At 47.3% G+C, this 144,179-nt stretch overlaps 1 protein-coding gene, 1 long non-coding RNA gene, 1 other non-coding gene and 1 pseudogene across 4 annotated transcripts; 2 read left to right on the top strand and 2 right to left on the bottom strand.

The window, feature by feature from the left end:
- Nucleotides 1-53,873: 53,873 nt before the first annotated feature.
- acaa2 (acetyl-CoA acyltransferase 2) lies at nucleotides 53,874-138,465 on the bottom strand. The gene is made up of 10 exons (XM_072497426.1): nucleotides 138,325-138,465; nucleotides 125,470-125,636; nucleotides 116,439-116,567; nucleotides 106,899-107,015; nucleotides 101,545-101,692; nucleotides 87,727-87,902; nucleotides 86,076-86,205; nucleotides 79,469-79,539; nucleotides 65,683-65,837; nucleotides 53,874-58,601 (listed from the first exon to the last, which is right to left on the bottom strand). The coding sequence occupies exons 1-10, from the start codon at nucleotides 138,338-138,340 to the stop codon at nucleotides 58,517-58,519; spliced, it is 1,194 nt and encodes a 397-aa protein (XP_072353527.1). The 5' UTR covers nucleotides 138,341-138,465; the 3' UTR covers nucleotides 53,874-58,516.
- LOC140409611 (tumor protein p53-inducible protein 11 pseudogene) lies at nucleotides 91,346-92,216 on the bottom strand (annotated as a pseudogene).
- Nucleotides 138,466-138,763: 298 nt separating the features above from the next.
- On the top strand, nucleotides 138,764-142,109 carry LOC140409187 (uncharacterized). Of its 2 annotated transcripts, none has more exons than XR_011940301.1 (2): nucleotides 138,764-139,381; nucleotides 139,493-142,109. It is a non-coding gene; the product is annotated as an uncharacterized lncRNA (long non-coding RNA). The 2 variants fall into 2 exon arrangements; XR_011940300.1 differs by having other exon boundaries at nucleotides 139,458-142,109.
- Nucleotides 139,185-139,271, top strand: LOC140409714 (small Cajal body-specific RNA 18). The gene has a single exon (XR_011940499.1).
- Nucleotides 142,110-144,179: the final 2,070 nt, after the last annotated feature.

Here is a 144,179-nt window from a genome sequence, read left to right as displayed (position 1 = left end):
AAGGAGCACAAAGAGATCACAGATGATTCAAATGAACCTGAAATGACTCCAGAAGCGGAGCACCAAGAAATCAATGATAATTCAAGTGAACCTGAAATGACTCCAAAAGAGGAGCACCTAGAAATCAATGATGATTCAAGTGACCCAGAAATGACTCTAGAAGAGGAGTACCAAGAAAGCAAAGAAGAGGAATCGAATCCACCACAAATGACTGATGTCACCAACATCAATGCAACATCAGATCATTCTCACAATTCTCAAGAAGAAACGCTCAATGGAGCAGATACCACAAAGGACACTGACACCAATAACTGTGACAATTACTCAAGTAATCCATATGGCACATTCATTGAGCGCAACAAGAACACCAAAAACCACAAGAAGCACAGCAGAAACAAGAACAACAACAAAAACAACATGCAGCGCAACAAGAACGACAAAAGCAACAAGAAGCATCCCAGAAACAACAAGCATGACAAGAAAAAGAACAAGAATAAAAGCGAAAACAACGAAAACAGAATCAACAAGTGCGACAAAAAGAACAACAAGAACGACAACAACAAGAACGGCATCAAAAACAACCAAGACAGAAACAACAAAAACAACAACAAGAACGACAACAAAAACAACAAAGACAGAAACAACAGAAACAATGAAACAACGACCTGTACAACATGGTACAACTCTGCACGTGAAGGACAATGCCACAGCACACTGAGAAACAATGACAAGACTACAAACATGCCATGGCATGATAAAGAATCTCACAAATTCACATCTGCTCCAGAACAAACAAGCAAAACAGCTTTCACGAACAATGACATACAGATCAATACCACAAACACAGGAAAAAGTCGGGGTCAGACAACGGTGCGACACAGAATTGCTACCCGCAATCAAATGGAACAGGGGAAAAAGGTGTCCACATCATTAAACGACTCATCAGCAAGGCTGTCGAATCATGCTCCGACATCAACCTAGCTCTGTTATCGTACCGAGCAACCCCATTGAGCTCAGGACTGTCGCCAGTGCAAATGCTCTTCGGCAGAGACATCCGGACAACCCTACCGGCAAAGCAATTCCGAGACCCTGGCAACGCACTGGTTGTCGACAACATGCGGGCACTATGCTCCAAACAAAAACTATACTACGATCAACATGCGATCCCACTCAAGCCACTGACAATAGGTGACACCATCAGAATCAGGGACCCAGAAGGCGGATGGTCTGAGTCAGCCACGGTGATCAGGCAGGAGGCACCGCGGTCCTACATTGTCAAATCGTCTGCAGGAGTACTTTTTCGCCGTAACCGCCGGGATCTATTAGAGATTCGACCTACAACGCCAGTATTTCCCACACTGGACTTGACCGAGTCCATTTGTCCACAGGACGTTCCTCACCACACAACGCCAGACAGTACTCTTGATGATATCAAACCATCATCCCGACTACCACCGTTAAGATGCTCCAGCAGAAGCCGTAAGGCACCCAACCGCTAGATTTGTAACGACACTTCAACACACGCACAAGACGAATGTGGACATTTCTCACGATGGATTCACAACACAGTCAATTGTTTCTGTATTACTTTTATCATTTTCACAGTGTGCAGATTTGCATATTCTCACCACTTGTTATATACAGTTTTCTTGAGGCCAGTCTCGAAAACATGTCCAATAAAAGGGAGGGATGTAGTGATCTGTACATCTGTACATACATCTGCACATACACCAGGGACTGCAGACAGATGTAACAGCCACAGCATCACTAGAGGGATCAGAGACGGGTAGAAAGTGTCCAGCCCAAGGTAGGACCCGCCTCTATCAGAAGCACAGGGCTAGTGAGCAGCAGCACACAGAGACAGCTCAGCATAGGCAACTTACCTTAGCTTCACTGGTCATACCTCTTGACTATTATATCTAGTTAAGCTCTGGAAGCAGAACAAACCTACTGAATAAAGTATTTGTGTTAACTGGAAGTCTACAATCTTTATTCAGATTTAGAGAATAACATAGGAGCTTGGGGGTTTATGGAAAGGATGGGTATGGTGGATCCATGGCACTTTCAGAACCCAGGAGGGAGTATTCCTTCTTTTCACACATCTATAAGCTTTATTCGAGGATTGATTACTTTGTAGTGAGTCGGGAGATTTTGGTTGGCGTGGAGGGGGCAGAGTATGCAGAGATAGTTATCTCAGACCATGTGTTGATTCCCAAATTTCTTTATCCGTCAGTCTGGCCTCAATAAAAGTCGAGAGGGATTTGCAAGTGTAACAGAAGTTATTTTATTCAGCTTGCAAGCTACCTAGTCCACAGTGATACAGATAACATGTTGCTTTCTGCAGCCCCGGGAACTAAGTGAAGGTCCCAGACAAAGAAATCAGTACTCATACATTCAAATGGCATCAAGTTTCACATACTCGACACCCATAGGTCATCCTATGTCCCTCCTGACTTGTTTGATCTATTCTGATTGGCTCACTTCCAATCCCTTTCTCCGGCCCCTATCAATGCAGCATCACTCTCATAGACACACCTCTTCCTGCTTTTTCCATGCGGTCTAAAATCCTTTGTCTCTACTTGCCAGGATCAAAGTGGCTTATTTCTACATTACATTAACTAATATCTCTAAAGTAACTATTTTATATCACATTCGTCATTCCCTCCTTTTATCATTCCATGATAACCGAACTATCCAATCCATAGCTACGGTTCCTCATCTAAAAAGATCCGTCGCTGCATTTCCAATTCCTGTCTTAGCCCCCCTTCATCTGCTTCACCCTCATGGATTTTAACAGTTAAATTTTTTTTTGGTTAAATTTTACCCATCACACATTTAAGGATGGCCAGGCCCACAAAGATGCAGCCGATAGCTACCACTAGATACATGGCCATATTTATCAACCAGTCCTTCCAACCTCCAAATCCCCAGTTACCCCAAGAGCCAGGATCCTGCATTCTGTCCAGGTGATCCCGTATGTGATCCATAAATTTAGTGATGTTATCCTGAACTCCCATGATACACTTGCTCTGCACTATGGCGCATACCGCACCCTCACGGGCCAGAAGATAGTCAAGAGCATACCGGTTCTGCATTGCAAACAACCGTAGCTGAGACAATTCCTTGGTTATTGCCCCGTGGACTCCCAAGGTTTACTACCCGGGTTTTCCTCAGTTTGCCCTTTAACTAACTTAAGTGTATCTCCCGGTAACCTACGTTCTAGCTGTACTTCCCTTCTCATACGCCCCATCCTCTCTCTAGTCCCTTTCACTTCCTCATAGCCTCTTCCTACGCTCTTCTGACAGCCTGATATTACCTTTATTGCACCACTCTTAACACATCCAAAATCGAATTTACATGTATTCCAAAAACAAGGCAATGTCCATATAATGTTCCCTTCCCATCGCCGGGACCGGTGCAACTGCTTCATGACTCCTGCATTCTCCTTAACTTTGATGACCTTCCATGAGTCGATACCATGTCCTCGTATATGGGGGCAGCGAAGAACATCACCTTTGCATAGGTGATGTATCCTTGTAGATTGGTTGGGGCTACACAGATACATAATATTCCCCTTTTCCATGTCCATCGCCAATAACACGCCAAGCGAAGTGAGGCCAAATATCATACAGACGATGCGTAGCCACTCCATCATGCTCCACACCTGTAAAATAGCACTGGAGAAGGGAGGCAGGTTAGTATCCGACCTTTTACAGTAGTGGAGATGGACTCAATTTACAGTGATGTAGGTGGACCCAAGCACTTCGCCCCTCCACTTTAACTGCTGTGGGGGTGGTAAGGAGAACTTGGAAGGGCCCGTCCCATCGCGGCTCCGACCCCTTCCTAGTCCAAGTTTTGACCATGACATAACTACCGGGCTGGACTGAAAGTGAGCTAGGTACTGGGGGCAATGGCTGGTGAGCCGCGCGGACCTGGCCATGGAGTTCCTTGAGCACTTGCGTGAGGGCTAGAACATAGGTGGTCATCTCTTCAGTCATCTGATGAAACTGAACCAGTCTGGGAACCTGCAGGCTCCAGGGAGTTCTAAGAGGCCTGCCATAAAGAATCTCGGCGGGAGAGAGCCGGGCCGGTCCCGCAGGTGTAACCCGCAGCTGGAAGAGGGCAACGGGGAGCAACTTAAGCCATGTCAGTCCCGTGTCTGCTCTTAATTTAGCCAATTTAGTTTTGAGGGTCTGATTGTGTCTCTCAACCAACCCGGCCGCCTGCGGTCTATAAGCACAGTGTAACTGCTAGCGTATGCCCAACTGGGAGCAAAACTCCTTGTTAATTTGTCCAATAAAATGAGGCCCATTATCAGAACTTAACTGAGCTGGTATACCATACCGGGGAATGATTTCCCTCATCAAGACTTTAACCACAGTAGCAGCTTTATTATCGATAGTCGGATACGCCTCGACCCATCTGCTGAACACATCCACAATGACCAAAACATATTTATAACATTGACACCTTTCCAACTCAATCTAATCCATTTGGAGCGTCTCAAAGGGACCACTGGGCAACGGGGTTTGCCCCATCCCACAAGGGATACCTTTTCCGGTGTTATATTACTGACAAATCAAACACCGATTCCTGATACTTTGGGCCAACCCCTGCATTTTAGGGTGCCACCAAGTGTCCAGCAACAAATCACTAGTCCCTCGAGCCCCACAATGAGTTGCACAAGTGTACACATTCAATGACCCATAAAGCCAGCACATCAGACATACAAGTCTGATGTGCAGGCGTGGTCAATAAAGAGGAAACAGAATCATATGTACAACCTAACCGTTTCCACATTTGTTTATCACTCTCAGGAGCGTCCTCCTGTAACCTTATGACGTCTTGGATGGTTGGCATTGACTTGTCAGAAGCAGACATATTTATAGTAGATCGTTTAGTCTGACTTAACATCTTAGGCACCATCACTTACTGAATTTGCGCGGCTGTTCGCGCTGCACAATCTGCTCGTTCATTACCAACGTCAACTGGGGTTGTACCATTCGTGTGGGCAGTGCATTTAATAACGGAATTCTGCGCGGGCATAAGGAGGGCTTGCAGTAGGTCATTAACTAAACCCCAGTGGGATATTTGACCACACATAATCATGTCAGGTTGTTCTGACGAAATGTCACTCAAATCGCCCCTTATTGTGGTAGTTTCCTGAATCAAGGCTAAACAGTCGTGGCCAGGTGCGTCTTCATGGACAGGGGGCCCACTAAGAAAACAGGCTGGATTGATAGTGGTACAGTATTTAAATGTCAGACGTGGATTGTTCAAAAGGTATATCTCATACCTATTCTGACGAGCTGCGGTAAGATGCTGAGTCTGCAGTTGCCTCAGTAGTGCGATGACCGAGTGGGAGCTATACACCGTAATATCCTGTTGGAGGGTGAGAGCATGTAATGGCTATGCGATGGCATTGATTGAACGTAAATCCTGTACTAATCGGTACTGGTCTGGTTTGGCTGGTTTAGGCACAGCAAGTATGGGGGTGTTACATTCTGATTGGCAAGGGACCAAAATACCCTGTTTCAACAGCTCTTGAATTAATTTATCTATTGATGGAGTAGCTTGAGATTTCAGGGGGTATTGTCGAATGGAAGGTAGCTTTACATGATCCTTAATCATCACCTTAATAGGTGTAACATTTGTCTTTCCCACTTGTGATGGGTACTCCGCCCAGACCTGTGGATTGACATATTCCAACACATCATGTCCCCTGTGATGCTGCAGTCGAGTGTTAATCGTTTCAGGGACCTCAAAATATTTTATGGTAGTGCCGTCCGGCATGACTTGAAGTGCGTAGTCTGTTGGATCCGAATGATCCACTGCCCTCCTGACCATTCGCCCCATATCCCTGGCATGGTACTGGTCATGGACCTGACGTGTAATATGAGGGCTTACCGAAGCTGACTGTGGCCATAAATGTGGTGATATTGTAACAAAATCGGCTGTACCTTCTTTTCCCGTGACTGTGGCTGTAACCTTGACTGGCCATTCGGTCTCAAGTAATGGCCGGTATTTGTCCTCCAACTCCCTGTTTCGTCCAGTTCTGTCATAGGCCAGGGTAACGTGGTGCAGTGACTGTTCAACGTCTAACATCCACCACTGGGGGGTGATAGAAATATAGCACTGTTGTCTCATCCTCCATGATGTAACCGTTACCCCCTCATCTCCGCATTCTAGCTGTAGCTGGAAGATACACAGTAAATCTCGGGCCAACAAGTTACAGTCCAATCCAGTAGTCACTACAACCTGATGCTCTGCAGACTTATTCTCGTAAGTGACTGTCACAGGTTCAGAAATAGGATACTCACACACCTGTCCTTGGAACCCTGACAATTGCTGCGTGTGGTCGGATAATGGTAATTTAAGTGCTGATTGCACAGAAGACATGGCTGCCCCGTCCTCTTCTTCCAGTAGACCAATGGCCCCTCAGAGGGGGCTGCGGTTGTAGAGCTATTGATTCGTTCGGTGGGCCATAAAAAGGGGGTGAGGGTGGGTTTGGTATCCTCCTCTTCGCTGATCCACCCACCCAAAGTCACTATATTGGGGCTCCTGCTGGTAAACTACCATTTCTGCCGCTTGTTGGGGTCGCAGATCATCCTTTTTCATTACATACTCAGTCTTAACCTTTGTAACTGAGCCTCCTTCTTGGCCTACACCCTCCTTCCAATAAAATCTGACTGCCCTTGCCATCTGGGAAGGGTCGTTCTCTGTCCAATTCATGTTATTACATTTCACAGCAGTAACCACAGAAGGTGGTAGGCAATGCATTAACATAGCACAATATTGAGGGGAATTCTGACCATTTTGATACAGCAAATCGCCTGACTGCCCCCGGTAGATTTCATTAAAACGCTCCAGAAATTCCTCTGGCTCTTCAGTCTTCTTAGGTTTTAGGTCTAAGAGAACAGGAAGATTTATGGGCCTTTGAAATGTGCTATTCAACGCATTCAAGATCTGTGTCCTTCTATCGTCGTCTAACGCATAGGCCTGCTGAAGTGCGGCATGACTAGCATAATTCAGGTGGTTAAGATAATTGCGGTACTCTGCTGGGGTTAAAATCTGCTGGACTAGGGCCCAGAGGTCCCTTAAATCAGCTTGATAAATTGAGATGGTAGTTCTCAAGGAATCCATGAAGGCAGCAGGAGATTTTTTCTATCTGGGATTGTAGACATAATAGCCATCATCTCACTGGGTGTCCATGGGAAGTAAACGTCTATCATGGGGTTCGCTCCCACAGTCACTGCATCAGGGTTTCGCATCTTCCTAATCGGTAACTGTCTCCGAATGTCACCAGGGGGCACTCTAGCTATTTCCCCTGGTTGTTCCAAGACTTCAACGTCTCTCCCTGTCACTAGGGGGAGTTCTTTCTCTTCAAAAGAAGTTGTTTCAGCTTCCTTTGTTCCCGAATCTTGTGGTTTCTGCTTAGTTTGGAGAGACTTAGGTGATATGCTTACTTTTCCAAATTATTGAATTTTTCTTTTTCTGTCAATTCAAGGCCAGCCATTGAACTACGTAGCTCATCTCTTGTTTGACCCGCGTCTTTCCTCTACTTGCGCTTTTTTTTAAAACTTAAAAATGTTTGAAAATTCAAATTGAATTACTGCAACTTGCAAGCTTAGCTCTGATCTCAACCCAGAACTAAATTTGATTCCCAAATTTCTTTATCCGTCAGTCTGGCCTCAATAAAAGTCGAGAGGGATTTGCAAGTAAAACAGAAGTTATTTTATTCAGCTTGCAAGCTACCTAGTCCACAGTGATACAGATAACATGTTGCTTTCTGCAGCCCCGGGAACTAAGTGAAGCACCCAGACAAAGAGATCAGTACTCATACATTCAAATGGTATCAAGTTTCACATACTCGACGGACATAGGTCATCCTATGTCCCTCCTGACTTGTTTGATCTATTCTGATTGGCTCACTTCCAATCCCTTTCTCCGGCCCCTATCAATGCAGCATCACTCTCATAGACACACCTCTTCCTGCTTTTTCCATGCGGTCTAAAATCCTTTGTCTCTACTTGCCAGAATCAAAGTGGCTTATTTCTACATTACATTAACTAATACCTCTAAAGTAACTATTTTATATCACATTCGTCACATGCACCCCACTGGCTGGATATTCGGTTCAGTACGGGACGAGAGCAGAGGCGGGGGTGGATGTTTGACTCGGGGTTGTTGGCGGATGGAGGTTTTTGTGATGAGGTGCGGTTGGCGATTAGGAATTATGTGGAGTTCAATCAGAATAGGGAGGTGTCGGCGGGCATTTTTTGGGAAGCACTGAAGGCAGTGGTCCGGGGAGAAATTATCTCATTTACGGTTCGTGCGAATAAGGAAAGGAGGGCGGAACATGACCGTCTAGTGAGCGAGATAGTGGAGGTGGACAGGGAATATTCGAGGGTGCCCACCGTGGAGGGATTGACGAGGAGGAAAAAGGGCAATTTGATGGGCTGACAATGGGGAGGGCGGTAGGACAACTGCGTAGGGCAAGAGGGGTGCAACACGAGTATGGGGAGACGGCGAGCCTCATGCTGGCACACCAACTGCGGAGGCAGGCTGCGTCCAGGGAAAGTTTGAAGATCCAAACTGGGGCTGGGGCTGGGGATGTGGTGTCAGAGCCAGGGAAGATAAATGAGGCATTTAGAGAGTATTACTTTATGAGGCAGACCCAGGAGGAGAGGATGGGGACATGGGGTGATTTCTTGACAAGCTGGAATTTCCCCAGGTGGAGGAAGCAAAGAGGTAGGCATTGGAGGAGCCCCTGGGGCTGAGAGAGGTGCTGGATAGTATCAGGGGTATGAAGTCGGGGATCGCCCCTGGGCCGGATGGGTACCCGGCGGAATTGTATCAGGAATTTGCGGCGGTCCAGCCACCACATCTGTTGGGGGCGTTTAATGAAGCACTGGAGAAGGGGGAGACGATGAAGCCGGTAGTAATCACACTAATCCCCAAAAAAGGGAAGGATCCGGTGGAATAGACCCATATCGTATAGACCCATTGATGCACGATCAATTACGACGAGATGAGAGTAGAGAGTAATCGAGGCTTTATTACACAGAGATGTGTGGCCTCCTACAGCTGCTGCCGAAATGGCTGCAGTTCGGAGAGCACTCACATTTATACTCCACCTACTGGGCGAAGCCAGAAGGCAGGGATCTACCCCCGTACCTGTAGTACAGGGGCCTTACCGTAATACCCTCCTATGCAGTGCAGTATATACAATATAATACAACAGTGGTGACTACCACACCCATATCACGATTGAACATGGATGTGAAAGTATTGGCTATGTTGTTGGCGTGGAGGATGGAGGATTGTGTCCCGGGGGTGTTTGCAGAAGATCAAACAGGCTTCGTGAAGGGCAGGCAGCTCACGAGTAATATAAGATGGCTGTTGAATGTGGCGATGAATCCGTCGAGAGCTCTGGTACCAGAGGTGGTGGTGTTCATGGACGCGGAGAAAGCATTTGATCGGGTGGAGTGGCGGTACTTGTTCGAAGTTTTGGGAAGGTTAGGGTTTGGGCCGAGATTTGTGGCATGCGTGCGGTTGCTGTATGTGGCGCCAAGAGCGAGGGTGAGGACGAATGATGTGAACTCATGAAGCTTTGACTGACAGAGGGGTACGAGGCAGGGGTGCCCGCTGTCACCGCTGCTGTTTGTGCTGGCCATAGAGCTATTGGCGATGGCTCTCAGGGGGTCGGCAGAGTGGCAGGGGATAATGAGGGGACAGAGGAAGCATCGGGTGTCGCTCTATGCCGATGACCTCTTGCTGTATGTTTCGGATCCGTTGGAGAGTATGGGAAGGATTATGGGCCTGTTGGGGAGGTTTGGAGGGTTCTCGGGATACAAGCTGAATGTAGGGAAAAGCGAGGTATTCCCGGTGAATGAGCTGGCACAGCGGGCTAATTTAGGGGGGATGCCATTTACGGTAGCGGGGGATAGGTTTAGGTACTTGGGGATTCAGGTAGCGAGGGAATGGACGGGGCTTCATAAGTGGAACTTAACGAAGCTGGTGGAGGAGGCCAGGGAGGATCTTAAGAGGTGGGATACACTGCACTTAATGTTGGCAGGGAGGGTCCAAGTGGTGAAAATGAATATTCTGCTGGGGTTCTTGTTGATCTTTCAGGCTTTCCCGATCTTTATACCAAAGGCCTTTTTTCAGAAAGTGGACACAATAATCTCTGACTTTGTATGGACGGGGAAGGTGCCGAGGGTGGGGAGGACCCTGCTACAGAGGCAGAGACAGCAGGGGAGGGTTGGCGTTGCCAAACTTGCTTCATTATTATTGGGCGACGAATGTGGTAAAGGTGCGGCAGTGGTGGGAAGGAGAAAGGGTAGAGTGGATTAGGATGGAGGAGGAATCTTGTAAGGGGTCTAGTTTGAGGGCTATGGTGACGGCAGCATTGCCAATGGCTCTGAGTAGGTATTCAGGGAGCCCAGTGGTGCAGTCCACGGTGAAGATATGGAATCAGCTGGAAGTGATGTCGGTGCTAACGTTGCTGTGCGAGAATCATGGGTTTGAGCCGGGGGGGGATGGATAGTGTATACAGGAGGTGGAGGGAAGTGGGGCTGGTCAAGGTGAGGGATTTGTATTTGGAGGAAGGGTTCGCCAGTCTGGAGGAGCCAAGGGAGAGGATAGAGCTGCCAAGGGGAAGTGAGTTCAGGTATCTACAGGTTAGGGACTTTGCACAAAAGGTCTGGAAGGGGTTCCCTCGATTGCGGGGATACACCCTGCTGGAGCGACTGCTGCTTCCGGATGTGGAAGGGGAGGGAAGAATTGGGGATATATATATATAAGTGGCTGGGGGAGCAGGGAGGCGAGTGGGTGGTGAAGATCAAGGAGAAATGGGAAGCGGAGTTGGGAATGGAGATCAATTGGGGAGTATGGAGTGAGGCACTGCGAAGGGTAAACGGGACCTCCTCTTGTGCAAGGATGAGCCTGATACAGTTTAAGGTGGTGCACAGGGTGCATATGTCTCGGGCGAGAATGAGTGGGTTCTTTCAGGGGATAGCAGATGAGTGTGAGAGGTGTGGGCGGGGGCTGTGAAAACTTGGGAAGATTCTGGGCGGGAGTGTTCGCGGTCTTCGCCAGGATAGTGGAGAAGGGAGTGGACCCAGACCCTTTGGTGGCAATATTTGGGGTTTCAGAGAAGCCGGAGCTCATGGAGAGGAGGAAGGCCGATGTCTTGGCCTTCGCCTCTCTGATTGCACGGCGACGGATTTTGCTGGAGTGGCGGTCGGCATCGCCACCGGGGGTAGCAGCATGGTTGAGTGACCTGTACGACTTCCTGCGACTTCCTGCGACTTCCTGTACGACTTAGAGAAGATAAATTATGAGTTAAGGGGCTCAGCAGGGGAGTTTGAGAAAAGGTGGGGGATGTTTGTGACCGTGTTTGAGGAGCTGTTCATCGCAGGGGAGTTGGTGATGGGGAGGGGGGGGTGAAAAAGGAGAAAAATCTGTACAAACTGTATAGTTGATTGTTGGGAAGAATGTTTCCCGGGGTGTTTATTTGCTGTAACCTACTTTGATACAAATTTGAATAAAATGCGTTGAAAAAAAATACCTTAAAACAATTTGATTCACTCCACGTGATATCAAGAAACAGCTGAAGGCATTGGATACTGCAAAGGCTATGGATCCTGACAATATTCTGGCAATAGTACTGAGTGAGGACTTGTGCTCCAGAACTAGCAGCACATCTAGCCAAGTTACTCCAGGAAAGACAAGTATCTATGCAAACATGCGTAAAAGTACCCAGGTAAGTTTTGTTTACAAAAAGCAAAACTAATTCCAATCCAGCCAATTATCGTCAGTTTACTCACAATCATGAATAAAGTGATGGATGTTGTCTACAGCAGCACTATTAAGTGCAACTTACCCATAGCCTGCTCTACGATATTCAACTTTAGCTCAGCCAGAGTGACCCGACTCCAGGTCTCATTATCGGCTTGTCCAAATCTGAATATTAGAGCTGAATTACAGGGCTGAGGTGAGAGTGACTGCCCTTGACATCAAGTCAATATTTGACCGAGTATGGCATCAAGAAGCCCTAGTAAAACTGGAGTCAATGGGAATCAGGGGGAAAACACTCCGCTGGCTGGAGTCATACCTGGCACAAAGGAAGATGGATGTGGTGGTTGGAGGTCAATCATCTCAGTTCCAGGATATCACTGCAGGAGTTCCTCAGGGTGGTGTCCTGGGCCCAACCATCGACAGCTGCTTCATCAATGACCTTCCTTCCATCATTAGGTCTAAATAGGGATGTTTGCTTATCATAGAATCATAGAATCCCTACAGTGCAGAAAGAGGCCATTCAGCCCATTGAGTCTGCACCGACCCTCTGAAAGAGCACCCCACCTAGGCCCACTCACCACAACCTCGTTAACCACCTAATCTTTGGACACTAAGGGACAATTTAGCTTGACCAATCCACCTAAGCTGCACATCTTTTGAATGCGGGAGGAAACCGGAGCGCCCGGAGGAAACCCACACAGACACGTGGAGAACGTGCAAACTCCACACAGACAGTAACTCAAGGCTGGAATTGAAACCGGGCGCTGTGAGATAGCAGTGCTAACCACTGTGCCACTGTGCCATGTTTTAGAATTGTGCAATTTTCAGCACTATTCATAGCTTATGCAATAATGAAACATTCTATGCCTGCATGCAGCAAGACCTAGACAACATTCAGGTTGGATTGATAAAGGGCAATAAAGTGGCGCAGTGGTTAGCATTGAGGACCCGAGTTCGATCCCGGCCCCGGGCCACTGTACGTGTGGGGTTTGTACATTTGCCCCGCGTCTGCGTGGTCTCACTCCCACAACCCAAAAGATGTGCATGATAGTTGGTTTGGCCACGTTAAATTGCCCCTTAATTGGAAAAATAAATAATTGGGTACTTTAAAATTTATTTTAAAAAGGTTTGGATTGATAAGTGGTGTGATAGTCTGTGTTAGGAGGATTACGGTAGCTGGTAATGCCGGAATACCATTGGTGGAGAATGTACTTGTTCCCATTGGTTAAGCTTGTACGTTAGCGCCGCCCTGCAAGGCTGGGGGGAACATCTAGCGTATTAAAACCTTCAATTGTCTCCAATCTCGCTTCTGGGGTTATTGATCGTGCATCAATTTAATATGCTAGTTTTTAAAGAATGGAGCTCCGAATCAAGCAGGAGTGTCTGCAACTCAGCCCCCACGCGGCAAACTCAGCGGCAACCTTCAAGCACTGCCTGGCATGCTTCAACGGATATCTTGGAACGGCCGAAAACACACCCACGGGAGAACAGAAACTACAAGTTCTTCACTCGAGGGTGAGCCCAGAAATCTACACCCTCATCGAGGACACGGACGATTTCGATGCAGCAGTGGAGCTGCTGAGAGGACATTATATTCGGCCGGTAAACCAGGTCTAGCGACGAGGCGACAAATCCCTGGGGAATCACTGGAAGAATTCTGCTGTGCGCTCCTGGTGTTGGGGAGAAACTGCAGCTGCCCGCAAGTTTTGGCGAGCGACCACACAGAACTTTTGATCCGGGACACTTTCGTTGCAGGTATGCTGTCCTCCCAAATCCGCCAGCGATTGCTGGAGAAAGACACTAGGCCTCAAGGAGGCACGGGCCCTTGCCGGCTCCCTGGATGTGACCTCCCGAAACGCCAGCGCTTACGTCCCCGACCGCGCAGCAGCCCCCTGGGCAGCGTGGAACCCCCCCCCCGCGACCGACCCCGAGGCATCTCCCATCCCCCCACAAGCTTGTGCTGCGAGACGGCCTGGCAACCCCAGGGGCGGGGCCCGCTGCTATTTTTGCAGGCAAGCCAAGCACCCCTGAGAGCTCTGTCCGGCCCGTTCATCCATCTGCAAGGGATGTGGCAAAAAGGGCCACTTCGTGGCGGTATGCCAGGCCCGGGCGGTCGCTGCGGTCTCCAGAAGCGAATACGGACCGCCACCACGACCCTCTCCACGGTCCCCGTGTGGCCAGCGGGCACCGCCATCTTCCTCCTCCAGGGCCACGTGCGGCCTCCGGGCACCGCCAGCTTGTCCTGCGGACGCCACATGCGATGGATGGGCGCCGCCATTTTGTGCACCCCCAGCTATGTGCGACCAATGGGCACCGCCATCTTGGATGGACTCCCAGGACCCCAGTTCGGCTGACCACACACCGCCCGAAGAGAACATTCAACTGCTGCCACGAGTAGCCTCGGTGACTCTGGACCAGTCTCGGCCCCGAACACTCTCGACTGCTACGACGACCGTGCTCATCAATGGGCATGAAACGTCCTGCCTAATCGACTCTGGGAGCAGGGAGAGCTTCATACACCCCAACACGGTAAGACGCTGTTCTCTCCCCGTCCATCCCGTTAATCAAAAAATCTCTCTGGCCTCCGGATCTCACTCAGTAGAGATCAAGGGGTTTTGTGTAGCTAACCTCACAGTCCAGGGAAGGGAGTTCAAAAACTACCGACTCTACGTCCTTCCCCACCTCTGCGCGGCCACACTCCTAGGGTTGGACTTTCAGTGCAACCTCCAAAGTCTAACTTTCAAATTCGGTGGCCCTATACCCCCCTCACTGTCTGCAGCCTCGTGACCTTCAAGGCCGATCCACCTTCCCTGTTTGCGAACCTCACCCCGGATTGCAAACCAGTCGCCACCAGGAGCAGGCGGTATAGTGCCCAGGACCGGATCTTTATTAGGTCAGAGGTCCAATGGTTACTGAGGGAAGGTGCCATTGAGGCTAGCAACAGCCCCTGGAGAGCTCAAGTAGTGGTTGTAAAGACCGGGGAGAAGCATAGGATGGTCATTGACTACAGTCAGACCATCAACAGGTTTACGCAGCTTGACGCGTACCCTCTTCCCCGCATATCTTAAGTCCGCCTACCACCAGCTCCCCATCTGCACTAGTGACCGCAAATACACTGCCTTCGAAGCAGATGGGCGGCTCTACCACTTCTTAAGGGTTCCCTTCGGTGTCACTAATGGGGTCTCGGTCTTCCAACGAGAGATGGACCGAATCGTTGACCGGTACAGTTTAAGGGCCACATTCCCGTACCTCGATAATGTCACCATCTGCGGCCACAATCAGCAGGACCACGTCACCAACCTCCGAAAATTCTTCCAGACCGCAAAAATCCTTAACCTCACGTATAACAAGGATAAATGCGTGTTCAGCACCGACCGCCTAGCCATCCTCGGCTACGTAGTGCGCAATGGAGTTATAGGCCCTGACCCTGAACCTATGTGCCCCCTTATGGAGTTCCCCCTCCCGCACTGCTCCAAGGCCCTGAAGCGCTGCCTAGGCTTTTTTTCCTACTATGCCCAGTGGGCCCCCAACTATGCGGACAAGGCCCGTCCACTGATCCAATCCACAGTTTTTCCCCTGTCGATAGAGGCCCGCCAGGCCTTCAGCCGCATCAAAGCAGACATTGCAAAGGCCACGATGCGCGCCATGCCATCGACGAGTCCCTCATCTTCCAGGTCAAGAGCGACGTGTCCGACGTAGCTCTGGCGGCCACCCTCAACCAAGCAGGCAGACCCATGGCCTTCTTCTCATGCACCCTCCACGCCTCCGAAATCCGCCATTCCTCAGTCGAAAAGGAGGCCCAGGCCATAGTAGAAGCGGTGCGACATTGGAGGCATTACGTGGCCGGCAGGAGATTCACTCTCCTCACTGAACAATGGTCGGTTGCTTTCATGTTCGATAATGCACAGCGGGGCAAGATAAAAAACGACAAGATCTTACGGTGGAGGATCGAACTCTCCACCTACAACTATGAGATCTTGTATCGTCCCGGGAAGCTAAAGGAGCCTCCTGATGCCCTATCCCGTGACACATGTGCCAATGCACAAGTGGACCGCCTCCAAGCCCTACACGAGGACCTCTGCCACCCGGGGGTCACTCGATTTTTCCACTTCATCAAGACCCGCAACCTGCCCGATTCCATCGAGGAGGTCAGGACAGTCACCAGGAATTGCCAAATCTGCGCGGAGTGCAAGCCGCACTTCTACAGGTCAGAGAAACGCACCTGATAAAGGCTTCCCGTCCCTTTGAACGCCTCAGTATGGATTTCAAAGGCCCCCTCCCCTCCACCGACCGCAACACGTACTTCCTGAACGTGATTGACGAGTACTCCCGGTTCCCTTTCGCCATCCCCTGCCCCGACATGACCGCAACCACCGTCATAAAAGCCCTCCATCGCATCTTTACGCTGTTTGGTTTCCCCACCTACATACACAGTGATAGGGGGTCCTCCTTTATGAGCGACGAACTGCGTCAATTCCTGCTCAGCAAGGGCATTACCTCGAGCAGGACGACCAGTTACAACCCCCGGGGAAACGGACAGGTAGAGAGGGAGAACGGAACGGTCTGGCAGACCGTCCTACTGGCCCTGCGGTCCAAGAGTCTCCCACTGGCAGGAAGTCCTCCCGGATGCCCTCCACTCCATCCGGTCACTGCTCTGTACCACGACCCGGCTTGGGTCACTGTCTGTGCAGAGTCTGCACGTTCTCCCCGTGTCCGCGGGGGGTTTCCTCCGGGTGCTCCTGTTTCCTCCCACAGTCCAAAGATGTGCAGGTTAGGTGGATTGGCCATGATAAATTGTCCTTAGTGTCCAAAATTGCCCTTAGTGTTGGGTGGGGTTACTGGGTAATGGGGAAGGTGTGGAGGTGAGGGCTTGGGTAGGGTGCTCTTTCCAGGCGCCGGTGCAGACTCGATGGGCCGAATGGCCTCCTTCTGCACTGTAAATTCTATGATTCTATGATTCAACCAAACACCTCACGAATGTCTCCTTGTCTTCCCCAGGAAGTCCTCCTCTGGGACCTCGCTCCCGACCTGGCTGGCAGCTTCCGGAACCGTCCTGCTCCAAAAACACATGGGGGCGCACAAATCGGACCCATTGGTCGAGAGGGTCCATCTCCTCCATGCTAACCCTCAGTACACCTACGTGGCGTACCCCGACAGCCGACAGGATACGGTCTCCCTACAGGATCTGGCGCCCACTGGATCCCCACACACACCCCCGCCACCAGTCCCACCCTCCCTCCCACCGGCGCACCCCACAGCCGCCCCCTTCCCAGGTCAGTCGGTCCTTCCACCGGCCCCGCCTAAGGGTGATGAAGCTGCCAGAGAAATCGAAACCACGCTCCCGGAGTCACAGACGCCCGAACCTCCACTGGCATCACCACCAAAGCTACGATGATCGCAGAGGATGACCAGGGCCCCCGATTGACTAATTACTTCATTTTGAAATGTACATTACTGTTGTAAATAGTTAAGATGTAATGAGGCAAAACCCTGTACGGAGGCATTACGGTACCTTCATAACTGTAACTTCTACCACTTTTACCACGTTGTAATACGAAGCCACCACCCCTGCGGGACTCTTTTTTAACAGGGGGTGAATGTGGTAGTCTGTGTTAGGAGGATTACGGTACCTGGTAATGCCGGAATACCATTGGTGGAGAATGTACTTGTTCCCATTGGTTAAGTTTGTATGTTAGCTCCGCCCTGCAAGGCGGGGTATAAGAGCCCGTGTGCCCCAGGAGCATCCTTCTGTACCTGTGCTGCTGGGGGAAACATCTAGCGTATTAAAACGTTCAGTTGTCTCCAATCTCGCTTCTGGGGTTATTGATCGTGCATCAAGTGGCAAGTCGCATTCCCACCTTCCAAGTGTCAGGCAATGACCACCTCTACCAAGAGAGAGTCTAACCAGTTCCTCTTGGCAGTCAACCATTACTGGTCCCCCCTTCATCAGCATCCAGGGAGTTATCATTGACCAGACCCTTAACTGGACCATAAGTACTGTGCTAAAAAATAGCAGGTCAGAGGCTACAAATTTCACAGCAAGTAACTCATCTTTCTGACTCCTCAAAGCCTATTCACCAATTGCAAGATTGTGATCGAGGGGCGGCATGTGGCACAATGGTTAGCTGAGGACCCGGTTCGAATCCCAGCCCTGGGTCATTGTCTGTGTGGAGTTTGCACATTCTCCCCTTGTCTCCATAGGTCTCACCCCCACAACCCAAAGATGTGCAGTTTAGGTGGATTGGCCACACTAAATTGCCCCTTAATTGGAAAAACAATAATTGGGTACTCTAAATTTATTCAAATAAAAGATTGTGATCGCATCCTCTCAGTGACAGCTGTGTGAGCTCACTGATGCACTGCAACTCACAAAACTCTTTCGACAGCACCTTCCAAACCCACGACCTCCAGAAGGACAAGGGCAGCAGATGAATGGAAAATCCACCATCTGCAAGTGACCCTCCAAAGCACACACCATCTTGGTTTGGAACCATATTGCTGTTCTTTCACTGTGGCTGGCTCAAAATTCAAGAACTTCAACAGGACTTTGGCTGTGCCTACAAAACTGGACTGCAGTGATTGGAGGAGACGGCTCACCGCTACCTCCTCAAGGGCAATTGTGGATGTGGAAGAAATTCCAGCCTTGCCAACAGTGCCCACATCCAATGAACAAATAAAAAGGAATCACCCACCCTCTGAGATGCCTGCAATCCTCACAATTTGGCCTCCTGCGAGATCCCAATTTTAAACGTTCCAACATTGTCAGCGGATCCTTCATTTGCTGAGGGCCTAATTTGTGGAATCCCCTCCCTAAACCTCTTCATCTTTCTAACCCTCTCTCCTCCTTAAACACTCTTCAGAACCTATCGCTCTGACTAAGTGTTTTGGTTATCTGTCCTAATTTGTGTGGCTCGGTATAAGTTTTCTTGCCAGCAACACTCCTGCGTAAACACCTTTGAACATTTTACTAACTTTAAAATGCTGTTTTCAGATCCTGGCAAACCTGCTGTATACTCCTATTACATTCAGCATCTAAATGGAAATCCGACACAGGGATTTCAACTAAAACAGGAGCCAGGAAAATAGAGTGTAATTTATGCATGAGTACAATGTGTAAACGCAGTGTGGATTTTATAGTGGAAGTCACAAGAACATGGTAAGCTGCACTCAGCATACATACACAGTGAGTCATTGGCACATGAGGCTCACTGTGGTCAGAATGCAGACATCTCATGCTGCAATCACTTACTTCACTGCTGTTCTTTTTCCTTCTATTAAGAAGTGTAATTCGGGCTCAGTAACTGTCCTGTTTGCAAAACATTTACACAATAGATTTTCCTCTGCCCTACTCCAAAGTGACCCTGAAAAGCTGGTGAAAAGCATGGGTGAAATGTACACGAGTAATTTTACCCAGGACTGTGGCCAAATGGCTCTAAGCCCAAATTCCTGGCAACTACCCATCATGCAAATGGATGTCTCTGCTCAACTTTTCCAGTGCTGATCAGGAGCTACCTGTCTCTATGAAAACCTGGCATTATTGTTCCTAAGCCCAACACATCCAACTTGGGATAAGCTACTTTTGTGTAAATGAGAGACGATCAAAGCTTTAAAAAGGGAATAGTAAATTCTAGTTATATCAAAAAATGCACCAACAGCTGCAATCTCTTTCTTCCAGACCAGCATAAAAATCTGTTACACATATTTAAACTAGTGTGGCAGGTGTCATGATATTCAGGTAAACATCATGGTACAAACATGCATACATACTGATGGACAGATCAACGGACCAATCAACACACACACAACACCACAGCCAATCACAGGCAAGAGCATACACAGTACAAAACAAGGAACACGACACTTCCCGGGCATTCCAGCAGGAGACAGCTCAGGGCACAGAGCTCACAGCAAGCCACTCAGACATCCACCATGTGCTGAGTGCCACTACAAGATAGTATTAGGAATAGGTCCACAGATTCTAGGGTTATGATCGAACCTCAGTAACCAGTTTACCACTGTAAATAAATGTTAGCAATAAAACTGAGTTGTACCATTCGCAACCGTGTTGGTTCGTCTGTGTAGCAGAGTACCCAACACATCAGCAGGCAGACTTGGGAACCCAAGTGTAGGCTTGGATGGGTCAGGTTCAGATCAGGAAACAGGAGGTAGGACATTAGTTAGTGATGTAGTCAGCGACTCGGAAAGACAATAGATACAAGGGATAAAATGCATCCAGCAAAGAAAATTGACGGGATTAACTGTTTATACTTCAATGCAAGGAGTATGACAAACAAGGCAGACAGACTCAGGGCACAGCTAAACAGTTGGAAACAATGGGCGGGATTCTCCCCTACCTGGTGGAGCAGGGGTCCTGGCGGGATGGAGTGGCGTGAACCACTCAGGCGTCGGGCAGCCCCAAAGGTGCGGATTTCTCCGCACCTTTAGGGGCCAAGCCCTCACCTTTAGGGGCTAGGCCCGCGCCGGTGTGGTTGCCGTCTCGCCGGCTGGCGTGGAAGGCCTTTGGCCCCACACCAGCCGGGGCTGAAGGGACCGCGCCGGCCGGCGGAAGTCCGCGCATACGCGGGAGCATCAGCGGCTGCTGATGCTGGGGAGGGGGGGTCACCTCCGCGTCGTCCATCACGGAGGCTATGGCCGACGGGGAGGGAAAAAAGTGCCCCCACGGCACACGCCCGCCCGCGGATCGGTGGGCCCCGATCATGGGCCAGGTCACCGTGGGGGCACCCCCCGGGGCTAGATAGCCCCACGCCCCCCCACACCCCCAGGACCCCGGAGCCCGTTCGCACTGCCTGGTCCCGCAGGTAAGGGAGGTGGTTTGATTCTCGCTGGTGGGAACAGCATTACAGCAGCGGGACTTCGGCCCATCGCGGGCCGGAGAATCACCGGGGGAGGGGGCCCACCGACCGGTGCGGCGCGATTCCCGCCCCCGCCGAATCTCCAGTGCCGGAGATTTCGGCGGCCGGCGGGGGCAGGATTCACGTCACCCCCGGCGATTCTCCGACCCGACATCCCAAGATGTTGTTCTATAAGCGAAACCTGGCTAAAGAGGGACAACATTGGCAACTCAATATCTCTGGATAAGAGTGTTGCTCTTTTATCAGAACCACAAGACGCAAGTACGTTCCCTGTATTGGACAAATGACCACACAACCAGTATATTAGCTCAATTATAGTTTATTATAAAACACAGGCTTGGTTCTATGCGTAATAATCTACACTCAACTACACATTAAACAATACCTAACAACTGAAATGACCTTTACTTAACTTCCAAGTGACCAGCTCTATGCAGGTTAGATAAGGCCCTTATCTGGATCTTCACATGTGGCGGCTCGAAGTCGTCAGGTTCGTGTCGGCTGCGGCTCGTCCTTCAGGTAGCGATCGCGGGTCCTTGAACTTGGCTGGTCGATGTGCTGCGATTGGTGAGGCAGAGGCCGGTCCCCAATAAGCCGAATACTGGTTGCGCAATTCTTCTTATCCCCGATCATTCGCCCTCTTTTGGGCGGTCCCAACTCGGGATCCAATGGATCGATAGGGTTTTGATCACCCTAATCGATTCTGGCCAATTAGGGGCGGGTACTTCGATGGCTGCGTGGGTCCTAGCTGCTATTGTCCAAGGCACGTACGCACTCCCAAATAAGGTAAATAGGCGCCCCCAAGTCTGCTGCTGCTACTATGTTTCAATCTGTGTCCCATTGTCCTGGGGAAATCGGTGATTGACCTCTAGCAGGTGTGAGTTTCAGTTAGGTCTGGTTTCCCTTTGCACAATACACAGGGGCTGTGTACCGTCTGTGTCCCAAACTGACCACAATTCCCATTATCCTTTGCGGGTGGCCATTTTAGATGGCCACAAGGGTTTTCAGACAGGATAGAATGGGTGCCAAAGGTAGGGGGGGTAACATTATTAGTTAAAGAATCAAATACAGTTGTGAGAAGGGATGATATGGTAAATGGGTTAACAAATGTGGCTTTATGGATTAAGCTTAGGAATGAAAAAGAGGCAGTTACACTACGACGAGTGTACTACAGACCCCAGTGCGATAGAGAGCATCCTATCTGGCTGCATCACAGCTTGGTATGGCAACTGCTCGATCCAAGATCGCAAGAAACTGCAGAGTGTGGTGAACTCAGCCCAACGCATCACACAAGCTTGCCACCCCCACATTGATTCTGTATACACCTCCCGCTGCCTCAGTGTGGTAGTATGCATTAGGGGTCATGTGGGACTGCGAAGCCGTGATGTCATTGGCTGACAGATCCCGGGTCCTGGTTGGCTGTTGACCTCTAGCTCTGCCCTGAAGGCGGAGTATAAGAACCAGGAGTTCTCCCCCGCAGGCCAGTCTGCTACTGAACTGCGGGGAACAAGTCACGCTTAATAAAGCCTCATCGACTTCATCTCTATTCGTCTCTCGTGAGTCTTTGTGCGCTACAATTTATTAAGCGTGCTTAAAGGACTATGGAGCTCAGGATCATCCCGGAATGCCTGAGGATCAGCCCCCACGCAGTGAACTCAGCAGCAGTTTTTGCTACACTCAGGAAGGTCGACAGCATTATCAGAGACCCCTCTCACCCAGGCATTGCCTTCTTCCAGACCCTTCCATCAGGCAGAAGGTACAGAAGTCTGAAGACCCTCACATCCAGACATAGGAACAGCTTCTTCCCCACAGTGACAAGACTCCTCAACGACTCCCCCTCGGACTGATCTGTTCCCTGTAAGAACACTATTCATGACGCCCTATGCTGCTCTTGCTCATGTATTTGCTTTGTTTGGCCCCTTGTTCTGCACTGTAACCAATCACTGTTTGTCGATGTACCATTTGTCAATGTTCTCGGTTGATTTTCTTTTGTCTACCATGTACGTACTGTGTACGTTCCCTCGGCTGCAGAAAAATACTTGTCACAGTACTTCGATACATGTGACAATAAATCAAATCAAATCAAATCAGCAATCAAATAGTGACAGGGAGATGGAAGAACATATACACAGACACATTTCTGCCCGTAGGAATAAGAGGGCAATAATAGTGGGAGATTTTAACTGGGTTTCAAACAAACCAAAGAGTACTGAGGGTGAAAACGTCATCTACTGTGTCCAGGAATCTTTGTAAACAATACATGACAAGCCCAACGAGAGGATTTAATCTTGGGAGTAGAGATGGACATGTGGGAGAAGTGACAGTGGGTGTACATATCAGGGATAGTGATCACAATTTAGTATTATGGAAAAGGACAGAGATAAATCAGGAGTAAAAGTTCTAAACTGGGGGAAGGCAATTTTTACAAAACAGTGAAGTGATTTAGCTGAGGTGGACTGGACAAGACTGCTAAAGAATAAATCAGTGGGAAGCCAGTGGGAAGCACTAATAAGTGAGATCCTTAGGGTGCAAAACAGTCATGTTCCCTCCAGAAATAAGAATAGCACTGGCCAACTCGAGAACCCCATGGTTGTCTAGAAAAATACAGGGAAGATTAAACAGAAAAATAAACCTTATGATTGTCACAAAAAACTCAACACTGCAGATAGCCTAGAGGAATATAGAAAATACAGGGATCAAGTAAAAAAGGAAATAAGGAAATCAAAGAGAGGGCATAAATAATATTAACAAGCAAAATTAAGGAAAACCCAAAGATCTTTTACATAGAAACATAGAAAATAGAAACAGGAGGAGGCTATTCGGCCCTTTCAACCTGCCCCACCATTCATTATGCTCAAGGCTGATCATCCAATTCAACAGCCTAACCCCGCTTTCCCCCCATATCTTTTGATCCCCTTCACCCCAAGTGTTATATCTAACTGCTTCTTGAAAACAGACACGCGGGATTCCCCGTCGGCCGACACCGAAATCACAAAAGGCAATTGGGCGGAGAATCATTCATGAAGCCACCATCCCCCGAACCAGCCGCCGCTGGCGGCGGAGCAGCTCACCCAAGGGCAACAGCCACGTTGCCCCTGCAGGAGAGCACCTGACGGGGGCCGGGGAGCGTACCCCTGGCATGGATAGCACCAGCCAATGGTACACATGACAGCAGGGATGGATGCCAGGGCCAGAGGCCCCCACAGTGCCGGGTACTGACAGGGGGTGGGTATGGGGGAGGGGGAGAGGGAAAATGCGGGGGCAGGGGCTGCAGTGCACACTGGGTTCACCGTTTAGCCCGGTGGACCTGGCCGGGCACAGAAGTACGCACCATGCCAACATGTTTGACTTTCACCCCCGGCAGACTTTGGAATTCACCAGCAATGGTTGCCTTTATCTTAGTCGCTGCAGCCCTGGGGGGTGCACAGCGGCTGTATGAGTTGGAGCTGCTCAGAGAGGACCCTGCAGCAGCGGTGGAGCCACAGAGGAACAGGAGGCAGCGGGTGAGGATGGAGAGCCCATCGCCTAATAGACTGAGGAGGAGGAGGTGCAAGGGAGGCAGCGGGAGGTGTATACAATGGATTGGCCATGCTAAATTGCCCTTAGTGTCCAAAATTGCCCTTAGTATTGGGTGGGGTTACTGGGTTATGGGGATAGGGTGGAGGTCTGGACCTTGGGTAGGGTGCTCTTTCCAAGAGCCGGTGCAGACTCGATAGGCTGAATGGCCTCCTTCTGCACTGTAAATTCTATGAAATCTATGAAGTGGGGACCTGTCCGGTATCTCACAGAGCTCGGTGCACAGGTGTATCCGTACCATCACTACCTGTGGGCCCGATCACCACAGTACATCAAATTCAACGTGGACCGAGCCCACCAGGATGCCCGGGCAGCGGGCTTCGCCGTCATTGTTGAGATGCCCCATGTGCAGGGGGTGATTGACGTGGTGCACTTCACCTTACGAGCACTGGCCCTTGATAGGACAGTCTTGTCAAACCGAAAGGGGTTCCATTTGATGAACATACAACTGTGTGTGACCATGCGATGCACATCATTCACGCCTACGCTCGATACCCAGGCAGTGTGCAGAACGCCTTTATCTTTGCACACTCAATGATTTCTGACCTCTTCGAGCCTCACCCCAGCTGAGGAGTTGGCTCTTGGGCAACAGGGGTTATCCCACTGAGGCCATGGCTGATGATGCCTATCCGGAGGCCACAGACAGACGCAGAGACCTGCTACAAGAAGCAGTGCTTCGGCGTCCTGATGATGCGGTTCATCTGACTGGACTGCCCTGGAGGGGCCCTCCAGTATAGTGTTCTGAGGGTCTCCCACATAGTGGTGGCCTGTTTCGGCTCCTTCTGGGTCTGTACCATGTCAGTCAGTGCCTGGGCTAACCCTAACCTTAACCCTAACCTAACCCTAACACCTTTGACACCCTCAGCCATGGCCCGCTGTGACTGGGCCACACTCTGGAGCGCCGCTGAAATGTCCAGATGGCTCTGGTACATGACTTCCTGTGACAGGGCAGCCCTGTCCTGGGCCTCAGCTACAACCCGCATAGAGTGCCCCATGCCTTGGACATCCTGACCAATCTTGAAACCATCGCCCCCACCACAGATGCCACCCGTGCGGTGTTGGCCTGGGTGGCACGCATGGTTGTAACCATCTCTTGCTCCTGCAGGTGGTTTCACTCCTCCAACTCCACCTGCAGGTGCTGGATGGTTGCCGCCATTCCCTCACGTAGTCCCTGGCTCTGCGACTGCATCTCCGCTATCGATAGGACTGCCCTTTCCAGAAACCCGAAACCCGCCCAGATGGCAGCTAGTACCTGAGGTCAGGCTACCCTTTGACAGTTTGTCTCCTCGGTGGTTCTTACCTCCACCTGCTTTACCGTGACATGTAGGTGTGCGCACCTGATAGTGCCCCAGGAGCCTCTTCACTAAATTGCCCAACCAAGGTGAGTGTCTCTGGGTTGGTGAAGAATGTTGGAGACAGCTGTGATGGCAAGTCAGTGGCAACCCTGGACTGGTGATCTGGGGTGTCTCGGGCTCCGGGTCAAGGGCTCCCGTCAGTGTCCTCCTCCTCCTCCTCGCTGCTCTCCTCCTGGCATTGAGGTTGGGGTTGTGGTTGGGGTCGGGAACAGGGGGGGCAACAGAAGGGCCCGACTCATCGCCAGGTGATCCTGCGAGACACAAGACAAAACTCATGATTGGACCGCAGGTTGGGGTGGCAGGTGGTGGTGGAGGGAGCAGTGAGGGGAGAGGTTGTGGGGGGGTGGTGGTAGAGGGGACAATGTGTGGAGGGGATGGTAGGGATAGTGGTGGTGGAGGGGGCAGCTTGGGGGCCAGTATGGGTGCTGGCAGGTGGTGCAAGGGGGTGGGGGGGGAGCGTGCCCCCCCTTCCCAGATGAGGGTGGTGGTGTTACGGGTGTGTGGGTCGGGGGCTCGTGCAAGGGGCACAGTGCTGCCTATTCATCCTGGTTGTCCTGAGGAGGTTGTGCAGTTTTTTACGGCACTGTTGGCCGGTCCTCCTATGATTTCCCCCTCATAAGTCCAATCTGACTCTGTCCAATCCTACTACCATTTTCGAAGTGCTCTGCTGTAAAATAATTCATAATGGATTCTAGAATTTTCCCCACAAACAAAGTCAGGCTAACTGGTCTATAATTCCGTGTTTTCTCTCTACCTCCCTTTTTGAAGAGTGGAGTTACAATACCCTCCAATCTGCAGGAACTGTTCCAGAGTCTGTAGAATCCTGGAAGATGACCACCAATACATCCACTATTTCTAGAATCATTTCTTTAAGTACTCTTGGATGTAGATTTTCAGACCCTGGGGATTTATCAATCTTCAATCCCATCAATTTCCCCAACACCATCTCCTACTAATATTGATCTCCTTCAGTTTCTCCCTCACTGAACCCGGAGTTCCTCAGTGTTTCTGGTATCTTATTTGTATCCTCATTTGTGAAGACAGAACCAAAGTATGTACTTAGATTCTCAGCCAATTCTTTGTCCCCTATTATATATCCCCTGTTTCTGACTGCAAGGGATCTACATTTGTCTTCACTGATCTTTTTCTCTTCACGTACCTATGGAAAACTTTAGTCAGTTTTAATAATAATAATCTTTATTATCACAGGCAGGCTTACATTAACACTGCGATGAAGTTACTGTGAAAAGCCCCTCATCGCCACATTCCGGCGCCTGTTCGGGTACACAGAGGGAGAATTCAGAATGTCCAAATTATCTAATAGCATGTCTTTCGGGACTTGTGGGAGGAAACCGGAGCACCCGGAGGAAACCCACGCAGACACGGGAAGAACACGCAGACTCCGCACAGACAGTGACCCAAGCCGGGGATCGAACCTGGGACCCTGGCGCTGTGAGGCCATAGTGCTAACCACTATGCTACCGTGCTGCCCCCCCTTCAAGCTTACACTCGTACTCTATTTTCCTATCCTTAATCAATCCCTTGGTCTTTCTTTGCTGAATTCTAAACTGCTCCCAATCTGAGCTCAGACTTGTTTTTCTTGGCCAATTTGTAAGCTTCTTCCTTGGATCGAATACTATCTCCAATTTCCCTTGTGAGACATGGTTTGGCCACCTTTCCTGTTTTACCTTTGTGCCAGACAGGAATTGTTGCAGTTCTCACATGCGCTCCTTGAATGTTTGCCATTGTCTGTCCACTGTCATCCCTTTAAGTAATGTTCCCCAATCAATCATATCCAACTCATGCCTCATATCATCATAGTTTCCTTTATCAAGATTCAGTCTTTCTCGCCTCAGAATCAACTACTTCACTCTCCACCTTGATGAAAAATTCTACCATATTATGGTCGCTCATCCCCAAGAGGTCTCGCACAAGTAAATTGCTAATGATTCTGTTCTCATGACACAGTATGTAGTCTTGGATGGCCTTTTCTGTACTTGGTTCCTCAACGTATTTGTCCAGAAAACCATCACATATACACTCCAGGGATTCTCCTCTACGATATTATAGCTAATTTGATATTCCCAATTTACATTCAGATTAAAATCATTCATGATTACAGATATTCCTTTATCACATGCATCTCTAATTTCCTGTTCAATGCCATTCCTAACATTGCCATTGCAGTTTTGGGGTCTATATGTGATGCCCAGTAACGTTTTTTGCCCCTTGGTGTTTCTCAGCTCCACCCATACAGATTCACACTGTCGGAGCGAGTATCCTTCCTCACTATTGCATTTGTTCCTTCTTTAACCAGCACTGCCACTCCACCACCTTTTCCTTTTTGTCTGTCCTTCCTAAATACTGAATACCCCTGGCATCCAGTTCCCATCCCTGGTCACCCTGCAGCCATGCTCCATAATCCCGATTACATCATGCCCGTTTACATCTATTTGCATGATTAGTTCATCCACTTTTTTGCAAATGCTCCATGCGTGAAGAGAAAAGCTTGTCTTTTTAGCATTTCTTGTCCTTCTACCACTGTGGCCCTGTTTGAATCTGGCCCTTGGTTTCTCTGCCTATCACTTCTCTTATTCCCCATTGTGTCTTTTGTTTTTGCCCTTGTTTCCTCCTCCTCTGACTCTTTGCATAGGTTCCCATCCCCATGCCCTTTTAGTTTAAACACTTCCCTGCCATTCGAGCAAATATTCCTCCTCGGACATCAGTCCTGCCCAGGTGTAACCAGTCCAGTTTGCACTGGTCCCATCTCCCCCAGAACCCGACCAGTGTATAAATAGCAAAAGGATAGTTAAGGAAAAAGTGGGACATAACAGAGATGAAGAAGGGAACTTGTGTGAAGATGCAGAGGATATGGGAAGAGTTTTAAACAATTTTTTTGTCTCTATATTCACAAAGGAAAGGGATGATGCGGAATCAGTAGTCCAAGAGGAGCAGTGTGAAATATTGGGTAAAATAATCAAAACAAGAGAGGAAGTGTCAGAGGAGTTGGAATCCTTGAAAGTCACCAGGGCCGGATAGAACATAGAACATTACAGCGCAGCTCAGGCCCTTCGGCCCTCGATGTTGCGCCGACCTGTGAAACCACTCTAAAGCCCATCTGCACTATTCCCTTATCGTCCATATGTCTATCCAATGACCATTTGAATGCCCTTAGGGATGGATTGTTCGCTAGGCTGTTGAAGGAGGTCAGGGAGGAAATAGCAGATGCTCTGAGGATTATTTTCCAATCCTCACAGGGGAGATGCCAGAGGGTGGGAAGAATGCAAATATGGTTCCGTTGTGTAAAATGGGTACAAAGGAAATGCCAACAATTATAGGCTGGTTAGTCTTACTTTGGTGTTGGCAAATTGTTAGAATAAATCCTGAGAGATTGGATAAACTGACACTTAGAAAGGCATGGACTAGTCAGGGATAGTCAGCATGGCTTTGTTAAGGGAGGGTCATGCCTTACAAATTTGATTGAATTTTTTGAGGAAGTGACAAGGAGGATCGATGTGGGTAGTGCAGTGGATGTTGTCTAGATGGATTTTAGTAAGGCATTGGCAAACTGGTCAGAAATGTAAAAGCCCATGAGATACAGGGTAATGTGGTTAATTAAATCAAAAGTTGGCTTAGTAACAGGAAACAAAGGGTAATGGTCAAGGCTGCTCTTGTGAATTAAAAGCTGTTTCAAGTGATTTTACTCTTTGGAAAAGAGTAAAAACAACAGGGTTGTTTGGAAAAGAGTAAAAACAACAGGGTTGTGGTGATGGGAGACTTCAACTTCCCCAATATTGACTGGGACTCACTTAGTGCCAGGGGCTTAGACGGGGCGGAGTTTGTAAGGAGCATCCAGGAGGGCTTCTTAAAACAATATGTAAACAGTCCAACTAGGGAAGGGGCGGTACTGGACCTGGTATTGGGGAATGAGCCCGGCCAGGTGGTAGATGTTTCAGTAGGGGAGCATTTCGGTAACAGTGACCACAATTCAGTAAGTTTTAAAGTACTGGTGGACAAGGATAAGAGTGGTCCGAGGATGAATGTGCTAAATTGGGGGAAGGCTAATTATAACAATATTAGGCAGGAACTGAAGAACATAGATTGGGGGCGAATGTTTGAGGGCAAATCAACATCTGACATGTGGGAGTCTTTCAAGTGTCAGTTGAAAGGAATACAGGACCGGCATGTTCCTGTGAGGAAGAAAGATAAATACAGCAATTTTCGGGAACCTTGGATGACGAGTGATATTGTAGGCCTCGCCAAAAAGAAAAAGGAGGCATTTGTCAGGGCTAAAAGGCTGGGAACAGACGAAGCCTGTGTGGCATATAAGGAAAGTAGGAAGGAACTTAAGCAAGGAGTCAGGAGGGCTAGAAGGGGTCATGAAAAGTCATTGGCAAATAGGGTTAAGGAAAATCCCAAGGCTTTTTACACGTACATAAAAAGCAAGAGGGTAGCCAGGGAAAGGGTTGGCCCACTGAAGGATAGGCAAGGGAATCTATGTGTGGAGCCAGAGGAAATGGGCGAGGTACTAAATGAATACTTTGCATCAGTATTCACCAAAGAGAAGGAATTGGTAGATGTTGAGTCTGGAGAAGGGGGTGTAGATAGCCTGGGTCACATTGTGATCCAAAAAGACGAGGTGTTGGGTGTCTTAAAAAATATTAAGGTAGATAAGTCCCCAGGGCCTGATGGGATCTACCCCAGAATACTGAAGGAGGCTGGAGAGGAAATTGCTGAGGCCTTGACAGAAATCTTTGGATCCTCGCTGTCTTCAGGGGATGTCCCGGAGGACTGGAGAATAGCCAATGTTGTTCCTCTGTTTAAGAAGGGTAGCAAGGATAATCCCGGGAACTACAGGCCGGTGAGCCTTACTTCAGTGGTAGGGAAATTACTGGAGAGAATTCTTCGAGACAGGATCTACTCCCATTTGGAAGCAAATGGACGTATTAGTGAGAGGCAGCACGGTTTTGTGAAGGGGAGGTCGTGTCTCACTAACTTGATAGAGTTTTTCGAGGAGGTCACTAAGATGATTGATGCAGGTAGGGCAGTAGATGTTGTCTATATGGACTTCAGTAAGGCCTTTGACAAGGTCCCTCATGGTAGACTAGTACAAAAGGTGAAGTCACACGGGATCAGGGGTGAACTGGCAAGGTGGATACAGAACTGGCTAGGCCATAGAAGGCAGAGGGTAGCAATGGAGGGATGCTTTTCTAATTGGAGGGCTGTGACCAGTGGTGTTCCACAGGGATCAGTGCTGGGACCTTTGCTCTTTGTAGTATATATAAATGATTTGGAGGAAAATGTAACTGGTCTGATTAGTAAGTTTGCAGACGACACAAAGGTTGGTGGAATTGCGGATAGCGATGAGGACTGTCTGAGGATACAGCAGGATTTAGATTGTCTGGAGACTTGGGCGGAGAGATGGCAGATGGAGTTTAATCCGGACAAATGTGAGGTAATGCATTTTGGAAGGGCTAATGCAGGTAGGGAATATACAGTGAATGGTAGAACCCTCAAGAGTATTGAAAGTCAAAGAGATCTAGGAGTACAGGTCCACAGGTCATTGAAAGGGGCAACACAGGTGGAGAAGGTAGTCAAGAAGGCATACGGCATGCTTGCCTTCATTGGCCGGGGCATTGAGTATAAGAATTGGCAAGTCATGTTGCAGCTGTATAGAACCTTAGTTAGGCCACACTTGTAGTATAGTGTTCAATTCTGGTCGCCACACTACCAGAAGGATGTGGAGGCTTTAGAGAGGGTGCAGAAGAGATTTACCAGAATGTTGCCTGGTATGGAGGGCATAGGCTATGAGGAGCGATTGAATAAACTCGGTTTGTTCTCACTGGAACGAAGGAGGTTGAGGGACGACCTGATAGAGGTATACAAAATTATGAGGGGCATAGACAGAGTGGATAGTCAGAGGCTTTTCCCCAGGGTAGAGGGGTCAATTACTAGGGGGCATAGGTTTAAGGTGAGAGGGGCAAGGTTTAGAGTAGATGTACGAGGCAAGTTTTTTACGCAGAGGGTAGTGGGTGCCTGGAACTCACTACCGGAGGAGGTAGTGGAAGCAGGGACGATAGGGACGTTTAAGGGGCATCTTGACAAATATATGAATAGGATGGGAATAGAAGGATACGGACCCAGGAAGTGTAGAAGATTGTAGTTTTGTCGGGCCGTATGGTCGGCACGGGCTTGGAGGGCCGAAGGGCCTGTTCCTGTGCTGTACATTTCTTTGTTCTTTGTTCTTTGTTCTTTGATGTTCTGCAGGGCTCGGTGTTGGGACCCCTGCCGTTTGTTTTATATATTAACGATTTAGACTTGAAAGTGGGAGGGAGGCATGATTGGGAAATTTGCAGATGACACAAAAAATGGCCATGTAGTAGATAGTGCAGAGGATAGCTGTAAACTCCAAAATGATATAGATGGGTTGGTGGAGTAGACAGGAAAGTGGCAGATGGAGTTCAACTCTGATAAGTGAGGTAATGCATTTAGGAAGATCAAACAGTAAAATGGAATACACAATAAATGGGAACATACTGAGATGAGGAGATGAAGTGAGAGATCTTGGTGTGCAAGTGCACAGGTCTCTAAAGGTAGCAGTACAGGTAGATAGGGTTGCAAAGAAGGCATATGGAATGCTCTCCTTCATCGGCAGAGATATAGAATACAAAAGTAGGGATATAATGCTGGAACTATACAAGGCACTGGTGAGGCCACAACTGGAGTATTGTGCACGGTCCTGGTCACTACATCACAGAAGGATGTAATTGCACTGAAGAGTTATGAGGAGAGATTGGAGAGGTTGGAGATTGGAACATGAAGGCTGAGGGGTGACATGATTGCAGTATACAAAATTCTGAGGGATAGAGATAGAATTGACAGGAAGAACCTGTTTTGCTTGGCAGAGAGTTCAAAAACAAGGAGTTATAGATTCAAGCTAAGTGGCAGAAGGATTAGAGAGGACATGAGAAAAGACATTTTTACGCAGAGGATGGTGGGTGTCTGGAATTCACTGCTTGAGTCGGTGGTGGAAGCAGAGGCTCTAAACTCTTTTAAAAAGTACCTGGATCTGCATCTTAAGTGCTGTAAACTACAGGGCTAAGGAACGGGTGCAAAACGTGGGATTAGAAGGGGCACCGAGGTGTCTTTGGGTCAGTATGGACAAGATGGGCTGAATGGCCCCCTTCTGTGCTGTATCATTTTTATGAACCTATGGTAGCATTGGTGGCCAAGGGCTTCATTCTGCATCAGGTGGTGCTTCAAACAATCCCTGTGATTGCACAAAGCAGAGCAGGCACTTCTAATTCCCATGAATAAACCCCGATCCTCTAATTCTACAGAAGTTTCCTTTTCCCTCATCAGGAATGATGCCTAATTTCAGACTAAGGCGCCATTGCTAATTTAATAACAAACTGTTTTGCAACTATAGCTAGTAGAATCTGTGTGAACTGCTTTGCTGAGTCGCTCATCAATTTTCCTCTTTGTCTTGATACTGCCAACAAATTCTGAGCTTAATCTTTCTCTAACTTGTCAGTTCACAAATTCTATTTTACATTCTATGATAAATGCTGATGGGTGAGCAGCAATCAGGAAATGTCAAATCAGTGTATTATAATAACAGCTTTTCAAGTATAATGGCAGTGTTGTGACTGTAATTCTTATTGACTGACTGCAGCCAGAAGTTGCGCTGCATTCTTGGCCTGTATAGGATGTTCATAGAATCATAAAATTCCTACAGGGCAGAAGGATACCATTTGGCCCTTCGGGCTTTCACCGAACCTCAAAGAGCACCCCACCCAGGCTCACTCCCCCACCCTATCCCCATAACCCCACCCGACCTGCACATCCTTGGACACTAAGGGGCAATTTAGCATAGTCAATCCACCTAACCTTCACATCTTTGGACTGTGGGAGGAAACTCACGCAGACATGGGGAGAAAGTGCAAACTACACACAGTCACCCAAGGCTGGAATCGAACCCATGCCCCTGGCACTGTGAGGCAGCAGTGCTGACCACTGTGCCACCGTACCGCCCACTTCCAGAACATTCGGCCCAAATTGTCTCCAAGCGACACACGAAGCGACAAAATTCTTACCATCCCGTCCCTTTCTGTCCCTACTGTTTCATTTGAGATGAGGGGGTTGTGGGGAACAGCAGGAAGGAAAAATGGATGCAGAGCCATTAGTGTTATAATTCCAACCAGGTTGTGATGATGGAATTCTAGCAGAGTTGTAGCCGAGGGCAGGATTTGTACCCCCTTCATAACAGACAGGAAAATCCCAGCTGGGGACAGGAGTATTTCTTAGTTCAACCCCACTTATGCTTCAGCAGCAGTTTAGGAGCATGTCAGGGGGTGTTCCAAGGTTACTCCAAGGAACTCAGCCAGAAAGACCGCTCACAGACCTTCATTCGGTGAGAGCAGGCATGATTGCCATTCTGGACTGCACGTGGAGAACAGCAGCTGACCTTGAAGTAATCTGGCTTATTTCTATGGGAGCTGATGAAGATGTACAGCAGTAGGAAATGGGACAGTTTTTAAAAAGAAATGTGGCAACCTTTCCTCCTACAGACCATTAATTATAGTGCCATCCAATCTTTACTGCCTTCAAGATCTCCCTGCTCCTGAGGCTGATATTTTCATGTAAACAGGATGAAAATCAACTGATGACATTGGCAGCATCCATCCCTGAATTTGGTCTATTTACCCCAGGCACAAAACATGTGCTATTCATGGAGCGGTCATCTCCCACAAAGTCCGAGGAGCCTGAGGCACGATCAATTTACTGGAGACGAAGTTGAATCCAAACTGAGGCTTTATTAGTATCAGATGTATGGTCTCCCACAGCAGCTGGCGAAATGGCTGCGAGCTGGAGGCCACGCATATTTATACCCCGCCTCCTGGGCGGAGATAGCATGCAGGGGCCACAGGTGAACCTGTAGTGCAGGTTCTACCGTACATCCTCTAATATCAGAACACAGTGGTTTACCACATTCACCCCCTGTTAAAATTGAGTCCGGCGGGGGTGGTGGATAACTATAAACAATTAGAAATTTTAATATTTACAGAGCAGCAAAAAAAAAATGTCTCTGGTCATCCAGCGGGCCGGTCAGATGTTCAGCCGGTCCGGCGCCTTGATGGTTCTTTGAGATCGGCGAAGTGGTGACGGCAATGTGGGCGCTGTCGTGGTCGAAGTTGACTCCGGGAGCATGCCAAAATATTCTTCATCGACGGGCATGGGCAGGGGGAGGACGGACAGTCCTGGGGGGGGGGGGGGGGGGGTGATCGGAGCAGCGGGGGAAGGGAGGGTGGCGCCGGGCATGGTGTATGGGTGGAGCCTGCTGGTGCCAGGTCCCTGAGGGAGACTGTATCCTGGCGGCCATCGGGGAACGCCACGTAGGCGTGCTGTGGGTTTGCGTGGAGTAAGTGCACCCTCGCCACCAATGGATCCGCCTTGTAGAGCCGCACATGTTCACGGAGAAGCACGGTTCCCGGAGCGGTAAGCCAAGTTGGGAGCGATACCCCGGATGTGGACTTCCTGGGGAAGGCAAAAATACGTTCATGTGGTGTACTGTTAGTGGCAGTGCAGACTAATCAGCGAATGGAATGTAGTGCATCAGGGAGGACCACTTGCCAGCGGGACTGATGCACAGTCAATTGCACAAAGACGCAGATTGGGTACAAGTATGGCTTTATTGCAGTCAGATGCATGGCCTCCTCTTGCAGGTGGTGATATGGCAGGGCAATGGTCACGCATATTTATACAGATCTTAGTGGGCGGAGCCAGCCGGCAGGGGCTTCCGGCGAACCTGTAGTGCAGGTCCTACATTACATCCCATAATACAGTGGTTCACCACATTCACCCCCTGTTAAAAATGAGTCCGGCGGGGGTGATGTGAAACTATATACAAATAATGCAATTTTGTACAGTGTTAAGAATGGGGAAAACAAGGAAGAAGAAAAAAAGAAAAGTCCATGTTGACGGTCCGGAGTCCATCAAAGTTTCAGCCGATCCGGTGCTTTGGTGCTTCGTTGGGAGCGGCGTAATGGTGGCGGCGAAGTCGGTGCTGGCGGTGGTGGAGGTGGCACCGATGGCGGTGCTGATGCTGGCCAGTCATCGGGGAACTCCGGGAGTGTGCCAAAATCCTCTTCGTCCTCTTGTGCGGGAAGGGGGGGGGGGGTAGGGGTTGGTCTGGCGGGGTCAATGTTGGTGGCGTGTGGGGGGGGGGGGGTGCATGGGTGGCGGAGTGTGTTGAGGTGGAACCTGACGGTGCCAGGTCCCTGAGTGAGACAGTATCTTGGCGGCCGTCGGGGAACTCCATGTTAGGCATATTGAGGGTTGGCATGGAGCTGGTGAACCCTGTCCACCAAGGGTCCGCCTTGTTGAGTCGGACGTGCCTACGGAGAAGGACCGGTCCTGGAGCTGCGAGCCAAGTCAGGAGCGACACCCCGGATGTGGACTTCCTGGGGAAGGTAAAAACACGTTCATGGGGTGTGTTATTAGTGGCGGTGCACAATAGTGACCGGGTGGACTGTAGAGAGTCAGGGAACACCTCCTGCCAGCGAGAGGCTGGATGTCCCTGGACCGTAAGGCCAGCTGGACGGCTCTCCAAACCAACCCATTCTCCCGTTCTATTTGCCCGTTTCCCCGGGGGTTGTAGCTGGTCGTCCTGCTGGATGCCATACCCCTGCTGAGCAGGAACTGACGCAGCTCATCGCTCATAAATGAGGATCCACTGTCACTGTGGATGTAGGCGGGGAAACCGAACAGAGCGAAGATGGTGTTGAGAGCCTTGATGACGGTGGCAGACGTCATATCAGGGCATGGGATGGCGAAGGGGAATCTGGAGTACTCATCGACCACACTGAGAACGTACGTGTTATGGTCGGTGGAGGGGAGGGGCCCTTTGAAATCCACGCGGAGGCGTTCAAATTGCGAGAGGCGAAGGTCCGGCTGGTAGAAGTGCGGCTTGCACTCCGCACAGACCCGGCAGTCCCTGGTGACTGTCCTTACTTCCTCGATGGAGTAGGGCAGATTGCGAGCTTTGACCAGATGGTACAATCGAGTGACCCCCGGGTGACAAAGGCTGTCGTGTAGGGCCAGGAGTTGATCTACTTGTGCGCTGGCACATGTACCTCGGGAGAGGGCATCAGGGGGCTCGTTGAGTTTACCGGAGCGATACAAAATCTCGTAATTATAGGTGGCGAGCTCGATTCTCCACCGCAAGATTTTATCGTTTTTGATCTTGCCCCGCTGTGTGTTGTTGAACATGAAGGCTACCGACCGCTGGTCAGTGAGGAGAGTGAATCTCTTACCAGCCAGCTAATGCCTCCAATGCCGCACAGCTTCAACGATAGCTTGGGCCTCCTTTTCGACGGACGAGTGTCGAATTTCAGAGGCATGAAGGGTGCGGGAAAAGAATGCCATGGGTCTGCCTGCCTGGTTTAGAGTGGCGGCAAGGGCGACATCTGAAGCGTCACTTTCTACTTGAAAAGGCAGTGACTCGTCCATTTTGCGCATCCCGGCCTTGGCGATGGTCTGCTCTGATGCGGGCGAAAGTGTGTTGTTCCTCGGCCACGAGAGGGAATTGGTGGACCGAATAAGTGGGCCTTGTCTGCATAGTTTGGGACCCACTGGGCGTAGTAGGAAAAGAACCCCAGATAGCGTTGGAGGGCCTTGGGGCAGTGGGAGCTCCATGAGGGGGCACAAGCGGTCGGGGCCGGGCCCGAGAAGTCCGTTTTGGACTACGTAGCCGAGAATGGCTAACCGGGTAGTGCTGAACACACACTTCTCTTGGTCATAGGTCAGGTCAGGTTGAGAAGAGTGGCAGTGCGGAGGAATTTATCGAGGTTGGCATCGTGGTCCTGCTGGTCATGGCCGCAGATGGTGACATTATCTAAGTACGGAAAGGTGGCCCGCAAACCATACTGGTCGACCATTCGGTCCATTTCTCTTTGGAAGACCGAGACCCCCATTTGTGACATCGAAAGGGACCCTAAGGAAGTGATAGAGCCGACCGTCCGACTCGAAGGCAGTGGATGGACGGTCCGACTTCCGGATGGGGAGCTGGTGGTAGGCGGATTTCAGGTCAATTGTTGAGAAGACCCGGTACTGCGCAATCTGATTGACCATATCAGATATGCGTGGGAGGGGGTACGCGTCGAGCTACGTGTACCGATTGATGGTCTAGCTGTAGTCCACAACCATCCTGTGTTTCTCCCCAGTTTTAACCACTACCACAGGCTCTCCAGGGGCTGTTGCGTGCCTCGATAATACCCTCCTTAAGCAGCCGCTGGACTTCGGACCTGATGAAGGTCTTTCCTGGGTGCTGTACCGTCTGCTCCTGGCGGCGATGGGCTTGCAATCCGCAGTTAGATTGGCAAAGAGGGAGGGAGGGGGGGTCGACCTTGAGGGTCGCGAGGCCGCAAACGGTAATGGGGGGGTAGGGGACCGCCGAATTTGAGGGTGAGGCTCTGGAGATTGCACTGGAAGTCCAGGCCCAACAAGAGTGCAGCGTAGAGATTAGGAAGGACAGAGGCGGAAGTTACTAAATTCTACACCCTGGACAGTGAGGGTGACTGTACAGAAACCTCGGATCGGGACGGAGTGGGATCCGGAGGCTAGGGAGATCCTTTGATTGGCAGGATGGACCGCGAGGGAGCAGCGCCTTACCGTATCTGGGTGTACGAAGCTTTCGGTGCTCCCGGAGTTCTGCAGGCACGAGGTCACGTGGCCGTTGATTTTCACCGTCGTCGACGCGGTGACCAGGTTGTGCCGGCGAGATTGGTCCAGCATCATCGAAGCGAGCTGCGGGTAGTCGTCAGATGCTTCGGATGGCGAGCATGTGCTGTTCCGATTTCGGGATGTCCGGAGACCCTGTGGGGAACAAAATGGCGGCACCCATGGTGGGCACATTGCGGAGTCGGGACAAGAAGGCGGCGCAACTGGGGTGCACCTGGCCGAAGGGGGACAAGATGGCGGTGCCCATTGGTTGCACATGGCCCCGGGAGGAGAGGATGGCAGCTCCCATTGTGCGTTTGGCGTGGGGGAGGGGGCGATAGCGGGCGCGATCGCAGTGACTGTGCGGGCCTGGCACACAGCCGCGAGAGTGGCCCTTCTTACTGCAGGATTTACAAACGGCAGTGCGGGCCGGGCAGTGTTGGTGGGGGTGCTTCTGCTGACCGCAGAAGTAGCAGCGGGGACCCCCGGGGTGCGCAGATCGGCGTGCGGAGCAGGCGTATTGGGAAGCCAGGGCCCCAGCTGAGGAGGTCGTAGGCGGGGTCCAGGAGAGGTAGGAAGGGGTAAAAGGGTGGGCAGCGCGGCAGGAGGGGTAAGACTGTACATTACAGGATGCGATTGTCATGGAGAGCGCCAAGGTTTTCGCTTCTGCTAGTTCGAGCGTGGCCCCTTCCAGTAATCGTTCTCGGATGCAGTCCGATGCAATCCCCGTTAAGAAAGCATCGCGCATGAGGAGATTAGCGTGTTCAGCGGCCGTAACAGCCTGACAGTCACAGTCCCGGACGAGTGGAATTAGAGCGTGCCAGAAGTCTTCGATGGACTCACCAGGTACTTGCGAGCGGGTGGCGAGTACATGCCTGGCGAAGAGCGTGTTCGTCTTGTGAGCATAAGTGTTCTTTAAGGAGTGCCATTGTTTTCGCGTAATTCGAGGCACCTTGGATCAACGGGAACATGCCGGAGCTCAGTCTGGAGTGCATTTATCTTCTGAGCCTCCGTTGGCGCAGGGTCCGCCGCGTTGTTGTAGGCCTCAAAACAGGCTAGCCAGTGATTAAAGTCTTTTCTGGCGTCAGGCAAGTGCAGATCCAGCTGCAGGCGATCGGGTTTGATTCTGATATCCATTCTGTGGAAAAATCTGACTGCAATAAACTGACGCGCAATCAATTGCAGAAAGACGCAGATTGGGTACAACTGTGGCTTTATTGCAGTCAGATGCGTGGCCTCCTGCTGCAGGTGGCGATATGGCAGGGCACTGGAGGTCACATATATTTATACAGATCTTAGTGGGTGGAGCCAGCCGGCAGGGGCTACTGGCGAACCTGTAGTGCAGGTCCTACATTACATCCCATAATACAGTGGTTCACCACAGGGAGGCCGGGAGATACCTGGACTGCAGGGCCAGCTGGACTGCCCTCCATACCATCCCATTCTCCCTGTCCGTTTCCCCGGGGGTTGTAGCTCGTCGTTCTGCTGGAGGCGATACCCCTGCTGAGCAAGAACTGACATAGCTCATCACTCGTGAATGAGGATCCCCTGTCACTGTGGATATAGGCGGGGAAGCCGAACAGAGTGAAGATAGAATTAAGGGCGTTAATGACGGTGGCAGATGTCATGTCGGGACATGGGATGGCAAAGGGAAACTGGGAGTATTCATCGATCACACTGAGGAAATAGGTGTGTCAATCGGAGGAGGGGAGGGGGCCTTTGAAATCCACGCCGAGGCGTTCAAAGGGGCGGGAGGCCTTCACCAGGCGCGCGCGGTCCGGCCGGTAGACGTGCGGCTTCAGCACAGCCCTGGCCGTCCCTGGTGATTGTCCTTACTTCCTCGACGGAGTAGGGCATTCATTAGTGCCTTAATGAAATGGTACAACCGAGTGACCCCTGGGTGACAAAGGCTGTCGTGCAGGGTCCGGAGTCGGTCTACCTGTGCGCTGGCACATGTACCTCGGGATACGGCATCTGGAGGTTCGTTCAGTTTGCCGGGGCGATACAAAATCTCGTAATTATAGGTGGAGAGCTCGATCCTCCACCGCAAGATTTTATCATTTTTGATCTTGCCCCGCTGTGTGTTGTTGAACATGAAGGCTACCGACCGCTGGTCAGTGAGGAGGGTGAATCTCTTACCAGCCAGGTAATGCCTCCAATGTCGCACAGCCTCAACAAAAGCATGGGCCTCTTTTTCGACGGACGAGTGCCGAATTTCAGAGGCATTGAGGGTGCGGGTAAAGAATGCCACGACCTTGCCTGCCTGATTGAGGGTGGCGGCAAGGACGACACCCGATGCTTTCTACTTGGAATGGAAGTGTTTCATCTACAGGTGTGCATTTCAGCTTTGGCAATATCAGCTCTGATCCGGGCGAAGGCCTGTTGGGGCTGGCCGTCAGGGGGATGTGAGTGGACTGTATGAGTGGGCGGGCCTTGTCCGCATAGTTTGGGACCCACTGCGCGTAATATGAGAAGAACCCCAGGCAACATTTGAGGGCCTTGGGGGCAGTGGGGTTCGGGCCCCAGAACTCTGTTCTGGACCATGAAATGAAAAATCGCTTATTGTCACAACTAGGCTTCAAATGAAGTTACTGTGAAAAGCCCCTAATCGCCACATTCCGGCGCCTGTTCGGGGAGGCTGTTATGGGAATTGAACCATGCTGCTGGCCTGCCTTGGTCTGCTTTCAAAGCCAGCGATTTAGCTCTGTGCTAAACAGCCTCTGGACCATGCAGCCGAGGATGGCTAAGCGGTTTGTGCGGAACACACACTTCTCCTTGTTATACGTGAGGTTGAGGAGAGTGGCGGTGTGGAGAAATTTGGCAAGGTTGGCATCGTGATCCTGCTGATCATGACGTTGTCTAGGTACGGGAAGGTGGCCCGAAAACCGTACCGGTCGACCATTCGGACCTTTGGAAGACCGAGACCCCGTTGGTGAAGAGAACCCTGAGGAAGTGATAGAGGCGACCGTCTGCCTCGAAGGCAGTGTATGGACGGTCTGCTTTACGGATGGGGAGCTGGTGGTAGGCGGATTTGAGGTCTACCGTTGAGAAGACCCGGTATTGTGCAATCTGATTGACCAAATCATATATGCATGGGAGGGGGTACGCGTCGAGCTGCATGTACCGGTTGATGGTCTGGCTGTAGTCCACGACCATTCTGTGTTTCTCCCCAGTTTTAACTACTACCACGTGGGCTCTCTAGGGACTGTTGCTGTCCTCGATGATGCCTTCCTGAAGCAGCCGCTGGACCTCGGACCTGATGAAGGTCCTGTCCTTGGTGCTGTACCGTCTGCTCCTGGTGCCGACGGGTTTGCAATCCGGGATTAGATTTGCGAAGGGAAGGTGGATCGACCTTTAGGGTCACGAGGCTGCACACAGTAAGGGGTGGTAGGGACCCGCCGAATTTCAGGGTTAGGCTCTGGAGGTTACACTGGAAGTCCAGGCCGAGTAGTAGGGCAGCGCAGAGATTAGGGAGGACAGAGAGGTGGAAGCCGCTGAATTCTACGCCCTGGACCGAGAGTGTGACCGTACAGTACCCTCGGATCGACACGGAATGGGATCCGGAGGCCAGGGAGATTCTTTGATTGGCGGGGTGTACCCGTGAGGGAGCAGCGCCTTACTGTATCCGGGTGGATGAAGCTTTCGGTGCTCCCGGGGTCCAGCAGGCAAGAGGTCACATGTCCATCGATTTTAACGCTGGTTGATGCGGTAGCCAAGTTGTGCGGACGAGACTGGTTGATGGTCACTGAGGCGAGTAGTGGTCGGTCGTCGCTGGTGTCGGGTGATGGGGTGCCCGTTCCTGGAACGCTGGTGGTGCCCATGTGCTGTGGGGGAGACAAGGTGGCGCCGCCTGAAGATCTTGGGGAGGACAAAATGGCGGCACCCATGGGCCGCACGTGGCGGGGGTTGAAAAAGATGCCAGAGCCCACTGGCCGTGCTTGGTCTGAGGGGGAGAAGATGGCGGCGCCAACTGGCCGCGTGTGGTCTGAGGGGGAGAAGATGGCGGCGCCCAGTGGAGGTGAAGATGGCGGCGCCCATTGTCCGTAAACGAGGGGGTGGGGACGATAGCGGCGAAGTGCCCCTTCTTACCGCAAGCCTTACAAAGGGCAGTGCGGGCCAGGCAGCATTGGCGGGGGTGTTTCTACTGGCCGCAAAAGTAACATCGGAGACCCCCGGGGTTCACTGGCTGGCGCATGGCGCAGGTGTATTGGCTGGGTAAGGACCCGATTGGGGCGGCCGTCTGTGGGGTGTACAATGCGTAGGAGGAGTGGGCCGCGCAGCTGGGGGTGTAGGCCTGGATATTGAGTGAGGCGACCGTCATAGAGAGCGCTAGCTTCTTTATCTCTGTGAGATCGAGCGTGGCCCCCTCTAGAAGTCGCTGGCGTATGAGGTCTGACGCAATTCCCGTAACAAAAGCATCCCGCATTCGGAGGTTTGAATGTTCCGTGGCCGTAACGGCCTGACCGTCACAGTCCCGGACTAGTGGGATTAGGGCCCACCAGAAGTCTTCTATGGACTCACCAGGGAGTTGTGAGCGAGTGGCGAGTACATGCCTGGCGAAGAGCGTTAGTCTTCTGGGCGTAATTTTCTTTGAGTATTTTCGGCATAGTTTGGCCCGTCCTGGATCAGCGGAAAGATGTTGGAGCTCAACCTCGAGTACAGGATCTGTATCTTCTGAGCCTCCGGTACAAGGCTTGGCGCCGAGTTGATGTACGCCTCGAAACAAGCTAGCCAGTGCTGAAAGTTCTTTTTGGCGTCGCTTGATTGCGGATCCAGCTGCAGGCGATCCGGTTTGATACGGAGGTCCATCTTCTGAAAATCTTAGAGCAATAAATTGATGCACGATCAATTGCACAAAGACGAGAGTTGAATACAACTGAGGCTTTATTGCTCTAAGATATGTGGCCTCCCACAGCAGCTGGCGAAATGACTATTGCATGGAGGACACACATATTTATACTCCGCCTACTGGGCGGAGCCAGCAGGCAGGGACTACCGCCGTACCTATAGTACAGGTCCTACCATACATCACCTAATGAAGTGAAATGAAATGAAAATCGTTTATTGTCACAAGTAGGCTTCAATGAAGTTACTGTGAAAAGCCCCTAGTCGCCACATTCCGGCACATGTTCAGGGAGGCTGTTGTGGGAATTGAACCGTGCTGCTGGCCTGCCTTGGTCTGCTTTCAAAGCCAGCGATTTAGCCCTGTGCTAAACAGCTATAGGTGCAACAGTGGTTTACCACAATAGGTTACTTGAGGTGCTCGGAAAACACATTTCTCCCTCTTTCGGCCTGCTGCTGAAAACCTCCTAAGGAATTCCTCCAGGTTTTGCAGGTGTTCTCTCTTTGTTTTTCCTGTAATGAGGACGTTATCCAGGTAAATGGCGACTTGTGGTAGCCCTTGCCATATATTCTCCATTGTCCTCTGGAGTATTGCACAAGCCGACGATACCCCGAAAGGTAATCTTGTATACTGAAAAAGGCCCTTCAGGGTGTTTATTGTAGGGACTCCATGTCCAGCTTCAGCTGTAGATATGCGTGGCTCATATCCAGCTTTGAGAATAGGAGTCCTCCAGCCAGCTTTGCATCAATCCAGGGAATTGGGTATTTGTCCAGTTGTGAGTAGCGATTAATCGTTTCTTTGAAATCTCCACAAAGGCGGACCGAGCTGCCCGGCTTAAGGATAGGCACCGCGGGTGCCGCCCACTCTGCAAACTGGACCGGTTTTATTATTCCCTCACGCTCTAATCGTTTTATTTCCATATCGACTTTCTGCCTTAATGCGAAAGATACTGATCAGGCCTTATAGAATTTTGGGACTGCCTCTGGATCTGCATGCAATGTCGCCTTTGCTCCCTTTATTGTTCCAAGCCCTTCTCGGAAAACCTCTGGGTATTTGCACAGGAGTTTGCTCAGGCAGCCATTTTCCAGCTGGAAAATGTTTACCCAATCCAGCTGGGATTGGGATTTAGCCAGTTTCATCTCAATAAGCTTGGCCCCACATCTTTCACTTTAAAGGCAGCCTAACCAGTTGCTCTCCACAAGCCACAGTTACATGTGTTGTGCCCAACATTCTCAATGGTTTCCCTGTGTATGTCCTCAGTTTTGCTGAGGTCCTGGTTAGGAATAAGGGTTGGAGTCCAGTGCGAATTTTATTGAATACTGTTTCTCCTATCACTGATACGGCTGCTCCAGTGTCGCCTTCCATCAGTGTGGGACGTCCATTCAACCTTATGGATAATTTAATGGGTTTTGATTTCATCATCGTTACACAATTTAGTTGTTCCTGGTCGGAGGTAGGTGAAGTCTCCTGAATCCGGGCCTATGTGACCTTCGCCAAGGTGATGGTTTTGGGTTTGTATTTCTCCTTTCCGGTTCCGATCTCTGGCAACAACTACAATATTTTGCCAGGCGAAAGGCTGCAGGGGCTGTCGTCTGTCTGGACCTAATTTTCCCTTGCTTGGGAGGGCTTCTGCGAGTGGGCCTGGTTAACTTAGTATCTGAATCGTTCCTGAGGGTGGCTATGCAGTTGCCTTTCCCCCAGCGGTAGTCCCTTAACTCAGTTTCACTGGTATGGGCGTCTACCTCCATTGGAGTGCCCTGTAACTCATGCGCTCCGCTTGCCGCTTTTTCTAAGGACAAAGCCAGCTGCAATGCTTGTTTGCAATCCAGCTCGGCCTCTGCTAACAGACGTTTCTGTATTGCTAAATTATTTATTCCACACACCAAATGGTCAGCAGAATGATCCGTTGCTTTTCATTGGGAATTATATCGTTTGCTCTAAATAAGTTCTTCATCCGCTCTACATATTGGGTCTTCCACTGCAGGGTCAAAAGAGTCCAACTTTCAGAATAAAGGCATTTTGCCTGTCAGTGGCTTACCCTCAATATGCAGCAGCTGCTGACGAGCAGGTTTCTTTGGGTCGTTCCGTTTTCCTCATCGCCACTAATAAGTCCACGGAGGCAGAAATCCTGTCACCAGAATTCCTTTTATTACACACCCAACAGCTGAATGACCATTCAGTGTGCTGACTACACCAGGAGTGCAGAGGATCAGACACTCTCTGTTATATACACAGAAAGGGGTTCCCTGATTGGGTCACTAATCAGGGAACTCATTCTAATTGGCCAATCTCAAAGGCCTGGCCTAAATCATTACAGTTCTGAACCCTCTGTAGTTCCACTTTGAATGCCTCCCACTGGTCTGCCACCAATTAACACTCAGACAGCTGTTTCCGGTTCAATTTTGTCAAATTACATTTTAGTTTGCTAAAATTGGCCTTTCCCCAATTTAAACCTATTACTCTTGCACAATCTTTATTCTTTTCCGTAGCTACTCTAAATCGAACTGAATTATGATCACTCATGAATTTGGCTTGCAAGGAGGAAGAGAACATCGTATTGTAGAAAGTTTGCTTTGATGACAAGGAATGCTAATAACTCAGGGGAAATGTATTTGGAAGTTAAGGTTATTCAGGGATACTGTGCTGGAACTATGTGATATTCTGCAAGCTGAATTGGAGCCATGGTGCATGTGGGCTCACCTTTGTCTGTCAAGACTTTGAATTGCTTTGCCTTTGCGGGTGTTGTGGGCAGCTAGTGTTTCTTGGAGTCTATGTGCGGCATCTGCAGCAAAAGCCAGTCTACAATCCTCAGGTGCATTCAACAAATCATTCTGTGTATTGGCAGGTTGGGGGAATTCATCACCTATTCCTTGGCTCCCATGGTAAGTCGACGCAGACATTAGGCTTCTTCCAAATGGCCCCTTTTCAAAATTCCTTGGAACATGCAAAGAAATTTGTGCTTCACTGAAGAGGAATGTTGAATTAGCAAACAGGAAGGGCTTCTCCTTTATCATCTGGTAGCTGGTGTGGAACTATCAGAATCAAATCATCTATGTGAATTCCAGATTTGCTGACAGTACAAATGATGCTTTATTCTCAGCCAATTGATGTCCCCTCCTTGTCTGTAAACAACTATCAAGTGAATGTTTGGCTCTTGGGACATTCCGTGGCAGTGCAGGCTCATTACTCCCCTGCACCATTCTCAAACCTTTGGCTGGACATTGCCACTTTAAATGGGCGGAGCCACAATTCAGGCACGTCATGACGCTGACGTCAGCACGTTCTGTGCGCCATCGCGCATGTGCAGTGCGGTCGGCCGACGTTCGCGCATGCACCTGAGGGTCTTCGGCCTCATCGTCCACCAGGTCGTGGCACACATGCGTGGGGACCCGAGAAAAGCGTGCGAAGCGGCCACTCTCCTCGATGCTCAGGCCTTGCATTTTCGCTATGGCCTGCACCCTTTCTGCCTCGGGGAGGCCAGATTTGCAGTTTCTGCCGTCCTGATGCGGGAGTAGCGATTTCTGGCATGCTCATGGACAACGCATGTTTCGATGGTGACGGAGAGGGTCAACTGTTTGATTTTGAGGAGCTGCTCCCGCAGGGAGTCGGACTGGACCCCGAAAACGATCTGATCCCGGATCATGGAATCAGTCGTCGAGTCATAATTACATGACTGCGCTAGGATGCGGAGATGGGTCAAGGACTGAAAAGGTTCATCCTTACCCTGAAGCCTCTGTTGGAAGATGTACCGTTCAAAGCTCTCATTCACCTCAATGTCGCAATGGCTGTCGAATTTCAGCAGAACTGTCTTGAACTTTGTCTTTTCTTCACCATTGGCAAACGTAAGCGAGTTATAGATGTGGATGGCGTGATCCCCCGCAGTCAACAGGAACAGCGCAATCTTCCTGGCATCCGATGCTGCCTCGAGGTCGGAGGCTCCGATGTACAGGAGGAACTTTTGTTTGAAGACTTTCCAGTTGGCGCCGAGGTTGCCGGAGATCCAGAGTTACGAAGGAGGCTGGATCCTTTCCATGCCGCTGGATGGCTCCCTGCTGGTCATTGCAGATGCACTCGAGGTAGGTTCATTAGGATTAATAGCACTCTGGTACCATGATGTAGTCCATGGCAGGAGCTGACTTATGCCAAGTCTGTGCCAAGTTGCTGAAAGATTAGTGAGACAAGGCTATTTTGATGGTTTTCCCTCTGATATTAATGACCATTCCTCACAGTGAGGTGCCACAGTGGGCAGCATGGTAGCACAGTGGTTAGCACAGTTGCTTCACAGCGCCAGGGTCCCAGGTTTGACTCCTGGCTTGGGTCACTGTCCATGTGGAGTTTGCACATTCTCCCCGTGTTTGCATGGGTTTCGCCCCCACAACCCAAAGATGTGCAGGTAGGTGGATTGGCCACGCTAAATTGCCCCTTAATTGGAAAGAAAAATGAATTGGGCACTCTAAATTTAAAAAAAAAAAATGTTTTTAAAAGGTGGGGTTACTGGGATAGGGTAAAGGTTTGGGGCTTAAGTGGGGCGCACTTTCCAAAGGGCCGGTGCAGATTCGATGGGCTGAATGGCCTCCTTCTGCACTGTAAATTCTAAGTAACCAAGTGGATTTGGTGGAGTCTGCACGTTCTCCCTGTGTATATGTGGGTTTCCTCCGGGTGCTCCGGTTTCCTCCCACAAGTCCCGAAAGACCTGCTCATTAGGTGTATTGGACATTCTGAATTCTCCCAGTGTACCCGCACAGTAGCCTACTTGTGACACTAATAAAGATTATCATTATGATCACACACACATGTATCACTTGTGAGGATAATGTCAAATGGTCGTATCCACTTCGGGGCGAACCCGGCCTGTTCTGGGGTGACTCGAACCAAGACTGTCTCCCACTTGCAGTAGAGATTGTCCTAATAGGTCCTGTTTGTGATTCCCTAAGTCCTTGATTTCCTGTTGATTCCTAGCCTCCTGTCACAGCTCTCAAAGCTGCTGATCTAACTGCCGGACGTATTGTTTCATCCTGTCCCTGATGACTATAACATTCTCGGATAGCCTCAGGGCTCTCCCAGTCATGAGTTCAAATGGGGCTAGGCCCTTTGTGTGGTTGGGCGATGCCCAGAGTCTCATGAGTATGCATGGTAGAACGTCCAGCCAGCCCTTGCCCGTCTCTGTTATAACCTTCGCAATCGCAATCTTAAGAGTCTTGTTCATCCGTTCTAGTATTACTGAGCTCTGCAGGTGGTAGGGGGTGTGGAAGTACTGACTGATGCCCAGTAACCCACAGGTCCATTTCATTACTTGACCAATGAAACGGGTGCCCTGGTGCGAGTTGATCTGGAGGAAGAGGCTGCTCCGCTATTCAATTATGGCTGATATTTTTCGCATCCCCATTCTCCCGCCCATAACTCCTGATCCCCTTATTAATCAAGAATGTATCTGTCTTAAAGACACTCAGTGTTTTGGCCTCCACAGCCTTCTGTGATAAAGAGTTCCACAGATTCACCACCCTCTGGCTGAAGAAATTCCTCCTCATCTCTATTTTAAAGGATCGTCCCTTTAGTCTGAGATTGTGTCCTTTGCTTCTAGTTTTTCCTACAAGTGGAAAAATCCTCTCCACGTCCAATGTATGCAGGCCTCACAGTATCTTTTAAGTTTCAATAAGATCCTCCCTCATCCTTCTAAACTCCAATGAGTACAGACCCAGAGTCCTCAACCGTTCCTTATACGACAAGCTCTTCATTCCAGGAATCATTCTTGTGAGCCTCCTCTGGACCCTTTCCAAGGCCAGCACATCCTTCCTTAGATACAGGGTCCAAAACTGCTCACAATACACCAAACAGGGTCAGATCAGGGCCTTATACAGCCTCAGAAGTACATCTCTGGTCTTGTATTCGAGCCCTCTCGACATGAATGCTAACATTGCATTTGCCTTCCTATCTGCTGACTGAACCTGCACTTTAACCTTAAGAGATACTCCACACAAAGTACACCCAATTGTGGAGCTCTTAAACAAGGGGAGGCTTCGGACCGTTATAATCGTGAAGGATACCAGGCTTAACCCAGCAGAGAGTATGATTGCCAAGAGGGAGCACACCAGTGTGAGGCTGAAATAGACGCAGAAGCCAGGGATGGAGTAACAAATGAGCCCCTTCCCAACCCCGACACGAGCCTTTTCGTGGAAAAGTGTGAGGTTATGCAGTTTGGAAGGAGGAATGGATGCATAGACTATTTTCTAAATGGGGAAATGCTTAGGAAATCAGAAGCACAAAGGGGCTTGGGAGTCCTTGTTCACGATCTGCCTCAGAATAATCTGGCTCTGGGGTGTCTGTTGTTAATCGGTCCCAGTCTAAACTATCCCTCAGGGTGGGGCACTTGGGCTGTGAGCCAGGGCGGTCAGGACCGTCCATCCTGGCATGACGGCTACCTCCTGCTGCTCCAACTGTTGTTTCTTATCTTTAATATAATTGTTGGCACGTTCCGTTAACATTACATGGGCTGTAAGGATTGCAACCCAAACATTATCGTCTTTCCCCTTAGTTGGATTGGCCATGATAAATTGCCCATTTGTGTCTAAAAGGTTAGGTGGGGTTACTGGGATAGGGTAGAGGTGTGGTCTTAAGTAGGGTGCTCTTTCCAAGGGCCGGTGCTGCAGATTCAATCAGATCATGGCTGATCTGTTTGTGTTGAGTTCCACATTCCTCATCTGCCTCATCGTCGACAATGGTTTCATGGTCACCATTAGACTTTTTAATTCCAGATTTTAAAAAATTATTGTATTTTTATTGCATTCAAATTCCACCATCTGCCCAAGTGGAATTCAAACGCAGATCCCCAGAGGGTCTTTGAATTACTAGTCCAGTGACAATACCACTGCCCCTATCCCCCCACCCCAAGATCTCTCAACAGATGCTGTCAGACCTGCTGAATATTTCCAGCACTTTGCTTTTATTTGAGAATAACTTTTATCTGTACTTGTAAATGCTGTTTCTCAGTACTTTTATTTATTTTCCTGTATTATTTTGCCACCTATTATTCCTCAGCTTGTGGATGTCACTGGCAAGGTCCTTATCATAAGTTGCCTTTGAGAACGATGAGCATTTTTTTAATGCACCCCACACAGTGGAGGCACTCCACAATATTGTTAGGTTGAGAGTTTTAGGATTTAGACCTAGAGCGAGATTTTCAAGTTCTGCCGAAGGTGACATCCGCAACCCCCCTACCACCCCCCACCCTGCCCCCGCCGGTACTGCAGGTTCCCCGGTGATGGGACAGACGAGCCATGCAAAACGCCATAGACATTGGCGGGACCAGAAGATCCTGCCGGTGAACAATGGCGAGCCCCCACCACAAAACACAGCAGGCGGAGGCCAGAAAAGTCCACCCCTAGTTGCAGCAAAGGAACAGAGATGTCAGTTTAGGGAACTTGTTTCTGCTGTCTATTGGCCACTGCTGGAAATAGTTGTCCAGAGTGGTTTTGAATCGAGCTCACACTCATCAGTGTTGCCGTTATATGGACCTGCATTTGTATGAATACTCAGGTGTGACAAAAAACCCTAACAAATAAAAGTACAGCACAGGCCCTTCAGTACTTCAAGCCTGTGCCGACCATGATGCCCTAACTTAAAAAAAACCTTCTGCCCTCACTCGGTCCGTATCCTTCTATTTCCTTCCTATTCATGTACCCTTCCAGGGTTCTTAAATGTTGCTAATGTGCCAGCTTCCACCGCATCCTTTGGCAGCGCATGCGTTCCAGGCACCCACCACTCTCTGCGTGAAAACTTAACCCACACATCTCCCTTAAACTTTCCCCCTCTCACCTTGAACCTGTGCCCCCTTGTAATGGACACTTCCACCCTTGGAAAAAGCCTGACTATGCACCCTGTCTATGCCTCTCATAATTTTGTAGACCTCTATCAGATCTCCCCTCAGCCTCCGTCATTCCAGTGAAAACAATCCTCGTTTGTTCAATCTCTCCCCATAGTCAACACCCTCGAGACCAGACAATATACTGGTGACCTTTCTTTGCACTATCTCCAAAGCTTCCACGTCCTTCTGATAATGTGGTGACCAGAGCTGTACGCTATAATCCAAATGCGGCCCATTCAAGGTTTTGTATGGCTGCAAATGGGCAAAGTAATGTACAGCTCCAGCAGTACATCACAATCTTCAAAAAACTTGCATTCATACAGCATTATTCATCTACTCAGGACATTTTGAAGTACTTCTGCCATGGGGCGGCACGGTAGCATAGGTGACGGCACGGTAGCATAGTGGTTAGCACAATTGCTTCTTAGCTCCAGGGTCCCAGTTTCGATTCCTAGCTTGGGTCACTGTCTGTGCGGAGTCTGCACGTTCTCCCCGTGTCTGCGTGGGTTTCCTCCGGGTGCTCCAGTTTCCTCCCACAGTCCAAAGATGTGCAGGTTAGGTGGATTGGCCATGCCAAATTGCCCTTAAGTGTCCAAAAAGGTTAGATGGGGTTACTGGGTTCCGGGGATAGGTTGGAGGAGTGGGCTTAGGTTGAATGCCCTTTCCAAGGGCCGGTGCAGACTCGATGGACCGAATGGCCTCCTTCTGCACTGTAAATTCTATGATACTTCACAGCCAACAAATTACATTTGACGTGTATTCATCATTTGGTAAACAGACAAGACAGCCAATTGACAATGCATCCAAGTACCACAATCAGCAAGGAGACAAATGACAAGCCAATTTGTTTTCCTGGTGTTGACTGGGAGATATAGGTTGACCACCCGATGGGCAGGCCACATTGTCCACGTTATCTGCCTGCTAGACACAAGGGGCAGGATTCTCCGACCCCCCCGCCGGGTGGGAGAATCGCCGGGGGTCGGCGTGAATCCCACAAATTCTCCGGCACCGGGGATTTGGCGGGGGCGGGAATCGCGCCGGTCGGCGTCCCCCCCGGCGATTCTCCAGCCCGCGATGGGTCAAAGTGCCGCCCGTTCTATGCCAGTCCCTTACCGGCGGGACCAACTGGCCGCGCAGGTGGGCTCCGGGGTTCTTGGGCGGATGCGGGGGGATCTGGCCCAGGGAGGTGCCCATCGATCCGCGGGTGGGCCTGTGCCAGGGGGGCACTCTATTCCTACGCGCTGGCGGTGTATGCCTCCGCAATGGCCGGCGCGAAGGTGAACACCCCTGCGCATGGATGTCGTCAGCAGACACTGATGCTCCCGCGCATGCGCAGACCTGCGCCGGCCGGCGGAGTCCCTTCGGGGCGCACACCACTCCGGCGCCGTCCTAGCCCCTGAAGGTGCGGAGGATTACACACCTTTGGGGCGGCCCGACGCCGGAGTGGTTCCCGCCACTCCACTGCACCGTTTCTGCCCGCCCAGCCGATTCCCGGAGAATCCCACCCAAGGTTCCCGAATCAAGTGGTCTTCTCCGATCTCAAAGCGACTACCGCGTGTCAATGGGGATATTGCATTTATTTAGGGAGGCTTTCAGAGTGTCCTTATTGCGTTTCCTCCTAGTAATTGCTTGCCTTAGAACACACAAACTGAAGAAGCATCCACGAAGGCGCCAATGACTTCGAGCGTCACAGTATGGTGCACGCGGAGGACAAGCATAAACAGCAGCGAGCACCACACCAGAGCGTCCCACCAACCTCATCAAACATCACCTGCCAAACCCGTGGCAGTGTATGGATTGAGAATTGGACTAGTCAGCCACCGCAGAACCCATCTCTCCAGAGTGGAAGCAGGTCATCCTCGACCAGGAGGGACTGCTCAAGAAGATATGTCGACCAGGATACTGGGAGGTGCGGGGCTGCTCTTTTGTGCTGCAGAATCTTTTACCTCCAGTTGCCAAGGTTGACAAAGATTGGCTTAATGCCACATCTGAAAGACCTCTTCAGTACGACACTGAAAAGGCAGCCTAGAATATGTACTGAGGTCAATGATGTAAGCTTAAACATAACTGAGAGCCAAGACTTCTACCATGGAGTCAAGCTGACAGTTGGGGCAGAAAGCAGCAAGTTTGAAGGGGAAGGGAGCAGCTGGGCACATGCAGCTTGTTCTGATATGTTCCCTAAACCATAAACGATTGAAGGGTCATCCGATCAAGATGCTTAAAACTAGTTCCTCAGATGGGGAAACCATGAACGGGGGGGGGGATAATTTTAACTTCATAGCTAGGCAATTCAGCAGTGAAATTAGGAAGCGCTTCTTCCACACAGAGGGTAGAAGAAATCTGTAATTGTCTGCCTTAAAAACAGAATATTGGACAATTGGAGTGTACAAGAGTGAGATTGGTAGATGTTTTCTCAGGTAACATTGTCAAGGGATGTGAAGCTAAAATGGCATTGAAGTAAAGATCAGTGAATATCTAATTGAATAGTGAAAGCGGGTTCAAGGAGACTGTTCCTACTGGTTAAATCTGATACAGCGTTACAGAGTTCATAAATGCTTACAATAAAAATCCCACTGAGGATCTGCAGTTTATTGTTTGGATTTTATGGCACACAGATTGGACATATGTTTCAACGAACCCAAGTTTTGATACTGATTACACTGTTGGAGACATTGCTCTTTTGAGGAAGAAAACGGAAACAACATTCAGGCTTTTCTCATGCACTTACTGGTAGCTGCTTGACAGCAGTAGCAGGGATCCAAGAATGTTACGCTTCTCTGCTCTTTTTAGAAGGGCAATGCAAGGAGCAAGCCAGGGCAAATATGGGTAGCAAAAGGAAAATATATAATAAAAATAACATTTTATTCCAATTGTGTATATTACAATGCAATACAATAAAATTATTGCCACCAATTACAAGGCACCAATACAACAAAATCATTGGTAATTTATTTTCTATCACTACTCTACAAAGTAACAAAAGATCATTTTATGTAAGGCAGTTTTACATTTGCTTATGGAACAAAAATGTTCGAGACAATATGCATAACAGATCAAGATTGCGTATGCATTCATATTAAAAGAAAATTCTGATTTAGCCTCAAGTTTATTCTCCCAAGGTAATTAATGTTAGAAATGTAAAGAAAATTCACAATGTATTAGTTAGCACTAATGTGTCTCTTTTACGGTCTTCCATTACTTTGCATTTGCCAGCCCAATAAAAGGACTATCCTCCTGTGCATACCTGTACAGGGTGTCCAGCTGAAACAAACGCCCTCTCTCAGGAGCAACCTTTAGGAGCCACAAGATTTTAAGGAACGGCAGGTGCTCTAATTAGTGAGGGATGCGGCAACACATTAAATCAGACACTGCTGTACGTGAGACACAGCACTATTAAGTGCGCAGCCGTTGCGTTAGTTAGATTTTAAATTTGGTTTTCAGAAAAAGTGCTTGGATTCATTTCCTTTGTGTCACTACAATATAATCTGTAATCATCAGTGTTTCAAATATCACAACGAATGTCTCTCATGACCGTACACAGAATGATGAGTACCCAATTGCGACTATGAAGAATAATAATCTTATGCTTGGCAGTAATTGTAGAACTGTTTACAATATTTTTCGATGTTACTGGTGCTGCAACATGAAAGTGACCATTTATATTGTAGTATGGAATCTGCAAAATCAGTGCAATTAAACATGTACAATTATTTGACATTGTAAAGTGGTTTCCGACCATATACGACGCCTAGAGAAATCATATCACCGACCTGCATAGGCAAGCAGTGCTACTTCACTTATCAGCAACCAGAAAAGATAACGAGATAGTGATATGATGACAATACACCAAAACAAATTGCAATTGATTGATTACAGGAAATTTCCATTGTCAATTTGCCTATCTCCTTTCTCCCAACAGCTGAGCACTTGCTGCTTCAGGGCTTTTACATTGTGGTGTATGTTGTGGAGGGAAATTAAGTTGATGATGCAGGTTGCAGAATTTTTATTTGGAAAGTGCATTTTCAGTAAGTATCCTCCTTAACTGTTTAATGATTTACAGATGGAGCAGAATACAAAAAAAAAATCAACGCACTCCAAAATTACAATTCCGCCCCCAGAATGAAGTTTAAAAAAAAATACTTACACCCTGAAATTCCTGAGAACAACTTCAACTAAAGGTTACCAGCAATGAGGGGAGTAATGTAATGATGATGGGATTTCCCCCATTTACTGTAACCCTTTAAATTCTAGTAAAGGGGTGGGGTAGGTGGGTGTGGCAGGTGTTGTCTATACATGCCTCTATTCATGTCTCTTAAATCCAAGAAATTCCACTCATGCCCTTATGCCAGCTGGAGCTTTGAAAAGATTCCCCAAACCAAAGAGCTGCTTGCTTTATTGGGAAGAAAAAGGAGGTGAAATACAGCAGTGCAAATGACCCAGTGCCCAGTATTTGGGACGCATGTAGTCTCTGGCTTGAAGACAGAGGTCACTGCTCCGCCAAACTTGTGGCAGCACAATGGAACTTCTGGAAAATTCAGAGACTCTACAGAAAAGGCAGCAGCTCTCCTAATGGTTCTGTCATTAAAATGCCACGTACAGAGTAGTGATCAGTGATATTCGCCAAGTCTCAGTCTCCAGCCTTTGTTTGAGGCAAAATACCTGGGGCGTCATTCTCCGCCGGCGGGAGTCGCCGTTTTGCCGGCGCCGGGGGGTTTCCCGACGGCGTGGGGCTGCCCCACAATGGGAAACCCCATTGACCGGCCGGTGTTACGGAGACTCCCGCCGGCCGGTCGCGGCAGAAATGTGGCGGGGCGGGTAGGAGAATTTCGCCCCTGATTTCAGTCAGGGTCAGAGTGTCAAAAAAAAACATGGGATTCCCATCTTTGATCATCATCTGGTGTTATCTGCTGGGAAGTATGTGTCTGTAGATATAAGGCATCACTATACTGACAGATTTAAAAAACGATCAAACCCTTTTCTAATATGGCACAATTATAAAGATACGATTCCAGGTGAACATAGGATTGGACTCAATTGTGATTCTTTCTGTGGTCAAATAGCCAACGGACATCACTGTTTGGGTTTATATCTTAAGAATACACATATTAAGGGCTTCCAGAACCTGCATGGATAGAATCTTAGCACTAGCTGCTGCTTCAAGAAAACATAAATTGGAAGAAGTTAATTTAAAAACAAGACAAGCAGCATTGATTTGACAATTTTACAAAACTTAAAAGAAACAAAAAAAATTAATAACACCAAAGAAGAAGGGAGAGAGAAAAAAAAACCTTATATTTCAATAAATCCATTGATGCTTGAAGGAAAATCCCAGTGGTTTAGTGACCACAGTGTTGGCATCCCCAAGCAGATGATTATGTATCAGTCTCAGGACTGCCTACCACAGTGTCATTAACGTACTCAATTTTCGGCTCATTGAAGCAGCCTCTGGTTAACGAAAGGAAACAGGAAATGAAAACATTGATCATACCATAATTTTTAAGATTAGGAAAAGACTATTGTATCCAAAATATGTAACCCTTTTTATACTTGGATGGCAAGCATATCTGTCACTTCTTTTTCCAGGCATAACAATTTGCATTTATTTTTAACCTATTTAATACTTGCGGCAAATAATTTTTCCTGAAAACCTATTCATTAACCTTTTGACTAAAAGCCAAAAAATTCCCTCAAATTCCCCTCCTACTCCCAGATTTCCTCATTCTAGGTTTCTGTCCTTGGTTGTTTATGAAACTATAGGCCAGTCAGTCTAACATCAGCCACTGGGAAAGTGCTGGAATCCACTGTTAAGGAACTAGTAGTAGAACATTAAAAAAGTCATAATACAATTGAGTAGAGTCAATGCGGTTTCATGGAAGGGAAATAATGTTTGACAAATTTATTAAAAGTTCTTTCAAGATGTAACAAGTAGGGTAATTAAAAGGGAACTAGTAGATATAGTGTAATTTGGTTTTTCAAAAAGTATTTGATGAGGTGCCATATAAAAGTAAAGGCTCATGGTGCTGGGGGTAATAATGATGGCATGGATTAAGGATTAGCTAATGAAGAGAAAGCAGAAAGTCAGGATAAACATTATTTTCAAGGTTGGAAAATTGTAACTGGTGGGATGACATGGGGAGCAGTGCTGGAGTCTCAACTATTTACAATTTACATTGATAACTTGGATGAAGGGACCGAGTGTAGTGTGGCCAAATTTGATGATACAAAGATAGTAGGAAAGCAAGTTGTGAGGAGGATATAAATAGTCTGCGTAAATTTGCAGATAGGATAAGTAAAAGGTTAAGTGAAAGGCAGATGGAGTGTAAAATGTGGGGAAATATGAGGTTATCCACTTCGGTAGGAAAATAGAAAGGCAAAAATGTTATTTAAATGGCGAAAGTCTGCAGAATACTTTAGTACAGAGGAATCCAGGTGTTCAAGTGCAAGGATTGCAAAATGTCAGCGTGCAGGTGCAGCAAGTAATTAGGAAAGTAATTAGAATGTTGGGACTGGAGTATAAAAAGTAGGGAAATCTTCTTCCAGGGCATTGGTGAGAATGCACCTCGAGCACGGCACAGTTTTGGTCTCCTCATTTAAAGGACGGATATACTGGCATTGGAAGCAGGTTAGAGAAGGTACAGAAGATTAATTCCTGGGTTGAAAGAGTTGTCATGAGGAAAGTCTAAGCAGGTTGGGCCTATACTCATTTTGCGTTTGGAAGAATGAGCTTGTTAAAATACATTAGCGAGGTGGCTTGACCAGGATAGCTATTGGGAGGATGTTTCCCCTGGAGGGAAATCTAGAACTGAGGGCATGGTTTCAAAATAAGGAGTCACTTATTTCAGACAAAGAAGAAGAATTCATTCTTTGCGGATTGGAACAGTTTACCTCAGAGGGGTTTCAAGGCTGTCATCAATATATTCATGAAGGAGATAGGCAGATTTCTGAACTATGGGGGAGTCATGGGGAACAGGCAAAGTTAAGGCCAAGATCAAATCAACCATAATCTTATTGAATGAGGGGACAAATGGTCCCCTGCTGCTCCTATTTATTATGCCCATATTCTCTGGGACATCTATAGCAAGTGATTTCTTTTGATCGTTAACTTCTGTTGCTCAACCATCCATGAAATGAACTACTGTGCACATCAGCTGGAGAAGATTTTCTGAACATTAAAGGATTTAGGAAAATATATATTTTGTTTAGAAACAAAAACACAAATTCTAGCCAACAGCATTTCTATCAGATTAGAAGTTCTTTGGTATACTTAAACAGTGATAATCTGCAGGATTTGCACTGATCTTTTGCCAATTTTCCCCCCCAAAAGGGGAATACTAATTAAGTTTGCCAGGTAAGGTTTCTGGAAGGAGTCGATTAGGGCCTTAGTATAGGACACTGCAGCAGCTCTCACAAAACAAAGCCAGCAACAAGCACTGAATATTGTAGTTTAGTTCTTGAAGTACAACATTCTCTGCGTGTTTTCTTTTCTTTACTTCATGCTCTCAATGATGATGGCAATTCCTTGCCCACCTCCAATGCAGGCCGAACCCACTGCATATTTACCTCCCCGGCGTCTGAAAGGAATGAACACATGAATATGGCTTTTCGTCAACAGTTCTTTGACATAGGAACAGGAGTAGGCCATTCCGTGCCCGAGCCAGTTGCACCATTCAGTTAGGTTGAAACCAGTCTGTACGTACCCACCTACTGAACAAAACCTTGCCTAACAAAAACTCTCAAATTTTGAAACTTTCAATTAACTGAACCACAAAAAAGCTTTTTGGAAGCGAAGTCTATCACCCTTGGTGTGAATCATAGAATTTACAGTGTAGAAGGAGGCCATTTGGCCCATCGTGTCTGCACCGGCCCTTGGAAAGAGCACCCTACCTAAGCCCGCACCTCCACCCTATCCCCGAAACCCAACCTAACCATTTGTTCGGATATGAAGGGCAATTTATCATGGCCAATCCACCTAACCTGCACATCTTTGGACTGTGGGAGGAAACCGGAGCATCTGGAGGAAACCCAAGCAGACACGGGGAGAACGTGCAGACTCTGCACAGACAGTGACCCAAACTGGGAATCAAACCTGGGACCCTGGAGCTGTGAAGCAACTGTGCTAACCAGGGCTATCGTGCCGCCAATTCAGAAGAATGGCTTCCGGACTAAAAAGGAAAAGGTTAAGAGATACGTGGTTTGAAAGCCGTAACAGTATATTTGCTAGCCCAAACTCCACCAAATGTGCCAGCATATTAGCCAATTTAGAAATGAAGATTTATGACAAAATTTTTGACAGAAACTCATTGACCTGAAACGTTAACCATGGCTTCAACCCCCGAGTGGCTGTCCTGAATGGTTCCTGCAGGCAAGCACCAATGATAGGACATCGGACCAAACAGGAATGGGATCATTAATAATGTTCTTCATGACAAAAAAGCTGGGTGCATTTTACTATTTATTCTGCCAGGAGTTGGAGCCATAGTTAATTTATTTTCCTTGCACTGCCCAGGAAGTTGTGATAACATTCAACCATTCAGACACAAGTTTACAGTTGGTACTTTCTTGGGCTCTACAGCTCAACACCACAGTACATGGAGAGCATTATCCTTTAAGGCAATTGACAAACCTGCGGAATTAATTACAAAGGAAGACTGAGTAGGAGTATTCAAGGTTGGAGAGGTACTTATAACATTGCTTTCCTTTGGGGAAGCTGTGAAAGATAAGCAAAAACAAGTGCCATGAGAAGGAAATCCATAAAACCAAACTCTTGATGGACGCAAACTAATGAACTGAATGACCTATTCCCAGTCTGGATTCTATATTCTTATGTAACAATATTAAATCACTTGGAGATTTTCTTATTGACATAGAATCCCCACAGTGCAGGAGGAAGCCATTCAGCCCTTCGAGACTGCACCGACCCCCCCTGAAAGAGTACCCCACCCCACCCAAGCCCACTTCCCAACCCTATTCCTATAACCCTTCTAACCAACCTACACATCCTTGGACACTAAGGGACAATTAGGCATGGCCGATCCACCTAACTTGCACAGCTTTGAACTATGGGAGGAAACTGGAGCACCCGGAGGAAACCCACATAGACACGGGGAGAAAGTGCAAACTCCACACAGTCACCCATGGCCTGAATTGAACACGGGTCCCTGGCGCTGTGAGGCAGCAGTGCTAACCACTGTGCCACCATGCTTTCCTGATCGCTTTTGTGTGCCACATTGCATTCCTGAGCTTCGACAGGACAGAATAATTAGGATGGCACAGTGGCACAATGGTTAGCACTGCTGCTTCACAGTACCAGGGACCTGAGTTCAATTCGGCCTTAGGTGACCGTTTGGAGTATGCACTTTCTCCCCGTTTCTGCGTGGGCTTCGTCTGGGGATTTTGGTTTTCTCCTGCAGTCCAAAAATATGCAGGTTAGGTTGCATGGATAGAGTTGTGGAGTGGGCCTAGGTAGGGTGCTCTTTCAGAGGGTTGGTGCAGACTCGATGGGCTGAATGGCCTCCTTCTACACTGTAGGGGTTCTATGGAAATATGACATTTCATCTGAGCAGGAGTTCAAACTTTGGTGTCACGAGTCAGGAATCTTTTTCCAATTTTAATAATTATGGGGCAAGAGGAGTGTGGTTATTGGGAGAGTTTGATACTGGTGGGCAGTTCAAGATAACACCATCTCCATGTTGAAACTTCCTTAAGGGATGGCAGTGCCGAGAGCACTCATGATGTGAATGTAGAGTATCATATAAGTGAGTCAGGTTCTGATGTAAGAGGAACTTTGAGCTCAGGAAGTAACCCACTGCATTTTACTGCATCAGAAAGGACCTTCGAGTTGGGTGGGGTTACTGGGATATCGGGATGGGGTGGAGGTGTGGGATTGGTGGGGTGCTCTTTCCATGAGCCGGTGCAGACTCGATGGGCTGAATGGCCTCCTTCTGCACTGTAAATTCAATTCTATTAAGTGGAAAAACCTATTAGGCAATACCAGACCGTACAAGCACACAGGAACAAAATAGAAACATTAGATGACCATTTGAATGGTGCAGTTGATAGAGGCCAGACACACAAGAAATCCGTGAGTTTGGAATTGTCCAAAAAAATACTTGATGTTGGACAAGTATGAGACAGACAGTGACAGTGACTCAAGAGCATGATCTGAGTAGCACACTGGAGCAAAGGATTACCTCAAGGGATCAGAGACCCGTAGTATGCAGAATAGGAAATGATAATAGGGTGGAGCGTATTCTATTGTCAGGGTTACAGACTGCCTTTTATGCAGTATTTTGCCATCTGTAGGACATTACAGACCCAAGGGGCAGCACGGTAGCATAGTGGTTATCACAATTGCTTCACAGCTCCAGAGTCCCAGGTTCGATTCCCAGCTTGGGTCACTGTCTGTGCGGAGCCTGCACGTTCTCCCCATGTGTGCATGGGTTTCCTCCGGGTGCTCCGGTTTCCTCCCACAGTCCAAAGGTGTGCAGGTTAGGTGGATTGGCCATGCTAAATTGCCCTTAGTGTCCAAAATTGCTCTTAGTATTGGGTGGGGTTACTGGGTTATGGGGATGGGGTGGAGGTGTGGGATGCTCTTTCCAAGAGACGGTGCAGACTCGATGGGCCGAATGGCCTCCTTCTGCACTGTAAATTCAATTTTATTAAGTGGAAAAACCTAAGGGTGAGAGAGAGAGAGGCTTGTTGAACCCAGTGACATAGACAGAGGTATGTTCGAGGACAGGGGTATGTTCGAGGACTTACGGAGGGAAAGCCTATAAATCTTTAATAATTCATTCTTGGTATTTGAGCAAGGCCAGTTTATAATTCCCCTCTAGAAGATGGTGGTGAGTCTTTTCAAACATGGCAATCCATGTGGTGAAGGTACTCCCATGTGATGGTTAGCTAAGGAGTTCTAGGATTTTAACCAAGTTGTTTTGATTCAGGGACTAATTTGAAAATCAACGCGAGGTTGGAGGACTGATGGGTTGAGGGATGAGTTCATATTCATGGGGTGTTATAATGACTTCTGGTTCAAGGGAGGACAATAATATAGGGATGGCCTTTGCTTGAACCTAAATAGGACCAATATCTTTGCAGAGAGGGCAAAAGGGAGAAGAAATGGAGGATTTAAATTAGATTGGCATAGGAATGAAAAAAGTGATGAATGAAATTTGGGATAGAGGCAGAGGAGCTTAGTATTTTCTAACAATTTCAGCTATTAGAGAAAATGGAAAGAAACAGGCTATAAAGGTCAGGGCGGTGGGGGGGGGGGGGGTAAAAAACTGTTGGAGAAGTGTAAACAATATCAAGAAATTAAATGAGACTTCCAAGGTTAACATTTCTGAAAACTGAAGTCAGTATTAAGGAATGCACAAGGCATTAACACAAAATGAGAGTTAATTGCAATGCAAGATATGATGTGGTTGCATTGACAGAAATTCCATACAGATAGAGTTAAGAAATAAGAGGAGAAAATGTTTTTTTTTTTTGCATTATTACAACTCACCAAATAGCAAACACAAGACAGAATTAGCCACCTTTTGCCAGTTCAGAGATATACAAGAGCAACAGGGCAACAACATTGGGCAATTTGAGATAGACAAGAATAAAGGCAAGGCATCTGTTCAAAGTGGGACAACTTATCAGAATTGTTTCCTAGATCACTATTTTTCTACTGTCATCATGGAAAGAAGGCAGACTTATTTCTGGGAAAATAGATGGTCTAATTGAGGTGGGCAAACAAAATAACAACGGGATCTGATCGGGCAGATACTGAGAAGCAATTAACTTAAGTAGGACGACCCAGTGCAAGTAGGCATAATCTTAAAACTAGATTTGGGCCAACAAAGAGCGAATTCATGAAGCATTTTCTTTCCGCACAAATAGTTGTAATCCAAAGATTTTATAAAATCCGTGGATGTTGGGACAACTGAAAATCGAGACCATAATCTGCATTGTCCCAATGGAACAAATGATTTTTCAAGGTGTTTCTCTGATTAAAGCTCCTCATATTGGGCACAATTCCAGAAAATTGGCACTGTAGCCTCTCTAAATCCTTCACATCTCCCTCTTCCTCTTCTTCTTTCTAAGACCCTCCTGCTAACCTACGTCATTGACCAAGCTACGAGCCACCACTTTTCTAACATCTCCTTCGGATCAGTGACCATATTTTTCTTACGCCTTTTTGACATGCCATAAAACTAATTCTTTTCTACATAAACAAGCACAATATAAACAAGTTTGCTGTGTTATAATCATGTCGCACAAACTATGCGTGCATAATTTTACGGAACAGGACAGGAATTAATAACAAAGTGAATACTTTAGTTTATATACAAAGAGTACAAGAGCACCACCTACTGTCCTACACACTCATCTGCAAATATCCAAATTGGGAAATAAAAGAAATCATTATCTGAGAATAGCTTTTCAGGCAGGATATTTTCATCACAATTCCCAATACTGAACTATTTTTCCCCATTGGAGGCTGCCCAAGCCTCCAATGTTATTCAAACATTTTCTGTTTTTACTTTAAAAAATTTCAGTGTACTGATCCAAATATGTATTATGTTTCTGTTTCAAAAGAACTACAAAAACACATTTTCATCAATCCTTAGGTCGCCAGATCAATTTACATACAGTAAAAGCAGTAAACTCAGGACCATTTTAGAGACTGGCATAGCTGTCTTTTTTTGTGTAGGCATCTTATTTTCAAAATAGCCATTGGGCAGTATTTAACACAGGTGGTAATGGGTCTTGTCCGCCGGAACTCTGCCTTGTATTTTGGCGCATGCGCGGGGGGGGGGGGGGTCTCTTCTCCGCGCCGGCCATGGCGGAGCCCTACAGGGGCCCCCACGGAACAAGCCTGCCCACAGATCGGTGGGCCCCGATCACGGGCCAGGCCACCGTGCCACCCCCCCCCTCCGCATACTCACCTGCCAGGTCCCGCCGGTGCGTGAGTTGAGTGATTCACGCCGGCGGGACAGGCCAAAAATGGACGGCCGCTCGGCCCATCGGGGCTCGGAGAATTGCCAGGGGGACCATGGCCCCCGACTGGCGTGGCGGGAATCCCGAACTCCGCCCAAAAAACAGCGCCGGAGAATACGGCAGCTGGCATCGGGGCAGGATTCGCACCGGCCCCGGGGGGTTCTCCGACCCGGCGGGAGGTCGGAGAATTCCGCCCAGCGACTCTGGAAGATTCGCAGAATCTTCATTACAACCATAAAATCAGGGCCATAGTACTTGATTTATGCAAACTATTAATCCAATGTCATTTGTGAAAACACTGATTTCAGAGTGTTATTTAGGAATCTCAAAGTGGCTGATTTTTGGGACCATCCATTTATGCTGGTTTCACTGCATATTATATTCCACAGCCATTTTATTAAACATGCAACTGGTCAACAATCTGAAATGTTAGCTCAAGCTTCTTTATCCACAGGTGCTGCCAGATCTGCGGAGTGCTTTCAGCGTTTTTGGGTTCATTTCTAAACATTTCCATTTGTAAGGAATAAAAACTGCATTCCCTATAGAGGAGTGCAGAATCATCTACAGCAGCTTCAGAACTTGTGCATTGAACTGTGTATGTGCGGATACCAGGAGTTGCTGTCAGTTTCACAATGTAATGATGGTGAATGCCGACAGCTTCACTGTCATTACAACCACAATATCGGGGCCATAGTATTTGACTTATGCAAACTATTAATCCAATGTCATTTGTGAAACACTACGCATCTCTATGGTTAACTGCTACAATATGGCATGATTTTAAATTGTGATTATTGGATCTAGAGAGGTATTGTCATACTCATTGAACTGTGCAGTGGAGTGGAATTCAACGTACATAAAGTGCTGGTCCATATTAAAGAAATATACCCATTATACCACAAAATGTTATTGAGGCTTTTGAGTATATATATATATGCTTTCAATACACTCATACACTTCTCTTTTTCTAGGGCAGCACGGTAGCATGTTGGTTAGCACAATTGCTTCACAGCTCCAGGGTCCCAGGTTCGATTCCCGGCTTGGTTCACTGTCTGTGCGGAGTCTGCACGTTCTCCCCGTGTGTGCGTGGGTTTCCTCCGGGTGCTCCGGTTTCCTCCCACAGTCCAAAGATGTGCAGGTTAGGTGGATTGGCCATGACAAATTGCCCTTAAGTGTTGGGTGGGGTTACTGGGTTATGGGGATAGGGTGGAGATGCGGGCTTGGGTAGGGTGCTCTTTCCAAGAGCCGGTGCAGACCCGATGGGCCAAATGGCACCCGATGGGCCAAATGGCCTCCTTCTGCACTGTAAATTCTATGTCTATGACATGGATAATTGTACAGCTTTTACTGACACGTGCTCGAAGGGTTGAATGACCTATTTTCTATGTTTCTATGTGCATTTATTCTGGATTACAGAAAATGCACCCTGTACAAGTGATACAGTTCCTCCTTGCCATAGCTTGGTTCTTGATCAGGAATTCAGCTTGTGGAGACAAGCAACATATCCTACAGTCCACTGTGGCAATGCACTAAAGCTCCTGTATGATCTTGCCAGTTGTTTTTTTAAAAACAAATCTCAGGATATATACATACAAATCTCAGGATATATACATACAAATCCACACAATTTAGCCATGAAACTGAGAGAAATCAAACTAGTTATCATACCTCAGCTCATGAACTAGATGTGCTGTTATCCTGGTTCCCGATGCTCCCAGTGGGTGTCCCAATGCTATAGCGCCTCCGTTTACATTAGTGTTTTCAGGGTCCAACTTCAGAGCCTTCTGCACAGCCAAATACTGAGGAGCAAAGGCTTCATTTACCTTTTGATGAAAAAGATATGCCGTAATCAATAACAATGTAAACATTCGTTTGAAATACAAGGGTGATTTTCTTTTTGCATTTGTTCATTTGGCCAAGGCAGTGAAATGCTGGGCAAGATCTCAGTTTCCATCCTCAATATGGATGGAGTTAGCCATCTTAACCAGGGCAATAGCAGTTTTAATTTGCTCGAGGGTTCCTGATTTGATTTAGCTTTGTCACATGTACCGAGATCATAGATCATAGAATTTACAGTGCAGAAGGAGGCCATTTGGCCCATCGAGTCTGCACCGGCTCTTGGAAAGAGCACCCTACCCAAGCCCACACCTCCAACCTATCCCCATAACCAAGTAACCCCACCCAACACTAAGGGCAATTTTGTAGACTAAGGGCAATTTAGCGTGGCCAATCCACCTAACCTGCACATCTTTGGACTGTGGGAGGAAACCGGAGCACCCAGAGTAAACCCACACAGACACGGGGAGAACATACAGACTCCGCACAGTGACCCAAGCCGGGAATCGAACCTGGGACCCTGGAGCTGTGAAGCAATTGTGCTAACCACAATGGTATTGTTCTGCCCGTATGATACAGTGAGAAGTATTGTTCTGCATACAGTCCAGGCAGATTGTTCCTGTCATGGGAGTGTTCCTTTAAGAAATGCTTTTGTCTTATCACATGGCTTCAGTGGTGTCATTGTGTGGGTGGAGCTGGGCTGTGGCTCTGTGGGTTTTGCTTTGAGTTTGGACTGGTTTGAACTGCACTGGTTGAAAGAAGTGTTTCTCTATCTTCATTTTAAAAGCTGTTTCCAGACTACTTGATAACTTAAAAGAGATAATTGCTTTCTGGAAGGAATTCAAACCTGCTGTTTGAAAAGGGATTGAGATTATCACTAACAAGTCTTATACCAGTAAGAATTGTGTGTGCTGGGCCACGCCTTTGAAAAGGAGTTTCTGGTTTTACTTGGATTTTGTTATTGAATTGTAACAGTTAAGGGGAATTCATTAAGGGTTATACATAGATTACTGTAGCTGTGTGGGGTCTTTATGTTTGTAGTTGATAAAATTCTTAATGTGTGTGTTTATACAAATGTTAACTAAATTCGTAGAATAAAGTTTTTTTTAAATTAAAAGCGCCTAAGAACTCTGTTGAATAACACCTGAAAGGCAGGCTCTTGTGCTCATCGTAACCAAAATGAATAAACAGTTGTAGGTCAGGTGAATTCCATGATATACTTTGGAGTTTTCTAAACCCTGGCCCATAACAATTCCATACATGAAAAACATAGGACGTACGATAAATACACAACGTAAATGCATAGACATGGATAAAGCATAAGGAGTGTAGTGCTACTCAATAGAAAAGGTGCGTGGAGAGATCAGTTCAGTCTATAGAGGGTCATTCAGGACGCTGTTAACAACAGGGAAGAAGCTGATTTTGAATCTGTTAGTGCGCGTTTTCAAACTTTTGTATCTTCTGCCCGATGGAAGAGGTTTGAAGAATAACCCGGGTGGGAGGGATTTTGCTTTCCCAAGGCAGCGGGAGGTGTAGACAGAGTCAATGGATGGAAGGCGGGTTCACATGGTGGACTGGGCTGCATTTTCGACTCTCTGTAGTTTCTTACTGTCTTGGGCCGAGCAGTTACCATACCAGGCTCTGATGCAGCTAGATAGGATGCTTTCTATGGTGCATCTGTAAAATTGGTAAGAGTCAATGTGGACATGCAAATTTCCTTAGTTTCCTGAGGAAGTATAGGCGCTGTTGTGCTTTCTGAGTCATAGCGTCGATGTGGGTGGACCAGGACAGATTGTTGGTGATGTGCACAACTAGGAATTTGAGGAGGGGGATTTCAGTCAAGTTTCTTGCTCCCAATCCAATAATTTCTCCTGGAAACTATGCTCTGTGGATGCTAGAGGAGAATGGAACAGGTATGTGTACAATGCTGCATGGCAGTATACTCCGTGCACAGTTTATCAAGAGGTGTTTGGCTAAGCGTACCGTTCTTTCTGCGAGCCTGTTTGACTGTGGGTGGAGGGGGCTGCTTGTGATGTTCTCCAAGTCCTAAGTGGGTGCAAAATTTCAAAACGCTGCAGAGACAAATTGTCAAGCATTGTCTGTTATGATTTGCTGTAGGATGCCATGTGTTTTTTTAAGCTTGGCTGATCACGGAACTACTGCTTGCATTCAGAAGGTAGTAGAGTTCAAACCACCTGGAATATGAGTCAACGAAGACTAAGTGCTGGTCATCATTCCACTGAAAAACATCAGCCACTGTGTACGCCCATGGGACGACTGTGACCTCATGCAGATGTAACGGTTCCTCTGTTTGGTGCAGCTTTACTGCATTATAAGATGAGCTTCTTGAGACATCCCTGTCTATAACAACGTACATAGTGGGCCAGTACAGCGATTCTTTGGTCCTGGCTTTAGTTGCTTCTAACTCAGGGTGCCCTTGCTGGAGCGGTTGGGTGTAGTACTGCTGGAGGGTATGCGGAATAACAAATTGTTACCCACGCAGGATTAGGCCATCTTGTATGGTTACTTCTTCTCTGAAGGCAAAGAATACGGTGAGTTTGGGAGGAAGCTGCCTGGAGGACTCTGGCCAACCTTTCATTATGATGTTATACAGTTGCGTGCATGTGATTTCTATAGGTATGTCAGGAATAAGCGAATGACTAGGGAAAGAGTAGGACCAGTCAAGGACAGGGATGGGAAATTGTGTGTGGAGTCTGAAGAGATAGGCGAGATACTAAATGAATATTTTTCGTCAGTATTCACTCAGGAAAAAGATAATGTTGTGGAGGAGAATGCTGAGTCCCAGGCTAATAGAATAGATGGCATTGAGGTACGTAGGGAAGAGGTGTTGGCAATTCTGGACAGGCTGAAAATAGATAAGTCCCCGGGACCTGATGGGATTTATCCTAGGATTCTCTGGGAGGCCAGGGAAGAGATTGCTGGACCTTTGGCTTTGATTTTTATGTCATCATTGGCTACAGGAATAGTGCCAGAGGACTGGAGGACAGCAAATGTGGTCCCTTTGTTCAAAAAGGGGAGCAGAGACAACCCCGGCAACTATAGACCGGTGAGCCTCACGTCTGTAGTGGGTAAAGTCTTGGAGGGGATTATAAGGGACAAGATTTATAATCATCTAGATAGGAATGATATGATCAGGGATAGTCAGCATGGCTTTGTGAAGAGTAGGTCATGCCTCACAAACCTTATTGAGTTCTTTGAGAAGGTGACTGAACAGGTTGACGAGGGTAGAGCAGTTGATGTGGTGTATATGGATTTCAGCAAAGCGTTTGATAAGGTTCCCCACGGTAGGCTATTGCAAAAAATACGGAGGCTGGGGATTGAGGGTGATTTAGAGATGTGGATCAGAAATTGGCTAGCTGAAAGAAGACAGAGGGTGGTGGTTGATGGGAAATGTTCAGAATGGAGTACAGTCACAAGTGGAGTACCACAAGGATCTGTTCTGGGGCCGTTGCTGTTTGTCATTTTTATCAATGACCTAGAGGAAGGCACAGAAGGGTGGGTGAGTAAATTTGCAGATGATACTAAAGTCGGTGGTGTTGTCGATAGTGTGGAAGGATGTAGCAGGTTACAGAGGGATATAGATAAGCTGCAGAGCTGGGCTGAGAGGTGGCAAATGGAGTTTAATGTAGAGAAGTGTGAGGTGATTCACTTTGGAAGGAATAACAGGAATGCGGAATATTTGGCTAATGGTAAAGTTCTTGAAAGTGTGGCTGAGCAGAGGGATCTAGGTGTCCATGTACATAGATCCCTGAAAGTTGCCACCCAGGTTGATAGGGTTGTGAAGAAGGCCTATGGAGTGTTGGCCTTTATTGGTAGAGGGATTGAGTTCCGGAGTCGAGAGGTCATGTTGCAGCTGTACAGAACTCTGGTCCGGCCGCATTTGGAGTATTGCGTACAGTTCTGGTCACCGCATTATAGGAAGGACGTGGAGGCTTTGGAGCGGGTGCAGAGGAGATTTACCAGGATGTTGCCTGGTATGGAGGGAAAATCTTATGAGGAAAGGCTGACGGACTTGAGGTTGTTTTCGTTGGAGAGAAGAAGGTTAAGAGGAGACTTAATAGAGGCATACAAAATGATCAGGGGGTTGGATAGGGTGGACAGTGAGAGCCTTCTCCCGCGGATGGATATGGCTGGCACGAGGGGACATAACTTTAAACTGAGGGGTAATAGATATAGGACAGAGGTCAGAGGTAGGTTCTTTACGCAAAGAGTAGTGAGGCCGTGGAATGCCCTACCTGCTACAGTAGTGAACTCGCCAACATTGAGGGCATTTAAAAGTTTATTGGATAAACATATGGATGATAATGGCATAGTGTAGGTTAGATGGCTTTTGTTTCGGTGCAACATCGTGGGCCGAAGGGCCTGTACTGCGCTGTATTGTTCTATGTTCTATGTGCTATGATGTCCGCTTGTATAGCCTTCTTAATTTCCTAGATGTGACGAGAGGACACCTCTACTTCCACATTGTCCACGTTCGCCTCTCACTCAGCCTGGCCAGAAGGGTGAAGGAAGGGGTTTCGATAATTGAAGTGTTGTGGTTAGCCTTAGTAAGATGGTCATAACCCAATTAATGGGATAAAGATGATGTAATTAATGGGAGGAGCCAGTCTGCGGCAGTGAGTTTTGAGTTTGTTTAGTTTTTTGGCTGGGAGCTTCTGCAAAAGGCTGTCAGATTAAGCAATAGTCTGACACAGACAAGAATCGGCAGGCTGTTCCCTAACAGAAACTTTCTCTCCAAGCTATTGAAGTGTACAGCAGGTAACCTTGTGTTTTCTAACTCTACTTCAAAGTTGATTTTGATCTGTTATGGATTTTGTTTGTTTGGAGATAAAGATATCATTTTAGAAGTTAAAGTGGGTCCTTTTATCAGTGAGTGCCATGGAGGCAAAGGCTATTGGTCTGCCATTTTGAACATACTGCACCAAGTCCATACTCTGAGGCATCTGTTGAGATTAGAACAGACGCCTGAACATCAAAGTACTGTATCAGTGGGGTTGCTAATGCTCATTGAGCCTGTTGAAAGATGCTGTGTGATGTTGTTGCCAACACCATTCAACGTCCTGACCAAGCGATCCCGTGACCTCACTATAACACGGATTGAGTTTGGAGGGATAGTTTGTCGTGCCCAGAAAACGCTGTAAGAGCATGCTTATCCACAGGGATAGCCATTTGTCGTATGGCTGGATACGGTTTCACGCCATCAGCCATAAATGGCCTACATATGAAACCTGATTTACACTGAATTTACATTTCGCAGGGCTGAACTTCAATTGGAGATCTCTGACTTTGTCTAGGACATGGTGAAGATGCTCATCATGTTCTTGCACGGTACGACCCCAAACCAGGGTATCATTTACTTTGATCTCACACAGCTGATTCACAAAGAGTTACGCCATGCACCACTGAAAGACCTGACTACTGGTGGAGATACGGTACAGCATATGCAGAAACGGTACCTGCCTACTGGGGACATGAATATAGTCAGTTTTGAAGATGCCAAATCTAATGGGACCTTTCAAAATCCACACTTTGCATTAAGGACGCCGAATACCTTTGCTTGTGACATGTCTGATAGCACCTGCTCCACTGTCTTCATGCGTGGTGTGGTTTGAGCAATGCTAGGTTCAGATGTACTAGGTCGATAGGAAACCTGACCGTGCCATCCTTTTTTACTACAGCTACCATTGCTGAGACCCGTTCCATGGCTACCTTGACTGGGGTAATTACGCACAATTCTGTCACGTAATCCACCATATCGATGACTTTTTGCCTCATGGCTACTGGTACTCTTCTTGGAGCACAAACTGTTGGTGGAACAGTCATTTAATCCAATGTGAAATATGACTGGTAGTTTTCTGATGACCTGGTTGAAAAAGTCACTGTACAATGTCATCTCTGTGGCTTCAAGTTGTAGGGCACGCACATCTGGACCAAGTTGAATGAACCCTAGCATGAAGCTATCTCAAAATCCAAACAGTGGCTTTACATTCTGATTAACAATAATCAAAGTTTCCTTGGCAACAAAGAAGGGTAGTTATTGTCCACCTTAAGCCACTAGGTTAGACTGCTGTCAAGATCTGGTATCATATCTGGGTCTATTTCCTGCAGCTTTTTCATAGATAATACATTACACTTCGACCTGATATCAATCTTAACTCTAAGCCTAGCGATACTTGGGAGTACATGTAGGGTAGTGGAGAACTCGCCCTTTTCTGTGCCGATTCTACACTTTCGCAATATAATGTCAATGTTGGTGTTGATGTTGTTGCTGCTGGTTCCGTGGCTAATACTTGGGTTGAATTGTAATTCATTGATCTTACCAATGCACCTAGCCTTTTGGTTGCTTGGACCTGCTGCTAAAAATAAAATCAAAAGATCTAAGATGAACTATGAAAGGAAAATAGCAGAAAACATAAGGGAGTGAGGCTAAAAGTAGGAAACTATAGACCAGTTAGTTTGACCTCTGTTGTCTGGAATCATGTGGCTGGTTTAGCACACTAGGCTAAATAGCTGGCTTGTAATGCAGAAGGTAGCAATGCGGGTTCGATTCCCGTAGCGGCCTCCCCGAACAGGCACCGGAATGTGGCGACTAGGGGCTTTTCACAGTAACTTCATTGAAGCCTACTTGTGACAAAAAGTTTCATAAGGTGCTACATAAAAGACTGATTCAGAAGGTGAGATCACAGGGGATTGAGGGTAAAGTACTAGATTGGATTGAGGATTGGCTGACTGACAGAAAGCAGAGGGTCGGGATAAATGGGTCCATCTCTGGCTGCTGAACTGTAACTAGCGGTGTGCCGCAGGGGTCAGTCCTCGGACCTCAACTGTTTACAATAAATGATCTGCAAGCAGGAACAGAGTCTAATGTAGCAAAATTTGCGAATGATACTAAAATAGGTGGGAAAGCAGGCAGTGAAGAGGAGATAAAGATTTTACAGACGGCTATAGATATGCTGGGAAATTGGGCCAAAATTTGGCAGATGGGAGTTTAATGTAGATAAGTGGGAGGTTATCCTTTTTGGCCGAAAAATTAAAAAGTCAAATTATTATTTAAATGGAAATCAGATTCAAGATGCGTCTGGGCAGAGGAATATGGGTGTCTTTGTTCATGAATCGCAGAAAGTCGGTATGCAGGTACAGCATGTAATTAAAGAGGCAAATGGAACGTTAGCGTTTACTGCAAAAGGACTGGAGTACAAAAGTAGAGAAGTGTTGTTGCAATTGTATAGGGCGTTGGTGAGACCACATCTGGAGTATTATGTCCAGTTTTGGTCTCCTTATTTGAGGAAGATGTGGTGGCATTGGAGGCAGTTCAGAGGAGGTTCACCAGATTGATTCCAGGGATGAAGGGCAACATAATAACATTTTTTTTCTTCCTTTTTTAAAATAAATTTAGAGTACCCAATTAATTTTTTCCAATTAAGGGGCAATTTAGCGTGGTCAATCCACCTACCCTGCACATCTTTGGGTTGCGGGGGCGAAACTCACGCAAACACTGGGAGAATGTACAAACTCCACACGGACAGTGACCCAGAGCCGGGATCGAACCTGGGATCTTGGCGGCAACATAATAACATAAGAACTAGGAGCAGGACTACGCCACCTGGCCCCTCGAGCCTGCCCCACTATTCAATAAGATCTTGGCTTATATTTCTGTAGACTCAGCTCCGCTTACTTATCCGCTCATCTTAATTCCTTTACTGTCAAAAATCTATCTGTGCCTTATAAACATTCAACAAATTAGCCTCAATTGCTTCATTGGGCAGGGAATTCTATAGATTCACACCCCTTTGGGTGAAGAAGTTCCTCCTCAACTCAGTCCTAAATCTGCTCCCCCTTATTTTGAAGCTATGCCCCCTCGTTCTAGTTTCACCTGCCAGTGGAAACAACCCCCCTGCTTCTACCTTCACTATTCCCATCATCATTTTATATGTTTCTGTTGGAGGGCATTTTGTGATACTGGACTATGATATAAATTATAGGTGGCCCTGTAACTACATTTGTGCTCCTGTATTACTTTTGAATAGTTCTGATGAAACAAAAGGAACTCATTGGCTTAGATGCCTGTTTAGAAGAGGCAAGTTGTAGAAATAGTGTATACACAATGCTGTTAATATCAGAAAAGACACAAAATGGCTGTCATCTATGGCTGAACAAGCCACATTCCTTGTAAACTGTCTGATGAGATCCAACCATGGGTATTTATAGGGAGTATACAACGGGACGAGACAGTTTATGGGCGGCCGCTCGGCCCATCCGGGCCGGAGAATCGCCGCTTGCCGTTTGCGCCGATTCTCCTAACGGTCCGGCGCGATTCATGCGCCGCTGGTTTCGGGGGGGGGGGGGTGGGAGAATCGCGTACGGGGGTTGGGGCGGCGTGGTGCGATTCACGCGGCTCCCCAGCGATTCTCCTACCCGGCGAGGGGAGGGGGGGGCGTGGGAATACCGCCCAGTGTATACACAATGCTGTTAATATCAGAAAAGACACAAAATGGCTGTTAGCTATTTTGTGATATTAAAGACACAAAATGGCTGAACATGCCACATTCCTGTAAACTGTCTCATGAGAGCTAACCGTGGGTATGTATAGGGAGTATCCCAACAGCCACTGATAACAGCTTCATAGAACAAGACATGCAATGTATCCTTGATGCGTCATCTATGCGGCGCCGCCTTTACGCGGCGACAAGGCCTGGCGCGTGTAGATGACGCGGCCCCGATCCTAGCCCATTGCCGGGGCCTGAATCGGTCGGGATCGGGGCCGTTTCGCGCCATCGTGAACCTCGATGGCGTTACCGACAGCGTGGCCAGTTCGGCGCGGGAGTGGAGAATCCCGCCCATCGTTCTAAGACACTTGATAACGGGAACTTGGCAGCAATCCAACTTTTACTCCACCTCCTTTTCAAACCAGCAGAGACTTGACCCGTGCTTGTTAATGCCTGGATTTGGTATGTCTCGCGCGTGGGGACCGTGAATTTGGATTCAGTTGAATTGGATTTTGGAGCAGGCGAGGAGCTGGATTAGGGGTTTGCCCCTGTCCACACTCGGAGCTCTGGCTTTGTAATTCTAATAAAGTAATTTAAAAAAACAGCTGATGTATTTTTAATTGGAACTTACAAATCTTAAGTTTTGTGTTGTCAGATATATTCAGATTAGTTAACCCACTCTGTCCCATGCAGAATGGATCTTTGGTGTTAGAACATAGAACATACAGTGCAGAACTTTACAAGTAACTACAAGTGCCACGATATTTGCAGTAGCTTCAGGAATTTGAGACAGTTGAGTTATTGTAAACTGGCTAATTAACCAGACAAAAGCATGTCAAGGTCGGGTTCAAGCGCAACAGAATTAGGCACGTAACCACGAGGAAAATCGATATATAGTCCCACATCTTGCAGAAACTCTGAGGAAACGAAGACTCGAGATCAGTCAATCAGTTAAGCTTTACCACCAGTTAACGGAAAAATCCACGCTTTGAAAATTAAACACACAGAGGATCTACTTCAGAGTGACAGTTAGTGGCAGCGAGTATGGGACTGTTAGATGAGCTTACTTGAAAACTGCTATGAATAACATCATTTAATGACAGACAGCAGAGTTAGTCAGGGAGGCAGGAATGATTGATATCAAGACACTAAATGTGACATATATGGGTTCGTTTGAGGGGTGATCATTGAACCACATGCACGGTGTACGTACGGAACATCTGGGAGGTTACATGCCCCAAAGGCCGTATTAAACGCACCCTGCAGCCCTCATATCATTTCATTGTGGTCAGTTGGAGTTCTGTAAACATCTTCTATGACCAACAGAAGGGAATGTTGGAGGGCATTTTGTGATACTGGACTGTGATATAAATTATAGGTGGCCCTGTAACTACATTTGTGCTCCTATATTACTTTTGAATAGTTCTGATGAAACAAAAAGGTATTCATTGGCTTAGATGCCTGTTTAGAAGAGGCAATTTGTAGAAATTGTAGAAACCAGCCAAGGGGCTGGTTTCGCACACAGGGCTAAATCGCTGGCTTTTAAAGCAGACCAAGCAGGCCAGCAGCATGGTTCAATTCCCGTACCAGCCTCCCCGAACAGGCGCCGGAATGTGGCGACTAGGGGCTTTTCACAGTAACTTCATTGAAGCCTGCTTGTGACAATAAGCGATTTTCATTTCATTTCAAATAGATTGTGGGCGGGGATTCTCCCAACGGGAGTCTAAGTGCCGACGCCGGAGTAAAAGCCGGAGTGTTTTACTCCGGCGTTGGCGCCCGTTCCCAGACCCCTATTCTCTCCCCTCCGTGGGGCTAGCAGGGACGTTGCACGATTTACAGGAGTGGGGCCTCGGCGCGGCGTCAGAGACCTGGCGCCGTGTAAAAGACGTGGCGCCTTGGGACCCGTGCATGCGCAGTTGGGCCGGAGCCAACTAGCGCATGCACAGTGGCCGTCCTCCCCCAGGCCGCCCCGCACAAACATGGCGGATGGATCCAAGCTCGCCGACGGAAGAAAGGAGGCCCGCCGACAGAGAGGCCGGCCCGCCGATCGGTTGGTCCCGATCACGTACCAGGCCACTCCAGAGGCCCAACCCCCCCGGGAACGGAGCCCCCTTTCCCCACCCCACAGGCCGCCCCCCAAGCCTTTGTGACGAGTACCCGCCGGCAGCGACCAGGTGTGGACGGCACCGTCGGGACTAGGCCGTTTATGGGCGGCCGCTCGGCCCATCCGGGCCGGAGAATCGCCGCTCGCTGTTTGCGGCGATTCTCCGAGCGGCCCGCCGCGATTCTCGCGCCGCTGGTTTCGGGGGTGGGTGGGAGAATCATGTGCGGGGGTTAGGGCGGTGTGGTGCGATTCACATGGCACCACGGCGATTCTCCCACCCGCCGAGGGGGGGGGGGGGGGGGAAATACCGCCCAGTGTATACACAATGCTGTTAATACCAGAAAAGACACAAAATGGCTGTTAGCTATTTTGTGATATTAAAGACACAAAATGGCTGAACAAGTCACATTCCCTGTAAACTGTCTCATGAGAGCTAACCGTGGGTATGTATAGGGAGTATCCCAACAGCCACTGATAACAGCGTCATAGAACAAGACATGCAATGTATCCTTGATGAAGCTCAAGGTCTACAGCTGTAGACAGGACACATCATTATGTTAGTTTTGAATGACTTCTGCATGAAGTTAGGGGCGGGTAAAACAACACCCACTTTAACCATATATGTGAAAACTGGGATGCTAGGAAAATTGATTGACTGCATGTAATAAGTGTGACGCGAATACAGTTGATTGATTGTATGTAAATGAGAACACAACTAATTCCGCCCCTTGAATCTGTATATTAACCCATGTGAGCCTTAGCTCAAGTGAGAAAAGGTGCTGTCAAAGGCTGCGGAGTCTCAGACCTTCTCTCCCGGAATTCTGTCATAATAAACTGCTTTTTTACTTATACTCAGGCCTTTTGTGTGAATATTTTCACCTCTAACAGTTTCTATTATATCCCCTCCCCCCCCTTTCTTTTAAATTCCAATGAGTTTAGTCCCATTCTACTCAATCTCTCTTTACCAGCCAATCCTCTCAACTCCGGAATCAACCTAGTGAATCTCCTCTGCATCCTCTCCAGTGCCACTACATCCTTTCTAAAGTAAGGAGACCAAAACTGTACATAGTACTCCAGGTGTGGCCTCACCAGCATCCTATACAGCTGCAACATAACCTCCCTGTTTTTAAACGCCATCCCTCTAACAATGAAGGACAACATAATTTGCCTTCTTAATTACCTGCTGCACCTGCAAACCAACTTTTACGAGTCATGCACAAGGACACCCAAGTCCCTCTGTGTAACAACATGCTGCAATTATCTACCATTTAAATAATAGTCAATTTTGCTCTTATTCCTTCCAAAATGAATGACCTCACATTTACCGACATTGCACTCCATTTGCCAGACCTTTGCCCACTCACTTATTATCTATAACCTACGAGGAGAGATTGAACATCTTGGGCTTATACTCGCTGGAGTTTAGAACCATGAGAGGGGATCTGGTCAAGGTGTATAAAATACTAAATGAGATTGATTAAGTAAACATAGACCAAATGTTCCCCTTTGTGGGGAAATCTAGAATGAGAGGTCACGGATGTAGGTTGAGAGGCGCTAGATTTAGAACTGAGATGAGGAGGAAGTACTTCTCGCAGAGGGTGGTGAATTTGTGAAACTCACTGCCCATAGTGCAGTGGAATCTAAGTCATTAAATGGTTTCAAGAAAGAGATAGATACATTTTTGATTAAAAAAACAGGTTAAAGGGCAACAGGTGGGAGGTGGATTTGAGACAGGAAGAGATCATCCATGATCTGATTGAATGCTGGAGCAGGCTCAAAGGGTTTAATTGCCTACTTCAGCTCCTAATTCCTATGTGATTCCACATCAACTTCATTCTTTTGGGGTGGGGGGGGGGGGGGTGCTGTCACGTTAAATCTTTTTGTCACCATAATTGTTTTCAGACTGCATCACTGACTATTCCACAAACCAACTAATCACTATCAAACGCATCTGTAAAATTTCCATACGCTTATTTTGTCACTAAGATTTTCAAAGTGGCAACATAAGATTTGAGACTCATGTGGTTTTTGGTTGGTGGAATGAAAAATCTGGCGATCGAGAATGAGGTCCTCAACCGGAAAGCATATGGCTTTGAATTTGTTCAAAATCTCAGGGTCTTCTTTCCCGTTGATGGTTTGGAAGGTGAATCATCAAAATTTCGCTTCCACTTCGGGACCCGCTAAATTCAACAAAGTGTACACCGATACCATTTTTGGTTTGTCGTAAAGCATTGCATCGCAGAATATGAGCCACTCCTGTTTAAACTTCTCCCAGTTGTCTACCATGTTTGCATCCAAGATTAATGGGTCAATAGTTTGAGGACCTTGTGCCCTGCTGCCATCCCTGACACTATGACCAGAACCTTCCGGCTGTTCATATATTGACGATATAAACCAGTTAACCTTAGGCTTCTGTATTGCTTCATAAAACTGTGTGAGCTAACTGATGATTGGATTCATGGATGCAACTTTATGAAGCTAATATCGTAGAGCCTATTGATATTTCCACCCATGTGACTGCAGGTAAATAAATCTCTTGTTTATTCAATATTTTAAAAAGTCGGCATGTCTGGAATTATTCTTGAAGTTTTCTTATGTTAAATTAATATGTGAAGCAACTGGATAATGAATCGTTAAGCTGAAGGAGTTTTCAAATCAGCTAACGAGTGGTACAATTGTTTGTTTTACAAAGACACTGTCGAATCTGTGTGAGGTATGAAAGAAGGCTTTAGGATATCAAGAGAGGGAAGAAAAATGACAGGAAAAAACAAAGATAGGAACAACAGCAGGTCCCTTCAGCTCATTGGACTTGTTCTGCCATTCAATTAGAATATGGCCGATGTATACACACAGCCCAAGCTTGAAAGAAGGGAACTAGATACATGAGGGAGAAAGAGATGGAAAGTTAAGCTGATATGGTGAGATGAAGAGGTTCACGAGGAGTTTCTTACAGTTTAGCACTACTTAATTATGGCTATCACAAACAAATTCATTTGTTTTCACAGACCTCTACCAGATCCATGTCCTTCAAGGATAATCCTGCTTTCTTCAGGGCCCCTGTGATTGCTGGCACTGGGCCTACCAGAGACAGAATAAAATAATTAGTAAATAAGGAAACAAGTACATAAGCTTTGCCATTAAATTCTCCAGATTAAAATAAACACCAACTATGCAGCAGGTTAGAATATTGAGGCACCAAGTACCATAGGCTAGCAATGCAAACTCAATCACACTACTCAGGGCCTTCTGTGCCAGCATGGCTAAAACTAAGGCCAGGTGATTTCCCAGGGGGAGAGGTTGGTAAAGAGATCCACTCTGAAGTTTGAGAGATCACTCCATTAGTAAAATTCATCTTCCTAATAATCAAATAATAGCAAATTACAGATGCTGGAATCGGAAACAAAAACAGAAAATGCTGGACAATCTCAGCAAGTCTGACAGCATCTGTGGAGAAAGAACGGAGCTTTGACAAGAGACATCCAGACTCAAAATGTTAGCTCCGTTCTCTCTCCACAGATGCCATCAGACTTGCTGAGATTGTCTAGAATTTTCTGTTTTTGTTTCAAAATAATTACATTGGTTTGCTTGCTCATGGCTGATACTGGAGAAGCAGTGGCTGGATGCAAATTTCATGCTTGGCTGGAGAGGGGCAAGGAAGAATGAAAAAGTTACCATTGGAACATTTAAATGCTACTTTCCTACCCTTTCTCCCTACCAAAAGAACTAACCCCACCTCTCCCCCTATGCATTTGATCTCTCATGTTTCTACCAATTTATAAAATATATTGATCAGTATCTGACAGAGAAGAACAGATTAATGTTCTGGATGTGAACGCTCATTGAAATTGGTGCTGTTAGGTAGCAAAGCTCCTTTAAAACTGTTTTCATGTCACAAGACACCAGTTTGGTGTTGCACAACTTGCTGAAGCCAAATGCAACTCTGCAGACTTGTTGAATCAGACAGTACTTAGACCCTTCAAAATGGCGCTGAATTTACATTGAGCCATACAAGCCAGGATATTCCCAAGCTTGACCTCTCACCGTAACAATGTTGGTGTAAGGAAGTGTCACAATTGGGCATCAGAATTCCAAGTAAAGTAGGGGGTGAGGAGGGGGGAAAAAGAATGCTAGGATTTTTGTTCCCGATTGCTGTCTGACAACTCCTACCAAATGTATTGTTGACAGGCAACTGCAGGATGAAGTTTGTGATGCACTTCATTGGCGAATAGCCTGTTAACTCACTCTGTGAGTTAACTGTATCCCGTATCAGCCTCCCCGAACAGGTGCCGGAATGTGGCGACCAGGGGCTTTTCACAGTAACTTCATTTGAAGCCTACTTGTGACAATAAGCGATTTTCATTTCATATAGGCCCAAGCAAGAAATTTGGTTTTAGAGGGCTGTCAGAGTGCAGGTAGCTATAACCTAGTGCGATTCAGCATCTTCTGCAAAACAAGCGAGAAATTTGGAAACAGGTGGAGATTCGTCCTCATCTAGTTGGGAAAGTTTGTCTGAATGGGTATTCAGATGCTCCATAAGATAGTGCACTGCAGCACTGGATCCCACTTCACTGCAGCACTGGATCCCACTTCACTGCAGCACTGGATCCCACTTCACTGCAGCACTGGATCCCACTTCACTGCAGCACTGGATCCCACTTCACTGCAGCACTGGATCCCACTTCACTGCAGCACTGGATCCCACTTCACTGCAGCACTGGATCCCACTTCACTGCAGCACTGGATCCCACTTCACTGCAGCACTGGATCCCACTTCACTGCAGCACTGGATCCAAGTGCACTGCAGCACTGGATCCAAGTGCACTGCAGCACTGGATCCAAGTGCACTGCAGCACTGGATCCAAGTGCACTGCAGCACTGGATCCAAGTGCACTGCAGCACTGGATCCCACTTCACTGCAACACTGGATCCCACTTCACTGCAACACTGGATCCCACTTCACTGCAACACTGGATCCCACTTCACTGCAACACTGGATCCCACTTCACTGCAACACTGGATCCCACTTCACTGCAACACTGGATCCCACTTCACTGCAACACTGGATCCCACTTCACTGCAACACTGGATCCCACTTCACTGCAACACTGGATCCCACTTCACTGCAACACTGGATCCCACTTCACTGCAACACTGGATCCCACTTCACTGCAACACTGGATCCCACTTCACTGCAACACTGGATCCCACTTCACTGCAACACTGGATCCCACTTCACTGCAACACTGGATCCCACTTCACTGCAACACTGGATCCCACTTCACTGCAACACTGGATCCCACTTCACTGCAACACTGGATCCCACTTCACTGCAACACTGGATCCCACTTCACTGCAACACTGGATCCCACTTCAAATTTAAATTAGGCTCACACAGCACACATTTTTTCCAACCAAAAATGAAACAATAGTCATTATGTTGAAATTATAGAATTACATACCAGTTTAACAAATTCATCTTAAATTCCCTAGGGAGACAGGATTTTCAGATGAAAGAATTAAATATCTTGTCTACAAATGCTAAACTGGGCAAACTTAGTTGACCCAATAAAAGATGATTTAAACAGTCATGTAGACTGATGCTGGACTACTTAAAATTTGTTGGTTCTAGCATAATCTGGAAGAGAGTTTATTGTTTAGGTCAGTTGTTGGCAAGCTTTACGATTAACTTTCCTCCCAGTCTTTTGTCTCATCAAAGCAATGACTGATACTGGGCAACTCATCATCACTGACAAACCTTTGAAGTGAATGTTGACAGAGTGCCATAATCAATCATTCTTCCTTCCATTGCAGCATATCGGTCAGCAACCAGGGGCAAAATTCTCCCCCAACGGCGCGATGTCCGCCGACTGGCGCCAAAAACGGCGCCAATCAGACGGGCATCGCGCCGGCCCAAAGGTGCGGAATGCTCCGCATCTTTGGCGGCCTAGCCCCAACATTGAGGGGCTAGGCCTACGCCGGAGGGATTTCCACCCCGCCAGCTGGCGGAAATGGCGTTTGTTGCCCCGCCAGCTGGCGCGGAAATGCGGCGCATGCGCGGGAGCGTCAGCGGCCGCTGAAAGTTTCCCGCGCATGTGCAGTGGGGAGAGTCTCTTCCGCCTCCGCCATGGTGGAGGCCGTAGCGGAGGCGGAAGGGAAAGAGTGCCCTCACGGCACAGGCCCGCCTGCGGATCGGTGGGCCCCGATCGCGGGCCAGGCCACCGTGGGGGCACCCCCCGGGGTCAGATCGCCCCGCGCCAGCACCCCCCCCCCCCCCCCCCCCCAGGACCCCGCCGGTAAATACCAGGTTTGATTTACGCCGGCGGAACAGGCAATTTCTGGGCGGGACTTCGGCCCATACGGGCCGGAGAATTGAACAGGGGGTCCCGCCAACCGGCGCGGCCCGATTCCCGCCCCCGCCCAATCTCCGGTACCGGAGACTTCGGCGGGGGCGGGGGCGGGATTCACGACGGCCAACGGCCATTTTCCGACCCGGCGGGGGGTCGGAGAATGACGCCCCAGTGTACTGTTACTTTCCAATGTGGTGATGCGGAGACCACATTCAGCCACAATCTGCTGCTCTGACCGAGATTAACTTACGTTACAACAAGAGCAGTGAGCAACCCAGACTCCAGAGTGAGGTCATAGAATCATTTGGCCCATCGAGTCTGCACTGGCCCTTGGAAAGAGCACCCCACCCAAGCCCACGTCTCCACCCTATCCCAGTAACCCCACCTAATCTTTTTTGGACACTAAGGGCAATTTATCATGGCCAATCCACCAAACCTGCACATCTTTGGACTGTGGGAGGAAACCGGAGCACCCGGAGGAAACCCACACAGACACGGGGAGAACATGCAAACGCCACACAGACAGTGACCCAAGCCGGGAATCAAACCTGGGACCCTGGAGCTGTGAAGCAACTGTGCTAACCACTGTGCGACCCCCAAGGTCTGCCTCAATAATTATAGACTTTTTTTGTAAACAATCAGGAAGAGGGTCTGACCCCAAAAACATAGAACTCCGGTAACACCTTCAGAATTTTAAAAATTAAAATATTTATTAAGAATTAATAAATAATTCAGTTAAAACAGTCTTGGAAAACAACTCCCCAAAATACCTACTTGGTCAAAAGCACTCAAGCAAACTATCTTCTTGCCAATTTATAGATTTTCATCCAAGGCAGAGAGGGGATAAAGGTGATAATTATATGGAAGAAGGAACTGAGGGCACTGTTGCTAGGTTTGCAGATGATACAAAGATATGCAGAGACAGGTAGTATTGAGGGAGCAGTGGGGGCTGCAGAAGGACTTGGACAGGCTAGGAGAGTGGGCAAAGAAGTGGCAGATGGAATACAATGTGAAAAGGTGTGAGGTTATGAACCTTGGAAGGAAGAATGGAGGTATAGACAATGGGCCGTCATTCTCCGACCCCCCGACCCCCCTGCCCGTCCCGCCGGCGTGGATTAAACCACCTTTTGAACGGCGGGACAAGGCGGTGTGGGCGGGCTCCGGGGTCCTGGGGGGGGCGCGGGGCGATCTGGCCCCGGGGGGTGCCCCCACGGTGGCCTGGCCCGCGATCGGGGCCCACCGATCCGCGGGCGGGCCTGTGCCGTGGGGGCACTCTTTCCCTTCCGCCTCCGCAACGGTCTCCACCATGGCGGAGGCGGAAGAGACTCCCTCCACTGCGCATGCAGTGGAAACTGTCAGCGGCCGCTGATGCTCCCGCGCATGCGCTGCCCGGGGATGTCATTTCCACGCCAGCTGGCGGGGCAACAAAGGCCGTTTCCGCCAGCTGGCGGGGCGGAAATTCCTCCGGCGCCGGCCTAGCCCCTCAATGTTGGGACTCGGCCCCCAAAGATGCGGAGCATTCCGCACCTTTGGGGCGGCGCGATGCCCGTCTGATTGGCGCCGTTTTGGGCGCCAGTCGGCGGACATCGCGCCGTTTCGGGAGAATTTCGCCCAATTTTCTAAATGGGAAAAGGCGTACAAAATCAGAAGCACAAAGGGACGTAGGAGTAGTCCTAGTTCAAGATTCTCTTAAGGTTAACGTGTAGGTTCAGTGCGGCAGTTAGGAAGGTAAATACAATGTTAGCGTTCATGTTGTGAGGACTAGAATAGGGATGTACAAGATTAGAGATGTACTTCTGAGGCTGTATAAGACTCTAATCAGAAACCATTTGGAGTATTGTGAGCAGTTATGGGCCCCGTATCTAAGGAAGGATGTGCTGGCCTTGGAGAGGGTCCAGAGGAGGTTCACAAGAATGATCCCTGGAATGAAGAGCTTGCCATATCAGGAGTAGTTGAGGACTCTGGGTCTATACTTGTAGTTTAGAAGGATGAGGGGGGATCTTATTGAAATTTACAGGATACTGAGAGACCTAGATAGAGTGGGCGTGGAGAGGATGTTTCCACGAGTAGGAAAAACTAGAACCCAAGGGCACAGCCTCAGACTGAAGGGACGATCCTTTAAAACTGAAATGAGGAGGAATTTCTTCAGCCAGAGGATGGTGAATCTGTAGAACTCTTTGTCGCAGAAGACTGGAGATCAAATCACTTGAGTGCCTTTAAGACAGAGATAGATAGGCTCTTGATCAATAGCGGGGGGGATCAGGGGTTATGGCGAGAAGGCAGGGTAATGGGGATGAGAAACATATCAGCCATGATTGAATGGCAGAACAGACTTGATGGGCCAAATGGCTTAATTAAGCTATGCCTTATGGTCTTAAGTCAAGGAATTGTCACTTCAATAAAAGTGTACTGCACAACTTCACAAATGCTTCCAATCTGATGTGGAATTCCAAAAGGAAGTTCAAAACAAACAGTTTCTCGAAAACAAAGACTTAATACTGGGTAGTTTCTCCAGTTCAAAACTTTGCACTGTAGCTCACACACAAAGGAGATGATCTTCTGGGCTTTCCCCCACAGCCACAGCACTGAGTTAAACATCCCTCCTTAAATACCGTTTTCCCTTTCATCTTAGGTTCCATTGTCCTCAAACACCTCCTTGAACTTAACTTCTCCATATATAAAAATCTTTCATGTTTTCGACTTCACCTCTACTTTTGGGTCAGTAAAATTGAATACAACGTCCCCTGTTTACTCATGAAAATTTTGCAAGATGCAAATGTCCCTCGTCACCTCTGAACTCTATTTTGAAATTCAGCAGCTGAGAAACCAAGTTTCCTACTTATCTCATAATGCACATTTTAAATCCAACCTATTTACTTGTAACTCAAACTCACCATGATCTCTCATTACAAATGCATCAACATAACACCCTTAACTTTATCTCTTTTCCACACAGACAACCGGTCTCGATTAATCTCCCCCTGCTTAATTAACCCTGGACATACACACACATAGATTTATTTATCTGCACAGAATACCAACATAATCGCAATTTTTTAAAAAATACTTCTCTCATCACAATAGTATCACCATATACCACCCCCAACTCAAGGGTGATTTCAAACACTGGAAGAGAACAAGAATTTAGAATTAAGTAAACAATTATCAAAGCTTTATATTTAGTTACAATCATCGCATCAGTTATTGTGCTTCCCATCAATTCACCAGCCTGGGAAAATCTCCTTTGTTTTTACTAAAGATACTCACCAATTCCCATAATGCTTGGGTCACATCCACAGACATGATGTGCCACTATTCTGACCAGTGGCGTCAGCTTATGTTTCTTAACAGCGTCTTCACTGGCTATAATCACTGCGGCAGCTCCGTCACACACTCCCTGAGGAAAATACATTAAAAACAGCTTTTGGGAACTGTAAATTGTACCATTGTTCTTAAGACAAAACCTGGTTATATGTCTTCAATAATCTCAGGCAACCTAACCTCTGGAATACAAACTGTCTGTTTACCCTTCTATACTTTCATTGTGTCACCTCCATTTGGGGTCTCAATTTTCTGACTGTCGCAGCAGTTGGGGCATTCCAACTCGCTTGGGTATTCCTGATCAGGGAGACGGCACAGAACAAAAAAAAAGTGAACATTTTTGTTCCTGATTTCTACCCCGTAATTCCTGCTACAAAATAATCATGCATTGATATCAGGAAAAAATAAGATCAAACTTGGTTGTGATGGCCCCATGGTCAGTAGCCTCTGAACATTCACTATCTAGGCTCACAGATGAAGAATAATCACTTCACTGAATAACTACAATTTGCATTTATATCATGCTTTTAATGTGGTACAATGTCCAAGTTATTTCACAGGAGGCTTATCTGAAAATAAATTTGACACTAATCCACAAAGAAAGGTGTCATATGACCAAACAATTATTTGAAGAGGTAGATTTTGAGATGTGCCTTTAAAACAGGAAAGGGAAGTATAAAGGGTGGCATGGTAGCACAGTGGTTAGCACAGTTGCTTCACATCTCCAGGGTCCCAGGTTCGATTCGCATCTTGGGCACTGTTTGTGCGTAGTCTGCACATTCGCCCCATGTTTGCGTGGGTTTCCTCCAGGTGCTCCGGTTTCCTCCCACATTCCAAAGATTAGGTGGATTGGCCGTGATAAATTGCCCTTAGTGTCTAAAAAGGTTAAGTGGGGTTACTGGGTTACGGGGATAGGGTGGAGGTGTGGGCTTAAGTAGGGTGTTCTTTCCAAGGGCCGGTGAGGATTCGATGGGCCGAATAGCCTCCTTCTGCACTGTAAATTCTATGATTCTATGATAAAGGCAGAAAGTTTCAGGGAAGGAATGCCAGAGCTGAAGGCACAGCCTCCAATGCTAGAGCAATTATCATTGGGATGCGCAAAAGGCCAGCATTGGAGGTGTGTGGGCTGGAGGAGGTAACAGATATAGGGGGGGTGAGGCCATGGAGGTTTTGAAAACAAGGATGTGAATTTTAAAATCAGAACACTGCCTTACTAGGTGATAGGGGAACAGAATTCTACAAATTAGGATACAGATAATAGTTTTGTCGACGACCTTAATTTTATGAAAGCTGAAAGATGGAATGGCCATGAGAACCAAATCTGCAGGTAACAAAGGCAAAGATCAGAGTTTCAGCAGCAGATGAGCTGAGACAAAGGCAGGGACAAAAATAGGTGATGTTATGGATGGGAATAGTTAGCTTCAGCGATGGACATTTATGTGGTTGGAAACTCATCTCGGGATCAGATAGGATGCCACGTTTGCGCACAGTCGGGTTCCTCAGACAGTGCCCATGGTGAGGGATAGGATCAATGGCTAGAGAATGTAGATTGAGTACACTCAATAACATTTCACAAGAAGGAGGTTTTGGAACATACTGAAGCATTTCCTGCAGTGACGGTGCCGTTTTTCTTGAACACAGTTGGTAACTTGGCCATTTGCTCTGCAGTGGTCTGTGGTCTGGGGTGCTCATCCTGCTTTACAGGCTGCATTTCTTTCTTGATTTTCACCTCAATTGGAGCCAACTCCTCATTGAAGTAACCGGCATCATGGGCTGAAAGGTATTATGCATCATAGTAAGTGTACACATCCATATTATTACTTGCCTCTTGTTCTGCTAGACCAAAGTACCAATAATATTAATACGAATCAAGTTTGAAGCAACAAATTGCTGGGGAGAAATTTTAAGATGGTTATTGGGATTTTATTTTGAAATGAAAGGGTATTCTTCCATAACGTTGTGAAACAGTGATACAGAGTTTGTTATTTTCCCCTCACACTAACGGGTGCGATTCAACTAAATGGGAACAAAGTCCCATAGAGAGTGCGCTTAGCGCATTTCGCCATGTTTCCCGGCACTCACAGCGCCGAGAAACACATGGCTATACAATGGCTCTCGCATTAAATAAAGGCCCTCAGTGGGGAACACGCAATCGTTTTCTGTACCGATGAGCTCTACTCGCCAGAACTCATTGTATCATGCGATCGAGAAGCCACTATTAATACTCCAAAGCTCCAGACGCAACCTTAACCACCCCCCCAACGAACTATGGAGGGCCCCCCCCCTCACCCGCACCGCCCCCAACACCCGCGCAGGACACCTCCAGCCCGATCGCAAGAACATAAAAAATTCCAGCTTGGCACCTTGGCAGTGCCAACATGGAACTCTGGCAGTGCCACCTGGGCACCTTGGCAGTGTCAGTCTGGCACCCAGGTGGCATTGCCAGGGTGGCACCAGCAGTGCCAGGGTGCCACCTGCCCAAAGGGCATGCACCTGGGGGCCTCCGATCCACTGGGAGGCCCCCATGTGTGCCCTTCTGTCTGGTCCCCGTTTGTGCGGACCAGTGCTGAACGACGCTCGCCCAAGGTCTCTGAGGCGATGGGGATAGATCCCAACGCCTCAGGTGCCTTGGGAATCTGCACATTGAAGTGAGACTAGCTGTCTCGCTTTAATATGCAGATTTGCTAAAAAGTGATCCCGCCCACAATAGGCAGGATTTAGTTCGCAACGTCTCACGTGATCGCGTTAGATCGCACGAGGCGCTGCGAGCTGGGTAGATCCCGAGAGTGAGGTATTCCGGCTTTTATCGGCCACGCTGCACCATGGCGAGCTGCTTTTCGGGCGCAGCATGACTTTTGGATCGCACCCATCTTCTCCTGAAAAATTAAAATGATTGAAGACCCTATCAAAGGTACAACTTTAAAATTACATATTACTATATTCTTTTTGAGAGATAAGCTACTTCTTGAACCTCTTCTCACGTTCTGATGAACTATTTAAGTCATCAACAATGTTTTCGATTCTCAGGCTTTTAATTTTATTAAATGTATTAATTGGGACAAGAAGTTTAAAGTGAGGATTTTAACAAAATTAAAAACTCATTTTAAATTTCCTACCCGATTAATAAATTTCACTACTAAAAAAAAAAAAGCAAATATTTATGGAGGCTCGGTCATTGAAATAAAGTATCCTGACAATCTGGATTCAGGTATAGACAACACATGCAATCAATATATTAACGGACAAACAATTATAATGTATGGATTCTACCTCATGAGCTAGACTACAAAGCTGTTGAAAGATGTTTTTAACTACTGACTTGATAAAGAACAAAGATGAATTAAGCACAGGAACAGGTCCTTCGGCCCTCCAAGCCTGTACCCGTCACAATATCACCCTTGGCCAAAACCTTCAGCACTTCCTAGTGCCATATCCCTCTTTACCCATCCTATCCACTTATTTGTCGAGATGCCTTTCGAGCGCCTTTAAATGTATCTGCTGCCACAACCTCCCCTGGCAGCGTGTTCCAGGCATGCACCACCCTCTGTGTAAAAAAACCTGCCTCGCACATCTCCTCTAAACTTTGCCCCATGCACCTTAAACCTATGCTCCCTAGTGACTGACCCATACATCCTGGGAAAGAGTGCCTGCCCATCCACTCTATCCATGCCCCTCATAATCTTGTAGAGCTCTATCAGGTCACCTCTCAACCTCCGTCGTTCGAATGAAAACAGTCGGTGTATATTCAGCCTTTCCGCATAGCTAATACTCTACAGACCAGGAAACATCCTGGTAAACCTCCTCTGCAACTTCTCCAAAGCCTCCACATCCTTCTGGTAGTGTGGCGACCAGAATTGTGCGCAATATTACAAGTGCGGCCTTACCAAGGTTCTATACAACTGTAGCATGTGTCATGTGAGAGTACCTTTAAGACATGGATGTTTAAGCAATGTACCTTTAAGAAAACAGTGATTCAGAGAGTGGGTGGTGCGGAGGTCATTTTGCAGTTTAGTTTTGCAGTTTGGAGGAAGAGAGCTGGGTGTGTGTCTGTGTTTTGCAGTGAGCTGGATCTCTGCCATGAAAGACTATCTCTGGATCATTTGGGTGATTTAAACTTATAATAGTGAAGCCTTTAACCTGATGTGATTTTGTTTAAAGGTGTTAAGTCTCTTGGAAATTTGAAGGAACATTTTAAGGAATTATTTACTGTTGCAATATTTTCTGAGTTATCTTTGAAGGGGTGTTAAGAGGTCCAATGTTTATTTAAGATGTTAAGTTGAGTTCATGGAATAAACAGTGTTTTGTGTTTAAAAACCCACGTGTCCATAATTGTAATCCCACACGTAGGGAAAAAGCCAAGTGCTAGGAAAAGCAACAAATCCATTAAAGGGAGAGGTTGGTTGAACTCCATGATACATTTTGGGGTGCTGAAAACGCCTCGCCCATAACAATTGGGGGCTCGAGGGGGATAAAAGTCTGTCTATTGGACTGGCTTTTGTGAACTTAAAGACAGTGAAGGATTGTTGCTTTTCCGGTGTGGTATTTTCGTTTAAGTGGGGAGAGTGTTGTGAACAATGGCTCTTTCAGAGGCTCAGAAGTTTTTGGGGGTGGAGAATGTCACACGTAGTACTTTACGGACAGAAACGAAAAGCAAACTGTTAGTTTTGGCAAGAACTTTGCAGTTAACATTACCTGACTAAATGGGAAAAGAGGTGGTAATTATGGCGGTGGTTAAACATTTAAAGTTGCCTGAGATACAGTTTGACTCATTGGGAATGGCAAAAATTCAGTTGCAAATTAAACAAATGGAACATAAGAATTAAAGCGGATGGAACACGGGAGTGAGAGAGAGGAAAAAGAAAGAGAAAGTGAGAGAGAGGAAAAAGAAAAAGAGAGAGAGAGAGAGAGAGGAAAAAGAAAAAGAGAGAGAGAGGAAAAAGAAAGAGAAAGAGAGAGGAAAAAGAGAAAGAGAGAGAGGAAAAGGAAAAGGAGCGAAGAAAGGAGAAAAGAAAGATTAGACCTCGCAGAACAAAAATAAAAAGAAAGGGAGATACAGATCAGGGAAAAAGATAAAGAGAGGGAGTTTAAACTTCAGAAAATGGCCATGAAACATGACAATCAGTTAAAATTGGCAGACGTAAAGGGGAACGTACAGTTGGAGGATAGTGATGAGGATAGTGAGAAAGAGCGTCATAGTGGAAGGCTTGGTGGGAATCTTGTTTTTTTGCACATCACAAATTTATTTGTTATTCTTGAGGTAAGAAATCCAACATTGTCAAACTGCTGCTGCACATTCAGGGACAGGGATACAAAGAACGTCCCCTTAACACAACAGGTCTGGAAAGGCTCAAGTCCGACTGAGAGATACAGGACGTTAGAAGGTGGATTACAAAAAAAAAAAAACACAATTCCAGAGGAGTCAGCCACCTTCCAGTCTGCGATCTCCAGTGTGCAGTCCACTCCCAACAAACATCACCGCCTCTTCCACCAGCCCCTCAAAGCTTCTTCGGCTTCCTGCCAACTTGGTAATAGAAATAGACACTGATGAGGATGAACAGCCCCCTGCTCAGTTGCAGTAGCGTCGCCCCCTGCGGTAATGCTCCCTTTTCAAACAGCGGCATGGTTGTAACTAAAAATTGCACTGTGGTATAGCAGGCTTCTGTGAGGAGTGTCCATTGAATGATACTCTTTTCCGCTGTGTATAAAGCGTGCCACATTATCAGCGAAATACTGAGAAGGGCCCCTCCATACAATCTGACAGACATTTTGCTGCTGGATCCATCTTCATCAAAGACAGCTTCATACAGGAGCTCAGGAAACCGGAGAGCCATTATACCAACAACACTGGCTGACATCAGTTGCCATATCCTGAGGCCCAGATGTTCTCGCATAGCGAATTTAATTTCATTTCCCAAAACCTGACTGATCTTTGATCTGTGAATCTCTCCATCATCGTCCTTTCCACCTACGCCGAGGATTTTCCTGGTTTTCAGCCGGCTCACCAGGTCACTTTGACTGTTTCTTTATCAGCGGAGGTTGCTGTTTGGCAGCCATGTTCCCAGCGAGAGCCAGACCTGATCATACACTGAAACTAGCCCTCCATATTAATGACATAAGGGTCTGTCCATGGAAGTATTGCTCTACATTCCTCTCCTCCAGATCGATTTGGCCAGCAGACTGGGATTGATCACTGCCTGGACCATTTCCAGCATTGTGTATCCAGGTGTCTTTTGGGGAGGCCTGGCCTCCGTGGGAATCTATTTAAATATGTCCAAGCGTTGCCAAGGTTTGACGAGAAGGAAGTGGAAGCCTTTTTCATTTCATTTGAGAAGGTAGCTAAACAAATGAAATGGCCACAGAACATGTGGGTGTTACTGATTCAAACAAAGCTGGTAGGTAGAGCTAGTGAAGTGTTTGCATCACTACCGGAGGAGGTATCTGGAACGTATGAGAAGGTGAAGAAATTCATCTTAGGTGCATATGAACTAGTGCCTGAAGCTTACAGACAAAGGTTTAGAAATTTAAGGAAAGAATTTGGTCAAACATACATGGAGTTTGAAAGGTTCAAACAGAGTAATTTTGATAGGTGGATAAGGGCTTTGAAAATAGACCAAACGTATGAAGCTCTCAGAGAAATTATACTTTTGGAGGAGTTTAAAAATTCAATTCCTGATGTAGTGAGAACTCATGTGGAAGAGCAGAGGGTTAAAACTGCGAGATTAGCAGCGGAAATGGCAGATGATTATGAATTAGTTCATAAATCAAAGATTGGTTTGCGACATCACTTTCAGCTGGTGAGGGATAGAAACTGGGGACATGAGAAATACTCGAGTGGTAACGGTAAAGGTGATCTGATGGGAGACAATAAAGAGAGTGCACCTCAGATTTAAAAAGAAATCCAGGAGGGTGGAAAATAAATGAAAAGTTTCAAATGTTTTCACTGTAATAAACTAGGCCATTTAAAATCACAGTGTTGGTGGTTGAAGAAAATCACTGGGAAGGCTGATGTGGTAACATAGGATAAGACAGTGGGATTTGTTAGAGTGGTAAAGGAAAGCCCAAGGGAAGCGAAGGAGGTGCAAACGATTGTACAGCCTGTTCAAGAAGTAATTGTTCAGAAGGTGCCAGATGTCTTTAAAGAATTTACTTCTGTGGGTAAAGTTTACTCATTAGTATCAGGTGGAGCAGGTAAAGAAGTCACAATTTTAAGAGATACAGGGGCTAGTCAATCTTTAATGGTAAGAGATGAGGAATTATGTAGTTTGGGAAGAATGTTGCCAGAAAAGGTGGTGATATGTGGAATTCAGGGTAAGAGGAGTAGCGTTCCATTATATAAGGTAAGGTTGGAAAGTCCAGTGAAGAGTGGTGAAGTGGTAGTAGGAGTAATAGATCAACTATCTTGTCCAGGAATACAGTTTATCTTAGGTAATGATATAGCTGGATCGCAGGTGGGAGTGATAGTAACAAGGTCGCAAAGTCACAGGTTAAGATAAGAGGAGAAATCAAAGAGTGCAGATGAAGTTGAAAGTGCAATTATCAGAAACAATTTTTGATCAGATGGCTGAAAAAGAACAAAACAGGTGGAAGATGAGGCGGATATTTTTAGCTCAGGAAAATTGGCGGAGTTACAACAGAAAGATGTAGAAATAAAACGGATATATCAGAAAGCATATACGGAAGAGGAATCTGAGAGTATACCAGAGTGTTATTACCGTCAAAATGATGTCTTGATGAGAAAATGAAGACCTGTACATATGCAGACGGATGAAAAGTGGGCAGAAGTTCATCAAGTAGTATTGTGTTGCGAGTTGCACACGAGGTACCAGTGGGAGGTCATTTAGGAATAAGGAAAACCCAAGCTAAAATCCAGAAACATTTTTTTTTTTTAATATTTTATTGAAAATCTTTGGTCAACCATCACAGTACATTGTGTACCCTTTACACAATAATATAACAGTATAAATAACAATGACCTGTTTTATAAACAAAGAATAAATAATATATAACAAAAACTAAAACTAAAACTAAATGGCAACTGCCTTGTCTCAGATAAACACTCTCCAAAAATATGATTTAACAGTCCAATATACAATTATTTATAGCAACGACCTATACATATTATACATATATATTAACAACCCTGAGAGTCCTTCTGGTTCCTCCCCCCCCCACCCCCCCGGGCTGCTGCTGCTACCTTCTTCTTTTCCATTCCCTCTATCTTTCTGTGAGGTATTCGACGAACGGTTGCCACCGCCTGGTGAACCCTTGAGCCGATCCCCTTAGGACGAACTTAATCCGTTCCAGCTTTATAAACCCTGCCATGTCATTTATCCAGGTCTCCACCCCCGGGGGCTTGGCTTCCTTCCACATCAACAGTATCCTGCGCCGGGCTACTAGGGACGCAAAGGCCAAAACATCGGCCTCTCTCGCCTCCTGTACTCCCGGCTCTTGTGCAACCCCAAATATAGCCAACCCCCAGCTTGGTTCGACCTGGACCCCCACTACTTTCGAAAGCACCTTTGTCACCCCCATCCAGAACCCCTGTAGTGCCGGACATGACCAGAACATGTGGGTGTGATTCGCTGGGCTTCTCGAGCATCTCGCACACCTATCCTCTACCCCAAAAAATTTACTGAGCCGTGCTCCAGTCATATGCGCCCTGTGTAACACCTTAAATTGAATCAGGCTTAGCCTGGCACACGAGGGCGATGAGTTTACCCTACTTAGGGCATCCGCCCACAGCCCCTCCTCAATCTCCTCCCCCAGCTCTTCTTCCCATTTCCCTTTCAGCTCATCTACCATAATCTCCCCCTCGTCCCTCATTTCCCTATATATATCTGACACCTTACCGTCCCCCACCCATGTCTTTGAGATCACTCTGTCCTGCACCTCATGCGTCGGGAGCTGAGGGAATTCCCTCACCTGTTGCCTCGCAAAAGCCCTCAGTTGCATATACCGGAATGCATTCCCTTGGGGCAACCCATATTTCTCGGTCAGCGCTCCCAGACTTGCGAACTTCCCATCCACAAACAGATCTTTCAGTTGCGTTACTCCTGCTCTTTGCCATATTCCAAATCCCCCATCCATTCTCCCCGGGGCAAACCTATGGTTATTTCTTATCGGGGACCCCACCAAGGCTCCAGTCTTTCCCCTATACCGTCTCCACTGTCCCCAAATTTTCAAAGTCGCCACCACCACCGGGCTTGTGGTGTATTTCTTCGGTGAGAACGGCAATGGGGCCGTCACCATAGCTTGTAGGCTAGTCCCCCTACAGGACGCCCTCTCCAATCTCTTCCACGCCGCTCCCTCCCATTCTCCCATCCACTTACTCACCATTGAGATATTGGCGGCCCAGTAGTACTCACTTAGGCTCGGTAATGCCAGCCCCCCCGCTATCCCTACTATGCTGTAAGAATCCCTTCCTCACTCTCGGGGTCTGCCCGGCCCACACACAACTCATGATACTCTTTTCGATCCTTTTGAAAAAAGCCTTCGTGATCACCACCGGGAGGCACTGAAACACAAAGAGGAATCTCGGGAGGACTACCATTTTAACCGCCTGCACCCTCCCTGCCAGTGACAGGGATACCATGTCCCATCTCTTGAAGTCCTCCTCCATTTGTTCCACCAATCGCGTTAAATTTAACCTATGCAATGTACCCCAATTCTTGGCTATCTGGATCCCCAAGTAACAAAAGTCCCTTGTTACCTTCCTCAGCGGAAAGTCCTCTATTTCTCTGCTCTGCTCCCCTGGATGCACCACAAACAACTCACTTTTCCCCATGTTCAGTTTATATCCTGAGAATTCTCCAAACTCCCGAAGTGTCCGCATTATCTCTGGCATCCCCTCCGCCGGGTCCGCTACATATAGCAACAAATCATCCGCATATAGAGATACCCGGTGTTCTTCTCCTCCTCTAAGTACTCCCCTCCACTTCTTGGAACCCCTCAATGCTATTGCCAGGGGCTCAATCGCCAGTGCAAACAATAATGGGGACATAGGGCATCCCTGCCTTGTCCCTCTATGGAGCCGAAAGTATGCAGATCCCCGTCCATTCGTGACCACACTCGCCACTGGGGCCCTATACAACAGCTGCACCCATCCAACATACTCATCTCCAAAACCAAATCTCCTCAGCACCTCCCACAGATAATCCCACTCCACTCTATCAAATGCTTTCTCGGCATCCATCGCCACCACTATCTCCGCTTCCCCCTCTGGTGGGGGCATCATCATTACCCCTAGCAGCCTCCGTATATACGTATTCAGCTGTCTCCCCTTCACAAACCCAGTTTGGTCCTCATGGACCACCCTCGGGACACAATCCTCTATCCTCATTGCCATTACCTTGGCCAGAATCTTAGCGTCTACATTTAGGAGGGAAATAGGTCTATAGGACCCGCATTGCAGCTTCTTTAGGAGAAGCGATATCGTTGCCTCTGACATAGTCGGGGGCAGCTGTCCCCTTTACTTTGCCTCATTAAAGGTCCTCATCAGTAGCGGGGCGAGCAAGTCCATATATTTCCTGTAAAATTCAACTGGGAATCCATCCGGTCCCGGAGCCTTCCCCGCCTGCATGCTCCTAATTCCTTTCACTACTTCCTCTATTTCAATCTGTGCTCCCAGTCCCACCCTTTCCTGCTCCTCCACCTTGGGAAATTCCAGCCGGTCCAGAAAGCCCATCATTCTCTCCTTCCCCTACGGGGGCTGAGCTTCGTATAATTTTTTATAAAATGCCTTGAACACTCCATTCACTCTCTCCACTCCCCGCTCCATCTCTCCTTCCTCATCCCTCACTCCCCCTATTTCCCTCGCTGCTCCCCTTTTCCTCAATTGGTGGGCCAGCAACCTGCTCGCCTTCTCCCCATATTCGTACTGTACACCCTGTGCCTTCCTCCACTGTGCCTCTGCAGTACCCGTTGTCAGCACGTCAAATTCTACGTGTAGCCTTTGCCTTTCCCTGTACAGTCCCTCCTCCGGTGCCTCCGCATATTGCCTGACCACCCTCAGAAGTTCTTGCAGCAACCGCTCCCGTTCCCTACTCTCCTGCTTTCCTTTATGTGCCCTTATTGATATCAGCTCCCCTCTAACCACCGCCTTCAATGCCTCCCAGACCACTCCCACCTGGACCTCCCCATTATCATTGAGTTCCAAGTACTTTTCAATGCACCCCCTCACCCTTAGACACACCCCCTCATCTGCCATTAGTCCCATGTCCATTCTCCAGGGTGGGCGCCCTTCTGTTTCCTCCCCTATCTCCAAGTCCACCCAATGTGGAGCGTGATCCGAAATGGCTATAGCCGTATACTCCATTCCCCTCACCTTCGGGATCAACGCCCTTCCCAAAACAAAAAAGTCTATTCACGAATAGACTTTGTGGACATAGGAGAAAAACGAAAACTCCTTACTCCTAGGTCTGCTAAATCTCCACGGGTCTACTCCTCCCATCTGCTCCATAAAATCTTTAAGCACCTTGGCTGTTGCCGGCCTCCTTCCAGTCCTGGACCTCGACCTGTCCAGCCCTGGTTCCAACACTGTATTGAAATCTCCCCCCATTACCAACTTTCCCACCTCTAGGTCCGGGATGCGTCCTAGCATAAGCCTCATAAAATTGGCATCATCCCAGTTCGGGGCATATACGTTTACCAAAACCACCGTCTCCCCCTGTAGTTTGCCACTCACCATCACGTATCTGCCCCCGCTATCCGCCACTATAGTCTTTGCCTCAAACATTACCCGCTTCCCCACTAATATAGCCACCCCCCTGTTTTTTGCATCTAGCCCCGAATGGAACACCTGCCCCACCCAACCTTTGCGTAGTCTCACCTGGTCTATCAGTTTCAAGTGCGTTTCCTGTAACATAACCACGTCTGCCTTAAGTTTCTTAAGGTGTGCGAGTACCCGTGTCCTCTTTATCGGCCCGTTCAGCCATCTCACGTTCCACGTGATCAGCCAGGTTGGGGGGCTTTTTACTTCCCCCCCCCCCTTGTTGATGAGCCATCCCCTTTTTCCAGCTCCTCACCCGGTTCCCACGCAGCTGTGTCCCCCCCCAGGCGGTGCCCCCCCGCCCATCCCACCCCATGCCAGCTCCCCCCTCTCCCCAGCAGCAGCAGCCCAATAATTCCCCCCTCCCACCCCCCTCGCTAGATCCCCCACTAGCGTAGTTACACCCCCCATGTTGCTCCCAGAAGTCAGCAAACTCTGGCCGACCTCGGCTTCCCCCCGTGACCTCGGCTCGCACCGTGCGACGCCCCCTCCTTCCTGCTTCCCTATTCCCGCCATGATTATCATAGCGCGGGAACCGAGCCCGCGCTTCCCCCTTGGCCCCGCCCCCAATGGCCAACGCCCCATCTCCTCCACCTCCTTTCCTCCCCCCAGCACCTCCTGTGGAAGAAAGAAAAGTTACCACATCGCAGGATTAATAACATAAAACTCCTCTTTCCCCCCTTTTTACCCCCCTCTTCACCCCCCATACTCGCCCCGCCACTTTGTTTCAAACGTTCTTTTTTTAATAACCCGCTCATTCCAATTTTTCTTCCACGATAAAAGTCCACGCCTCATCCGCCGTCTCAAAGTAGTGGTGCCTCCCTTGATATGTGACCCACAGTCTTGCCGGTTGCAGCATTCCGAATTTTATCTTCTTTTTGTGAAGCACCGCCTTGGCCCGATTAAAGCTCGCCCTCCTTCTCGCCACCTCCGCACTCCAGTCTTGGTATACGCGGATCACCGCGTTCTCCCACTTACTGCTCCGAGTTTTCTTTGCCCATCTAAGGACCATCTCTCTATCCTTAAAACGGAGGAATCTCACCACTATGGCTCTAGGAATTTCTCCTGCTCTTGGTCCTCGCGCCATCACTCGGTATGCTCCCTCCACCTCCAGCGGACCCGCCGGGGCCTCCGCTCCCATTAACGAGTGCAGCATCGTGCTCACATATGCCCCGACGTCCGCTCCCTCCGCACCTTCAGGAAGACCAAGAATCCTTAGGTTGTTCCTCCTCGCGTTGTTCTCCAGCGCCTCCAGCCTTTCCACACATCGTTTATGGTGTGCCTCGTGCATCTCCGTCTTCACCACCAGGCCCTGTATGTCGTCCTCATTCTCGGCAGCCTTTGCCTTCACGACCCGAAGCTCCCGCTCCTGGGTCTTTTGCTCCTCCTTTCGCCCTTCGATCGCCTGTAATATCGGGGCCAACAGCTCCTTCTTCATTTCCTTTTTGAGTTCTTCCACGCAGCGTTTCAAAAACTCGTGTTGTTCAGGGCCCCATATTAAACTGCCACCTTCCGACGCCATCTTGGTTTTTGCTTGCCTTCCTTGCCGCTGCTCTAAAGGATCCATCGCATTCCGGCTACCTTCCTCTCCTTTTTTCATCCGTATCCAGGGGGGATTCCCTTCTGGTTCACCGCACAGTACTTTTAGCCGTTAAAATTGCCGTTGGGGCTCTTATTAAGAGCCCAAAAGTCCATTCCACCGGGAGCTGCCGAAACGTGCGACTCAGCTGGTCATCGCCGCACCCGGAAGCCATCCAGAAACATTTTTATTGGCCTGGACTACATAAAAGATGTAGTTAAATTTTGTCAATCATATCACACATGTCAAGTGATAGGGAAACCTCAAGCAGTGATAAAACCAGCACCCTTAATACCCATCCCAGCATTTGAGGAACCTTTTATAAGGGTCCTAATCGATTTGTGTAGGACCGCTTCCTAAAACAAAAAGTGGGAATCAATATCTTTTGACTATAATGGATGTGTCTACTAGGTTTCCAGAGGCCATTCCAGTACGCAATATTACAGCTAAAAGGATTGTGAGGAGTTACTTAAATTCTTTACTAGATATGGACTACCCACATAAATTCAATCGGATCAAGGAACGAATTTTACTTCAAAGTTATTCAAAGAAGTTATGGATAGCTTAGGAAGAAAACAATTTAAATCAACTGCGTACCATCCAGAATCGCAGGGAGCGTTAGAAAGGTGGCATCAGACATTAAAGACAATGTTGAGGGCGTATTCTCAAGATTATCCAGAGGATTGGGATAAAGGAATCCCATTCGTACTGTTTGCAATTAGGGATGCACCTAATGAGTCTACCAAATTTAGTCCTTTTGAACTAATTTTTGGTCAGGAGGTAAGACGACCATTTAAATTGATTAAGGAAAAATTGGTGGGTGAGAAATCGGAAATTACACTATTGGATTACATGTCAAATTTTAGGGAACGATTAAATAGAGCAGGTGAATTGGCTGGACAACATTTGAAAGTGGCACAAAATGTGATGAAATGGGTAGCGGACAAGAAATCCAAAGTTCGTAGTTTTGCCAATGGGGATAAAGTTTTAGTGTTGTTACCAGTGGTAGGGGAGCCTTTAAAAGCTAGGTTTTGTGGACCGTATCAGATTGAAAGGCAATTAAGTGAGGTGAATTATGTGGTAAAAACACCAGATGAAGGCAGACTCACTGAGTGTGTCACGTGAACATGCTTAAAAGGTACTTTGAAAGGGAAGGAGAGAAAAAGGAGGTTTTAATGATTCTATCTCAAAGTGACAAACCAAATCCAGATGACTGTGAATTTGACATACCTCAAATTAAATTGGAAAATGAGGATGTTCTTAAAAATTGGGATGAATTGTTAAGTTACCTTCCAGAGGAAAAACAAACTGACCCGGAAGAGTTATTGATATCACATGGGCAAGTTTGTAGAGATAAATTGGGAAGTACTAAAATGCATTACCTCACATTTGTCCAGATTAAATTCCATTTGCCATTTCTCTGCCCAAGTCTTCACCCTCATAGAATTTACAGTGCAGAAGGTGGCCATTCGACCCATCAAGTTTGCACTGGTCCTCAGAAAGAGCACCCTACTTAACCCCGTAACCCCATCTAACCTTTTTGTTTGGACACTAAGGGCAATTTAGCATGGCCAATCCACCTAACCTGCACATCCTTGGACTGTGGAAGGAAACGGGAGCACCCGGAGGAAGCCCATGCAGACACGGGTAGAACGTGCAGACTCCGCACAGACAATGTCCCAAGCCGGGAATAGAACCTGCAACCCTGGAGCTGTGAAGCAACAGCACTAACCACTGTACTGCCGTGCCACCTTGCACTATCTATGTCCTGCTGTATCCTCTGACAGGCCTCAACACTATCTGCCGCTCCACCAACCTTGTGGCATCCGCAAACTTAATAATCAGACCAGCTACATTATCCTATGAATTTTTATGATTCTAAGGTTAAAAGTCAATCGTCTTTGTGATGCATTTCTGCATTCTTTGTTTTAGTGTTATATATTTAGTATTTGTGGCTACCTTTTTATTTCTACCTAATCTAATAATCCTTCCTACAATTCATTTTAAAACAAAAAAGTGTGCTCACATGCAGTTTTTTTCCACATGACACAGCAGCACTGAGCACTCACCAGTTTTCCATCTCTTCTGACTCTTCAATGCATATGCGTCACATTCCTCCCTGCTTATTTCATATTGGTGAGCAAGGTTTTCTGCTGTAAGACCCATAGGAGTTTTAATGTGGAGGTCAGTCAGTCCTGCCCATAAGGTGTCTTCCATCTGTACAGAAATTTGTGTCATAACCATTAACAAAAAATAGTTTAATTTTTAAATTTAGAAAGCTTTCTGCAAGTTTACGGAGGTGGAGTTAAAACACTGTCAGTTTCATTTCCCGGTCATATAAATCCAGTGTCAGCAGCCAGAAAACACAGTACCTTTCCCCAACAATAATACCGTTATCATTGGTGGTCAAAATCTAATGCCCTACTTAACACCATCATGGGAGCACTTTAGATTCCATACAAGCATAGAAGATAGGAAGAGTCGGCCATTCAATATGATCATGGTTCATCCGCCACCTAAACACCACACTCGCACGTCCTCTCCGTACCCCTTGATGCTGAATTATTACAAATACTCCAGCAGAGAAGGCCCAACCCACTCAACAGGAAATAAATAGCACAGGCAACATCAAGAACAGAAACATGTTGCTATCACTGCAAATTTTCAGATAAAACGGACAGAATTCCTTACAATTCTACCTTACTTTTATTGAATGTTCTTACATATTTCACTCCCCTGCAGGAGGGAGCCGGTTTAGCTCAGTTGGCTGGACAGCTGCTTTGTCATGTAGAGCAAGGCTCCGCCTTCTCAACCTTGCCCCTCACCTGAGGTGTGGTCATCCTCAGGTTAAATCACCCCCAGTCAGCTCTCCCCCTCAAAAGGACCATAGGAGCATATGGTCATCTGGGACTATGGCGACTTTACCGTTACTCTGGAAGAAAGGCAGTTTCTTCTAGTCTCATGAATTTAAAAATGTAATCCTTAAGTTTTATGCCTGCGCTCAATTTGTCCTAGTCCTCCATAGCACTGCTCATCGATGCTGTAACATATTGCACCATGGTCATGGGTTAGTATGTTTCATGACTTCAGCCAGACTTGCGCTTTGCACCAGGAAATGTTTGAACAATTGATCATTTGTCTAGTCACCGTTAGTGTCCAAAGCATGGAAATGGTAACATAATGGTAATATGACTGGACTACTCATCCAGAAGTCTGGACTAATACTCCAGAGACAGGAGTTCAACTTCCAGCATGGCAACTGGGAGAATTATTCCAATAATTTGGAATTAAAGGCTCACCAATGCAATGATGATCATTGAAACTAACAGACTGTTATAAAACGCTAATTGGTTCACTAATGTCCTTCAGGGAAGGAAATCTGCCATCCTTACACCTAGGCTGGCTTACACGCAAGCACAGAATCAAATCAGTATGGATTGACCCTTAAGTTCCTTCTGATAGTGCTCGTGCATGAGTCGCAAAAAGGTGGTTTACAGGTGCAACAGGTGATTAAGAAGGCAAATGGAATGTTGTCCTTCATTGCTAGAGGGATGGAGTTTAAGAGTAGGGAGGTTCTTCTGCAATTGTATAAGGTGTTAGTGAGGCCACACCTGGAGTATTGTGTTCAGTTTTGGTCTCCTTACTTGAGAAAGGATGTACTGGCACTGGAGGGTGTGCAGAGGAGATTCACTAGGTTAATCCCAGAGCTGAAGGGGTTGGATTACGAGGAGAGGTTGAGTAGACTGGGACTGTACTCGTTGGAATTTAGAAGGATGAGGGGGGATCTTATAGAAACACATAAGATTATGAAGGGAATAGATAGGATAGATGCGGGCAGGTTGTTTCCACTGGCGGGTGAAAGCAGAACTAGGGGGCATAGCCTCAAAATAAGGGGAAGTAGATTTAGGACTGAGTTTCGGAGAAACTTCTTCACCCCAAGGGTTGTGAATCTATGGAATTCCTTGCCCAGTGAAGCAGTAGAGGCTCCTTCATTAAATGTTTTTAAGATAAAGATAGATATTTTTTTGAAGAATAAAGGGATTAAGGGTTATGGTGTGCGGGCCGGAAAGTGGAGCTGAGTCCACAAAAGATCAGCCATGATCTCATTGAATGGTGGAGCAGGCTCGAGGGGCCAGATGGCCTACTCCTGCTCCTAGTTCTTATGTTCTTATGATAGTTTAGCAAGCCACTCAATTGTAAAAATTAAAAAGTTGGCAATTCTGCATCGCCATCTCAGAGTTTGCAGAGAGACCCACCAGAGGTGGTGGCACAATGATAAACAGTCAGGAGGGGGTGGCCGTCGGAGTCTTCAACATTAACTGCAGAAACTAAGGGCAAGAAATTCTCCTGTTGATAACAAGTTGTCACCCTCCCTCAGCTGGTAAATCAGTACTCCTCCAAGTTGGAGCAGTGAGGGTTGCAAGGGCACAGAAAGGGTGGCATGGTAGCACCACTGCTGACCCATCTGGCTGAACCCTGAAGGATATATCTGCCAGGCGGCAGGTGGTGAAATAAACTATTTGACCTCGTCCTCACCAATCTACCTGTCACAGATAAATCTATCCATGATAGCATTGGTAGGAGCGGCCACCACAAAGTTCTTGTGAAGACAAGTGTGTGAGGTAATGCATTTTGGGAGGACTAACAAGGTAAGGGAATGTACAATAAATGGCAGTTCGCTAGGAAGTAGAGGATCTGGGAGACCGTGGTGTTCAGGTCCCTGAAGACGGCAGGACAGGTAGATAAGATGGTTAAGAAGGCGTATGGGATACTTGCCTTTATTAACCGAAGTACAGAATAGAAAAGCAGGGAGGTTATGATGGAGATGTATAAAGTGCTGGTTAGGCCGCAGCTGGAGTACTGTGTACAGTTCTGGTCGTCACACTAAAGGAAGGAAATGATTGCACTAGAGAGAGTGCAGAGAACATTCACCAGGATGTTGCCTGGGCTGGAGTGTTTCAGCTATCAAGAGAGACTGGATAGGCTGAGGTTGTTACCCTTAGACCAGAGAAAGCTGAGGGGGGACCTGATTGAGGTATATAAAATTCTGAGGGGCATAGACAGGGTGGTTAGGAAGGAACTTTTCCTCTTAGCAGAAGGGTCAAGAAGTTAGGATTGTAAGAGCAGATTTGATAAAGATATTCAAAATCATGAGAGGTCTAGACAGAGCAGATGTTTCCACTCATGCAAGGTATCAAGAACAAGAGGGCACAGATTTAAATAAAAGAAGCAATAGCTTGAGAAAAAACCTTCTCACACAACGGGCAGTTGAGGTCTGGAATGCTCTGTCCGAGAGAGAGGTAGAGGCAGGTTCAATTGAAGTATTTAATCGGGAATTAGACTGTAATTTGAATCGAAGGAATGTGCAGGGTTACAGGGTTATGGGAGGGGGGTGCGGAGAGAAAGGAGAATGGTACTAGGTCAGCTGCTCAAATGGCCTCCCACTGCACCGTAACAATTGTAATTCTTGGATGCAAAAGTAGAAGCTACAACAGAATTACATGTTAAACAGCAGAAGCAGCATGAAACAGCCAACAATCGATTCCACAACCAATGGATTAGATTAAAGCTCTGTAGTCCTGCCACATCAAGTCATGAATAGCGGTGAACAATTAAATTAACCAACCCTTACCCTTAATGTTCCTCAGTATAATGTTCCAGGCCTAAACATTTTCACCTTCTTCAATGACTTTCCCCTCACTATGTCATAAGTAGAGATGTTCGCTGATGATTGTATTGTGTTCAGCACCATTCACAATTCCTCAGACACTGAAGTATTCCGTGTCCACATGCAGCGAAATTTGGACAACATTCAGACTCAGGCAGCTATGTGGCAAGTAACAGTCATGCTACACAAATGCTGAGGAATAACCATTTCCAACAAGAGAGAATATAACCTTCTCCCCTGGACATTGAACGGTATTTCCATCTCACACCATGAACATCCTGGAGGTTACTGCTGACCAGAAATTTAACTGAACAAGCCATATAAATACTGTGGCCAGAAGAAGAGATTAGAGGCCGGGAATTGTGCAAGTAACTCGCCTTCTGACTTCCCAAAGTCTGTCCACCATCTACAATGCATAAGTCAGGAGTGTGATGGGATACTCTCCACTTGCCTGGGTGAGGGCAGCTCCAGCAACACTCGCAGTTCGACACCACCCAGGACAAAGCAGCCCACTGGTTCAGCACCTTGTCCATCGCCTTAAATATTCAGTTTCTCCATCACTGATACACAGTGGCAGCAGTGAGTACCATCTACAAGATGCACTGCAACAATTCACCAAGCATCCTTTCTACAGCACTTTCAAACCTGCGATCTTTATCACCTAGAAAGACAAGGGCAGCAGATGTATGGAAACACTACCACCTGTGTGTCCCACACAAAGGGCACGATTTAACAGGGGAAAAACAGGGTCCCATTTTGGGCGTATGCAGTATCAAACCCGCTATCAAATGGCGCTTTTTTTACTGGCCTCAGCAGGAAACGCATCACGGAGGCCACACTTACCTTCATTTCCTGAGTACAGGAAGAGATCGGGGCATCATTTTTGATTGCCACCCCGATCTCTCAACCCCCCACCACCGCCTCCGGACTCTCCCCGACACCCCAACTTACTTGTTGGGGGGCCCTCGATTCCCCCCCCCCCCCAAACCTCACTAGGGCAGTGTACCCCATGGTCTGATCCCTGGCACGGGCAACCTGCCACCCAGGAACCTTGGCACTGCCAGCCAGGAAGTATCACCCAGGGTGCCACTGCCAGGGTGCCCGGGTGGCTGTGCCAAGGTGCCCAGGTGGCAGCGGAAGTGCGAGGGTACCACCCTGTCCAGAGCCCGACCACCTGGAGATCTCGCAAGGCATCCCAAGCATTGCAAATCTCGCGCGAGGCCTCTCATGAGATTTTTTTGAAAATAAATTTACAGTACCTAATTTATTTTTCCAATTAAGGGGCAATTTAGGGTGGCCAATCCAACTACCCTGCACATCTTTGGGTTGTGGGGGCAAAACCCATGAAAACATGGGGAGAATGTGCAAACTCAAAAAATGACAGTGACTCAGGGCCGAGATCGAACCTGGGATCTCGGTGCCGTGAAGCAGCAGTGCTAACCACTGTGTCACATGCCGCCCTGGCCTCTCATGTAATCTAACGGCCTCGTCGCGTCCAGAGTCGGGCGCGACAAGGCCGAACGATCACGCCCAGTCACACACACCCCATTCCGACTTGGAACTTTATCATCGTTCCTTCACGGTCACAGAATCAAAATCCTGCAACTCCCTTCCTAACAGCACTGTGAGTGCACAGGCAACTCATGGACTGCAGTGCACCACCTTCTTAAGGACAATTAGAGTTGGGTAATAAATGCTTCCCTAGCCAATGACGCACTCATTTCCATGAATGACATTTTTTAAAGGACATTTTACCTTGATGTCATCCCCAAGCTTTGTGCCAAATCGTACATTTCGAACAGCATATGGAGCCTGACTCATGCTTTCTGATCCTCCACACAATACAATCTCAGATTCTCTAAGGCAGATTTCCTGCAACAAAGGGAATATTTTATATTAAAAACACACATAGCATTTCAAAATCTGAATGAATTTATCCATTCATTGATGATACTGCATGTTGATACATTCCCAAGAACTTAGCTCATTATACTTCTGGGACATGCATATTTCAAAACATATTTTAAAAATATACCCTTAAAAAGTATAATGTGTATTTATTTAAAAGGGCCAGTGTATTTGACTGGCATATGCTGGTCCAAAGTCCTATTTCCTATGACTCAAGGAAACACATACAAAAAATTGTGACAAAACACAACAGCGAGAATGGAGGTTAAAAAAACTACCCGTTTTAAATTAAAAGAAAATCTTAAAACTACATGCAGCAGTTCAAATGTCATTATTTCAGTTTCATTAATCTCTAAATGTTTTAATACTTTAATTATAGTGTTATGTCTAAATGGGGTCGAAGAAGAGGGATACACAAATCTGTGTAAACAGAGATTATAAAGCTACTTAAAGAATGTGAAGGACCAGGCTTCATGTTGAGGGACAGAAATGAAAAGCTAAAAAGTTATAGAGGTGCAATTTTTTTTTAAAAATCAGAATGATACCAGAACCAAGAAGACCAGGAAAGATTGAAGAGGGTCAGGCTATTTTATCTAGACTAAGGGTGCCCTGAAAGAGGTTGTGAAGATTATGAAAGATTTTGATAGGGTAGAAATAAAGAACAGGTTCCACTTGTGTGTAAGACCAGAACTGGGGGGCCATAAATATGAGATAGTCACTGCCAAAACCAACAGGGAATTCAGGAGAAATTTGCTTACACAGAAAGTAGTTAGAACATGGGACTACCACAAGGTGTAGTTCAGGCTGATAGCCTAGATGTATACAAGAGGGTGCTAGATAAACAAATGAGGGAGAAAGGATTAGGCAGAAAATGATGGGAGGAGGTTCGGGTGGAGCACAAGCACTTCTGTGGACCGATTGGGTTGAACAACCCAAATACAGCAGAGTACTGTGATGTTACACTTCCTGCTCTCTATGCTGCCAGTCTTTTACATCTGGCTATTAATGATTTATACAAAATAAAAACATAAAATACTAGAAATGCTCAGCAAGTTAGGCAGCACTTGTGGAGTGAGAAGCAAAGTTAACATTCCAGGTGTAATAACCTGCACAGGACACATGGGGCGGGGTCGATTGTTTTCCCCATGTGGCTCGAGGTGTATGAGCTCCTCCCGCTAACTTCGGGGCTGCTCACCATGTTGTATAAAACGTCAGCCAGTCGTCACGAACGGACCGACACAGAGAGAGGACCCGGTGGGGTATAACTGAGCCTCATGTAAATTATAAATAAACTTCTTCTTTTGTTTAATCATCGGATTCCCCTCACCTTTATTAAACCAGGCAGTTGACCTTTGATTAGAATTTTAAAAAGTTAGCGATGCAAAATGTTTCAAGCAAGTACAGAAACTGGGAAAGTGGAGGAGAGGGACAAAAGAACCAAAGGGAAGTCTATGATATAGTGGAAGACAGAAAAGATAAAATGTCAAAAAGGATGATGGTAGAAGATCTGGGGCTATTTCTCCGTTTTTGGGACTATGTCCCCACGCCATCGTAAAAACTGTGGCCTTTCACGCCAGAAAAACTGTCGTGAAAGGACCACATATTCAGAGCCCTGCAGGGAGCTAGCAGTGACCCGTCAGGAAGCTCGCAGATTTTGCTGCAGATAATGGCCCCCGCACTTCCGGGTCAGAGGTCGCGCGTGCGCACGCCGGCGGCCTGCAGCGGCCGCGCGTGCTCCGTCGACTCGGACCGCAGAACAGGTCCCTGTAAATAGACTCCCCGGTCGGCCACTCGCCCGACCAGGACCACTTGCCCAAAATTAGCCCGGTGCCGTAGAAGGCCCCCCTGCCCTCCGATCAGCCCGCCCCCGGCCAGGGCGGCCGAGGACTGAGCCCACAGCCGCCACGCTAGTATCCCGACCGGCAGGACCATGAGTGGTTCACGCCGTCGGGGCTTCTGCCGGTCAGGGGTGGAGAATGGCAGGGTGGGCCTCCAGCAATGGCCGCAGGTAGGGGATATGCGGCGCGGCATACTTCTCAAGGCCCGGAGAATCAGGGAACCAGCGTCGGTCCCGATTCCATGCGCGGAAATGGATTCTCCCCCCCGGCGCCAGCTACAATTTTGGCCGTCAGGGTGCAGAGAATTCACCCAAGGTGTCTTGTACTATTTTCAGTCAGCTCCTCAGCAACATAAATGGTTCACTGTTCACTCTGGGCATACTAGATGATTTATATAGTCACATTTTAGTTCATAGGGAGAATGGCCTGTTTTTGACTAGGGCATGATGAAAGGTATTGGACAAAAGTCCAACAGCAGATTATTATGGATTACCTCCAAGTATGGAAATATGCCTTTGATAGGCTGGCGAGAACACCTGGTTTGGAAAACACAAGGAATGTCTGTTTCAATTATTTTTTTTTCAGTGACAGCAAAATACAGTTGAACTTCTCAGAAACGATATGTTCCTAATCAGTTCTTCATGCTTGGAATATCAATCCCTATTGTTTATTTAAGTAGTCCAATTATGAAGCAATATGTGGAGGAAAGGTATAATGGTTGCAAAGAGAACTCTCTCCAACCTATGCTGACTTATTGCTCAACACCAGAGGAGTAGTGAACCACAGCCCCGTATCGAAGGAAGGATGTGCTGGCGTTGGAAAGGGTCCAGAGGAGGTCCACAAGAATGATCCCTGGAATGAAGAGCTTGTCATATGAGAAGGATTGAGGAGTCTGGGCCTATACGCATTGGAGTTTAAAAGGATGAGGGGGGATCTTATTGAAACTTACAGGATACTGCGAGGCCTGGATAGAGTTGACGTGGAGAGGATGTTTCCACTTGTAGGAAAAACTAGAAGCAGAGGACACCATCTCAGACTAAAGGGACGATCCTTTAAAACAGAGATGAGGAGGAATTGCTTCAGCCAGAGGGTGGTGAATCTGTGGAACCTTTTGCCGCAGAAGGTTGTGGAGGCCAAATCACCGAGTGTCTTTGAGACAGAGATAGATAGGTTCTTCATTAATAAGAGGATCAGGGGTTATGGGGAGAAGGCAGGAGAATGGGGATGAGAAAAATATCAGCCATGATTGAATGGTGGAGCAGACTCGATGGGCCGAGTGGCCTAACTGTGCTCCTTTGACATATGGTCCTTTTATGGTCTTACAGCATATATACATGTTTTCAAAGTTCCACATGAGATTCTGAATTAAGCATTTGATTTTGAGTTTATCTTTCAAAGCACAATATTTGAACATCTAGGACACCAGAAAATGACTGACAGATTGCAGTTTCTGGTTAGCTCCTCACATCACACTGAAGGCACAGAACTACGGAGGAAATTCTACAGCTGGACAACTGCTTCTCGAGAGTGCCATCTAGTGGCTGAGCTGGGGGTTCCATATTTGCCATGATTGATTGCAAAGAAACAAGCTGAACCTCCAATTACTCGAAGCATCATTCACTGGAGTACGGTATGTATCCATGCTGCTACCAAGATCTTCTGCTCACCATGCTACCAGTGAGGACTGTTGTTATCTACTATTTACCTGATAAGGCAGTCTCACTGGATGGGCGCGGTCCTCCGGAAAAATTTCCAACTGCTGTAGCGAGCTGGAATTGCCGCAAGTTTCCTGATGCTCGGCCCAGTGAGGCCGGCAACACTATTCCATGTTAAATTGGTCCACTCAGCGAGGCCTCACGGGCTTCTCGCCCCATATATCGGCTCGCCAGCTAATTCGCCGGGACCTCGCTCGCCAGCCCCCCGCTAACAAAGGTTGAGCAGAACTTAAGCTGCATCTGCTCAGCCAACCCCAGCCAGCTCGCAACAATAGCGCCGAGGAGACCGGCCCCAAGATTTGGGGACGCTGACCTGGGGAGGCTCCTGGATGCGGTGGAGGCCAGGAGGGATTCTTGTTCCCCCAAGGGTCCCGGAGGGTGAGCCACGAGGCAGCCAGTGCTGCCTGGGACGAGGTGGCGGCAGCAGTCAGCTCAGGCAGTATGACCAGGAGGACTGGTCTCCAGTGCCAGAAGGAGGTCAACGATCTACACCGGGCAGCATGAGTGAGTAGACACCAATGTCGAAACCCCCAACCCCACAAGGGAGCATCCCCCAGGTGACCCCCAACCCTTCCTCCATCCCCCCACCCCTTCAACCCTCCCTCCACCTCAACCCTCCCTTCACACCCCCCACCCCATCCCTCCACCCCCTCCCCCTTCAGAACTCCTTCCACCCATCCCTTCAACCCTCCCTTCACCCCCCACCCCCCGCACAACTGTGAACCACGCCATGTGGCTAGCAATGCCCTTTCTGTGTCCTCTCAGGAAAAGCTCTCCCATAATCGGTGGGATGGGGCCCAGACTGGCAGTGGAGTGCCGGACTGGAAAATCCTCACCTCCTTTGAGCGGGCCCTAGAGGTGACTGGTGTGGCCGAGGACAGGGCAGTCACCAACGCGGAGGCTGGGAGACACCGCAGAGATGAGGGACCACCAGGCTCCACCTGGAGGACCTGTCAAATGTTAGTAGCGATTGCCTTAATGACTGACCCATCCCTCCCACTGAACACATGTCCATTCTCCGGCAGGTCCAGCAGCCAACGGCACAGGCCCATCCCGGGCAGCCCCCTCTCCTGACTCCAGGGAGAACACCTCGGAGGAGTTCCGCACTAATGCACTGCGGATTAGTAATTGAGTAGAGGGGGACCAAACCATTTGTTGAGTTCACCGTCTCAGTTGCAGTAGTGCAAAGGTGGTGGCTAACCAAACAAAGGGCACTGCATTACTGGCAACTTTAGAAGAAAAATCAGAGGATTCTCACGGGAACGGACAGTGAGCTGTAGTGGTCACATTTTATACCATCAGGCCTTCCTCTCGAAGTCCCCAGCATCAGATACTAGTCTTCAGCCTATTTAATTCACTCCATGATATCAAGAAAGCTGAAGGCTATGCACACAGACGACGTTCTGGCAATACAACTGAAGACTTGTGCTCCAGAACTAGCCATGCCCCCTAGCCAAGTTGTTTCAGTACAGCTACAACACTGGCATCTGCCAAGGAATGTGGAAAATTGCCATGGCATGCCCTGTCCACAAAAAGCCAATGTGATTTACTCCACATGTTATCAAGATAAATGACTGAAGGCACTGCACATTACAAAAGGTTATAGGTGCTGACAACTGTCCAGCAATAGTACTGAAGACTTGTACACTCTAATTAGCCGTGCCCCTAGCCAAGCTATTCCAGTACATCTACAACACTGGTATCTACCCAGCAATGTGGAAGTTGCCCAGGTCTGTCTAGTACACAAAAAGCAGGACAAATCCAATCCAGCCAATTACCACGAGGGAAGGGATTCATTGATAGTACTATAAAGTGGAACTTCTCAGAAATAACCTGCTCACTGACGCTCAGTTTGGGTTCCACCAAGGCCACTCAGCTACTGACCTCATTACAGCCTTAATCCAAAAGAATTGAACCCAATAGGGGAGGTGAAAGTGACTGTTCTTGACATCATGGCATCATCTGATAGTGGGGCTGCAAGGAGCCCGAGCAAAACTGGAATCAATGGGAATCAGGGGGGAAACTCTTCATTTGTTTGATTCATACAAGATCCTAAGACGTAGAAACAGAAGTAGGCCATTCAATTTTTTTCCCCCATTCATTAGACGTGGGCGTCGCTGGCTGGGTCAGCATTTATTGCCCATCCCCAAGGGCATTTAAGAATCAACCACATTGCTATGGCTCATGTGTCACATGCAGGCCAGACCAGGAAAGGACAACAGATATAAAGGACATTAGTGAACCAGGTGGGTGACAACAATCGACAATGGTTTCACGGTCATCTAGACTTTTAATTCCAGACTTTTTAGTGAATTCAAATTTCTCTGGTTGGGATTTGAACCCAGATCCTTAGAGCATTGCCCTGGGTCTCTCTGGTTTGCTAGTCTAGTGACAAGTGACAATGCCACTATGCCACCGCCTCCCCTGACTGATCTAACGCAAAGGAAGATGGTTGGGGTTGTTGGTCAGCATTCGCAGTCCAAGGACATTGCTGTAGGAGTTCCTCAGGGGTAGTGTCCTAGGCCCAACAATCTTCCACTGCTTCATTTATGACCTTCCTTCCAATACAAGGACCAAAATGGAAATGGTCACTGATGATTGCACAATGTTAAGCACCATTCACGATTCCTCAAATACTGAAGCAGTCGGAGTCCATATGCAGCAAGACATGGACAATATTCAGACTTAGCTTCAGGTGGCAAGTAACATTCATGCCACACAAGTGTCAGGCAATAGCCAACAAGAGAAAATCTACCACCTCCCATGATATTCAATAGCATGACCATTGCTGAATCCTCCACTATAAACATTCTGAGGACTTATCACTGACCAGAAACTGAAGTGGACTCGTCATATAAATACTGTGGCTATAAGAGAATGCCAGAGACTGCGATTCTGCAACAAGTTAACTCACTTCTTGGTGCTCGATAGCCTGTTCATCATCTACAGGGCACCAGTCAGGGGTATGATGGGAAGCTTCCCACTAGCCTGGATGAGTGCAGCTCCAACACCCTCAAGAAGCTCGACACCATCCAGGACAAAACAGCTCACTTGATCGGCACCCTGTCCACCACCTTCAACATTCACACCCTCCACTACTGACACACAGTGGCAGCAGTGTGTACCATCTACAAGATGCACATCAGCAACTCACAAAACCTCCTTCAACAGTACCTTCCAAACCTGCAACCTCTTATTACCTAGGATGACACGAGCCAGATGTATGAGAACACCACCACCTCTAAGTTCCCCTCCCAGATACTCACCATCCTGACTTGGAATCATAGTCGCCATTACTTCAATATTGCTGGGTCAAAAATCAAATCTGGAACTCCTTTCCTGACAGCAGTTTGGATGTACCTACATCACAAACTGCAGCAAGTCAAGGTGGTGGCTCACCACCACCTTCTCAAGGACAATTAAGGCAAAAAATGCTGGCCTAGCCAGCAACGGCCAGATCCCCATGAAAAATAAATGAAGTAGTCAGGACAAGAAGTAATGGAAGAACAACACATTTTTTAAAAATTTATAGGATATGGGCGTCGTTGGTTAGGCCAGAATTTATTGCCCATCACAAGGTGGTGGTGAGCTGCCTTCTTGAACCGCTGCAGTCCTTGAGGTGTAGGTACACCCATGGTGCTGGAGGCGAACCTCCAGGTGGTGGAGTTCCCAGGTATCTGCTGCTCTTGTCCTTCTAGATGGTAGTGTCATGGGTTTGGAAGATCTTGTCTAAGGAACCTTGGTGAGTTCCTCCATTGCATCTTGTAGATGGTACACACGGTTTGTCGGTGGTGGAGGAATTGAATGTTTCTGGAAGGAGGAACAATCAAGCGGCTGCTTTGTCCTGGATGGTGTCGAGCTACTGGAGTGTTGTTGGGAGTTGCACTCATCCAGGCAAGTGGAGAGTATTCCATTACACTCCTGACTGGTGCCTTGTAGATGGTGAACAGGCTTTGTGGGGGTCAGGAGGTGAGTTACTCACCGTAGGATTCCTAGTCTTTGACCTGCCCTGGGAGCCACAGTATTAATGTGCCTAGTCCAGTTCAGTTTCTGGTCAATAGTAACCCCCAGGATGTTAATTGTGGGGGATTCAGCGATGGTAATGCCATTGAATGTTAAAGGGTGGTGGTTAGATCCTCCCTTGGAGGAGATGGTCATTGCCTGGCATTTGTGATGCACGAATGTAACTTGTCACTTGGCAACCCAAGACTACATATTGTCCAGGTCTTGCTGCATTTGGACATGGATGGCTCCAATATCTGAGGAGTTGTGAATGGTGTTGAACATTGGGCAGTCATCCACAAACATCCCCATTTCTGACCTTACATTGAAAGGGAGGACATTGATAAAGCAGCTGAAGATGATTGGGCCTAGGACCCTGAGGAACTCCTGCAGTGATGTCCTGGAGCTGAGATGATTGATCTCCAACCACCACAACCATCTTCTTTTGTGCCAGGTATGGCTCCAAACTGCAGAGAGTTTCCCCCCGATTCCCATTGACTCCAGTTTAGCTAGGGCTCCTTGATGCCATACTCGGTCAAATGCTGCCTTGATGTCAAGGGCAGTCACTCTCATCTCACCTTTGACATTCAGCTCTTTTGTCCATATTTGAACAAAGGCTGTTCTGAGGTCAGGAGCTGAGTGACCCTGGCGGAACCCAAACTGTGCATCCATGAGCAGGTTATTGCTGAGTAAGTACCGCTTGATAGCACTATTGATGACTCCTTCCACCACTTTGCTGCTGATGGGGAGTAGGCTAATGGGCAGCAATTGATTGGGTTGGCTTTGTCCTGTTTCTTGTGTACAGGATACGCCTGAGCAATTTTCCACATTGCCGAGTAGATGCCAGTATTGTAGCTGTACTGGAACAGCTTGGCTAGGGATGCAGCAAGTTCTGGAGCTCAAGTCTCCAGTACTACTGTTGGGATATTGTCAAGGCCCGTAGCCTTTGCAGTTTTCAGCCAATACGATTCCGACGTTTCTTGATATCACGTGGAGTGAATAGCATTGGCTGAACACTGACATCTGTGATGCTGGGGTCCTCCAGAGGAGACCGAGATGGATCATCCACTCTGCACTTCTGGCTGAAGACTGTTGCGAATGCCTCAGCCTTGTCTTTTGCATGTATGTGCTGGGCTCCTCCATCATTGAGGATAGGGCTATATGTGGAGCCTCCTCCTCCAGTGAGTTGTTTAATTGTCCACCACCATTCACGGCTGAATGTGGCAGGTCTACAGAGCTGAGATCTGATGCGTTTGTTGTGGAATCGCGTAGCTGTCTACTACTGCGGGCAGCACGACGGCGGAGTGGTTAGCACAGCTGCCTCACGGTGCCGAGGTCCCAGGTTCGATCCCGGCTCTGGGTCACTGTGTGTGTGTGGAGTTTGCACACTCTCCCCATGTTTGCATGGGTTTCGCCCCCACAGCCCAAAGATGTGCAGGGTAGGTGGATTGGCCACGCTAAATTGTCTATTAATTGGAAAAAAAATGAATTGGGTACTCTAAATTTATTTTTTTTAAAAGCTCTCTCTATTACTTGCTGTTTATGTTGTTTGGCACACAAGTAGTCCTGTGTTGTAGCTTTACCAGGTCGACACCTCATTTTTCGGTATGCCTGATGTTGTTCCTGGCATGCTGTCCTGCACTCTCATTGAACCAGAGTTGATCCCCTGGCTTGGTGGTAATGGTAGATATACATTTATAGATATACATATAGTCATATAGTGTAATAGTTTTGCAAAAGCTTCCAATAAAAAACATAGATCTAGTAATATTGTCACATGTAGCATATTGTGCTTAATCCACTATGCAGATTGTATTGCATTTGTTCAGTACCTGTGCTCCAGAGACGATTGATTGGAAACCAGATCCACAGAGTCTGTTCACAGTTAAAGCAGGTACTGGAATAGGAATTCCAATTTGCAATCCAACATGCCTTGCAATATAAGCAGCATCTGGAGAACTCTTTAAAAAAGAACAAAGGTATATTTATTTTACCCACTGTCAAACACCACTCCTTTAAACAAGATACTGGAAAGGTAGACTGTAAATCCAGTGGCGGCCATGGAGTGAGTAGTCGCATGTAGGGCAGCTCCGGCTCGAAGGTATTGATCGGAGCTCTTTTTACCTGAAATCGGTGGAATTTCGACAGGGAAGTGTAGCTGAAGGTGTGGAGAAGTTCCCCCGGGAGTGGCATGTCTGCTGGTTATCAGACCTGGCAGAAGGTTAAAGACCTGGCCAAGGAACTGGAGGAGACCTGTGGTACAGTAGCAATTGGGAAGATGGCAGAGGGGGAAGGGTTGTTGAAATTTGGAAAGCCCCAGGTGGAGTTCCGGCAGCAGCGAAGGGAGATACAGGAAGATCGGTCGAAGGCCATCGATGGAGTGGTAGCACCCTTGAAGGCATAGGGGTCGTAGATCCACGAGATGGAGAATGTGATGTCCAAACATTGTGATCAGGTAGTAGCTGTGGAGACGGAGGTGGGGCTCATGGGGGACCGTTGCAAGTCACTAATGGCAACGGTAGAGGAACAGGAGAACAGATCCAGAAGGCAGAACCCGCACATCGTCGGCCGGCCTGAGGGTGTGGAAGGCATGAGTGCTGTCTTAAGGATCCTGGCGGAGCTGGAGACAGAGGGGGTGCTGGAGGTGGATAGGACACACAGGTCCCCAAGGCGGAAGCAGAGGGGGGGGGAGCCGCCAGGGGCGGTGATCGTGAGGCTCCATAGGTTTGTGGAGAAGGAGAAGATCCTGCAGTGGGCCAGGAAGAAGCAGAACTGTGAATGGGAGGGGAACAGGGACCGAATCTATCAGGACATTGGAGCAGAGCTGGCGAAAAGGCACACCAGGTTCAACAGGGCCAAAGTGGTTCTATATCAGTTTGGGGTATTGTACCCGGTGAAACTGTGGGTGACTTTTGAAGGATGGGAATATTATTTTGAAACCCCAGAGGAGACCAATGACTTCATCAGAAACCATTAACTGGAGGAGAACTGAAAGTTGATGGGAGACAAAGGAGCTGGAACAACTGGAGAACTCTCCACCAGAAGATGTGGGTATTGTGGGGGCCGGAGGGTGGGGGGCTTTTTCTCAGGTAGGGTGACTTTGTTGCGATTGTTTGCTAAGTTCCAAAATGTTTGTATGGGGCAATGGCCCCCACCCACCCCTCCCGCTTGTGGTATTTTTTGGACGGGGTGACCTGTGGTTTTGGATGCGTCTTTGCTTGTGTGGGGGAGTGGGATCTGCAGGGAGCTGTTTGCACAGACCAAGGAGGGAAAGGTGGGGGGGGGAGGGGGTGGGGTAGATAGGAGGAGCCTTGAGATGGAAGAGGTGGCCGGGGTGGAGGGGACGCAACGGGACTGTGCTGAAGTAGAAGCGTGGTCATAGATGGAAAAAGGTGCCATCTTGGATGGCCCAGTGTACGGCAAAATTAAAGGGGGCAGATTTGGAAGGAGAGGATGGCGGACGGTAGAGAGGAATGGAAGCGCAAGCCTACAGTACAGTTCGTCACATGGAGTGTATGAGGGCTGAACGGGCCGGTGAAGAGATCTCAGGTCTTCGCGCACTTGAGGAGCTTGAAGGCGGAGATGGTCTTTCTGCAGGAGACGCATAGGTTGAGAAAGGGATGGGTGGGGCAGGTATTTCACTCGGGGTTTGATTCAAAGTCGTGGGGAGGGGCCATCCTGCTGAACAAAAGTTAAGTGTGGATGTGAAAGTGTTGGCTAAGTTTGTGGCGGGGAGGATGGAAGGATGCATTTGGGGGTGGCTGCAGAGGACCAAATGGATTTCGTGAAGGGCAGGCATCTTTCCAGTTACATTAGATGGTTATTAAATGTGATCATCACCCCGTCGAAGGGACGGGTACCGAAGGTAGTGGTCTCTATGGATGTGGAGAAGGCTTTCGACCGGGTGGAGTAGCGGTACCTGTTCGAGGTTTGGGAAGGTTTGGGTTTGGGCCAAAGTTTGTGGCGTGGGTGTGTCTGTTGTATGTGGCCCTGGTGACGAGTGTACAGACAAATGAGAGGAGTTCATGAAGCTTCGGGTTACGTAGGGGAACAAGGCAGGGGTGCCCACTGTCGTCGCTGCTATTCACGCTGGCGAAAAAGCCCTTGGTGAAGGTCGTTAGCGAGTCGGTCAGTAGAGTGGTAGGGGATTGAGAGTGGGAGTAGGGAATACTGGGTGTCGTTGTATGCAGACGACCTGCTGCTGTTCGTATCTGACCGAGTGGAGAATATGGGAAGAATTATGGACATACGAGAGGGGTTCGGGGCCTTCTCAGGATATAAGCTGAATGTCGGAAAGAGTGAGGTGTCTCCGGTGAATGTGGCAGGTCGGGGAGCCAACCTAGGGTTGTTACCATTTAGGGTTGCCAGGGATAGGTTTAGGTATTTGAGGGTTCAGGTGATGGGGGGGGGGGGGGGGGGGGGGGGAAAGAGTGGGCGACGATGCATAAATGGAACCTGACAAAATTGGTGGAGGAAGTTAGGGAGGACTTTAGGAGGTGGGATACGTTACACCTGACATTGACAGGGACGGTCCAGGTGGTAAAAATTTAAGTTCTGCCAAGGTTCCTGTTTGTATTCCAAACCCTCCCAATCTTCATTCCGAAGGCCTTTATCCTGAAACTGGATGCAGGGATTTCGGAGTTTATATGGGTGGGGAAGATACCTAGGGTGAAGAGGGCCCTGCTACAGAGGCAGAAAGGGGGTTGGCGTTACCAAATCTGTTGCACTACTACTGGGCAGCGAATGCAGAGAAGATGAGGCGGTGATGGGAAGGAGAGGTTAAAATGGAGGAGGAAGCCTGTAGACATTTTAGGATGGAGGAGATGTCGGTGCTATGGGAACCACGGCTTTAAGCTGGGGGAAACGGATGGCATGTACAGGCGAATTGTGGGAGGAAACCGGAGCACCCGGAGGAAACTCACGCAGACAGAGGGAGAGCGTGCAGACTCCGCACCGACAGTGATCCAAGCCGGGAATCAAACATGGGACCCTGGCGCTGTGAAAAAACAGTGCTAACCACGCTACTGCCGTGCTATGTGGACCGTAAGCTGAATCAAACGTATCCTTGTACATGAGGAGGTCAAATTTACCCTATGCATCGCCTCACTCCCCATCCTATCTCCCCCCCCCCCCCCCCCCCCCCCCAGCTGCTCCTCCCTTTTCTCTGACTGATGAGGCTGAGGGATTCATATCTGGAGGAGAGGTTTGCAAGTCTAGAAGAGCTGCGGGAGAGGGTAAAGCTTCAAAGGAAAGTAAATTCAGGTATATGCAAGTGAGGGACTTTGCGCGGAAGGAATGGCAAGGGTATCCTAAGCTGCCGAGGCGTACCCTGTTGGAGCGGTTGCTCCCGGATGTGGAAGGGAAGGGCAGGATTGGGGATATATACTGGTAGCTGGGGCAGCAGGGGGAGCGCAGGTGGTGAGAATTAAGGAGAAAAGTCCCACAAGTCCTGAAAGACGTGCTTGTTGGGTGAATTTGACATTCTGAATTCCCCCTCCGTGTACCCGGACAGGTGCTGGAATGTGGCGACTAAGGGCTTTTCACAGTAACTTCATTGCAATGTTAATGTGAGCCTACTTGTGACATTAATAAAGATTATTATTAGTATTATTATAGGGTGCATTTGACTCGGCAAGGGGGAGTGGGTTCTTCCAGGGGGTGGCGGACAAGTGCGAGAAGTTTGGGCGAGGACCTGCAAATCACGTGCATATGATCTGGGGCTGTGAGAAGTTGGAGATGCGTTGTTGAATATTGTGGGGGTAGAGGCCAGGCCGGATCCTGTGGTGGCAATTCTTGGGGTATCAGAAATGCCGGAGGTGATGGGGAAGGGGGCTGATGTTGTGGTCTTCGCCTCTCTAGTTGACGGCGAAGGATTCTGCTGGGATTGGCGGTCGACAACGCCACCAGGGGTGGCAGCCTGGCTGGAAAAGATCAAGTTCGAATTGAGGGGATCAGCGGAGGGTTTTGAGACAGTTCTTCGGTGTGATTAGGAGGGGTGAAAAGTGGAAAACTTGCACAATGAACCGTGAGGTGTGGAGAATGTTCTCCGGTTTATTTATGTTTTTGCGCCTTTGAATATGTTTGTAATAAAATACATTTTTTTAAAAAGAAAGGCAGACTGGAAAGGAGCAGATTACGCATGGTTCACTAAAGCAGGTGACTTGAAGAAAGGTTCATTGTCCCTGTCTGTAAAAATGTCCTTTAATATAATAGCAAAAAGTAAAATAAATTTCTAAAATGTCTGTTTCTGAGTAGAGGAATATATATAATCAGAGGACTTACATCCAGAGGATACAAAAATAAACAACAATGATTAAAGTCCTTTTATTGCTACCTTTCCCAGCTGAGCATTCAGTGTTTTTAACCCCAAGGGACAAAGCAGCACTGATGAAACTACCCAAGAGTCTGTTGATCAAAGTTTTAATTGTAACCACGAAGAATATAAATCAGTAAATCCCTTCAGTCTGACCACTGACACTTTTCAGTCCATACATTGAGGGTCCAGGAAAGACAACAGTGTGCTTGTTTGCTGCAAGGAATATAATCAAAAGGGTTAGATAGAGCCGGCCAAGATTTCATAGAATCCTAGAAGTTTACAGCATGGAAACAGGCCCTTCGGCCCAACCAGTCCATGCCGCCCAGTTTTTACCAGTTGCCCGCACTTGGCCCATAACCCTCTATACCCATCTTACCCATGTAACTATCTAAATGTTTTTTAAAAGACACAATTGTACCCGCCTCTACTACTACCTCTGGCAGCCCATTCCAGACACTCACTACCCTCGGAGTGAAGAAATTGCCCCTCTGGGCCCTTCTGAATCTCTCCCCTCTCACCTTAAACCTATGCCCTCTAGTTTTAGACTCCCCTACCTTTGGGAAAAGATGTTGACTATCTACCTTATCTATGCCCCTCATTATTTTATAGACCTCTATAAGATCACCCCTAAGCCTCCTACGCTCCAAGGAAAAAAGTCCCAGTCTATCCAGCCTCTCCTTATAACTCAAACCATCAAGTCCCGGCAACATCCTAGTAAATCTTTTCTGCACTCTTTCCAGTTTAATAATATCCTTCCTATAATAGGGTGACCAGAACTGCACACAGTATTCCAAGTGTGGCCGTACCAATGTCTTGTACAACTTCAACAAGACGTCCCAACTCCTGTATTCAATGTTCTGACCAATGAAACCAAGCATGCCGAATGCCTTCTTCACCACCCTGTCCACCTGCGACTCCACCTTCAAGGAGCTATGAACCTGTACTCCTAGATCTCTTAGTTCTATAACTCTCCCCAACGCCATACCATTAACTGAGTAGGTCCTGGCCTGATTCGATCTGCCAAAATGCATCACCTCACATTTATCTAAATTAAACTCTATCTGCTATTCGTCGGCCCACTGGCCTAATTGATCAAGATCCCGTTGCAATCCTAGATAACCTTCTTCACTATCCACTGTGCCACCAATCTTGGTGTCATCTGCAAACTTACTAACCATGCCTCCTAAATTCTCATCCAAATCATTAATATAAATCACAAATAACAGTGGACCCAGCACCGATCCCTGAGGCACACCACTGGTCACAGGCCTCCAGTTTGAAAAACAACCCTCTACAACCACCCTCTGCCTTCTGTCGTCCAGCCAATTTTGAATCCAATTGGCAACCTCACCCTGGATCCCGTGAGCTTTAACCTTCTGCAACAACCTACCATGCGGTACCTTGTCAAAGGCTTTGCTAAAGTCCATGTAGACAACGTCTACTGCACTGCCCTCATTTCCAAAGGATTTTGTGTTTGTCTCTTTGGTACATTATCTGCATTCTACCTTTTGGTGACATCAGTTGAAGTATCGGGTCAGTTTTCACATACCTGCATTTAACCAAACTCTTTTCTTAACCCCTTGACTGCCTCTATGCTATCAGAGTTCTTGACCAAAATTAAAGTTTTACGTAAGTTACACCTTCCTCTAGCTCAGGATTTCCCAAACTTCCAAGCCACAAAGCCCCCAGTCGCCTACAAGGAGTTTCAGGGAACCCCAAGCATTCTCATAGTGCATGCCTTACCTTTTGTCATTTTTAATGAGAAGAACAAGGCCAGAAAGTTTATTCTCGTGTCAGACACACACACACAGACACCCGTCTCTCCTACTTTCACACACACCCATCGCTCATTCTCAGGCGCATGCCCTTTTCGCACGCTCCCTTGTGCATGCCAACGCCCTTGCGTGCACATCAGCGGCCTCACTTACCTCTGTCCAAGGCCCTAACCCCACTCCACTCCTTTCCCGAGGCCAAACCACAGCCTCCCAACTCGTTTCCCAAGGCCAGGGCACATCCCTAACTTTCCCGAGACTAGAACCCACCTCCTGCAAGCGCCTTTCCTGAAACCAGAACTCACCTCCACCCACCCCCAAACTGATAAGCCTATCAGTATTCAGTGCTCCAAGAGGTCTTGCTCTGATTGGCCCATTTTGTTTCTCTAATCCGTTTTAAATTTTGCACGCTCGAATCGGTGTTTATCGGTCACGTGGCGGCCACCAGCTTTGCAGACATCTGTTGGGAACCCCTGCTCTAGCTCAACATTGGGAAGACCGAAGCTACTCCATTTGGTTGCCATTGACTCCATCCCTTTGTCCAGTCATGCATTCACATTAAACTAGTATTTATATATACCATTTTTAATTTCCTTGCCACTGAAAAACTGATCACCATTATCACTTCTCGATTCAAATCCTCCTCTACTCTCCTATCAGCTGTCCTTCATCTTCCATAAAGTTCTCCACACATCCTGTACCACTGTTTGACGTGAGGAATCCAGTCTCCCACATTTGCTGGCTTGTAATGCAGAACAAGGCAGCAGCGTGAGTTCGATTCCCATACCGGCCTCCTCAAACAGGCGCCGGAATGTGGGACTAGGGGCTTTTCACAGTAACTTCATTGAAGCCTACTTGTGACAATAAGCGATTATTATTATTATTTGCGTCTTGCTGCAACAAGCTCCTTCTTACCCAGTGACCGACACTATCTTTGCAATCCCCTTCAGTCCTTCTGAACATTACACTTCTTTTCACCCCATCATAGGTGTGGCCTTCCCCACATTCCTGTAGTAACTCTCTGCTTCCTTATCTTTAAATCTCCTAAATATATAACAGTGGTTGCACTCTTGCTCAAGTTAAACGATTGTGGTTTCAGGCCCCACTCAATCCATAACCTAGCTTGATACTAATCAATCAATTAAAAAATACATTGATGCAAGGAAGTATAGTGTTCATCAGTTTGGTATTATGTTAAAACTAGTATTGATTAAACCAATGAAATATTATCATCACTGTGAAATAAAGCAGCTCATGGGACAGCACGGTGGCAGAGTGGTTAGCACTGTTGCCTCACAGGGCCAGGGACCCGTGTTCAATTCTGGCCTTGAGTTTCTGTGTGTGTGGAATTTGCCACATTCTCCCCGTGTCAGTGCAAGGGTGTCCGAGTGCCAGGGTAGCTTTGCCAAGGGACAGGGGTGATGGAGGCCATGCCCATGAAATGAGGGTGGAGGGGGTGTTTGAAGGGTGGGGGAGTGCATGGCAGGTAAGTAGGGACCTCTGGGAGGTTGGAGGGTGATAGAGTATTGATTTATTCATAGTTTTAGGGGCTAATTGAATGCATAGCTGAGAGGTGAAATTATTAAAAGTGTCTTGACTGTGGGAATCCAGACATTGTTTCAGTCAATGTTTCACAAAATGAACTGACTATTGTATTTCAGTGTATTCAGTAATAAGAATGTATCAAATAATCAGTTACAGCAAATTCTCCGGCCGAGCTGTGGCGTGAGAAAACTATACCTTCATTTTCCGGGGACTGCGCACGCAGACGCTGAGCTGGCTTTGATAGGCACCAGTCAATCTTAAGTAATGGCCAATGTTTGAGTAATAAATCATCCTCTGAGTAACAGACATCCATTTAAACAAACCAGGAGGCCTCAACTGAGAATTAGAAACCAATGATAGTAAATGAGGGATTAAACCAGAGATAAGAATTCTTTTAAAAGTAGGACCTTCGGGGTCTTTGTTCCTGAATTCTTGAATCATCCATCTGTTTGTGTTTATGCTTTTTGCCATGTGTTCGACCCTTTTATGTATTGTTTGTTATTTTGTTTCTAAGTTTTGATTCAGTTCTTTTTCAAGTGTACTCAAGTGAATAATTAGCAATAAAGTTGTATTCTTGACACCTCCAATCAACCGGACCATCGATTCTCATGAATGAAATGAATGAAAATCGCTTATTGTCACAAGTAGGCTTCAAATGAAGTTACTGTGAAAAGCCCCTAGTCGCCACATTCCGGCGCCTGTTATAGAAGGTAAACAAGAGTCCCAACAGAGGGGTGATGGGTGGGGGTCCTAGAAGGAAGGGGGTGCTGTATGAGGACTTGGGGGGGGGGGGGGGGGGGGGGGGGGGCTGAAGAAGGGTACCTCCAGGGACCCCATAGCGGGGCTTCCTCACTTGGGCGGGGGGGGGGGGAATGCCCATGGTGGGGAGGACTCGCAAATTTACTTAGAGATCGGGCCACCCTTTCAAAATGGCAGCCCGATCTCGGAGTTCAGCTCCCCAGTGCTAAAAGAAAATTCAAATTGTGGGCTAAACCGGTGAGAAACTCCCCAGGGTCATTGAATAGCGGTGGGGAAGGAACTCCCTGAAATCCCACCACAAATTAACTTGGAAATTCTTTGGGAGAATTGCGCCCAATGTGCGGGTTGGGGGATGTTCTGGGCATGTGTCCATATTGTGAAGTCCTACCCTAATGTAGAAAGGTTTGAAGAAAGCTTAGCACACAAGGTAACTTTCTCAGAGTCGAGAACTGTGATTGACCTCATACTGACCTGCATTACATTTCCGACAATGACGCTGTCCACAAGTTCGTGGTTAACCTTCCCAGCAACTAGTGCAGCCTTTGCAGCATGTGTGGCTAAATCTGTGGCAGAGTGGCCCTTCAGTACTCCTCCGTAAGTACCAAAAGGGGTACGTTTGGCAGCAACAATGAATACACCTTTATTAAAAAAATGCATCAAAACTTACAGCACTTTAAGACATACTGGGCAAACTCACAAGAATAATAATACACCAACTTTGAAGGAGCATTCACAAATAACCGGACTACTATTAGATTACAGAATGATTACAGCACAGAAGGCCATTTGGCCAGTCATGTCTGCGCAGGCTCTCCGGATGAGCAATGACACCCAGCATCATTTCCTCCCTTCTCTCCCCGTAACCCTGCATATTCTTTACGGTAGCCTTGTGGATAGCACAATTGCTTCACAGCTCCAGGGTCGATTCCGGCTTGGGTCACTGTCTGTGCGGAGTCTGCACATCCTCCCCGTGTATGCGTGGGTTTCCTCCGGGTGCTCCGGTTTCCTCCCACAGTCCAAAGATGTGCAGGTTAGGTGGATTGGCCATGATAAATTGCCTTTAGTGTCCAAAATTGCCCTTAGTGTTGGGTGGGGTTACTGGGTTATGGAGATAGGGTGGAGGTGTTGACCTTGGGTAGGGTGCTCTTTCCAAGAGCCGGTGCAGACTCGATGGGCCAAATGGCCTCCTTCTGCACTGTAAATTCTATGATAATCTTTCTTTACAGGTAATAGATAACTCTTATTCTTGATTCATCCACCAGTGGGAACAGTTTTCCCCCTATTTATTCTGCCGAGACCCCTCATGATTTTGAATACCGCTATTAAATCCCCTCTCAATCTTCTCTTCTGAAGGAAAACACACGCTACTTTGCCAATCTATGTATCAGAAATTCCTCATCCTTGGAACCATTCTGCATCTGGAGTATTGTGCACAGTTTTGGCCTCCTTATTTGAGGAGAGATGTAATTGCATTAGCAGTTTAGAGGAGGTCCAGTAGATTGATTCCAGAGATGAGGGGTTCATCTTTTGAAGAGAGATTGAGCAGTTTAGGCCTATACTCTCTTGAGTTCAGAAGAATGAGAGATCTAATTGAGGTATGCAAGATGATATAAGGTATTGACAAAGTAGACGTAGAGTGGATGTTTCCTCTTGTGGGGCGATCTAGAACGAGAGGTCATAGTTTTTGGATAAGGGGCAGCAGATGAGTGGAAATTACTTCTCTCAAAAGAGTCGTGAATCTGTGGAATTCACTAGCCCAGAGTGCAGTGGATGCCGGGGCATTGAGTAAATTTGAGGAAATAGACAGATTTTTAATCAGTAATGGGTTGAAGGGTTATGGAGAATGGGCAGGAAAGTGGAGTCGAGGCAGAGAAATCAGCCATGATCGTACTGAATGGCAAAGTGGGCTCAAGTGGCTGAGTTGCCTACTCCTGCTCCTAGTTCTTATTCTCATGAATCTTTTGTGCACTCTATCTGATGCTTTCACACCTTTCCTAAAGTATGGGACCCAGACTGGATGCAGCATTCTATCGGAGACCAAACCAGTGTTTTATACAAATCTAACACAACCTTGTTCTTGTACTCTATGCCCTTATTAATAAAGGATAAATCAGCATTTCAGTAAAGTATGATTCTGAACATACAGTGAACACAGCAACTGTCAGCCACGTTTGGTTTGCAATGGAATGCAGAAATGGGGCACACCTTGGAGGAACTGATCCATATCTAACTGACAGTATCATGTCTCCGATAAATGTCTCACAATGGGTCATTTTGGAGCGGCATGTAGGCAGCATGAGCCAATGATTCATCTGTAAGAAAGCACCTTCGTTAATGCAGTAGTTCCTTAAAACTGCACTGGGGAGTTCATTTGGATTGAAGCATAGATTCCTGATTTGAGATTCAAATCGAGTTTACCAATTGTCAGTTTACTAGCGTCAATTTCACAACCCTCTCAATTGCCTGCTGTTCTACAGTAGCTTCTGGTGTGGCAATAGTTCAATTTTAAAATTCTCATCTTTGTTTCCAAACCCCCTCCCTCAATACCCTTGATGCTATCCCTGCAAACACCTCCAGATCTCCTTGTGACAATAAGCGATTATTATTATCCTTCAATTCTGGCCTCACATATGCCCAGGTTTCTTCACTCCTCTACCAGCTGCCTCGGCCTTGAACTGACATTCCCTTCCTAAACCTCTCTCTCCTCCTGTGGGTTGTTCCTTAAAACCGACTACTTTGACTATGTTTTTGGTTACCTTTCCTGATATCTCCTTATGTGGCTTGACGTCAAATTTTAATATCACACATGTGCCATGTGAAACTTTACTATGTTATATAAATACATGTTGAACCTGCGATTAAGTTTGCAATGAGTGTAATTAGAAAAAATATTTCATGTGAAAATAGATATGGTCTATATGCATCAGTTCGTCCAAGGTGTGCCCCATTTCTGCATTCCATTGCAAACCAAACTTGGCTGACAGTTGGGGTATGTTAATATCTTGCAACAGGTGGTACACAGACAGCTGCCTGGCGGTGAATTGGCACACTACAATCTTTTCAGTAAAATGGTCATGTCGACTTAAAATTAAGCAATTTGACGCTGAGTCTCACATGATGCTTTGTTGACACTTACCACTTCAATTCTTGTTTTTAAAACATTGTACTACATATTCAATTCACTGCTCCATGTCTCAGTTGCTAAAATAAACCATTCTGTTTCTTATTCTTTCGCCCTGCCTGATTGCTCAGGCAGGTCAAACCGATGGTGTACAGCCTCAAGTGTCCCGTATGACCTGGAGCAGAAACCCCAAGGCCCTTTATTTCCATATCTACAACACTCCCTTTCTCCCTCTAACTCCTGCTCACAGGAAGGTCATTTTCATCGCCTCCAGGCTCAATTTTCTAAACAATCATTCTCATGACTGGCTTTGAAGATTTATCATACATGAGACACAACTTGCAAAAATACTCTGCTACACACTCTCTATCCTGCACTCTTATCATCCTCGCCTTTTCCCTGCACAGAATTAAGCAGCCTTGCCTGTGGTCCTCCTCATCACATCCTACTCAATGCAAAATGCCAATGCGTTGGTAGGTTTAATTTCCCTTTGTACACTCCCCTCCCAATTTGCATTCCCAAGCATCTCTACATTATGATCTTCTGTTGTGCACGGTGAACTGCAATGATGTCTAATGCATCCAATACTTCCAGTTGTATTTTGTACAATCTGAAGTAGCTGCTTTTGATATTTCCTGAATCACATTTAAATTACAGGCAGCAAACGTAAATATGACAACAGGTGAAAGGTGAGGACAAATTATTGTGCTCGGTGCTTATAATTTGTAAAAGGATTACTTAAAAACACCTTTTGATCCATTACACAATGCCCATTGATGATCTAATTAGAAAGTTCTTCTAACAGCCTTGAAGGAAATAAGAAATTAACAGTGAAACACTTCAAACTTAATTAAAGATACCTCAAAGCAGATAACGGGAGAGGTATCCACAGAAATCGGTTTGGAAATCTATTCCATTATTGAGAAATGTGGGGATGTGGAAATTGGAAGATAGGAATCATCCCAAGGGGCAACAAGCAGTAACTCACATCTAAATTAAACAGGTTATCTGGCCATTGCCACATTGCTGTTTGTGGCACCTTGCTGCATGAAAAGTGGCGACAGAGATCCCTACATGGCAATGCTTATGCATCAACAAGTACTTTGTTGGCTGTCTTGACGCTGTGAAAGGCACCACATAAATTCAAGTCCTTCTTTCCAAGTTAAAAGTTGGGCAATGAATGGGACTCAAGGGCAGTAAAACCTTCAGTTCCCTGTAAATTAAAGAAAAAAATTAAATAAAAGGGGTGACTGAGTCATATTTGTGACTCGCAGCCTAATCAGCCAGGCAGTCACTTGTAGCTGGGCAGTGCACTGGAAAATAGATATTTTCCAGCATTTTTTTATGCTTTAATGGGACATTGGCCCTGATGGCTAGGCCAGCATTTTTATTACCCATACTTAAGTGACCTCGAGAAAGTGGAGGTACACCCGCAGTGCTATTAGAGAGAGAGTTCCAGTGTTTTAACCCAGCAACAGTGAAGGAACAGCAATATATTTCCAAGTCAGGATGATGGGTGGCTTGGAGGTGAGCTTGCAGGTGACGGTGTTCCCCTGTATCTGCTGCCCTTGTCCCTTCTAGGTGGTTGACGTTGTGGGTGTGGAAGGTGCTGTCCGAGCCTTGGTGAGTTCCTGCAGTGCATCTTGTGGATGGTACACACTGCTGGCACTGTGGGTTTGGTGGTCGAGGGAGTGGATATTGAAGGTGGTGGATGGGGTGCCAATCAAGGAATCAGGAGGCACATTATTCCAAGATGAGTTATTGTTATGCCTTGTAAACCTTTGGGGGCTCGTACTCTGCAAAGGCAGGGTGTTTCCAAATGCTGCTAGATCAGCAAAAGAAAATCGCATGCTTATCCAGGGAAATCCCAAACCTCAGTAGCAAAAGGGTGGCTAGCTATGGGCTGGTTCCCCGTAGCCAGACCCAAAATCATGTTCGGTGATTGGGCGGAGAATGGATTTTTGCGCCAAAATCAGGGCCTGCGCCGGTTTGATGCAGGTCCGCCATGCTCCGCCCCCTCCAAACTGGCATTATCGTGTCCCACGTCGCTTCAATGGCATTGGCACGTCACTGGCTGGCCCATCCGCGTTGCTCCACCCCTGATGGGCCGAGTTCCTGACGGCACGGGACACGTGGTATCAGTCGTGCGGGAACCCAGCATGATGGCTACGGACTATGTCCAGCGCCGCCACACCCAGTCGGGATCCGTGCCACTGGTCGGAGGGCTTCTGCAAGGGCTGGGGGGGGGACTGGAGGGGGGTGAGTTGCAGTTGGCGGGTTAGAGTCACGCACGGCTGGTGCCATGTTGTACGGCGCGACCGATGCAGATTGTCAGTCGTGCGCATGCGCGGCCTGGGACCCGGCCATTCTCTGGCCTTTTGTGCCGTGATCCCCGGGCATTTCACCCGCCACCGGTGCTAGCCCCTCACAGGTACCGGAATCGGTGAAGGATTTGTGCGAATTGCCGGTCATGAAACAGCACGGTTCCACTCCTGTGTCGGCACTTAGCCACTGAAATGGAGAATCCAGACCATTATTTGGCAATGAATTAGATGACTGATTGGGAGTGTTGCTTATGTATCAGCGATGGTCATGCTAACTAAGTCACTGAGCTGTGATTAACAAACAAGTGGTGCTCTGCAAGACATTGTGATCTGATGTGATTGTTTCTGCGTCTGAAATGACCATGGCAAGAAGTTCAACTCTCAGGATCCAATACAAATTTAAAGCATTTCACAGTCTTGTTATATTTTGCTGGTTTAGCACAGTGGGCTAAACAGCTGGCTTGTAATGCAGAACAAGGCCAGCAGCGCGGGTTCAATTCCCGTAACGGCCTCCCCGAACAGGCGCCGGAATGTGGCGACTTGGGGCTTTTCACAGTAACTTCATTGAAGCCTACTTGTGACAAGAAGCGATTATTATTATATTAATGTTTACAAAGAAATAATATTTTTAGAGGTTTGGTTGAGGTCAGGAGCTCCCCGTTTAGATTAAAAATCATTATTTTGTACTGTGTATAAAAATGTTCAGGATAGCATAGAATTGAAATGTGCAGCAACAACTCCTACCTCTGGCTTCTGCACTTTCTTTAACATTTAGGAGTGACTAACTACTCTCTTGTGCCAGAAAAGTGGCAGTAATGTTTGTAAAATTAGGAGTTCAAGCAAGTGAAGTGATCAAGAGGTCAACACAAGGACCAAGTTAAAGCCTAACAGTGTATTTGGAATCCTACTTATAACACCATATGCTAACCCTTTCCAGTTTGTATTTGATAGTTGATTTCACTACAAAAGAAAAACCAACTAAAATTGTACTCTCATTTTTCCCTACTTCACTCCTGATGGTCTCTTCAAACATTGCTCACTAGATAGCTATTGGGGTTCTCAAAACAAATGTCTAATTCAGCATGTCCACATTGACTCTTACCAATTTTTACAGATGCACCATGGAAAGCATCCTACCTGGTTAGGCCACACTTGGAGTATAGTGTTCAATTCTGGTCGCCACACTACCAGAAGGATGTGGAGGCTTTAGAGAGGGTGCAGAAGAGATTTACCATAATGTTGCCTGGTATGGAGGGCATTAGCTATGAGGAGCGGTTGAATAAACTTGGTTTGTTCTCACTGGAACGAAGGAGGTTGAGGGGATAGAGGTATACAAAATTATGAGGGGCATAGGCAGAGTGGATAGTCAGAGGCTTTTCCCCAGGGTAGAGGGGTCAATTACGAGGGGGCATAGGTTTAAGGTGAGAGGGGCATGGCTTAGAGTAGATGTACGAGGGAAGTTTTTTACGCAGAGGGTAGTGGGTGCCGGGAACTCGCTACCGGAGGAGGTGGTGGAAGCAGGGACGATAGTGACATTTAAGGGGCATCTTGACAAATACATGAATAGGATGGGAATAGAGGGATACGGACCCAGGAAGTGTAGAAGATTGTAGTTTAGTCGGGCAGCATGGTCGGCACGGGCTTGGAGGGCCGAAGGGCCTGTTCCTGTGCTGTACATTTCTTTGTTCTTTGTTCTAACACAGCCTGATACTGTTCGACTCAAGACTGTAAGAAACTAGAGAGTCTTGAACACCGCCCAGTCCATCACACAAACCTGCCTCCCATTCATTGACTATGTCTGCATGTCCGGTGCCTGAGGGAAAGTGGGCAGCATAATCAAATACCTCTCCCACCCAGGTTATTCTCTCTTCCAACCTCTTCCATCGGGCAGAAGATACAAAGGTCTGAGAACTGGTCAATAGGACTTTAAACTAGAGATTGGGGGGGAAGGGAAAGTCAGGGAACCAAGAGGTGAAGTAATCAGTGGGAAACGTAGCTGCTGAGGAATAAAAAAAGCACGAAAAGACAGAACTAAGGAGAGGTTACGATAGTCCCCATCCCACAAAATATGAGTGTATGGAAAGGCTCAGTAAACCAAGATCCTCCACACTAAGAAAACAAAAAGGGACGGTCAATAGAGAATTAAAAGTGCTATATTTAAATGCGCGCAGTGTACAGAACAAGGTAGATGAGCTTGTGGCCCAGATTGTGACTAGCAGGTATGATGTGGTAAGCATCACAGAGACGTGGTTGCAGGGGGTTCAGGACTGGCATTTAAACATCCAGGGATTCACAACCTATCGAAAATATAGAGAGGTGGGCAGAGAGGGCGGGGTTGCCTTGTTAATTAGGAATGAAATTAAATCAATAGCACTAAACAACATAGGGTCAGATGATGTGGAGTCTGTGTGGGTAGAGGTTTGGAACCACAAAGGCAAAAAAACCATAATGGGAGTTATGTACAGGCCTCCTAACAGTGGTCAGGACCAGGGGCACAAAATGCACCACGAAATAGAAAGTGCATGTCAGAAAGGCAAGGTCACAGTGATCATGGGGGACTTCAATATGCAGGTGGACTGGGTAAATAATGCTGCCCGTGGACCCAAGGAAAGGGAATTCATTGAATGTTTACAGGAGGGCTTTTTGGAACAGCTTGTGATGGAGCCCACGAGGGGACAGGCCATTCTGGACTCAGTGTTATGTAATGAGCCAGACTTGATTAAAGATCTTAAAGTAAGGGAACACTTAGGAGGCAGTGATCATAATATGGTAGAATTCAATCTCCAATTTGAAAGAAAGAAGGTAGAATCAGATATAAAGGTGTTACAGTTAAATAAAGGTAACTACAGGGACATGAGGGAGGAACTGCTGAAAATCGACTGGGAGCAGAGCCCAGTGGGAAAGACAGTAGAACAGCAATGGCAGGAGTTTCTGGGATTAATTGAGGACACAGTACAGAGGTTCATCCCAAAGAAAAGAAAGGTTATCAGAGGGGGGATTAGGCAGCCATGGCTGACAAAGGAAGTTACGGAATGCATCAAAGCAAAAGAGAAAGCCTATAATGTGGCAAAGAGTAGTGGGAAGTCAGAAGATTGGGAAGGCTACAAAAACAAATAGAGGATAACAAAGAGAGAGATAAGGAAAGAGAGGATCAATTATGAAGGTAGGCTAGCCAGTAACATTAGGAATGATAGTAAAAGTTTCTTTAAATACATTAAAAACAAACGGGAGGCAAAAGTAGACATTGGGCCGCTCCAAAATGACGCTGGTAATCTAATGATGGGAGACAAGGAAATAGCTGAGGAACTAAATAAATACTTTGCGTCAGTCTTCACAGTAGAAGACATGAGTAATATCCCAACAATTCAGGAGAGTCAGGGGGCAGAGTTGAATATGGTAGCCATCACAAAGGAGAAAGTGCTAGAGAAACTAAGAGGTCTAAAAATTGATAAATCTCCGGGCCCAGGTGGGCTACATCCTAGAGTTCTGAAGGAGATAGCTGAAGAAATAGTGGAGGCGTTAGTTATGATCTTTCAAAAGTCACTGTAGTCAGGGAAAGTCCCAGTGGATTGGAAAATCGCTGTTGTAACCCCGTTCAAGAAGGGAACAAGGAAATAGATGGAAAATTATAGGCCAATTAGCCTAACCTCGGTTGTTGGCAAGATTCTAGAATCCATTGTTAAGGATGAGATTTCTAAATTCTTGGAAGTGCAGGGTCGGATTAGGACAAGTCAGCATGGATTTAGTAAGGGGAGGTCGTGCCTGACAAACCTGTTAGAGTACTTTGAAGCGATAACAAATAGGTTAGACCAAGGAGAGCCAATGGATGTTATCTATCTTGACTTCCAAAAGGCCTTTGATAAGGTGCCTCACGGAAGACTGCTGAGTAAAATAATGGTATTCGAGGCAAGGTACTAACATGGATTGACGATTGGCTGTCAGGCAGAAGGCAGAGAGTTGGGATAAAAGGATCTTTTTCGGAATGGCAACCGGTGACGAGTAGTGTCCCGCAGGGTTCAGTGTTGGGGCCACAGCTGTTCTCTTTATATATTAACGATCTAGATGACGGGACTAGGGGCATTCTGGCTAAGTTTGCCGATGATACAAAGATAGGTGGAGGGGCAGGTAGTATGGAGGAGGTGGGGAGGCTGCAGAAAGATTTAGACAGTTTAGGAGAGTAGTCCAAAAATGGCTGATGAAATTCAACGTGGGTAAGTGCGAGGTCTTGCACTTTGGAAAAAAGAATAGAGGCATGGACTATTTTCTAAACGCTGACAAAATTCATACTGCTGAAGCTTTATAAAGCATTAGTTAGGCCCCATTTAGAATACTGTGAGCAATTTTGGGCCCCACACCTCAGGAAGGACATACTGGCACTGGAGTGGGTCCAGCCGAGATTCCCACGGATGATCCCAGGAATGGTAGGCCTAACATACGATGAACGTCTGAGGATCCGGGGATTATATTCATTGGAGTTTAGGAGGTTGAGGGGAGATCTAATAGAAACTTACAAGATAATGAATGGCTTAGATAGGGTGGACGTAGGGAAGTTGTTTCCATTAGCAGGGAAGACTAGGACCCAGGGGCACAGCCTTAGAATAAAAGGGAGTCACTTTAGAACAGAGATGAGGAGAAATTTCTTCAGCCAGAGAGTGGTGGGTCTGTGGAATTCATTGCCACAGAGGGCGGTGGAGGCCGGGACGTTGAGTGTCTTTAAGACAGAAGTTGACAAATTCTTGATTTCTCGAGGAATTAAGGGCTATGGAGAGAGAGCGGGTAAATGGAGTTGAAATCAGCCATGATTGAATGGTGGAGTGGACTCGATGGGCCGAATGGCCTTACTTCCGCTCCTATGTCTTATGGTCTTATGGTCTAACACACACACGCTAACAGATTGAAAAACAGTTTCTTCCCCGCTGTTACCAGACTCCTGAATGGCCCTCTTATGGACTGAACTGATCTCTCCACACAGCTTTACTGGTGTAGCACTATACACCGTATGCTTCACCCGACATATATGTATTTACATTGTGCAAATATCGTATGTCCTCTGCTTTTCATGTATGGACCGATCTGCCTGGACTATATGCAGAACAATACTTTCACTGTACCTCAGTACACGTGATAATAAATTTAAATCCAGTAGGCTGTGATTTCTTCCTTTCCTTACCCATGCAACTCCCGAAATGTCCTACCAGTCTATGATGCAATGACTCTCCAGCGTTGTACTATTAAAAAACTGCAAGCATAGAAAAATATCTAACCTCAGGAGTTTAGTACTCAATTTGATAGCTACCGTAGTGATTGCAGAAGTTGTTGACTGGTTCATTTTTTGGGAACTGGGGAAGATGAGGGAGTAGAATAAACAAACAATTGAACTTTGGTTTAGCAAAGAAATTACCTCATCAACTTCAGTTGTTAACTGCAATATCTGAAGCGAGGGAATTGCAACACTTTTATTCTTACATTCAGCATTTTCAATAATCAGTGAAAAAGGTTATGCTTTTTGATAAGAGGCAAATAACGTAAAATGCTAACCACCAATGTAAAGTGAAGTTCCATGCTATGCTAACATTTGTGCTCAGAAGCTAGATAACAAAATGAAATACTTATAATGGCCATTGTTGTCTCAGTTATGTTGTTACATATTGGGAAATACGTTTGTTCCACATCATGTACCATTATCAGTTGGACCTGTCTGGATCAATTCCCCACTCAATGCAACTTTGCCAAATAACTATCAACTTTTTTCTGTACAAGTCAACCTTTCCTCTTTCTGATCAACAGCACAAATGAAGGCTGATGGCACCCACCTCTACCACACAACCTCTTCTATTTACCCGCCCCCACCCCCCTCCTCCCCCTACCCCGACCATTGTCTACAAATTGTCAGACCTGGTCCTATATCCAGTACTGGACGAGCAGAAATTTCCTTCAACTAAATATTGGATGGACTGAAACCACCATCAAAAACACCTTTCGCCGCCAACTCGACTACTCTCTGATACTGAACTAGATCATTCATTGGTATCTGATCCCGCAACCACGCGTCCCAAATAGTTCCATCTTGTAGCATTACCTGACTCCACCCTGCTCCGTTTCGGCTCACTCTTGCTGCTGAAACCCACATCTGTGTCTTTGTTACCTCCTTGACCAGCCTTTCATCTTCTACACCCTCATATACTTAAGGTCATTCACGACCCTGCTATCTGTATCCTAAGTCGCACCAAGTCCCATTTACCTATTGCTCCTGACATATTGCCTCCTAAGAACAATGCTTCAATTTTAAAATTTTCACCTTTGGTTTCAGGTTCCTTTTGCCCCTCCCTTCCTCTGTAGCCTCTTTCAACCCATCGAGATGTCTGCACTCTTCCATTTCTGGGTTTTGGCATCACTGAATGGCAGTTATGCCTTCAACAACAACTCTAATCTAATTCCCTCCCCAAATATCTCCAGTTTTCTTTTCACCTTTAAGAATGTGGCTGAAAACCTTTCTCTTTGCCCAAGTTCTTGGTCATCTGCCCGATAGCTCCATATGTGTTTCAGTGTCAAATTCTGTTTCACAATGCTTCTGTTTGCACCCCTCCCAAAAAAGACTCCCTGAAAATACCTTGGTTGCTAAGTAAATACAATCCACTGTTTCTCTTAAAATCACAAACTTAATTCCCTGATCAACCATAACCAAACCGGACATTGATATCGCAAGACTTCTCCACTCTAAAAGTCCAAAACTAAAGCCGCTCTTCTTGCATAGTCTCATCAATTCACCATCCAGCATGAAAACATCTCAACGTCCAACACCTCTGATCTTCAGTATGCTCACACTTGGCTTGCTCATTGAAAGGCATTCACAAAATAGAGTACAACTCGTCCACTTAAATAGGATTGTAATGTGTTTTCCCGATTACAAACCTAACACTTTCTCAACGTTGTTCACCCTGCATATTCAAAACAGAGTTGAGGAGAAACTACTTCTCCCAAAGGATTGTGCATCTGTGGAATTCGCTACCCCAGTGGGGTGGATGCTGGGACTGTGAGTAAATGTAGGGAGGAGTTGGACAGATTTTTAATTGGTAATGGGTTGAAGGGTTATGGAGAACTGGCAGGGCGGTGGAGTTAAGGCCAGGATGAGATCATAGAATTTACAGTGCAGAAGGAGGCTATTCAGCCCATTGAGTCTGCACCGGTCTTGGAAAGAGCACCCTACCCAAACCTCCACCCTATCCCCATAACCCAGTAACCCCACCCAACACGAAGGGCAATTTAGCATGGCCAATCCACCTAACCTGCACATCTTTGGACTGTGGGAGGAAACCGGAGCACCCGGAGGAAACCCACGCACACAAGGGGAGAACGTGCAGACTCCGCACAGTGACCCAAGCCGGGAATCGAACCTGGGACCCTGAAGCTGTGAAGCAATTGTGCTACCCACTATGCTACCGTGCTGCCCTGATCAGCCATGATCGAATGGCGGAGCAAACTCAATGGGCAAATGTCCAAATTCTGCTCCTATAACTTATGAACTTATTATTGAGCGCCTTTAACAGTATTACACAAACAGCCCAGCCTTCCTCCAGCGCCGCTCCACCCAGCACGTGTTTAAACTTCAAAAAGTTTCAAATGCGTAGTCCAACCACCTCGTAAAATGTTACCCGTTCCCACTGCAGTTCCTTTAAACTTGGCGGAGGCTCTCCATAAAAGCATGGATGGAGGTTGTACCAGGACAAAGTACAAGGAGTGAATTGGATTACTCCCGGGGGGGACTTATTCCTTTTTCAATTACCAATTCAACTGCTGAAAAGTGCCACTTCCCGCTGCCGGTCAATGGAAAATAGGTTTTCCTTATTTATTTGACTGAATGATGGTGATAGATTAACTAACCTCTGAGCAGAGCCATCCTCTTGCTGATTGCCTCCGCCTGTCAAACAGATTTGCACAACCCCTGGGTTGGGCTGGGTTGTCCCAGTCAGCCTTCCACCCAGGGGACAACATTCACTTCCCTTCACTTCACCTCAATTCCCCTCCTTTTTAAAAAACATGTATTAAACACCTCGTCGCCGTACAAAATAAAATATTAATTGAATAATTCAAATAACTTCCCCCCCCGGTGGTTAACGAAAGTTCCGAACTGAATTGTAAAATTCATTCTCGCCTCCTTATGATTGACAGGGCGCCCGTCCAGTGGCAGCGGGCGGGCTCGCTGATTGACGTTCGGATGAACCAATGGACGCCGGTGGGTGCCGCCCCGAATGGGGGTGGGGTGGTGGCGGTGCTTCAATTGGGATAGCTGGCCTGCAGTGTCGCGCATGCGCGGCAGCAATACGAGGTTCAGGCGTGGGAGGAATGGCGGTTAGTTTGGGAGGAGTTAAGTCCGTTTTTTTAAAATATAAACGGGGAGATAGATTTAAAATGAAACGGGTCAGTCCCGGTCTCTTTGATTGAGTGAGTGTGTGTGAAATTCTTCCCCAGGTGAACTTGAATATTTTCCTTATATGATCGGAGTCCTTGTGTTTGAGGAGCCCGAGATGATTCAGCCAGAATGGCGATGGGGCGGTGTATGTATGTGTCTGTGTGGATATATAATCTTTAATTTAATCTTGGATGTAGAGTTTGTAGTAGGTGGGCGGAGGGGATTAATCCATCTTTCGTTTGGGTACCTTTTTTAAAACTATATATTTAGCAGACATGGATCGGGTTACATTAGGGTTGGTGCTTGACTGAACCTTTTTTATTTTGAGAGCGGGTCCATGATGACTAGCCCACTGCGCAATCTGAGTTCCACAGTGAACCTTCATGATGGAACTGGTGCTGGAAAAAGTCTGAGACCCGCATATAATCAAACATAATTGGGGCTAAAAGATGAAAGAGAAACTAGTCCCAAATTAGGCGTCTTTGGGATTTTGTTTCATCTGCAGAAAATACTTGACAATCTCAGCAGGTCAGCATCCGCAGTAATTTGTTTTTATATTTTGTTTCATCTGTCCGTCCTTTTGTCACTTACAAATTCTGTTTAGTTGTATTTAATTTTTTGTTTAACCCCTTTCTGAAGGATATTGTGGATCTCGTAGGGAGGCCGTTGGGAGATATTCTTCAAGGAAAACTGCAGTGCATAGCCCAAGTGTTTTTGAGAAAACCCCCAGACTTCTGCACAAATGGAAAGAGAAAAATAACAAATAGAGGGTCGATATTGGTTGTATGGACTGCAACCCCCCCCCCCCCACCCCCAAATCCTGCATATTTTATTATTCAGATGCATTTTGTGACTTCAAAATATTTCCAATTCGTAAGGATATTGGATGAGGGTAGGTGTTTGGTTTAGATACCTTTCTTGGGTCAAATTGCCCAAAATATGAAGAACGGGATCATCAGTAAACTGGCAGAGTCACTGGCATTTGGAATTGAACCTCATTTTAAGTTGGTGCCTTTTGGTGGAAGAGGACTTCTCTTGGAGCTGAAGATTCATGTTCACCATGTGCTACCTGCCTTTTGGATCCTCAGTCAATAGTTGATCCTTAATGTATGAATATAACAGCACGGTGGCACTGCTGCCTCACAGCTCCAGGGTTTCAGGTTCAATTCCCGATCTCGGGTGACTGTCTGTGTGGAGTTTGCACTTTCTCCCTGTGTCAGCGTGGGTTTCCTCCAGGTGCTCCGGTTTCCTCCCACAGTCCAAAGATGGACAGGTTAGATGGATTGACCATGCTAAATTGCATCTTTGTGTCCAAAAGGTTAGGTCGGGTTATGGGGATAGGGTGGAGGCAGGGGCTTGGGTAGGGTGCTCTTTCCAAGGGCCGGTGGAGACTCTCTGGGCTGAATGGCCTCTGCACTGTAAATTCTACGGTTCAAAGGGATTCAGCTTCCACCATTTTAGGGCAGCACGGTAGCACAGTTGCTTCACAGCTCTAGGGTCCCAGGTTCGATTCCCGGCTAAGGTCACTGCGGAGTTTCCATGTTCTCCCCATGTCTGCGTGGGTTTCCTCCGGGTTCTCTGGTTTCCGCCCACAGTCCAATGATGTGCAGGTTGGGTGGAGAGGCCATGCTAAATTTCCCTTAGTGTCCAAAAAGGTTGGGTTGGCTTACAGGGATAGGATGGAGGTATGGGCTTGGATAAGGTGCTCTTTTCAGGGGCCAGTGCTGACTTGATAGGCTGAATGGCCTGCTTCTGCACTGTAAATTCTATGATTCTAAGCAGTGAAAGCAGGTGGTCTGTTTGACTGTAAGTGTCATCACAATTTGATCTCCATACATGTGCTTCACTGCAGATGATGCAGCTTAAGAATCACGGAATTTACAGTGCAGAAGGAGGCCATTTTGGCCCATTGAGCCTGCACGGCCCTCAGAAAGAGCATCCTACATAAACCCACGTCTCCATCCCATAACCCAGCAACCCCACCTAACTTTTTTTGGGGGGGGGGGAAGATACTAAGGACAATTTAGCATAGCCAATCCACCAACCTGCACATCTTTGGACTGTGGGAGGAAACCGGAGCACCCCGAGGTAATCCACACCTAAACGGAGAGAACGTTGTCATGTGAGAGTACCTTTAAGAAATGGGTGTTTATTACTGCAGTGATGTCCGAGTGGGTGGAGCTGGGCTGTCTTGTCAGCTTTTTACTTTTGTTTTAGGCTGTTTGCTGCAGGGTGTGTTTTATTTTCGTTTTCAGAGCTGGATAGCTGCAGTCACAGCCAGAAGGTGTATGAATCTCTGTAATCTCAAGACTAAATCGATCCTGGTGATTTAAAACTAATAACAGTACTTTAACCTGATGTGCTTCTGGTAAAAGGTGTTTTAGGTCTTATGGATGTTAAAAGGAAAGCTTAAAGGATTACTTAATGTTGTATTCTTTGTGGGTGGTATTTGAATTAATGGTTGCTAAGATGTTCACTATGTTTTAAAAAGGTTAACTTGAGTTCATAGAATAAACATCGTTTTGCTTAAAAAAAAAAAAAAATACTTTTCCATTTCTGCTGTACCACACCTGTTTGAGTGCTCCCCATACCACAATCTATTAAAAGTTGTGGGTCAGGTGAACTCCATGATACACTTTGGGGTTCTCTAAACCCTGGCCCATAACAACGTGCAGACTCCACACAAATCAAACCTGAGACCCTGGAGCTGTGAAGCAACAGTGCTAACCACTGTATTAACGTGCCGCCCCTGAAGAGAAAGCAGTGTGATTTTTTTTTTTTTCTACCCTAGTATAGGGAGCCTAAGAGCAATTGTCATGTTGCTATCTGATAACCCTGGGTAATTGATCACTTGATGTAGTAAATCTGGTCACTGGCAGATTTCCATAATGTGGCACGGTAGCACAGTGGTTAGCATTGTTGCTTCACAGCGCCAGGGACCCGGGTTTGATTCCCCTTGGGTCACTGTCTGTGCAGAGTCTGCATGTTCTCCTCATGTCTGTGGGTTTCCTCCGGGTGCTCTGGTTTCCTCCCCTAAGTCCCGAAAGACGTGCTTGTCAGGTGGATTGGACATTCTGAATTCTCCCTCGGTGTACCCAAACAGGTGCCGGAGTGTGGCGACTAGGGAATTTTCACACAGTTAATTGCAATATTAATATAAGCCTACTTGTGACACAAAGATTATTATTATTATCGTGCTACACTTTCCAACTGAGATGTCAAAAGAGCTCAATAAAGTTCATTTTATAAATGACAAGTGTGTTATTTCCTTTTCTGCTTGGAATCAAATGTATTTTGCAGCAACTGTCATCGTTGGATGTTTTCCCTGTTTAAATGTCATAGAGGTGCACAGCAAAGGCCCTTCAGCCCATCGTGCATGCACCAGTCAAGAACAACCACCTAATTATTCTATTCCTATTTTCCAGCACTTGGCCCTTAGCCTTGTATGTCTTGGCATCACAAGTGCACATCCAAAGACTTAAATGTTGTGAGGGTCTCTGCATCCACCACCCTTTCCGGCAGTGAGTTCCAGACTTCAGCCACCTTCTGGGTGAGAACTTTTTTCTCACCCCCTCGAAACCTCCTGTCCCTTACATGGATACATAGAAGATAGGAGGAGGCCTTTTGGCCCTTCGAGCCTGCTCCGCCATTCATTAAGATCATGGCCGATCATCCAACTCAATAGCCTTATCCTGCTTTCTCCCCATAGCCTTTCTATCCCATTCTCCCCAAGTGCTATTTCCAGCCATCTCTTGAATATATTCAAAGTTTTAGCTTCAACTACTTCCTGTGGTAATGAATTCCACAAACTCACCACTCTGTGTGTGGAGAAGTGTCTCCTTATCTCTGTCCAAAATGGTTTACCCTGAATCCTCAGGCTATGACCCCTGGTTCTGGACACGCCCATCATTGGTAACATCTACCCTGTCTAGTCCGGTTAGAATTTTATAAGTCTCTATGAGAGCCCCCCCCCCCCCCCCTCATTCTTCTGAACTCCAGCGAGAACAATCCCAACCTAGTCAATCTTTCCTCATATGACAGTCCCGCCATCCCTGGAATCAGTCTGGTAAACCTTCGCTGCACTCCCTCGAGAGCAAGAACATCCTCAGAGAAGGAGACCAAAACTACACACAATACTCCCAAGTGTGGCCTCACCAAGGCACTGTACAATTGCAGCAACACATCCCTGCTTCTATACTCGAAACCTATCGCCATGAAGGCCAACATACCATTAGCCTTCTTTACCGCCTGCTGCACCTGCATGCTTACCTTCAGCGAATGGTGCACAAGGACACCCAGGTCCCACTGCATACTCCCCTCCCCCAATTTGCAACCATTCAGGCAGCTATCTGCCTTCCTGTTTTTGCTTCCAAAATGAATAACCACACACTTATCCAAATTATACTTACCATAAATCTATGCTTCCTGGTCATCCTCCACCAAGGGGAAAAAAATCTTCCTGTCCTCTATCAATGCCTCTCAGAATTTTATATATTTCAGTCACGTCCCCTCTTTACCCTGCCCCCAGTCTCCTCTGCTCCACATCTGTCCAATCTCTTCATAACTAAAACTCTCCAGCCTAGGCAACATTGGATTGGTTTATTGTCACATGTACTGAGGTACAGTGAAAAGTATTGTTCTGCGTGCAGCTCAAACATCATTCCGCACATGAAAAGAATAAAGGAGATGTAAGAAGCGGATCTGTGCGAGAGAGCTCACAGAGTCGACACACTCTGGTGCCATCTTGCCATGCTTATCCTGGTAAATCCCTGCACCCTTTCCAGCGCTATCATATCCCTCCTATAATATGAATTTCAGATCTGCACACAATATCCCATCTTTGGTTTGATTTATTATCACGTACTGAAGTACAGTGAAAAGTATTTTTCTGCGGCCGAGGAACGTACATAGTAGACACAAGAATAATCAACAGAGAACATTGACAAATGGTATATCGACAAAACAGTGATTGGTTACAGTGTGGAACAAGGTGCCAAACAAAGCAAATAGAATCAATATTTTATACGGTTCCAGCATAAACCTCCCTGCTCTTAAACTTGCCTAATAAAGGCAAGTATATCATGTGGCTTTTTAAAAAAATATATTCAAGTTTTTCAACAACCCCCCCCCAACAAAAAGAAAGCAACAAGAACACAAGTAGAAATTATACACTGGATTTCCCCATGTACAGTAACCCCCCTTATAACAGTAAACAGCACAAATAGGGGAAAAAACCTCCCACCTTGACCCAAACATCCCCCCAAGAGAAGCCCCCCCCCCCCGCCCCTGGGCTGCTGCTGCTGACCTAACGCTCCGCGAGATAGTC

This window comes from Scyliorhinus torazame, chromosome 3, assembly GCF_047496885.1.
Source record: "Scyliorhinus torazame isolate Kashiwa2021f chromosome 3, sScyTor2.1, whole genome shotgun sequence".
NCBI classification, from domain to species: domain Eukaryota; kingdom Metazoa; phylum Chordata; class Chondrichthyes; order Carcharhiniformes; family Scyliorhinidae; genus Scyliorhinus; species Scyliorhinus torazame.
Note: the sequence above shows the minus strand (reverse complement) of the source record. Positions and strands in the feature narration are given on the sequence as shown.

Bases quoted from the DNA above. Each gene is read 5' to 3' on its own strand.
- acaa2 (XM_072497426.1), bottom strand. The intron at 79,540-86,075 runs GTGAGTATCTTT...TGTCTCTGGTAG, and splicing joins CCCAAGCATTATGGGAATTG to GCCCAGTGCCAGCAATCACA. The intron at 58,602-65,682 runs GTATGATAACTA...CATTCCTTTCAG, and splicing joins CATCTAGTTCATGAGCTGAG to ACGCCGGGGAGGTAAATATG.